The sequence below is a fragment of the Telmatherina bonti genome (assembly GCF_933228915.1).
Source record: "Telmatherina bonti genome assembly, chromosome: 17".
In the NCBI taxonomy this organism is placed as follows: domain Eukaryota; kingdom Metazoa; phylum Chordata; class Actinopteri; order Atheriniformes; family Telmatherinidae; genus Telmatherina; species Telmatherina bonti.
In genome coordinates this window covers 11064776-11207275 of record NC_136615.1, presented here as the reverse complement: position 1 = coordinate 11207275, position 142500 = coordinate 11064776, and the positions used below count along the sequence as shown (strand labels likewise).

General features: G+C 40.0%; 1 protein-coding gene across 5 annotated transcripts; it reads right to left on the bottom strand.

Annotated features, from left to right (window-relative positions):
- Positions 1 to 66025: 66025 nt before the first annotated feature.
- Positions 66026 to 106855, bottom strand: LOC306768236 (tenascin-like). Of its 5 annotated transcripts, XM_079256504.1 has the most exons (29): positions 106617 to 106855; positions 96660 to 97228; positions 94786 to 96099; positions 94173 to 94436; positions 93967 to 94082; positions 92614 to 92767; positions 89352 to 89621; positions 86112 to 86297; positions 85925 to 86014; positions 85443 to 85706; positions 82800 to 83189; positions 81575 to 82003; positions 79426 to 79704; positions 77847 to 78119; positions 77394 to 77669; positions 77004 to 77276; positions 74649 to 74948; positions 73484 to 73756; positions 73100 to 73222; positions 71694 to 71837; positions 71497 to 71616; positions 71257 to 71400; positions 71020 to 71150; positions 70561 to 70693; positions 70127 to 70278; positions 69920 to 70016; positions 69672 to 69833; positions 67093 to 67256; positions 66026 to 66663 (listed from the first exon to the last, which is right to left on the bottom strand). In XM_079256504.1, exons 2-29 carry the CDS (start codon positions 97144 to 97146, stop codon positions 66556 to 66558), a joined length of 7116 nt encoding a protein of 2371 aa, XP_079112630.1. In that variant the 5' UTR covers positions 97147 to 97228; positions 106617 to 106855; the 3' UTR covers positions 66026 to 66555. The 5 variants fall into 5 exon arrangements, 4 of the variants coding, with proteins under 4 accessions (XP_079112630.1, XP_079112631.1, XP_079112632.1 ...); XM_079256505.1 differs by lacking the exon at positions 82800 to 83189; XM_079256506.1 differs by lacking the exons at positions 81575 to 82003; positions 82800 to 83189.
- Between the last annotated feature and the right edge of the window lie 35645 nt (positions 106856 to 142500).

Genomic DNA, 142500 nt, shown 5'->3' with positions numbered 1-142500 from the left:
TGTCGATATGTATGTATGTATGTCGATATGTATGTATGTATGTATGTACGTATGTATGTATGTATGTCGATATGTATGTGTGTATGTATGTATGTCGATATGTATGTATGTATGTATGTATGTATTTATGTATGTCGATATGTATGTATGTGTGTGTGTGTTGATATGTATGTCGATATGTATGTATGTATGTATGTCGATATGTATGTCGATATGTATGTCGATGTGTATGTATGTTGATATGTATGTATGTTGATATATATGTATGTATGTCGATATGGATGTATGTATGTATGTCGATATGTATGTATGTATGTATGTCGATATGTATGTGTGTATGTATGTATGTCGATATGTATGTATGTATGTATGTATGTCGACATGTATGTATATATGTATGTATGTCGACATGTATGTATGTATGTCGATATGTATGTATGTATGTATGTATGTATGTATATATGTCGATATGTATGCATGTCGAAATGTATGTATGTCGATATGTATGTATGTATGTCGATGTGTATGTATGTATGTCGATGTGTATGTATGTCGATGTGTATATATGTATGTATGTCGATGTGTATATTTGTATGTATGTCATGTGTATGTATGTATGTATGTCGACATGTATATATGTATGTCGATGTGTATGTCGACATGTATGTACGTATGTCGATATGTATGTATGTATGTATGTATGTATGTATATATGTCGATATGTATGTATCTCGAAATGTATGTATGTCGATATGTATGTATGTATGTATGTCGATATGTATGTATGGGTGTATGTATGTCAATATGTATGTCAGTATGTATGTATGTATGTATGTATGTATGTCGATATGTATGTATGTATGTCAATATGTATGTATGTATGTATGTATGTATGTCAATATGTATGTATGTATGTATGTCGATATGTTTGTATGTATGTATGTATGTATGTATGTACGTATGTATGTCGATATGTATGTGTGTATGTATGTATGTCGATATGTATGTATGTCGATATGTATGTATGTATGTTTGTTTGTATGTCGATATGTATGTATATATGTATGTATGTATGTATGTTTGTATGTCGATATGTATGTATGTATGTATGTCGATATGTATGTATGTATGTCGATGTGTATGTATGTCGATGTGTATATATGTATGTATATCGATGTGTATGTATGTATGCATGTCGATATGTATGTACATATGTCGATGTGTATGTATGTCGATGTGTATGTATGTATGTATGTCATGTGTATGTATGTATGTATGTCGACATGTATATATGTATGTCGATGTGTATGTCGACATGTATATATGTATGTCGATGTGTATGTCGACATGTATGTAGGTATGTCGATATGTATGTATGTGTGTATGTCAATATGTATGTATGTATGTATGTATGTCGATATGTATGTATGTGTGTATGTCAATATGTATGTATGTATGTATGTATGTCGATATGTATGTATGTATGTCGATATGTATGTATGTATGTATGTCGAAATGTATGTATGTCGATATGTATGTATGTATGTATGTCGATATGTATGTATGTGTGTATGTCAATATGTATGTATGTATGTATGTCGATATGTATGTATGTGTGTCGATGTGTATGTCGACATGTATGTATGTATGTCGATATGTATGTGTGTATGTATGTATGTATGTATGTATGTATGTATGTAGGTATGTCGATATGTATGTATGTGTGTATGTCAATATGTATGTATGTATGTATGTATGTATGTATGTCGATATGTATGTATGTCGATATGTATGTATGTATGTCGATATGTATGTATGTATGTATGTCGATATGTATGTATGTATGTATGTCGATATGTATGTATGTGTGTATGTCAATATGTATCTATGTATGTATGTCGATATGTATGTATGTATGTCGATATGTATGTATGTATGTATGTATGTATGTCAATATGTATGTATGTATGTATGTCGATATGTATGTATGTATGTCGATATGTATGTATGTTGGTATGTATGTCGATGTGTATGTGTGTCGATATGTATGTATGTATGTATGTCGATGTGTATGTATGTCGATGTGTATGTATGTCGATGTGTATGTATGTATGTATGTCGATATGTATGTATGTATGTCGATGTGTATGTATGTCGATGTTTATATATGTATGTATGTCGATGTGTATGTATGTCGATGTGTACGTATGTATGTATGTCGACATGTATGTCTGTATGTCGATATGTATGTGTGTTGATATGTATGTATGTTGATATTTATGTATGTATGAGTATTGATATGTATGTATGTATGTTTGTATGTCGATATGTATGTGTGTCGATATGTATGTATGTGTGTTGATATGTATGTATGTGTGTTGATATGTCTGTATGTTGATATGTAAGTTGATATGTCTGTATGTATGTATGTATGTATGTATGTTGATATGTATGTATGTTGATATGTATGTATGTATGTATGTATGTATGTATGTCGATATGTATGTATGTATTTATGTCGATATGTATGTGTGTATGTATGTATGTCGATATGTATGTATGTATGTATGTATGCATGTATGTCGATATGTATGTTTGTATGTATGTCGATATGTATGTATGTATGTATGTCGATATGTATGTATGTATGTATGTTTGTATGTCGATATGTATGTATGTATGTATGTCGATATGTATGTATGTATGTCGATGTGTATGTCGACATGTATGTATGTATGTCGATATGTATGTGTGTATGTATGTATGTCGATATGCATGTATGTATGTATGTCGATATGTATGTATGTATGTATGTATGTATGTATGTATGTATGTATGTATGTGAATATGTATGTATGTATGTATGTATGTATGTATGTATGTATGTATGTCGATATGTATGTATGTATGTCGATATGTATGTATGTATGTCGATATGTATGTATGTATGTATGTATGTACGTATGTATGTATGTATGTCGATATGTATGTGTGTATGTATGTATGTCGATATGTATGTATGTATGTATGTTGATATGTATGTATGTATGTTGATATGTATGTATGTTGATATGTATGTATGTTGATATGTATGTATGTATGTATGTATGTATGTATGTATGTCGATATGTATGTATGTATTTATGTATGTATGTATGTCGATATGTATGTATGTGTGTGTGTGTTGATATGTATGTCGATATGTATGTATGTATGTATGTATGTATGTAGATATGTATGTATGTATGTATGTCGATATGTATATATGTATGTATGTCGATATGGATGTCGATGTGTATGTCGACATGTATGTATGTATGTCGATATGTATGTGTGTATGTATGTATGTCGATATGCATGTATGTATGTATGTCGACATGTATGTCTGTATGTCGATATGTATGTGTGTTGATATGTATGTATGTTGATATTTATGTATGTATGAGTATTGATATGTATGTATGTATGTTTGTATGTCGATATGTATGTATGTGTGTATGTCAATATGTATGTATGTATGTATGTCGATATGTATGTATGTATGTCGATGTGTATGTCGACATGTATGTATGTATGTCGATATGTATGTGTGTATGTATGTATGTATGTATGTATGTATGTATGTATGTAGGTATGTCGATATGTATGTATGTGTGTATGTCAATATGTATGTATGTATGTATGTATGTATGTATGTATGTCGATATGTATGTATGTATGTATGTCGAAATGTATGTATGTCGATATGTATGTATGTATGTATGTCGATATGTATGTATGTGTGTATGTCAATATGTATGTATGTATGTATGTCGATATGTATGTATGTATGTCGATGTGTATGTCGACATGTATGTATGTATGTCGATATGTATGTGTGTATGTATGTATGTATGTATGTATGTCGATATGTATGTATATATGTCGATATGTATGTATGTATGTATGTAGGTATGTCGATATGTATGTATGTCGATATGTATGTATGTCGATGTGTATGTATGTAGATATGTATGTGTGTATGTATGTATGTCGATATGTATGTATGTATGTATGTTGGTATGTATGTCTGTATGTATGTATGTTGACATCTATGTCTGTATGTATGTTGATATGTTTGTATGTATGTATGTATGTCGATATGTATGTATGTATGTCGATGTGTATGTATGTATGTATGTCGATGTGTATGTATGTATGTATGTATGTCGATGTGTATGTATCTATGTATGTATGTATGTCGATGTGTATGTATGTATTTATGTATGTTGATATGTCTGTATGTATGTATGTTGATATGTCTGTCTGTCTGTATGTATGCATGTATGTTGATATGTCTGTCTGTCTGTATGTATGCATGTATGTTGATATGTCTGTCTGTCTGTATGTATGCATGTATGTTGATATGTCTGTCTGTCTGTATGTATGCATGTATGTTGATATGTCTGTCTGTATGTATGTATGTTGATATGTATGTCTGTATGTATGTTGATATGTCTGTATGTATGTATGTATGTCGATGTGTATGTATGTATGTATGTCGATGTGTATGTATGTATGTATGTATGTATGTATGTATGTTGATGTGTGTATGTTGATGTGTGTATGTATGTATGTATGTATGTATGTTGATGTGTGTGTGTGTGTGTCTGTATGTATGTATGTTGATGTGTATGTATGTCGATGTGTATGTATGTATGTAGATATGTATGTCGATATGTATGTATGTATGTCGATATGTATGTATGTATGTCGATGTGTATGTATGTATTTATGTATGTCGATGTCTATGTATGTATGTATGTATGTCGATGTGTATGTATGTATTTATGTATGTCGATGTCTATGTATGTATGTATGTATGTCGATGTGTATGTATCTATGTATGTATGTATGTCGATGTGTATGTATGTATTTATGTATATCGATGTGTATGTATGTATGTATGTATGTCGATGTGTATGTATCTATGTATGTATGTATGTCGATGTGTATGTATGTATGTTGATATGTATGTCGATGTGTATGTATGTATGTTGATATGTATGTCGATATGTATGTATGTATGTAGATATGTATGTCGATATGTATGTCTGTATGTCGATATGTCTGTGTGTTGATATGTATGTATGTTGATAGTTATGTATGTATGTGTATTGATATGTATGTATGTATGTCGATATGTATGTGTGTCGATATGTATGTATGTGTGTTGATATGTATGTATGTGTGTTGATATGTCTGTATGTTGATATGTAAGTTGATATGTCTGTATGTATGTTGATATGTCTGTATGTATGTATGTATGTATGTATGTATGTTGATATGTATGTATGTTGATATGTATGTATGTTGATATGTATGTATGTTGATATGTATGTATGTATGTATGTATGTATGTTGATATGTATGTATGTATTTATGTATGTATGTTGATATGTATGTATGTATGTTGATATGTATGTACGTCTGTATGTATGTTGATATGTATGTTGATATGTATGTCTGTATGTTGATATGTATGTATGTATGTATGTCGATGTGTATGTATGTATGTATGGATGTATGTCGATGTGTATGTATGTATGTCGATGTGTATGTGTGTATGTCGATGTGTATGTATGTATGTATGTCGATGTGTATGTATGTATGTCGATATGTATGTATGTATGTATGTTGATATGTCTGTCTGTATGTATGTTGATATGTCTGTCTGTATGTATGTTGATATGTATATATGTTGATATGTATGTATGTTGATATGTATGCATATATGTTGATATGTATGTATGTATGTTGATTTGTATGTATGTGTTGATATGTATGTATGTGTGTGTGTGTTGATATGTATGTATGTGTGTGTATGTATGTGTGTGTGTGTGTATGTATGTGTGTTTGTGCATGTACATATGTATGTATGTATATATGTATGTATGTACGCTGCAAAAACTTAAAAAAGCCAAAAAAATATTTTAAAATGAGGTAAATGTTGCTTAAAATAAGATACATTATCTGCTAACAGAACAAGAAAATTTGGCTTGTCAAGAATTCCCAAAACAAGTAAAAAATACTCTTAAAACAAGAGGAATTCTCTGGTAAAAAAACTAAAAATGATCTTTCCTTTAAAAAATAAGCACATGTATACTTAAAGATTTTTTATCTTACTTAGATTTCAGTTTTTGCAGTGTATGTATGTATGTATGTATGTATGTATATCTGTTGCTTTGTATATATGTGTGTTTTAATGACTGTATGTAAGGACATTTTTATGATGACAATTATGTATGGCTGTATGTATGAATATATAAATGTTTTGGTTTGTATTTATGTTGGTGTGTGTTTTTAAATTTGTATGCATGTATGTATGTATGTTTTTTATGTTGGTCTGTATGTACGTTTTTAATATTGAAAAGTATTTATGTATGTACCTATGTATGGATTCCTGTATGTATGTATGTATGGTTTTATGTCCGTCTGCATGTATGTACGTGTGTATGTATCTTCTTCGGTTGGTATCTTTATTAATATGTATGTATGTACGCGTGTATGTATCTTCTTCGGTTGGTATCTTTATTAATATGTATGTATGTATGTATGTCGACGTGTGTGTATGTATGTATGTATGTCGATGTGTGTATATGTATGTATGTATGTATGTATGTCGATGTGTGTGTATGTATGTATGTATGTATGTATGTATGTCGATGTGTGTGTATGTATGTATGTATGTATGTATGTCGATGTGTGTGTATGTATGTATGTATGTATGTATGTCGATGTGTGTGTATGTATGTATGTATGTATGTATGTCGATGTGTGTGTATGTATGTATGTATGTATGTATGTCGATGTGTGTGTATGTATGTATGTATGTATGTATGTATGTATGTATGTCGATGTGTGTGTATCTATGTATGGATGTATGTATGTATGTATGTATGTATGTCGATGTATGTATGTCGATGTATGTATGTGTGTGTGTATATATGTATGTATGTCAATGTGTGTGTATATATGTATGTATATCAATGTGTGTGTATGTATGTATGTATGTATGTCGATGTGTGTGTATGCATGTATGTATGTTGATATGTCTATGTATGTTGATATGTCTGTATGTATGTATGTCGATGTGTGTATATGTATGTATGTATGTATGTATGTATTTCGATGTGTGTGTGTGTATGTATGTATGTCGATGTGTGTGTGCGTGTGTATGTATGTATGTATGTATGTGTGTGTGTATATATGTATGTATGTATGTGTGTGTGTATATATGTATGTATGTCAATGTGTGTGTATATATGTATGTATATCAATGTGTGTGTATGTATGTATGTATGTATGTATGTATGTCGATGTGTGTGTATGCATGTATGTATGTTGATATGTCTGTATGTATGTTGATATGTCTGCATGTATGTATGTCGATGTGTATGTATGTAGATATGTATGTATGTCGATGTGTATGTATGTATGTATGTCGATGTGTATGTATGTCGATGTATGTCGATATGTCTGTATGTATGTCGATATGTCTGTATGTATGTCGATATGTATGTATGTATGTCGATATGTATGTATGTATGTCGATATGTATGTATGTATGTCGATGTGTATGTATGTATGTATGTATGTATGTATGTTGATATGTATGTATGTATGTTGATATGTATGTATGTATGTTGATATGTATGTATGTATGTTGATATGTATGTATGTATTTATGTATGTATGTTGATATGTATGTATGTATGTATGTATGTTGATATGTATGTACGTCTGTATGTATGTTGATATGTATGTCTGTATGTTGATATGTATGTATGTATGTATGTCGATGTGTATGTATGTATGTATGGATGTATGTCGATGTGTATGTATGTATGTCGATGTGTATGTGTGTATGTCGATGTGTATGTATGTATGTCGATATGTATGTATGTATGTATGTTGATATGTCTGTCTGTATGTATGTTGATATGTCTGTCTGTATGAATGTGTGTGTGTGTGTTGATATGTATGAATGTGTGTGTGTGTGTTGATATGTATGAATGTGTGTGTGTGTGTTGATATGTATGTATGTGTGTGTGTGTGTTGATATGTATGTATGTGTGTGTGTGTTGATATGTATGTATGTGTGTGTATGTGTGTGTGTGTGTATGTATGTGTGTTTGTGCATGCACATATGTATGTATGTATATATGTATGTATGTACGCTGCAAAAACTTAAAAAACAAGCCAAAAAAATATTTAAAAATGAGGTAAATGTTGCTTAAAATAAGATACATTATCTGCTAACAGAACAAGAAAATTTGGCTTGTCAAGAATTCCCAAAACAAGTAAAAAATACTCTTAAAACAAGAGAAATTCTCTGGTATAAAAACTAAAAATTATCTTTCCTTTAAAAAATAAGCACATGTATACTTAATTTAAGATTTTTTATCTTACTTAGATTTCAGTTTTTGCAGTGTATGTATGTATGTATGTATGTATGTATGTATGTATATCTGTTGCTTTGTATATATGTGTGTTTTAATGACTGTATGTAAGTACATTTTTATGATGACAATTATGTATGGCTGTATGTATGAATATATAAATGTTTTGGTTTGTATTTATGTTGGTGTGTGTTTTTAAATTTGTATGCATGTATGTATGTATGTTTTTTATGTTGGTCTGTATGTACGTTTTTAATATTGAAAAGTATTTATGTATGTACCTATGTTTGGATTCCTGTATGTATGTATGTATGGTTTTATGTCCGTCTGCATGTATGTACGCGTGTATGTATCTTCTTCGGTTGGTATCTTTATTAATATGTATGTATGTACGCGTGTATGTATCTTCTTCGGTTGGTATCTTTATTAATATGTATGTATGTATGTATGTATGTCGACGTGTGTGTATGTATGTATGTGTGTGTGTATATATGTATGTATGTCAATGTGTGTGTATATATGTATGTATATCAATGTGTGTGTATGCATGTATGTATGTTGATATGTCTGTATGTATGTATGTCAATGTGTATGTATGTAGATATGTATGTATGTATGTTGATGTGTGTGTGTGTCTGTCTGTATGTATGTATGTTGATGTGTATGTATGTATGTAGATATGTATGTCAATATGTATGTATGTATGTCGATATGTATGTATGTATGTCGATGTGTGTGTATATATGTATGTATGTCAATGTGTATGTATGTAGATATGTATGTATGTATGTATGTATGTATGTATGTATGTCGATATGTCTGTATGTATGTTGATATGTCTGTATGTATGTATGTCAATGTGTATGTATGTAGATATGTATGTATGTAGATATGTATGTATGTCGATATGTATGTATGTATGTCGATGTGTGTGTATATATGTATGTATGTCGATGTGTATGTATGTATGTCAATGCGTATGTATGTAGATATGTATGTATGTAGATATGTATGTATGTCGATATGTATGTATGTATGTCGATATGTCTGTATGTATGTTGATATGTCTGTATGTATGTATGTCAATGTGTATGTATGTCGATGTGTATGTATGTAGATATGTATGTATATCGATGTGTATGTATGTATGTATGTCGATGTGTATGTATGTATGTATGTCGATGTGTGTGTATGTATGTATGTATGTCGATATGTCTGTATGTATGTTGATATGTCTGTATGTATGTATGTCAATGTGTATGTATGTAGATATGTATGTATGTCGATGTGTATGTATGTAGATATGTATGTATGTCGATGTGTATGTATGTATGTATGTCGATGTGTATGTATGTATGTATGTCGATGTGTGTGTATGTATGTATGTATGTCGATATGTCTGTATGTATGTTGATATGTTTGTATGTCAATGTGTATGTATGTAGATATATATGTATGTCGATGTATATGTATGTAGATATGTATGTATGTCGATGTGTATGTATGTATGTATGTCGATGTGTATGTATGTCGATGTGTATGTATGTATGTAGATATGTATGTATGTCGATGTGTATGTATGTATGTCGATGTGTATGTATGTGTGTTTGTATGTGTGTTGGTATGTATGTATGTATGTATGTATGTCGATGTGTATGTATGTCGATATGTATGTATGTCGATGTGTATGTATGTCGATGTGTATGTATGTCGATGTGTATGTATGTATGTCGATGTGTATGTATGTCAATGTGTATGTATGTATGTAGATATGTATGTATGTCGATGTGTATGTATGTATGTCGATGTCTGTGTATATATGTATGTATGTCGATGTGTATGTATGTATGTCAATGTGTATGTATGTAGATATGTATGTATGTCGATATGTATGTATGTCGATGTGTATGTATGTATGTATGTCGATGTGTATGTATGTCGATGTGTATGTATGTATGTATGTCGATGTGTGTGTATGTATGTATGTATGTCGATATGTATGTATGTATGTCGATGTATATGTATGTATGTATGTATGTCGATGTGTATGTATGTATGTATGTATGTATGTCGATGTGTATGTATCTATGTATGTATGTATGTCGATGTGTATGTATGTATGTATGTATGTATGTCGATGTGTATGTATGTATGTTGATATGTATGTCGATATGTATGTATGTATGTCGATGTGTATGTATGTCAATGTGTATGTATGTATGTAGATATGTATGTATGTCGATGTGTATGTATGTATGTCGATGTGTGTGTATATATGTATGTATGTCGATGTGTATGTATGTATGTCAATGTGTATGTATGTAGATATGTATGTATGTCGATATGTATGTATGTCGATGTGTATGTATGTATGTATGTCGATGTGTATGTATGTCGATGTGTATGTATGTATGTATGTCGATGTGTGTGTATGTATGTATGTCGATATGTATGTATGTATGTCGATGTATATGTATGTATGTATGTATGTCGATGTGTATGTATGTATGTATGTATGTCGATGTGTATGTATCTATGTATGAATGTATGTCGATGTGTATGTATGTATGTTGATATGTATGTTGATATGTATGTATGTATGTTGATATGTATGTCGATATGTATGTATGTATGTAGATATGTATGTCGATATGTATGTATGTCGATATGTCTGTATGTATGTCGATATGTCTGTATGTATGTATGTCAATGTGTATGTATGTAGATATGTATGTATGTCGATGTGTATGTATGTATGTATGTCGATGTGTATGTATGTATGTATGTCGATGTGTATGTATGTATGTATGTCGATGTTTGTGTATGTATGTATGTATGTCGATATGTCTGTATGTATGTTGATATGTCTGTATGTATGTATGTCAATGTGTATGTATGTAGATATGTATGTATGTCGATGTGTATGTATGTAGATATGTATGTATGTCGATGTGTATGTATGTAGATATGTATGTATGTCGATGTGTATGTATGTAGATATGTATGTATGTCGATGTGTATGTATGTATGTATGTCGATGTGTATGTATGTCGATATGTATGTATGTCGATGTGTATGTATGTTGACATGTATGTATGTCGATGTGTATGTATGTTGATATGTATGTATGTCGATGTGTATGTATGTTGATATGTATGTATGTCGATGTGTATGTATGTAGATATGTATGTATGTATGTATGTGTGTATGTATGTATGTATGTCGATATGTCTGTCTGTCTGTCTGTTGATATGTCTGTCTGTTGATCTGTCTGTCTGTTGATCTGTCTGTCTGTTGATATGTCTGTCTGTCTGTTGATTTGTCTGTCTGTTGATCTGTCTGTCTGTCTGTTGATCTGTCTGTCTGTCTGTTGATATGTCTGTCTGTCTGTCTGTCTGTAGATATCTGTCTGTCTGTCTGTAGATATGTCTGTCTGTCTGTCTGTAGATATGTCTGTCTGTCTGTAGATATGTCTGTAGATATGTCTGTCTGTAGATATGTCTGTAGATATGTCTGTAGATATGTCTGTCTGTAGATATGTCTGTAGATCTGTAGATATGTCTGTAGATATGTCTGTCTGTCTGTCTGTAGATATGTCTGTCTGTCTGTCTGTAGATTTGTCTGTAGATATGTCTGTCTGTCTGTCTGTAGATATGTCTGTCTGTCTGTCTGTAGATATGTCTGTCTGTCTGTCTGTCTGTAGATATGTCTGTCTGTCTGTCTGTCTGTAGATATGTCTGTCTGTCTGTCTGTCTGTTGATATGTCTGTCTGTCTGTCTTACTTAGATTTCAGTTTTTGCAGTGTATGTATGTATGTATGTATGTATATCTGTTGCTTTGTATATATGTGTGTTTTAATGACTGTTTGTAAGTACATTTTTATGATGACAATTATGTATGGCTGTATGTATGAATATATAAATGTTTTGGTTTGTATTTATGTTGGTGTGTGTTTTTAAATTTGTATGCATGTATGTATGTATGTTTTTTATGTTGGTCTGTATGTACGTTTTTAATATTGAAAAGTATTTATGTATGTACCTATGTATGGATTCCTGTATGTATGTATGTATGGTTTTATGTCCGTCTGCATGTATGTACGTGTGTATGTATCTTCTTCGGTTGGTATCTTTATTAATATGTATGCATGTACGCGTGTATGTATCTTCTTCGGTTGGTATCTTTATTAATATGTATGTATGTATGTATGTCGACGTGTGTGTATGTATGTATGTATGTCGACGTGTATGTATGTATGTATGTATGTCGACGTGTATGTATGTATGTCGACGTGTATGTATGTATGTCGACGTGTATGTATGTATGTCGACGTGTATGTATGTATGTCGATGTGTATGTATGTATGTCGATGTGTATGTATGTATGTCGATATGTCTGTATGTATGTTGATATGTCTGTACGTATGTATGTTGATATGTCTGTATGTTGATATGTCTGTATGTTGATATGTCTGTCTGTCTGTCTGTATGTTGATATGTCTGTCTGTCTGTCTGTATGTTGATATGTCTGTCTGTCTGTATATATGTCTGTCTGTCTGTCTGTATATATGTCTGTCTGTCTGTCTGTATATATGTCTGTCTGTATGTCTGTTGATATGTCTGTATGTCTGTTGATATGTCTGTATGTTGATATGTCTGTATGTTGATATGTCTGTATGTTGATATGTCTGTATGTATGTTGATATGTCTGTATGTATGTCGATGTGTCTGTATGTATGTCGATGTGTCTGTATGTATGTCGATGTGTATGTATGTATGTCGATGTGTATGTATGTATGTTTGTATGTGTGTTGGTATATATGTCGATGTGTATGTATGTCGATGTGTATGTATGTCGATGTGTATGTATGTGTATGTATGTCGATGTGTATGTATGTGTGTATGTATGTCGATGTGTATGTATGTATGTATGTATGTCGATGTGTATGTATGTATGTCGATGTGTATGTATGTATGTATGTCGATGTGTATGTATGTATGTATGTATGTCGATGTGTATGTATGTATGTCGATGTGTATGTATGTATGTCGATGTGTATGTATGTATGTCGATGTGTATGTATGTATGTTGATATGTCTGTACGTATGTATGTTGATATGTCTGTCTGTATGTCTGTATGTTGATATGTCTGTCTGTATGTCTGTATGTTGATATGTCTGTCTGTATGTCTGTATGTTGATATGTCTGTCTGTATGTCTGTATGTTGATATGTCTGTATGTCTGTATGTTGATATGTCTGTATGTCTGTATGTTGATATGTCTGTATGTCTGTATGTTGATATGTCTGTATGTCTGTATGTTGATATGTATGTCTGTATGTTGATATGTATGTCTGTATGTATGTATGTTGATATGTATGTCTGTATGTATGTTGATATGTCTGTATGTACGTCGATGTGTGTGTATATATGTATGTATGTCGATGTGTATGTATGTATGTCGATGTGTGTGTATATATGTATGTATGTCGATGTGTATGTATGTATGTCGATGTGTATGTATGTATGTCGATGTGTATGTATGTATGTTTGTATGTGTGTTGGTATATATGTATGTATGTATGTATGTCGATGTGTATGTATGTATGTCGACGTGTATGTATGTATGTCGACGTGTATGTATGTATGTCGACGTGTATGTATGTATGTCGACGTGTATGTATGTATGTCGATGTGTATGTATGTATGTCGATGTGTATGTATGTATGTCGATATGTCTGTATGTATGTTGATATGTCTGTACGTATGTATGTTGATATGTCTGTATGTTGATATGTCTGTATGTTGATATGTCTGTCTGTCTGTCTGTATGTTGATATGTCTGTCTGTCTGTCTGTATGTTGATATGTCTGTCTGTCTGTATATATGTCTGTCTGTCTGTCTGTATATATGTCTGTCTGTCTGTCTGTATATATGTCTGTCTGTATGTCTGTTGATATGTCTGTATGTCTGTTGATATGTCTGTATGTTGATATGTCTGTATGTTGATATGTCTGTATGTTGATATGTCTGTATGTATGTTGATATGTCTGTATGTATGTCGATGTGTCTGTATGTATGTCGATGTGTCTGTATGTATGTCGATGTGTATGTATGTATGTCGATGTGTATGTATGTATGTTTGTATGTGTGTTGGTATATATGTCGATGTGTATGTATGTCGATGTGTATGTATGTCGATGTGTATGTATGTGTATGTATGTCGATGTGTATGTATGTGTGTATGTATGTCGATGTGTATGTATGTATGTATGTATGTCGATGTGTATGTATGTATGTCGATGTGTATGTATGTATGTATGTCGATGTGTATGTATGTATGTATGTATGTCGATGTGTATGTATGTATGTCGATGTGTATGTATGTATGTCGATGTGTATGTATGTATGTCGATGTGTATGTATGTATGTTGATATGTCTGTACGTATGTATGTTGATATGTCTGTCTGTATGTCTGTATGTTGATATGTCTGTCTGTATGTCTGTATGTTGATATGTCTGTCTGTATGTCTGTATGTTGATATGTCTGTCTGTATGTCTGTATGTTGATATGTCTGTATGTCTGTATGTTGATATGTCTGTATGTCTGTATGTTGATATGTCTGTATGTCTGTATGTTGATATGTCTGTATGTCTGTATGTTGATATGTATGTCTGTATGTTGATATGTATGTCTGTATGTATGTATGTTGATATGTATGTCTGTATGTATGTTGATATGTCTGTATGTACGTCGATGTGTGTGTATATATGTATGTATGTCGATGTGTATGTATGTATGTCGATGTGTGTGTATATATGTATGTATGTCGATGTGTATGTATGTATGTCGATGTGTATGTATGTATGTCGATGTGTATGTATGTATGTTTGTATGTGTGTTGGTATATATGTATGTATGTATGTATGTCGATGTGTATGTATGTATGTCGATGTGTATGTATGTATGTCGATGTGTATGTATGTATGTCGATGTGTATGTATGTATGTTTGTATGTGTGTTGGTATGTATGTATGTCGATGTGTATGTATGTCGATGTGTATGTATGTATGTAGATATGTATGTATGTCGATGTGTATGTATGTATGTTTGTATGTGTTGGTATGTATGTATGTCGATGTGTATGTATGTCGATGTGTATGTATGTATGTTTGTATGTGTGTTGGTATGTATGTATGTCGATGTGTATGTATGTATGTAGATATGTATGTATGTCGATGTGTATGTATGTATGTCGATGTGTATGTATGTATGTCGATGTGTTTGTATGTGTGTTGGTATGTATGTATGTATGTATGTATGTATGTATGTATGTCGATGTGTATGTATGTCGATGTGTATGTATGTATGTAGATGTGTATGTATGTATGTAGATATGTATGTATGTATGTAGATATGTATGTGTGTCGATGTGTATGTATGTGTGTCGATGTGTGTGTATGTGTGTCGATGTGTGTGTATGTGTGTCGATGTGTGTGTATGTGTGTCGATGTGTGTGTATGTGTGTCGATGTGTGTGTATGTGTGTCGATGTGTGTGTATGTATGTCGATGTGTGTGTATGTATGTCGATGTGTATGTATGTATGTATGTATGTCGATGTGTATGTATGTATGTATGTATGTCGATGTGTATGTATGTATGTATGTATGTCGATGTGTATGTATGTATGTCGATGTGTGTGTGTGTATGTATGTATGTCGATGTGTGTGTATGTATGTATGTATGTCGATGTGTATGTATGTATGTCGATGTGTATGTATGTATGTGTGTATGTATGTATGTATGTCGATGTGTGTGTATGTATGTATGTATGTATGTATGTCGATGTGTGTGTATGTATGTATGTATGTATGTATGTCGATGTGTGTGTATGTATGTATGTCAATGTGTGTGTATGTATGTATGTTGATATGTATGTCGATGTGTATGTATGTATGTATGTTGATATGTATGTCGATGTGTATGTATGTATGTATGTCGATGTGAATGTATGTCGATGTGTATGTATGTATGTCGATGTGTATGTATGTATGTATGTCGATGTGTATGTATGTCGATGTGTATGTATGTATGTCGATGTGTATGTATGTCGATGTGTATGTATGTATGTCGATGTGTATGTATGTATGTCGATGTGTATGTATGTATGTCAATGTGTATGTATGTGTGTATGTATGTCGATGTGTATGTATGTATGTATGTCGATATGTATGTATGTATGTCGATGTGTGTGTATGTATGTATGTATGTATGTATGTATGTATGTATGTCGATGTGTATGTATGTATGTCGATGTGTATGTATGTATGTATGTCGATGTGTATGTATGTCGATGTGTATGTATGTATGTCGATGTGTATGTATGTCGATGTGTATGTATGTCGAAGTGTATGTATGTATGTCGATGTGTATGTATGTATGTCAATGTGTATGTATGTGTGTATGTATGTCGATGTGTATGTATGTATGTATGTCGATATGTATGTATTTATGTCGATGTGTGTGTATGTATGTCGATGTGTATGTATGTATGTCGATGTGTGTGTATGTATGTATGTATGTATGTATGTCTGTATGCATGTCGATGTGTGTGTATGTATGTATGTCGATGTGTGTGTATGTATGTATGTCGATGAGTGTGTATGTATGTATGTATGTCTGTATGTATGTTGATATGTATGTCGATGTGTATGTATGTATGTATGTCGATGTGTATGTATGTATGTACGTATGTCGATGTGTATGTACGTATGTCGATGTGTATGTACGTATGTCGATGTGTATGTACGTATGTCGATGTGTATGTACGTATGTCAATATGTCTGTCTTTTGATATGTCTGTCTGTCTGTTGATATGTCTGTCTTTTGATATGTCTGTCTGTCTGTTGATATGTCTGTATGTATGTTGATATGTCTGTCTGTCTGTATGTCTGTATGTATGTTGATGTGTGTGTATGTATGTATGTATGTCGATGTGTATGTATGTATGTCGATGTGTATGTATGTATGTCGATGTGTATGTATGTATGTATGTATGTCGATGTGTATGTATGTATGTATGTCGATGTGTATGTATGTATGTATGTATGTGTGTCGATGTGTATGTATGTATGTATGTATGTGTGTCGATGTGTATGTATGTATGTATGTATGTGTGTCGATGTGTATGTATGTATGTATGTATGTCGATATGTATGTATGTATGTATGTCGATGTTTATGTATGTATGTATGTCGATGTTTATGTATGTATGTATGTCGATGTGTATGTATGTATGTATGTCGATGTGTATGTATGTATGTATGTCGATGTGTATGTATGTATGTATGTCGATGTGTATGTATGTATGTATGTCGATGTGTATGTATGTATGTATGTATGTATGTATGTATGTATGTTGATATGTATGTATGTTGATATGTATGTATGTATGTATGTATGTATGTTGATATGTATGTTGATATGTATGTATGTTGATATGTATGTATGTATGTTGATTTGTATGTATGTTGATTTGTATGTATGTGTGTTGGTATGTATGTATGTATGTATGTCTGCATGTCGATGTGTATGTATGTCTGTATGTCGATGTGTATGTATGTCTGTATGTCGATGTGTATGTATGTATGTATGTCGATGTGTATGTATGTATGTATGTCGATGTGTATGTATGTATGTAGATATGTATGTATGTTGATATGTATGTATGTTGATATGTATGTATGTATGTATGTTGATATGTATGTATGTATGTATGTATGTTGATATGTATGTTGATATGTATGTATGTTGATATGTATTTATGTATGTTGATTTGTATGTATGTTGATTTGTATGTGTGTGTGTTGATATGTATGTATGTGTGTGTGTTGATATGTATGTATGTGTGTGTGTGTGTTGATATGTATGTATGTGTGTGTGTGTGTTGATATGTATGTATGTGTGTGTGTGTTGATATGTATGTGTGTGTGTGTGTGTATGTATGTATGTATGTATGTGTGTGTGTGTGTGTGTGTATGTATGTGTTGGTGTGTGTATGTGTGTGTATGTATATGTGTTTGTGTATGTATGTATGTGTGTGTGTGTATGTATGTATGTGTGTATGTGTGTGTATGTATGTGTGTATGTGTGTGTATGTATGTGTGTTTGTGTATGTATGTATGTATGTAAAATAAGATACATTATCTGCTAACAGAACAAGAAAATTTGGCTTGTCAAGAATTCCCAAAACAAGTAAAAATACCCTTAAAACAAGAGGAATTCTCTGGTATAAAAACTAAAAATTATCTTTCCTTTAAAAAATAAGCACATGTATACTTAATTTAAGATTTTTTTAATCTTACTTAGATTTCAGTTTTTGCAGTGTATGTATGTATGTATGTATGTATGAATGTAGGTAATTATATCTGTTGCTTTGTATGTATGTGTGTTTTAATGACTGTATGTAAGCACATTTTTATGATGACAATTATGTATGGCTGTATGTATGAATATATAAATATTTTGGTTTGTATTTATGTTGGTGTGTGTATGTTTAAGTTTGTATGCATGTATGTATGTATGTTTTTTATCTTGGTCTGTATGTATGAATGTATGTATGTACGTATGTTTTTATGTTGGTCTGTATGTACGTTTTTAATATTGAAAAGTATTTATGTATGTACCTATGTATGGATTCCTGTATGTATGGTTTTATGTTCGTCTGCATGTAGGTACGCGTGTATGTATCTTCTTCGGTTGGTATCTTTATTAATATGTATGTATGTTTGCATGTGTGCATTTAAGTTGTTTACTATGTATGTATGTATGTATGTATGTATGTATGTATGTATGCATACACTGCAAAAACTCAGCCTTAAAAAACAAGAAAAAAATATGCAAAAATTAGGTAAATGTTGCTTAAAATAAGATGCATCATCTGCCAACAGAACAAGAAAATTTGTTAAGACTTCCCAAAACAAGTAAAACTACTCTTAAAACAAGAGGAATTATCTGGTATAAAAACTAAGAATTATCTTATCTTTAAAAAATAAGCATATGTGTACTTAAATTAAGATTTTTAATCTTACTTAGATTTCAGCTTTTGCAGTGTATGTATGTATGTATGTGTTCACGTATGTATGCATGTATATATGTTGCTTTGTATGTATATATGTTGCTTTGTATGTATGTAAGTACATTTTTATGTTGAGAAGTATGTATGTATGTATACATTTTTTTATGTTGGTATTTAAGTTTGTATGTATGTATGTACTGTATGTTGGTGTATATGTATGTATGTATGTATGTATGTATATTTTTATATACACTGCTCAAAGAAAATAAAGGGAATACTTACGTTTTGTCCACACCAGACACGTTTTGCACGTCAAGAGTGTTGACTTTGTCTGTTGTTTACACGAAAAATGTATGTGGAGGCGCGTCAAGGACACATCAAACTTTCTAGTAGCGCATCTTCTGTGGCAAAGTGACGCATGTCATGCGCCAAAAAATTAAAAAGTTCTATGAAGCTGAAGTACTATCCGTGCGGAACGCACCGCAAATGCCAGAGATGGAAAATCCGAACTGCTGCTGCTTGATACTGGGCGTTAACCAATCAGAGCTATCAGCACGCAGCCCCTGGAGTAAATGGTGAACTTCGCCAAACTCAGAACGCCTACAATTTATCTGGTGAACTCAGACATGGGGCTGGAACACCCTACAACAGTGTTCCTCTTTGCATGCGGCTCACTGACTCTTGGCTTGCGGCTCGTGAAGCCGCCACTGGCCTTCTGAAAATGCTATCTGAACAAGTCATAATAATCCTCAACGGTGCAGTTCTCTCCACAAACAAGAGCTGCAGGCTGCTTGCAAAAACTTTGCTGTTGTAACGGCCCTGACTGACCCTGTCAGTGTTGCCAGTTTTGGCTGATTTCAGCTGCACCAAACTCCGCCAAAGAGCTGCTCAGTCGGTAGCTCCATATATATATTGAAAAAGAAACACCCACATTCTGGAGGCATTACTGTATTTTCACCATATACTGTTTCATAAGAATGCCATTACCCCGTTCAATATTTAGGATAAGGATTCCTTGCTAAAAGCTGAATGTTAATGATTTGGCAACGTAGCAGGATACGTAGCGTGGCAATGCTTTTATGGGGGATGGCGGCTCTCTGCTGAGTGCGGCTCTTGTTGCATTAACAGTGACTATCACTGCCCTACGACAACGTTCTCTAGCTTTATTTAATTAATAAAGCCATGGTGCTCTCTGTACTGCATCCACCATCATTCAAACTGACCAGAAGGAAAACTCCGCATTTCCCCCCTCTCTTTTCCGCCGCATTTGCCACTAGCTCCCGACAAGCGGCAAACCGTCAGCAGCGTCAGAAGCATCTTGGGCGTTGGACACAAAAGTGACAGTTTAGAGACCAGCGTCAAGCGTTTGGTGTGAACACACTGTTAAACAACACAATGTAACTTCAAGTCAACCATACTTCTGTGAAATCGAACTGTCCACTTAGGAAGTAACACTGATTGACAATCAATTTCACATGCTGTTGTGCAAATGGAATAGAAAACAGGTGGAAATTATAGGCAATTGGCAAGACAAAACCAATAAAGAAGTGGTTCTGCAGGTGGTGACCACAGACCACCTCTCAGCTCTGATGCTTTCTGGCTGATGTCTTGGTCACTTTTGATTGCTTTCACTCTAATGCAGGGGTCGGCAACCCGCGGCTCTGGAGCCGCATGCGGCTCTTTAGCGCTGCCCTAGTGGCTCCCTGGAGCTTTTTCAAAAATGTTTAAATATATATTATATATTAATTATATATAATTATGTATTTTTGTTTTGATATGGTTCTGCAGGAGGACAAACATGACACAAACATTCTTAACGTTTTCCAGCGCTGTAAAAATGTGTAAAATAAATATTAAATTTGAACATTTCTGTCAAGGAAGATTGCGACACGCCTGCGACACGCGTAGCCTATCAGCAGCGCGGGATGCCAGGCAGGTGTTTGTTGTAAACAAAACCGGCGGCTGTGTGATGGGATATGGATCCCAAAGGAAAAAAGAGAAAAATAACCAAGGAGAGCAGAGGATTCAACATTTCTTGGACTGCATTTGTATTCATTGCCAATGCGGAAGGATTGCCTGAATGTTCGCTCTGTAGCGAGAAGTTGTCAAATAACAAAAAGAGTAATGTGGAAAGACATTTCCAGGGAAAGCATGTGCAATTGCATTACTTCTGGAGAAATTCGAGAAGCGCAAAAATAGATTTAAGTGGATTGCATCTCCAAACTCCACTACTGCTGCAAGTTTTGTTGTAACCTGGGAGATAATAAAGCGTGGAAAACAGTTCACAGATGGTGACTACATGAAGGAGTCAGTCATCAGCATATCAGAACACGTATTTCCAGACTTCAAAAACAAAACTGAGATAATACAGAAAATCAAAAACATGCCCCTCTGTGACAGGCAACATCATCGATCAGCAAATCAAGGACATTAATTCAGCACAAGTTACATCTTACATGTTTAGAAGCTGACCAGTGATGTCTGAAAACAGAAGTCACATTAAACGGGTAAGAACATAATCCTTCATGGACACAGACTGAGTAACAAAGTGGATGTTTTTATAAAATTATATCTGATTTTTGTCAGTACATATCTGGAATGACACTTGGTAATGGTGCTCAGGTCCGAGCTGCGTCGGTTGTGTGTCTAAAGAGAAGAGGATGCTGCTGTGTTTTACTCTTGCACTGACTTGCTTGACAAAAATCATACTGTATTCATTTGATTTGATATACTTTACCTTTTTTTAAAAGGCTGCTGGTTGATTTTTTAAAAATGCAGGCTGCATTTTATTGCGCTCTGTTTGTTACCCAAATAAAGGGCACGTTATGCACATTCCATTTTGTTTTTTTCGAATTCTTAAAAATAAAAATGACATTAAAAAAACAGATTTCTTTATTGCATTGTTTTGATTTGATCAATGCAACGAAACATAATTCATTAAGATTGTAATGAAGTTAAACGTGGCAGCATCGTACAATAGAGTAGTCACGTGGTGCGTCATTCTCTACAGGATGCGCTGCAGGGAAAATAAACATTTTATCATTAAGGCTTATTATGTATTTGTAGCCAACTTAGTCATTTTGATAGTAGGCTAATATAGCTAATATAGATACATAAAGCATGTGTTGCCTTCATGATAAGGCTTATATAAGCCTTTTAATTTTTTGCGGCTCCAGACATATCTGTTTTTTGTTTTTTGGTCCAATATGGCTCTTTCAACATTTTGGGTTGCCAACCGCTGCTCTAATGGTAGCATGAGACAGAATCTACAACCCACACAAGTAACTTAGGTAGTGCAGCGCATCCAGGATGGCACATCGATGCAAGCTGTGGCAAGAAGGTTTGCTGTGTCTGTCAGCATAGTGTCCAGAGCATGGACGCGCTATCAGGAAACAGGCCAGTACGTCAGAAGACGTGGAGGAGGCCGTGGGAGGGCAACAACCCAGCAGCAGGACTGCTACTTACTTCTTTGTGCAAGGACGAACAGGAGGTGCACTGCCAGAACCCTTCAAAATGAGCTCCAGCAGGCCACAAATGTGCATGCATCTGCTCAAACAGTCAGAAACAGACTCCATGGAGTCTGACTCCCGACGTCCACAGGTGGGGGTTGTGCTTACAGTCCAGCACCGTGCAGGACGTTTGGCATTTGCCAGAGAACACCAAAATTGGCTAATTTACCATTGGCACCCTGTCCTCTTCACAAATGAAAGCAGGTTCAGCAGGAGAGGTATGGGGGAGATAACATCAACCCCCATTGAGACTGTACCAAGCCCCAGAGATAGAAATAAGTGAGGGAACAGCATCATAGCTAAGATGAGAGTGTGCCGCCCTCAGCACCCACTGGCAAGAATTAGTGATGTACCACCAGAAAGCCTTCTAACTGAGGTGAATGCAGCAATAACTACAATCCCTACCGCAACCATCACTGAAACCAATGAGCTGATATACAGTACAGCAACAGTGATGCTGGAGAAGCTCGGCCTACATAACTTCAAGGGTAAGAAGAAGGCACAATGGAAGAGGAGGTTAGAAACCAACATCAAGGCATTCGAAGGGAAGTAGGTCAACAATCAGAACTCCAGAAGGGCACAATCATGAAAAGGGTGCCAGGGAGGTACAGCCAGATGTCCATACCTGAGGCCTGGAAACTGTCAAACAAAGACTCCAAGCTTTGGCTATGTGACTGAAGAGATACACGAGAAAAGTTGAGACTAAAGTGTACTCCCAATGGCAGGGTAATACTACAAAAGCTGACCCACCAAGGCTGGAGACGGAACAATACTGGAAAGACATATTGGAGAAGGAGGCATCACATAACAGTGAAGCACAGTGGTTAAAAGACCTCAAAGCAGACCACAGCTCCATCCCTGGACAAGGTCCAGTTACCATCATGGTGGCAGACATCCAGCATAGACTCTCAGGTATGAAGAACTGGTCAGCACCTGGCCCTGATATGATCCATGCCTACTGGCTAAAGAGGCTGACTGCACTCCATGAACGCCTGGAACCAACTCCTGAGGGATGGGACTCACTCTGACCAGCTGACCAAGGGACGAACAGTCCTGATACTGAAAGACCCCCACAAGGGATCAGTCCCACCCAACTACCAACCAACCTACCTCTCCACGATATGGAAGTTCCTGTCAGGCATCATAGCAGCTAAGGTAAGTGGGCACATGGATCAATACATAGCAGAGAAACAGAAAGGAATTGGCAAAAGAACCAGAGGAGCCAAACACCAGCTGCTGGTTGTCAGAACAGTTGCCCAAGACTGTTAAACCAGACAGACAAACCTGTGCACCGCCTGGATTGACTACCAGAAAGCCTATGACTCAATGCCATACATATGGATCCTGGAGTCTCTGAAGCTGTACAAGATCAACAGCAGCATAAGGACGTTCGTTGCAAACTCAATGAGGCTGTGGCAGACCCCCCTGGAAGCCAACTTCAAGCCAATTGCACAAGTCTCCATCAAATGTGGCTTATATCAAGGAGATGCCCTGTCCCTGCTGCTGTTCTGTATAGGCCTGAACCCCCTCAGCCAACTAATCAACAAGACTGGCTATGGATACCAACTCAGGAATGGAGTCACCATCAGCCACCTCCTGTACATGGATGACATCAAGCTGTAAGCTAAGAGTGAGTGGGACATCTACTCACTGATCCACACCACCAGGATCTACAACAAGGACATCGGAATGTCATTCGAACTGGAGAAATGTGGGCGGATGATAACAAAGAGAGGGAAGGTAATCCATATGGAGGGCATTGCACTCCCGGAGGGCAGGATAACAGATGTGGAGGAAAGCCACAAGTACCTGGGCATACCACAGGCGAATGGCAACCATGAAGAAACCACAAGGAAAGCTGCCACAGCTAAATACCTGCAACTAGGGAGGCAAGTACTGAGAAGTCAGCTCAATGGCAAGAACAAGATCTGGGCAGCTAGCAGCTACGCCCTGCCAGTGATCAGATATCCTGCTTGGATAATAAGCTGGCCACAGGAGGAGGCTCAGACCACAGATGTCAAAACACAGAAGCTGCTCACCATGTATGGAGGGTTCCACCCCAAGTCCAGTGTCCAGCAACTATACCCTAAGCGCAAAGAAGGGTGCCGGGGACTAGTGAGTATCAAGGCCACTATCCAAGATGAAACATCCAAGCTCCACTAATACATCAGAAAGAGGGCACCAAAGGATGAAGCACTTCGTGAATGTCTCAGACAATGGAGTCTAGAGGAATACGAGACGGAAGAACCATCATGGGAGGAAAAGCCCCTGCATGGGGGGTACAACAGGCAGCTCACTGAAGAGGCTGATATAAATAAGTCCTATCAATGGCTGGAGAGGGCTAGACTGAAGGACAGCACAGAGGCACTAATCATGGTAGCACAGGAGCAGGCCCTTAACAGCAGAGCTATCAAGGCCCAGATCTACCATACCAGGTAGGATCCCAGGTGCAGACTATGCCAAGGAGCCCCTGAAACAATCCAACACCTCACAGCAGGGTGCAAGATACTGGCAGGCAAAGAACACATGGAGCGCCATAAACAAGTAGCTAGCATAGAGTACTGGAACATCTGTGCAGCATATGGACTGGAGACCCCCAAGTCCCAGTGTGAAACTCCCCTCAAGGTAGGGGTGAATGAAAGGGCTAAGATCCTCTGGGACTTCCAGATCCAGACAGATAAAATGGTGGTGGCCAACTCACCGGACATCCCCAATCATGGAAATATCAAGAAAACGTTGCATCAGAAACTGGATAAGTACCAAGGCCTCAAGGGAGAACTGGGGAAGGCCTGGAGGGTGAAAGCAACAGCAGAACCCATAGTGATCAGAGCACTGTCCCCTACACTGGAGAAGTGGCTCCAACAGAAACATACATGGTGAAACATACATTCATATTTACCAACATACATGCACACATACATACAAAATTTAATACATACATACCAACATACATACATACACATCAACATACATACACACACACACACACACACATATATATATATACCAACAAACCCACATACACACATGCATACATACCAACATAGAAAATTGAAAACATACATATATATACATACATTAGGGTTGCAACAATTTGTCGACGTCAACAAAAATTGACAATGAAAATTCCACTGTTGACTATTGTCGCCTGATGCGTTTTTCTAACGGTATAAGGCATCTTACTTAATAATAATCTCTGCCGAGTCACATGCATGTGCAATGGCGCCTCCGCTGGGCAGTAATGTACACAGAAAGAGCGGTGTCTGCAACAACACATACTAAAATGTCTCAAGTTTGGGAAAATTTAAGCCTAGACAAGGGAAACAAAAAGATCTCCTGTAAGTTTGCAAAGCAGACCTTGCTTATCATGGCAGCACGTCGGTGATGTATGAACATTTAAAGAGGAAACACGTCGGGCATTTAAATGAAACAGTCTGTCTCATCTTGGTAAGATTACCTTCTATGCTAACTAGCAGACAGACATAAAAATGAAACGTATTGTCTGACTGACTGCCATGAACCCCTTTCTGCAGGGGAAGGAGACGTGCACTCTGCAACAGGTGACTGTCCTCACAGAGTCAGTCTTGGGAGATGTTGATCTGCGATGAGACCACTCACTTTATTCAATTTGTTTGGACAACTCTGAATGCTTTACTTTCAGTTATAAATGTCATTAAAACCGTTAGATTTCAGACTGTTGGAATGGTAAAATTCTCTTGGAAAACTGTGCAGTTGACCACTGAATGTACTTCACAAAAATGCTCTATTTATTTACTGTTTTACTGCTTCTAATGTGCCTGCCCTTGGTTTAGAGTAAAAAAAAAAAAAAAAAAAATTAACTTCATTTTTTTTTCCTTCATTTAAAAAAAACAACATTTCCCTGTCCTTAGACAAAGGACAGAGATTTATTCATGTATGGATTTATGACTATACTGACAGAGCACTATTCCTGTCAGATAGTTTTATAATACAGGACTTTTTCTTTTTTTACTTTCTGTAAACCTGCCTTTCAGCAGCAAAGTTGATTAAAAGATACATTTTAGAGTTAGAAAAAAATGCACTCCCCCACAGTTTTCATGAAGTAAACCTGGCTTAACGAACAGGAAATGGATTTTTGTACCAGGCTGTAAACATGTTTTATTTCTGCTGTGAACCTTTTAACATGGGAGTCTATGTGGATTCGCTCTGTTTTGGAACCAGGTCCTAGCGGATGAGGCGGGAACTGCAATTTTATGCACTTCCGGCTTCACTTTTAACCCCTGGTTGTTGCTGCTTGGTCCGAGCGAAACCAAACACACACATTCACACTCACACACAAAGGTACTTACATGACGGTTGTCCCGAGGACCAGCACGCCACCAGAGACACCCGCGGGACTATTTAGCACCCGCATTTCCCAGATTCCACCTAGAGTTGCAGACTTTTAGGTGTGCAGACTTAAAAGTCTGGTTAACGAATGTGCTGTTGACTTACCACGTGTCCCCATGTTGGTTGGTCATGTGTGTAAACAGAGGCAACGTCAAGACGGCGCTTATGACGCAGACGTGTGTTGCAATGCGCCAGTGACGTAATCGCAAAGAAGCGCCACATCACGGCGTTGGGTCGTGTTCATGTTTCTTTTCACATGTGGATCATTACAGTTTTAGAGTTGTGTAAATGTATGTCTGTAAGGGGATATTACTGTATTTGTTATGGAGAACAAATAGAACGTAAGAAAAACTGTATTCTGTATACAGTTAATTTATTTTGTGAATACATATTCTATGCATAATAGATATACATATGTATTCTTTATCTAAATTTACTGAATTTACCTTTGGGGATTAATAAAGTATTTTTCATTCATTCATTAATTCTCTGTGCTAATTGGTACGCTTCATGTGTGGGAAGGAGCTTGATGTTGATAAGTTACTTATTCTGAGTGCGTAGGTTGGATTGTGTTACAGAGCTGGAGTTAAGAGACTTTATGGTGAGAAACCCGTGTAAATATTGTAAATATTGTACATATTTCTCAGGGACACTGTACATATTGTTGCACTTGGGAGGAGTGGTAAATAAACGACCCCAACAAACAGCTGTGTTATAGGCATGGTGAAACATCAAGAAACATTGAGTGAAATCTGACAAAACTGCATGAAATTGACAAATTGTGTCAAAACATTTAACCTGGTCAAAGACTTCCATCTGTTTGTTCAGTGTGTAACGAATCAGAGGGAAAGCACGTCTGTCATTGCTGTCTCATTTGACTAAGTGTGCAATAAACGTGACATCTATATTGTCTCACTGTTGTCTCTCCCACATCCATAGAAATGATAAAATGGGACTGTTATGTGACAGTGTATATAAAAATATCATTTGCATTTAATTTAACAAATCGATAATCACAGTAGCACTTGCTATGAAGTTTGTTATAAATGTAAACAGATGGGAAGGAGTGCTTGTGCAATGAAGATCATGTTACTGACTTAATACAGCTGAATAAAAATGATTTAAGTTGTCATGAATTTTTATTTTTTAAAAAAATCTTCTCGATTATGTTGGGCTTTAATGTGCTCCTCTAACTACCTCTCCAGCTTTGAAGAGGACCCAGCCCCTTGAAATTCCCGCTCGACATGCCCAGATGACTCAACGAGGCCTCGGTTGGTGCGCTCGCATGACTTTTGGCAATCAACCTATCGGAACAATGCTTTTTCACATCCTCGACGTTTGCTCAAGCAGACAGCCTCGAGCACAACATCCGTACTGTGCCATCATCATTGGGAACAGCACAGAAGCCCTTGACACATAAATACAGACATAAATACATACATATGTACCAACCTACCTACATACATACTTGAATACATACATACAGACAAACACACATTCATACATACTTAGATACTTACATATATACCAACATACATATATATACACCACATACATACATGAAACATGCTTACATACATGCACATACATACGTGCTTATATATATTAGTATACTTTTCTACACATATATGTGTAAGTACATACATTCATAAATACGCATGTATCCAGACAATAAATCATATTTATATACATATGTATCTGTATTCAGCCATATGTGCATCCATGGATAGCAATAAGGAATCCTGTTATCTTTTGTTGATTTAATCCCATCTTTACTAAATTTTAATGAAAGAAACCAAATGTTGAATCTTAGAGTATCCATTTGGTTGTAAGTTTTTGGAATAATTTTTTTGCCAAAAATACCAACGGACACTTAATTGTTAAATTATGATTTTTATTCATTTTACTTTTTTTCATGCCGCTTTTTTTAATGACCTGTTCCTTAATACATTTCTACAGCCACAGTGTCATTCACAGGGAGGCAGAGCGCGTGCTTTGAGACTTCCATCCAGACACATTAAGCAATGCATGTTGTGTAAGAGTCAAAGAGTGCACAGTGACTCAGTATGGATCAATAAGTTCAAAGGAGCCCTTGTAGAAAAGTGATACTCTTCATGTTATACTCTATAAGCAGCATTTCCATTTATGTTCTTACATTACTGGCTGCTCTTGTATTATATCAAAGGGGGATGGTGGATTTAAATGGACTAGTACAGCTGTGATTAATGTCTTAATCTGCTGAAAATATTAAATGACAGTGATCTACAAAAGCTCAGAGTTTATATGAGGACAAGTATGGATGGTTTAAGCATCATAAATCATATATGTAGGAATGATAAAGTCTTTTGGCTTATATAAGCCATTTTAGTTTAAGTAATCACAATTACATGACAAAATGCAGGCTCGCTCTTGGTTTAATAACTTCCAACTAAAGCAAGTCATAATTGCAATCATGCTAAAAAAAAAAAAAAAAAAAAAAAAAAAAAAGGCTTTTTTTTTTTTTTTTTTTTTTTTTTTTTACGTGTGTGTGTGTGTGGGGTTCTTCCTGAGAAAAGGAGTTCTCCCTCTTTTGGGTCAGATGCAGACTGTAATGAAGCCAAACCAGTTACAGAGCTATAAAGGATGAGCTTTAGAGATAAGGCAATGGGTTCAGACGGTTTATCTTTAAAGCCTTGATAGAGGGAGTAGAGGCTGCTGCCTTGCACTGCACTCTGTTAAATATTAACACTTATATCTGAAGCCTTGATGGGCAACTCTTGGAAAGAGGGAAGTAATTACAGACCAAAGTCCATCAATCGACCCCCCCCCCCCCCCCCCCTTCTAGAAAAGATTAACAAACTCGTCATCATCAGTGACATACATTTCACACTTGACTCAGTTTGCATAATCAGTCCTTTCAGACAGTTTTATTAAAAGACATTTTAGCTCTTCATGTGTCAGTCACATTACATGCCGAACTGAAAACAAAAGGAGCTCCTCTGTCAGGTTTTTACAGATAAGATACGATCACAGCATGAGACTGCAGCTGCTCTGGCTTGCATGTTCCAGGAAGTTTCATTGCAGAGGCATCTTATTTTTGCAGAATAACCACATGACATATGCCAAATATGTGGAACATGGACTGATGCACCAAGAGGTTCTTTTTTTAGTCAGTAAAGATAATTCAGACTGATCATTTCCCAGAACGAAGCAGATAACCTTTAGAAAAGTCAAAACAATCTGGGAATGTCAGATTCTTCTGTTACACATGTATCCCCAGGGTACATACAGAGTGTAAATGACACACACTGCTTACTATGTACTGGCCCAACAGCAAGCAAACAGGGAACAATCATGGAGATGTGCAGCAATGACACTGTGTTACCTGCCCTGTAAACCAAGCAAGTCACCACAATTCCAAAGATGACTTTCATGTCCAGTCACATGCCACTGAGACGCCACACCCTGTGAATCCCCTGCACAAGCACAGACGCTGGAAATACTCAAGTTAATCAGTAATCAAAGACATCTAAATGACGAAGCAACTTTTGCAGAGCAAGTCACGGTGTTTAGCAGATATGAAGACATTCAAGCTGCCATGATTGCAATCACTAAAACTGATAGTAAAAGTAACTAGAGGTTCCTGAACTTTAGGAGTGGTTACACCCATAGTAGCTACGTGTGGTTCTGTGGTTTTATCAAAAGTAGTTTAGCATCTACAAACTGGATGAAAAAGATTTTTTTTTTTCATGCCACTTTAGGACATGAAAATTAGGGACCCACTGCTATAATATTATTATATTTGTGTGTGTGTGTGTGTGTGAGGTGAATTCCCTGTGAGCTTTAGAACTCCAGAATTGGTTCTGTTCAATCAGGGCTATAGCAACATTTTGGATAATTGACACCTTTTAAAACATTAAAAGTGAGAACCTGTTGGAGTCATTGCTGCTCCCGAGGTCAAAAACTTGCCGATAAAAACGTGTTAATGTCTGCTTTCGGACACAGCTGACCTGTGCTCTGTGTTTTAATTCATTTCCATGTCCATCTTTGCCTGATGAATCATATTTGATACGAGAGCTATTGCGTCACTTTATGGTCAAAACTTTGCTCAAACCTCTGGTGTAGGGCAGAGTTTAGCTCAATTAGTTGAACAGCTGCTGCCTGTTCAGAGGCTACAGGTCCTGGACACAGCTGGTTCAGGTTTGTCTCTTGGCTTGGGGCTCTTTTCTGTCTGTCATCCCCCTTTTTTCTTCAATCTGCTATGAAATAAAGGCCTTTTTCCTTGAAAAAGAAAAAAAAAATCCCCATATACAACCTGAGACTTGTCTTCTATCATTGGTGGGTAACTTTTACATCACAATAATTCTGACATATGAAGTCAGTGGTGGGCAAATCCTGTCCTCAGGGTCTACAGTCCTGCAAATATTAGGAGTTTCCCTGATGCAACACACCTGACTCAATGGGTAATTAGCAGACTGTGCAAGTTTGATGTTAAGCTCTGCACAGTTCTGCTCATTTAGCCTGATGACTGGAGTCCCTTCCAATACAGGTGTACCCTGTATTAAGTAATTATACATACATGCAAATTAGTTTTAATTTTCCTAGTATTATTATTTATTTAATTATTTTAAAGGGCCAAATAAAAACTTTAGAATAAAAACTTCTGCTCAAATGATTAAAGATAAAAGAAGAAATTAGGACTGTTAGTACCAGTAAAACAACTTTAAAACCACTAATCCTTGCACTAAATCTAAACACACTAAAAGCAATAAACATGCGTTTAGATCCAAATGACCCTTATGTGGATTCTAAAAGCACTAAACATTTGCAGAACTTGGAGCAAAATCTAGCCTGGTTAATAAGGACAATAAGATTTCAAATCTAAGATAATGTTTCCAGGATGTGTTCAAAGGATAAATGTTTGGGAAATCTAATAAATGGTTAAAGCACAACGTGGGTCTCTCAGTTAATAAGAAGGCAGGGTTCACCCGGCCGCGATGACGTCAGCTCTGATTAGTAAGATGAAGAAATGGAAGTCACAGTGCTGCTACTGTGCCTGAGCAGGCAACACTATGATTTATGAATCCATTAAAGCTGAGTGTATTATTTTCATAACAGGTCTGTCAATCCACTGCTGAAACATAAAAAACCCCTAAAGACCTGGGCCTTGAAATGACGATAGCCTTGAGTTTACTGGAAGATATTAACACGTCTGTCAAAGTCAGTGGCATTTCTCTTCAGTTCCTTGTTCCTTGTTAGAGCTTGTTCACCGTTCAAAGCAGCTCCCAGGGCGAAGAATGAATTACCATCAGTCACTTATCTTCCCTTTTATGTCAGAAATTGGCTGAGACTAAAGCAAAATGAAACAGTCTGTCCTTTCGTATATAACAGGAACTAAATCAAAAAGCCAGTATTTCTACAAGATTCTTATGTATGTTACATACACAATGATAACATCTGTGTTAGTATGCTCTGTTCACCTGCTAGCTGTTGCAAATAAGATATAAATACAAAGTACACCAGAGACGTTTGGGAATATCATTAGTTAAGGATTTATGAGAAGTTTTCCATAAGTAGTTTTTTCTGGAAACAATATAAATTTAAACTCCAGAGTAACTCATTCAACAGCTGTTTTATTTGATCATCAGCCTTAAATTAAAGAGAAAGTAGAGCTCATCAAGTCATTGTAAATAATCTGCTATGTGCATCTGTAAAAACAGAAAATATTCATGTAGTTAACGTTGAGGAAAGTCAAGCGTAGAGCTGAAGATATGACTTAGCATAGCAACTTGTGCTACATCACCTGGGACATGTGAGGGTTAGTATCAGGGGTGGTTTGTGGTGCTATTCCTGATCCAAGAAGTATCCCAGTCACCAGTCACAGTAACAACTGGTGGCAATGTCACGCTTAGAAGAAGAAGAAAGCTGGCCATGAGATGCCCTCGCGAGCCTTGAATTATATCTTTGACACCTCGTTGTGCTTATTCATGTTGATGTTGGCACATTTAAAATGTTCCATCACTCATCTTTTGGAACACTGAATATTTGTATAAGGGATTATTTGTGGTGCTGATCCGTGAAACAAATGCTAACGCATTAAGAACAACAAAATTTGAAGGCATATTACTCAGAACAAAGACGGCCCTTCAGGGCTGCTGCCCTGCAGGTTTCAGATGTTTCCTGCTGCAGCACACCTTAATAGCATTAACCCTCTGGGGACCAAGGGTATTTTAGAGAAACAAACCTGACTTTTTTAAGTTTAAATGCTAATTAGACACCACCTTTCAATGCCCCATAATGTCTTATATCTTGTTTTTTTTTTTATTTTGAATTGAAATATCAAACTGCTATGTAAATGAGGCTCCTTTGCTTGAAATAAAGAGTATTATAATTTCGAAGCATGACTAAAGGTACTGAATGGGACTGAAGCACCGCAGCTTTCTGAAATCACTGTCAGCTGCACACACTGTATGTGTTACCAAGTTATACATCTGTTACGCCGTTGTGTCGTTAATGTTGAAATAAACTACTTGAGTAATGCAAATGTTTGTTTGAGCAATTACGCATGGTATGCATGCGTAAAAGCTGTTGTTTTCATAATTTATCGGCCTTGTAAATACAGAAAGCAGCTATCCGACTGCTAATGATGCAGATGCATAGTGATTGACACCGTTTGGAGGCATTTCCTAAGGCATCATCGGCTCTGATTGGACAAAAACATGTATCATGCGCCAAAGACAAAGGCTCTGATTGGAACACCTATTTTGACACAACACTGTATCACTTATGAATGGGCTACAGTGATGCCGGAACTACCGTCTGAAAGGAGTCTCCCAATTAAGAGGGGGGAAAAAGTAAGTTTCCATCTTTTATGGTTCGACAGCTATGCTCGATTAAACACAACATGGTCCCTGGCATCGCCGACGATGCCGGCGTCCCCAGAGTGTAAAAGTGTCATCAGGCTTGGACAGAATTGGATCACATTTTGTTGAGGAGAGCCGTTGATTTGAATCAAGAGTGTTGAAGCAGGGAAACATCTAAAACCTGCAGAATTGTGTCCCTCAAGGAGCTTTACAACAACTTTAAGATACTGAATGATGGAGTTTGCCATTACTAAGTATCATAATACTCTACTGGTGTAGAGTGTGGACCAGAATACCAGATGCAATGACTGAGTGCATGAGATGGGTCATCCGTGGTCATCATCTAGATTTAAGGCTCCAAAACTATCAGAAACCACACAGATATGGAGGATAATGCGGTTATTGGTAATCAAATCAAATCAAACTTTATTTGTATAACACTTTTCGTGCTTAAAAACAATACAAAGTGCTTCACATAATAAAACAATTTACATTAAAATAGATAAAACACACACACACATACACTCATGGTCCCCTTTCACCCACCCACAACCACCCTCACCCATGCTCTATTAGCCCCGATAACTGTTAAAAGAATCTGAATGGCCAGGTACATGTGCACCAGATAAGGAAATGATATCCTCAGGGTGCATCTACACAAAGGGCTACCCCCAACCACGACCACCCAGGCCATCACCATGGGGGCCACCCGGGTCCGGGCAGACAGGACCCACGCCACAACTGTAAGGCTGCAGCGCCGGATCCCGACCCACCAGACAGGGACAGCCCCCACAGCAACAGCCAGGCAGTCAGAGCAGGGGCAGCCCTAGGTGAAGAGGACCCCAATGAGGAGAGAACTGGACTGATAACTATTCAAAAGTAAAACCTTTAAAAAAAATAAAATAAAAATTATACTAATATGTAAATAAATATATAAAATATATAAATAAATCAAATTAACTAAAAAGAAGAATAAATATAGGCTAAAACATAGTATAAGAATGCTAAAACTTAGTAATAACAGTAATAACTTTGTTTTTTAAAACTCATTTACAAAAATTCAAAATGTTAAGCTTGAAAAGTATCAAGATAATAAACAAGAGAGATAAATCGTGTAGTGTCTAACATCTACAACACCGCTACCGGTTGTCAATGGGTTACTTAGTTTACTACTTGTACTTCCTCTTGAATGATCACTCCCCCTCCGCTGTCGTGAGATCCAGTTGATATTTATTGTCCTATTGTTGCTGTTCATTTTATGATAAAATGGCTTAACAGTATCAAACGTGAGTCTGCTGGACGTACCGTAGAAAACTGTTTGCCTCCTCCATTAACAACCCCGTGCAACTAAAATCATGACCCTCACAAAACGTGATACCACCCCCTGGTGGATGGGGAACTTACAAAAGAAACATGGCTCCTACACACCAGCCCCTAATTGCGTGTGGCAGAAGACATAGCAATTACACAATCTTGTATTAAAGGAGCCACAAAAAAAACATCAATATGCATGAAAATCCATATACACTGACTTCTCTTTACATTAAACAACAGCTTCACATAATAGACATATTTTGGTCACAGGTCTTTCAATCACATTAGTTTTGGTTTGGAGGCGAACCACACGTACTAGACCCTTCTTATCTGGAAATGTTTTCAGAACCTTTCCAAGCACCCAAGATCCCCTGCGTATTGTGGAATCCATGACAATGACAACATCACCAGGAACAAAACTTCTTTTGTGCTTGGTCCATTTTTGTTGTTCTTGTAGCAATGGTAAATATTCTCGGATCCATCATTTCCAAAAGAGATCGGATATGTACTGAACTTGTTTCCACCTTTTCTTGGAATAAAGATCTTCCTTGTCGAAAAGTCCTGGTGGGAGAACCGGGTTTCCTTTCAGGAGAAGTAAATGGTTGGGTGTTAAAGCTTCGAGATCACTGGGGTCTTCTGACAGCTTTGTTATAGGTCGATCATTGAGTATTGCCTCAGCCTCGCAAAGAAAAGTATGAAATCCTTCATCATCCAACATTTGCTGACAAAGCACAGAATGCAGGACCTTTTTAATCAGTCGTATGAGACGCTCCCATACGCCACCTTGATGTGCGCCAAATGGTGGGTTGAAAATCCACTTTGACAAATTCCCCTGTGACAAGGATTTCTCAATTTGGTTATGGTTTAAAGCTGCTAATGTTTCCCGTAGTTCTCTTTTTGCTCCCACAAAATTGGTGCCATTGTCTGATCTCATTTGTGAGACTTGTCCTCTTCGAGAGATGAACCTCCGTAATGCATTAATGCATGAATCAGTGTCCAAAGAGTAAGCCATTTCGAGATGGACTGCTCTGCTTGTCATACAAGTGAATAGAACGCCATACCATTTTACAATGCTGCGCCCTCTTTTGATGTCAATTGGCCCAAAATAATCTACCCCAACGTTGGTGAATGGCGGTAAATCAGGGATCAGTCTTTCCTCAGGCAGGTCTGCCATTTTTTGTTCACTTGTTCTTCCTCCATACCGTTTGCAGAACACGCATTTTGTTATAACCTTTTTCACAGCTGAGAGACCATTTATAATCCAAAACTTTCGTCTTATATTAGAAAGGACATGATTTCTCCCTCCATGACCAAGTTGCAAGTGATAATGACGAATGATAAGATCGGAGATGTGCTTGTCTTTTGGTAGAAGGAGGGGATGTCTTATGTTTTCAGGAATAGCTGCTTTACTCAGCCGGCCTCCGACCCGTAGAAGTCCTCCCTCTAACACAGGATCCAATTTGTAGATGCTGCTACTTTTATGCAATACTGAGTTATTGGAGGTCAATGTAGCAATCTCTTCAGGGAAACTCTCCTGTTGACAGAAGACAACTATGGATGTTTCAGCTTCTGCGAGATCCTCTAAAGATACACTTTGATTTCCAAGTGAATCCTTGACAGCTTGTATGTCCTTTGGTACATTCATCACAGATGCACCAACAACCACCTGCATTTGCCAGTTGATGTAACTCATTTCTTTTTTTACTCCGTTTCAGTAGAGCCCTTTTTAGCTTGATTATCCAAGCAACCGCAGTTTTTAACCTTTGCCAGTCTGAGAAATAAATTAATAGTTGAGAAGTGGCATTTGTGTTGGTAACTGTTGCATTAATCAAGGGATTCTGTTTCACTTCTGGGTCATCAGCAGTTATGTTTAAGTCCATGGGTGATTTTGGCCAATTTTCTTCAGGTTCCCAAAGAAATTTAGGACTTTCTAGCCATCTTAATGTCTGGCCTTTTGCCTTTACACCTTGAGAAGCATCATCAGCCGGGTTTAGCAATGAGGGGATGTATCTCCATTGTGCAACTTCTGAGCCATCTCTGATGATAGCTACTCTGTTTGCAACGAAAGTTTGAAATCTTCGGTTCTCGTTTCGTAAGTACTTTAAAACTGCGGTGCTGTCAGTCCAAAAGCAGGCCTTTTCCAATGGCAATTGAAGCTCCCTCTGCAGCATTTTATCCACTCTGACAGCAACAACAGCAGCAGTGAGCTCCAGGCGAGGAATGGTAACGGACTTAAGTGGAGCCACTCTTGCTTTGCCAAACAGATAGTTAACATGAACCTCCTTATTCATGTTTTGCATTCTGAGATATGTAGCTGTGGCATAGCCATTCTCACTAGCATCAGAAAAATGATGCATCTGGGCACAAACCACCTTTCCAAATCCCTTTGGCTTAATGCACCGATTGACCTGGAAATCGGTCAGTTTCTTCAAGTCTGTCAGCCACTTGTTCCATTTTTTTTTTTTTTTTTTTTTTTTTAAAAGCTGGAGGTATCTGATCATCCCAGGCACATTTTATCCTGTATAGTTCCTGTAGCAACAGTTTAGCCGGGAGTATAAGAGGTGCTAGGAAACCTAGTGGATCATAGATTGAATTGATGATCGACAGCATGCCCCTTTTAGTGGAAGGCTTCTCCTTGGCTTTAATTTTGAACTTGAAGCTGTCAGTTTCAACACACCACTGCAAACCTAAAGCCCTGTCCACAGGCAACTTGTCTCTGGTTAAGTCCAACTCACACAAGGTTTTGGACCTTAGTTCCCCTGGAATACTTTGAAGCACGTCTCGACTGTTGCTTGTCCATTGGGTTAAAGTAAACCCTCCTTTGCTGCAAATGGCTATGAGATCCTTAGCCATATTAATTGCATCCTCTTCAGAAGGCAGGCTCTTCAGAAGGTCATCCATGTAGAAATTTCTGTTGACCGTTTCAATCACATCTTGTGAAAAGTTAGATTATTCTCAGCAGTCTTTCTTAAAGCAAAGCAAGCACAGCTTGGAGAGGAAACTGCTCCAAACAAGTGAACGGTCATACGATATTCTTCAACGTCCTTTTCTAGATTACCGTCGGGCCACCACAGAAAATGCAAAAAATCTGCATGCTCCTCAGTTACTTTTACTTGATGGAACATGGCCTTTATATCTGCCATCAGGGCAACGTGTTCCTGCCGAAATCTCATCAGAACCCCTACCAGTGAGCTTGTTAGGTTTGGGCCTTGCAAGAGTTGGCTGTTGAGTGATGTCCCTTTGTATTGTGCTCCACAGTCGAACACCACGCGCAACTTATTTTTCTGTGGATGATACACACTGTGGTGTGGTAAGTACCATACTTTGCCCTTTGTCCCCACCAACTGGTGCTGCGGCACTTGTTCGGCGTAGCCATTATGAATGACTTCTGCAATAAGGTTAATGTATTCCTTGTGAAAGTTAGCATCTCTCTGTAGTTTCCTTTTCAGACCAAGAACACGTTGCAAAGCAATAGAGATGTTGTTTGGCATTGACACATCTTCTCCTTTGAAAGGCAGTGGTAATTTATAGTGTCCTTTCCCAAGCTGCACAGAGCATTCCATTATTTCCAAAAATCTCTTTTCTTCCCTTGACATTTCTTCATCTTCTGTCGAAGCCTTTTCATTGAAGTCATAGTTATATTGACAGGTTAACAAATCCTCAATTCTGTCTACCACAGTCCTATTGGCATGGATTGTAAGACATTCACTCTCGCAACTGCTGCAATCTTGTATTGTCCCATTTATAACCCATCCTAGTAGGGTTTTGACTGCGTAGGGCCCATCTCCCTGGCTGTTAACAATTTCCCAAGGTTCCATCAGTTTGGATGCATTAGTGTCAATTAGAAGACCCACGCCAGCGTTTATGCAAGGAACTTTAGCCCCTTTAAGATAAGGCCACTTAGTCAGCTCCCTTTCACTGATGATGTTGTCTGTAGAGACCGGCATCTCCTTTTGGGTAAATACACTAGGAAGTTGATAGAAATGTTTACCAGACAACCCTGAAATCTGCAGATCTTTTATAATCGAGGTCATAACTGTCTTATTTTGACTCATGGTGTGAAGGTGAATCTTAGCATTTTGTCCTTGAATATTCAACTTATGAAGGACTTTCAGAGCAAAAAGTGTCTGTGCTCCCTGGATCCAAGAAGGCATATGTTTCAATAACTTTAGTTCTCTTTGTGCTCTTCACTTGAACAGCCAAGATGGGAAGAATACCATTGTGGTGGCCAGCCCCTGTATGACCACAGGTAGATGTTGCTTTACAACCTCCAGAGGATGTCCCTTCTTGACCTGTACCCTTTCGATTAATCTTTTCTCCTTGTCCAACATGCAATATACTGGGATGCATTTGATTGCAGTGTTTGCAAGTAATGCGCTTATCACAACTCTTGCTTAAATGTCCTGTGTTCAAGCAACCAAAGCATAGTCCTTTCTCCTTTAGAAATTCTAATTTTTCCCGGTGTGATCTTTTGACCAATTGTGAACATTGCTCCAACACATGACCATCCTCTGAACAGAATGAGCAAGAAGAGAAACTTGTTCTATTTGGAGTCTCTTTATTTTCACAAGTGGCCATTTTAAGTTCATCCTTGACAGAAACATGAGTGGCAAAGCTATTTCTTTTAAGCTGTGATTTTGTTTGAGGTTTATTTTGTCTTGTTATTCCTTTGATAGATGGAGCGTCCTGAATGATGCCGAAACCTGGGTCTGATGTAGTCTTGATCTGTTGCTCAGTGAAGTTGACAATGTCTGGAAAACGTGCCCTTCGACCAGTACTTTCGAGAATTTCACTTGCCTTTGTTCTCCACTTTTCTCTGAGTTTGTAGGGAAATTTCTGACTCAAAATTTTCATGTTGGATGGCATACTTAATTCCTCCAAATATTGCAATTCCTCCATAGCATTGCATCATTCACGAAGGAAAAGTTCATATGCCTTTCGTCCTTTGGCGTCCTTTGGCGTCCTCACTTTTGTCACTTGGCCAGCTCGTAACCTTCTCCACGTAGGCAGCTGTTATACTGAATTCATTTCCAAAGTGTTCCTTTAGCAATCTTTTAGCAGTGACATATCCTTTTTCTGCAGTCATGTGAAGACAACTGCGTACCATGTCCCTAGGTTGTCCTCTGGTGTACTGCTCAAGATAGTACAGACAATCTCCTTTACAGTTAGTCTTTGCCTCCACAGAATACTCAAAGGCTTTCATAAATGAATTGAACTGAAGCGGATCTCCATTGTAGAAAGGGATTTCTCTGTGGGGTAGTAACTGAGCAGATTGCATTTGAACTAGAAGAGCTGTTATTTCATTCTGTTGTTCCAACACACGATAAAAGTCTCCTGTAGACTGAGTTCGATTGGTTAAGAATGCAGTATTTTGATTGACATCTGGATTTTTGGGCAACATAAAAGACTGAGGACTTGAACTTGGGATAACAGTCAAACTTGTTTGTGTCACAAAAGGCTTTGAAACAATGCCGCCTGTACAGGCTGGTCCGTGACGATCATGGTCTGTAATTGGATCAGATGCAACCTTTTTAATCAACAATTGCTCCACATGTCCTTGCTGCAAATGTAGAGATGTGGGCTGCTGCGATTGCTGGAAAACAGGTGGAGCAGCATATGGTATGTGCAGTGTAAGCTTGTCCTTGGGCTTTGCCCCTTTTTTGACATTAGAATCCATTCCATCCGAGCGTTTAGATGCAATGCTGTCTCTACTGTTGCTCTGCAGCACGTTTAGCTTAACAGTTGCAATAGCTATCTTGGTGTTCAAATCGAGTTGTTCCATTTTCCTTTTTAATAAGTACTCCTGTTCCTCAAGAGCATGCTTATCCTTCAAAGCAGCAGAGCAAGCTAGGAGTGCAGCCCTTTCTGCCTCATCTTTAATAAGCTGAGAAGTTATGGAAGATCTGCTACTAGAAGACCTTGCTGTTGAAGAACCACTTTGATGCATTGATTTTCTGGAAGACCTTGATGCAACATTTGAGATGCTGTCATGAGGCCCAATTTGGGACTCTTCTTCAAACGTGCCACCATTTGCAGCTCCAAGTTGAACTTCTCCTCCATTACCAAGTTTGTTATTGATTTCCAAGTGGTAATCAAGTTGATCTGCTTTATTCTTGCTTTCTTTGACAGGATTAACAAGAGTTTCAATATTGTTCATATTATTCCCATCAGTCCTTGTCTCAATAAAAGATTCAGATAGAATTTGTGCAACCTTTTGTTCACACACAACCTCTGAAAATCCATGAACTTCAACCAACCATTTCTGTGTACCAGCATTACAGTCACGAACATTCAACATTTTTGCTCGATACCATATATCATGCTTTTGTGCCTCTTCAATGGGCAGTAAACTCAACAAAACCTTATGTATTTGGTTTGTTTCTTCAGTCGAACAAAGAAACTTTTTAAATTCACAATGAACCTCTTTTACACAACCATTATCACATTTTAGTGCATTAATATCCCATATTAGTTTAGACAACTTATTTATTTTAGTTTTTCTCAAGGCTTCTAAATAGTTTATTTTCTCCAATAAAGCTTTGGCTGTTAACTTTACCTCTCTTTTTCTCACAGTCCCACTGTGCGCTTTTACCTCTTCACCACGCATAGTAAAATCAGAGTCATCCTTCATTTCACAATCAGCTTTTTCCTCTTCAGCCATGCTTGTCGAAAGTTTGTTTATACAAACGTAGGCGACTTGTATCGACGCGGAAGTCGTGAACCAAAAGCGACGCTACGTTGCTACCAATGCATTGGTTTTACGCATAGAACGCAGTTTTGTGTGCACACAATGAATACTATGGCCATTTATAAACATCAGTGCTGACCACATACCCCCAATGGTGCGGTGGCCGGCATGCGATGCTCTGATGTCCAGAGTTGGGTGCTAGGTCTCCTGATGGCTCCTGTCACCAGGTACGCTGCAGCTTGAATCCTGGCGCTTGTTCCTGTCGCTACGTTTAAATCCAGATGGCTCATCCAGATCCTTTCCTTTGTTTCCAACGAGACAGTTTTCTACCTAAATGTAGCGTCTAACATCTACAACACCGCTACCGGTTGTCAATGGGTTAATTAGTTTACTACTTGTACTTCCTCTTGAATGATCACTCCCCCTCCGCTGTCGAGAGATATAGTTGATATTTTTTGTCCTTTTGTTGCTGTTCATTTTATGATAAAAATGGCTTAACAGTATCAAACGTGAGTCTGCTGGACGTACCGTAGAAAACTGTTTGCCTCCTCCATTAACAACCCCGTGCAACTAAAATCATGACCCTTAAGTAACCCCCGCTACAAGCGTCACGAAACGTGATACCACCCCCTGGTGGATGGGGAACTTATAAAAGAAACATGGCTCCTACAAATCGGTTTTGGATGAAAGCACCTACATGTCAATAAATAAACATTTCTCACCAGGATGCCAATGCAAAATTCAGATTTTAATTATGTTATGAGTAAAAAGTTTGTTGTTTATGCATTAAAAATTAACACATTAATCCCACAGTTTTTTATACACTGGTATCAGGTTCTGTAGGATCAGAACACTTTATTAATAAAGAGCAAGAGCAGACATTATTAGGCTGATACCCGATGCTGTTATCAGTATAACCCTAAAACAATGTAAAAAAAGGGAAATGTAAAAGTCCAGAAAAATACCAGTCACAAAATAAGTAAAAACCTAAACAATTAAAGATTAAATTTGATTTCACAAAATGTTTCTACACAGCTCATTTCATGTCTAAGACAGTTTAAAGTGCTTTACATAGAAAATGAAAAGCATTAAAGCAGAGTGCAGCAGAAGCATTAAGAAAGTACGTTAACAAAATCAAATCATCATCATCATCTTTATGATCAGACTCTAATGTCCATTATCAACCACACACACACACACACACACACACACACACACACACACACACACACACACACACACACACACACACACACAAAATTCTAAAAGACACCAGTGCTTCCACAGAGCTGACTGGTAACATGCCAAATGAGATAAAATGTATGAGATAAGAGTTACTGTGGGATGAATTAACAGTTGTTTTGATAAAAGGCAGCAAACAGAAAGGTCTTTAACCTTGTTTTAAAGCAGCTGAGAGTTTCAGCAGGCCTGGAAGTTTCTTCAACATGTGAGGAGCATGAAAAACTAAACGCTGCCTCTCCATGTTTAGTTCTGACTCTGGGAACAGAAAGTAGACCTGACCCTGATGACCTGAGGGATCTGGTTGGTTCATAATGAACCAAATGACCCTGAATGTCTTTTGGCCCTAAACCATCCAGTGCTTTATAAACCAACAGCAGGATTTTAAGCAGATTCTTTAACAGACAGGAAGACAGTGTAGAGATCTGAGGACTGCAGTTATGCAATACATCTTTTTTGGTTTTAGTGAGGACTCGAGCGGCAGCATTCTGGACTGACTGCAGCTGTCTGATGGACGTTTACATTATATAAGGACAGCATTACAGTAGTCTAGTCTACAAAAGATGAACTCCTGCTGGGAGATCAGTCCTTTTATCTTCACTTTCAAAAGTCTTCATGACAGAGGATGCGAAGGTCATTGCATTATTTTAAACAGTTCAAATCTCCTGCTTTTAGGGCTTAACATAATACATAAGCGCACAAACAAATAAACTAGGGTTCAGTCAGTTGCAGTAGATGATTGTACTGTAAGAGGTTTCAACACTGACCTGACAGATTATGCACTGCTATATTTGCACAGATAATAAATGACTCAGGGCTTCACCACACAGTGCCTGACGTCAGTTCAGTCTGTCTGTGCCACAGTTCAACAGTGTTTTTTCCACAAGAGAATTAAATATCTGTCTCATGAGCTGGTACATGGATGTGATGGAAATTGTCATTTTACTATAACTAAGCTGAAAAATGAACCTGGCCGGGAAAGAGGATCATCATTTTCTGCCTTGTTATGTTAACCTTGAGCAAGGCAAAGGCTAGCATTTGGATGTTGTGGTGTGACCTTCTTCAGAGAGAATCTGTTTTTACATGAAGGCTGATGCTAAAAGATAAAACCGTTGTGGACAGATAAGGCTTCATTTTTTTTGGCTTATCACCCACTGTGTCACGCAAATTACTTTTTTTTAAGCTTGCCTTTTATAAAGTGGTGTTTTTCCAATGGTGTATGTGACAAATGCCCCGCCATCTGTTCTATCAGTGAAACACATCAGTTATTAGCCTTAAGTGGAAACTTACTTGGTTTCTCACTATCATACTTGAAAAAGAGAAGAGAAAGCAGAATCGACAAACATGCAGTTTAGTGTAGACATTCAGGTTACCAGAGAATGAATCTCTCTGACTTTGTTGGAAAGTATTCATGATAGGACTTTATCTTCTTACCGTTTCTCTGCAATTTATGGATTTGGATAAAATATCTTCATAAACTTTAGACAAATTGGAGCCAATTTTGTGACATTTACTTGTGGTTCTGAGGTAATGAATCCTACTGATGGTAGAAATTCTCTACCATCAAAGAATTCACTAGTAATTTAAATATTAACATTTCTTGAAAATATTGTTGCATTAATCTGACAAATAACTTCAATTTTAAGGGTTTACATGTCAGAAAATAACCCATTTGGCATTAAATTTATTAATACAACCTCAGATAAGCAGTGATATGTATCATTTTACTGAATAAAACAAAGCCAATATGCATGAGGAACATGTGAAAAACTGAGTATTGCTTTACTGCTAGCAATTGACAAAGGGAAATAGCTGCAAGGTATCAACTGCACTTAATTCAGTGTGTGAGTACCTCCAGATTGCTGTGTGTAAGCACTCACAATGCCCAGAAGGAAAGACATCAGCAGTGATGGCAAAGCAACTGTTGCCCATCAACCTGGGAAGAGTCACGTTGTCATTTCCTAACTATTATGTCTCACTTTGAGATATGAAATAGTTTAAAACAGTCAATAAAGTTGCCAATCTCCTCAGGAGTGGATATCCCAGCAAGTTCAGCCCGATGTCAGGCCTGCACAAACCTGCAGTTTACCAGTTCATCTGTGAAAGGCACAGATAAACTGAAAAGCCCAAAAGCTATATCTCAGCCTCTGTAGGGTTTAGCATGATAAATGTTCAATCTCATGGCTGCATAATTAAAAAACAATTGAACAATTAAGGCTTGTATGGAAAGGTGGGAGAAAAAAGCCTCCTCTCTCTTTAAAAGAGCATGGCAGCATAGCTTTGGTTTGCAAATGTAGATGTCTACAAACCACAAAACATCCGGAACAGATGGATAAATTGGACAGAAGGAAGTATGTTTGACCGTAGTGCACAACATCTTGTTTAGCAAACAAGATATTCTTACTACCGTCAAGCACAGCAGTGGAGGGCTGGTAATTTAGGCTTGTTTTGCATCCACAGCACCTGAACAACTTGTACTCTTTGAGTCAATCATGAACTCCCTGTGTGTACCAGCGAACTGTAAAGCCTGGCTGTAAGGATTTCTACTTTAGAGCTGAAGCTTGGATGCTAATGTTTCATGCTGCAGGGCCTAAACTTCATTGAAATGCTGTGTAAGGAGCTTGAGAAAAACATGCCTCCAAATCTCAATACTCTCAAGTAGCATAGTTTCTACGTGATTATTTTTTTAAAGACCAAAACATTAAATCTCAGAACTGATAGGTTGGATGTTTTTTCTAACTATTGGATAGACTCTATCCATTGCTCCCAGAGGGAGACACTCTTTCTTTTGTGTAATCACAAAATCTGAATGAATGACAGCTGCTATTAATTATTTGAGCTTTTTTTTTAAGTTCTGCATATTTTATCAATAACACGTAGCTAGTCCAGCATATTAAAAAAAAAAAAGAGTAAGATTTCTGAAATTGGCTTCAGTTTATTCATGGCATTCTTAGGATCAGCTGTAGTGACATTGGAGATTCTAGTGTCAAAAATGTGCCCAATACTTTGGTTAATTTCAAGATACAAAACTAAATGTTAGCTTGTCGACAAGCTCACTTGAAAGCCACTGAAGGCAGCTTTTGGGAAACTGGTGATACGTGCTTCCATACAAAATATGCAGGCACAAAACAGATCACTAAACAGAACTTAAACTGGGTGTATTTGCGTGAAGCAAAGTCGGGAAACTGTATGCCTTCACACAAATTAGCAACTCTCATTACTGATTAACCTCAACTTCCCTAAGTACCAGTGTTTAATTACCCAAAACAAGGAAGTGGTATTGTTTAAAAAGTCTGTGCAAACACTGTCAGTTTGGTTTGAGACACCTAGTTTTATTCTCTAATCACTTCTCAAACAAAGTTAATCGGCATCCAACACAATTCAAATTCTGCTGAAGAAGCTGCAGAACCATAGAAAATACATTGATAAAAAAAAAAAAAGCCAGTCGCCACTGCGGTGGCCCTCTAAAATAGCCTAACACTTAACAAAAATGGGCACCTCGTTGGAATGACAGCTCATCAGATCCATGTTTAGCCATCACAACACAGATGGGGATTCACAAACATTTCAAATGGTAAAGGTCATGGAGGAGCTGACCTCTGGGTTTGAATGCTCGCAGATTCATTGTGATGCTAATCCTGTTTTATCCTGTCAGACCTTAAAATAAACCCAGCGCTCTGAAGAATGAGCCGTAATCCTCATCGCCAATCCTGTGTGCTCCCGTTTCGAGCCAGGGTGTTATGTCACAGTGGTCAAAATCGCAGAGTTTAAACCATCATCACATCAGGGAGAAGGAGAAGATAAGCAGATGAGCAGTGATCCTAATAAAAGGATTTTCAGAACTCATTTGTTTCTTCAATGCCATAAGCAGAAAACAAAGGGAAAAAAAGATTTAGCTATTGTAAACAGTAGGTACAAAGTCTTTGTAGGCAAACACACTAAAACCAGAGTCAGTGTACAGTACAAACAAAGGATAAATACAATTGTTTGTTCACCTCGGTATCTTTATCAGCTCTGATTTAGATTATTTCCAAGAAAAAGTCCTTGTTAAACGTTGTGTGTTAAGATTCATAGTAAGTTGGTAAATATTTATTCTGTAATCTAATATGAAGAAATGGAAAACATGTTCCTTCCAAGACAAACAAACTTTGAAGAACGGAGAACAAAAATTGGGATATGATAAAGAAAACTAATTAAAGTGCAGTTTTTTGTATTTTATATATTTATATTGTATATATTTTAAAACAACTAACTTCTAGGTTTATATGAAACAGCAACCATCTGATTCATTCGTAGGAAAAGATTGGAAAAAAAAGATTAAAATCAGATTGAAATCAGAATGATTCAAGAACAAGGAAGCAGGAGATGACAATTATTGATTTTCCTTTTTTAAAATTATATTCACAAAAACTCTACAAAAGAAAAACTCTATATAGTTGAAAAGTGTCTCCTGTTTTGCTTTATCATCCTGTATGACCTCTGAGGCTTGACAAAACGACAAAAGGGCATTGGAGTATTGTAAAAGAGTTAATGTATTCGATAAACTGTGTTCCGGTGATTTTGTTTTGAAGGAGCCAGACCGGAAGTCTGCGCCATGAAGTGGTTGTAAAAGTGACAGTGCTGAAGAGTAATAAAGACGGCGGGTGTGCTAGTTCCGCAGAAACACTCCGTGTCCTTATTTTGTATATTACAAAGTATAGGCGCGCAAATGGGACCATCGGTTACATTGGTGGCAGCGGTGGGATCCTTACCTACAGGACGTCTCGCGTTAAATATACATAGTGTGAGTAAAAAAAAAGTCTTAGGAAGTTAGGTTGCTAGCCCCCCCTGCTAGCTCCCGCGCAATTTTTTTTCCTTCAGTGTTCATTTAGCGCGAGTTGGAGATTGCGGCTCTTGCTGTAAGAGGCCGTCGTGTGTGTAACCATAGTTAGCCAGACTATTAGATTTACTGTAACATGTGGCGTCACGAGACCGATCGGCTGGACAATAAATGATGGAGCAAAGAAAAACCTTTCACCGGCAATGTGAGGATTGAGCTCCCACCGCCTTTCAACAGAGAAGAAAAACAGAGCTTTTTTTCGTGGGCCCGGCAATATGAAGTTGCTGTGAAGGCGCTGGTTGGGAGCACCAAAAGTGATTACGATTACGAGCTGGCAAGGATTTTACCTACATGACTGACAAAGGCTGCTTTTCTACTGTGGGATAGCTTACCAGTTGTTGTCCAGGCAGACTATGATGCCACAAAGGAGAAGTTACAAGATGCATTTGGACAAAGACATTTCCTAGACTGTTTCCGAGCAAACCTCTGAGCTCGCCCTCATGCCTCAGGTGAGAGTTTGGAAGTTTATGCAGCAGAGATAAGCAAGCTAGTTCAAGATGCTTTCCCTGGATATGGGGATGTAGCTCAGAAAGAGGAAAAGTTTAGGAGATGCCTTGCCGGGCTAGACCCAGCCCTGAGAGCCAAATGTCATGAACAGGGTGCCACTGATTTGGAAGAAGCCCTGATGATTGCAGGCCGATGTGAAATGGCCTGAGAGACTCTGAAACTGGACTATTCAATCCCTCCTTTCCAACAGCCTCCAGCTGGGGCTGGTGCAACGGCTACAGTGCATTCCATATTCGACGGAAGTCGGCTGTTCAGAGCTGTTGAAAGGCTCACTGAGGACATGAAAGAAATGAAAATGGAAATGAGACATGTGATGGAGGAGAATAATCGACTGAGATCAAGCCGCTGGACAGAGGAATGGAGACCATCTACCCGGCAGCGTGACGGTCATTGTCAATGTACTTGTAGGGAACTGGGCTGCCAGTCACGTCACCCACAGGGGGAGCAGAGGGGTCGGTCACCGGTCCGTGGCTCGTATGAGAGGGGAGTAGGGAAAGGTCCTGCAGGAAGATGGACTGACTGGTCACCTGCTAAGCAACAAGCCCTCTCCCCTAACTGGAGAGGTCCCAGTCCTGCAAGGGGTCAAGTCTTGGAGGAGCCCCAAAGGTGGAGAGGGGTTCGATTCCTGTCCCCCAAGAGGGAAAACTCATCCAACCAGCCGTTAAAAGAGATGTAGCTGATGTTGCGGCCCAAACACCAGCTAGAGAACAACACATGGGCCCGTCAGAAGAAATATGTCACCTCACACAGGGGGATGTCTGGTCCAGAAAATAACAAAGCCGTGGTGCACCTCATATGTGAGGGGAAATATTGAGGGGACAGAAGTCAATATATTAGTGGATTCGGGGTCAACAGTCATTCATCAGTGCAGATTTCCGTATGTCGGTGCCAGCTCTGCGGCAACGACCCCTGAATCCAGAGTTGATTGACGCCCGGGCAGTGAACGGTGAGATGTTAGACACATTGGGCACCATTACTGCCACTCTACGTTTAGGCAATAACTCTTGGCAGCAGGTTTTCTATATTTTGAGGGGTTCTACACAGAGAGCACTGCTGGGCCTAAACTTTCTGGTGTCTAATCGTGCCCTTTTGGACTTTGACCAAAATCGATTGCAAATAGAGGGCGCCATTATTCCTCTTTTGAGGGGCACAGATCTGATTCCAGAGTGTTGCAATGTTTCTGTCACCTCCACTGTAACACTGCCACCTCTAAGTCAGATGCTGGTACCTGTTAACCTGACATCCGTAGGGCCAGCTGAAGACCTTCCTGATTTTGTGGGTTACTTAAAACCCAACCTTCCTGTCAAGAGTGAATGTGTTGTAGCGCACACACTCACATCAGTGAAGGATGGACTGACCACTGCACGTATACTTAATCCGACTGATAGTGACATTTTACTGAGAGCAGGCCTGCATCTGGGGGAGTTTTTCTCTGTAGATGAGTCTGAATTGGTGACGCTTCCCATTCATAGAGATGAAGTCATCTCTCCCATTCCAGCCCATTGTGAGCCTTTTGTGTCGCTGGAAGAGTCTTCGGCTGATCTGCAGCAAATAGAACAGCTACTGGCATTGCTGGTGGAGCACAAGGAAATATTTAGCATTACAAAAGGGACAACTGGCAAGTGTACTCTCATTAAGCATCACATTAAAACTGTAAATCATCCTCCTCAAAGACAGCGTGCCTACTGAACCACACCAGAAAAGAGGGAGGAGATTGATCGGCAGGTGGCCTCCCTGTTAGCAGATGGACTGATAGAGGAGAGTTGTAGCCCCTGGGCTTCACCTGTGGTCTTAGTGGGAAAAAAAAGAGTGGTGAGTGGAGATTCTGTATTGACTACCGCCGTTTAAACAGTGTAACAGTAAAAGACTCTCATCCACTTCCCAGGGTGGATGACACCCTCGATGCACTAGCAGGCTCCCTGCGGTTTAGCACCTTGGACTTTTCTAATGGCTACTGGCAGGGGGAGGTTGTGGAAGAAGACAGAGAAAAGACAGCTTTCACAACAGGACGAAGCCTCTATCAGTGGAGATCAATGCCTATGGGTCTCACCAACTCGCCAGCAACTTTCCAACGTATGATGGAACTGGTGTTGAGGGGAGTTCCATGGCAGGTATGCATGGTTTATCTTGATGATGTTTTGATATACAGCCCCACATTTGAAGACCATCTCTCCAGCCTGCGTGAAGTTTTGTCCAGAATTAAAGCAGCAGGCCTCCAACTGAATCCAAAAAAATGTCATCTGGCGTGTGATCATGTGGTGTTTCTGGGGCATGTTGTCTCTCGTCATGGTCTCCAGCCAGACCCCAGAAACACTGAGAAAGTCAGGTCCTCGCCTACACCTCAGAATCCAACTGAAGTGAGAGCATTTGTGGGCTTGTGCTCTTATTATAGACGCTTTGTGAAAGACTTTGCCCGACGTGCAGCTCCCCTGCACCGCCTCACATATAAAGACACTCCTTTTCTGTGGACAGCGAAATGTGAAGCGGCATTCGTGTATCTGAGAGACATACTGTCTTCTGCACCAATCGTCACCATGCCTGATTTCAAACTCCCATTTAAGGTGTACACTGATGCTTCCTTGGAGGCTGTGGGGGCTGTGCTGGCCCAAGACAAGGATGGACTGGAGAGGGTGGTTGTGTACGCCAGCCAAGCTCTCACTGCCACTGAAAGACGCTGGTCCACGTTTGACAGGGAGTTGTGGGCCATAGTGTGGGCTATACGTCAGTTCAGACACTACATTGGATCAGCTGCATTCGCCATCATAACTGATCACAAGCCTCTGTTGCGCCTTCGCAGCATGGCTCTTGACAAGGACCCCACAGGGCGGAGAGCCAGATGGCTTCTTGAGTTGGACCCCTTTAACTGGGTCATTAAACACAAGGAAGGACAGCGCCACACTAACGCAGATGCTCTGTCACGGCGACCCCCAGATCTGGAATCCTGTGAAAAGAAAAATGACCCACAGGATGTTGTTATTCAGGTAAATGCGGTGGATGCAGATGGAGACCCAGCCATTGATCAGGCATCTGCTCCAGTTTCTCCCCCACCATCAGATACTCATTGTTTCTCAGATCCTACCATCTTACCTCACACTGGGGAAATGCCCTTCCTACAGACACTCTCAAATGATGGGGCTGGGATAAGAGAGCTGCAGCAAGCAGACCCAGACATTCAGAGGGTTTTAAACTGGAATGTGGAGGGAGTTCGTCCAGCTCGGGAGCAGATGAAAGGCAGCTCTCGGTGGCTGAGAAAACTGTGGACAGAGTTCCCCCATCTCTCTTCTGTGGATGGACTACTCTGCCGAACTGTAAATTCCTCCCTCACCGGCGATTCTCTATGCCAAGTGCAGCCGAGGTGTTGAGGGGATCTGACTTGGTGGCCTCAAGATTGGGTGCCTCCTTCACTCGTCCAGGACGTGCTACAGCACCTTCATGGTGGTCCTGCGTCTGCACATTTTTCAGCGGAAAGAGTGTGGGAACGTGCAAGGCAGACGTGTTATTGGCCCGCCATGTTTAAAGACATCCAACAGTGGTGTGAGCAATGTGTTCCGTGTCAGACCCGAAAGGCTCCGGTGCCTAAGCATCGAGCACCTATGGGGGGTCCCCAGCAACCTGACCCTTCCAAAGAGTTGCAGCTGACATCCTGGAATTACCAATGACATCAAGGTGAAACAGGTATGTGTTAGTAGTTGGAGACTACTTCACCAAGTTTGTAAACCTGTATCCGCTCCATAACCAGACAGCCAAATCTGTAGCACAGTGTTTGTTTGAGGATTATGTGTTGTATGGCATTCCAGAAACTATCCACAGTGACCAGGGCAGGCAATTTGAGGCTGAGATCATTCAGAAACTGTACCAGCTTCTAGGAATTAAGAAAACACGCACAACGCCTTATAACCCGAAATCAGATGGGATGATTGAACGCTTTAATATGACTCTTATAGACCAGCTGTCCAAGTCGCTGCTTACATACGGTGGTGAGTGGGATCAATATGTTAAACAGCTGGCTTTTGCATACAACACTTCGGTCCACGTCTGCACGAACTACACCCCTTATTTTCTGACTCATGGACGGGAGGCCCGTGTCCCTGTAGATGTGTTACTATCTTCTCAGATAGGACATCCTGATCCCTCTGGTTCACATGAGGAGTTTGCAACGTCGTTGGTGGAAAAGCTAAGGACTGCTTTTAGTGGAGCCAGGCTGCATGGCGCTGAGGCACATGAGAGACAAAAACTTTATCATGACAAAGTGGCTCGACATCATCTATATGCAGTGGGAGATCTTGTTTGGCTGCATGATCCAACACAGGACCGCATCAAGTTGGCTCCCCACTGGAAAGGACCATACAGAGTTCTGGCTGTGTTGGACACTCAAGGAGAATGTGGACTCACCTACCGCATTAGTGACCCCTCTGGCCAGGCAAAACAGATTGTTCATTATGACAGATTAAGACCTTACACACTTCAGTTGCCCGTAGTCGACTCAGATGCACCCTCAGATTCCACGGCTCCTGTCCTTCATCTTCAGGGTGCAGGAGTTTCTGAGGCCAGTGTCGCAGATGAGAACCTGGTTGCAGACGACTCAGGTACTGTTGTGGAAGCTGGAACTGAGAACTCACAATACAACATGTCTCGCTCAGGGAGAGTTCGGAGACCACCGGTTCATTTCAAGGACTATGTTACATATCATTGGGATATGTATCATGAGATATGTATCATATATATAATTTCTCTTTTTTTCAAAAGGAAGCCATGTTAAGTGTTAAATATGTGTGGCAATTCTGGCTGGGGGGGGGGTGGCTTTAAAATATATATTATTCACCATCAGTAAAAAAAAAAAAAAAAAAAAAAAATCTCAAAAAACTAAAAAAAAAAACTTAAAATTTAAAACTTTTTTGTTCTGCAAATTGTGTACGGTTCTGATGCTTATATACTATGGTGTATCAGTAGTATCTGGTGTACAACAGACTAGAATAGCATTGGCCTACCTGTTGGGCGTGTACACTGTTATTTCAGGGAATTATAGTGTCAGGGTATTGCTTTGAACAGTTTTATTGCCATAGTGTGCCACGGTTCCGAAACGTGGACGTTTCTTTTCGTGGGGTAGGAAGTATGTAAAAGAGTTAATGTGTTTGATAAACTGTGTTCCGGTGATTTTGTTTTGAAGGAGCCAGACCGGAAGTCTGTGCCGTGAAGTGGTTGTAAAAGTGATGGTGCTGAAGAGTAATAAAGACCGTGGCTGTGCCAGTTCCGCAGAAATGCTCCGTGTCCTTATTTTGGTGTATAGGCGCGCAAACGGGACCCTCGGTTACAGTATTATTAAATGAGTCGCATGCTTTATAGATGCTTAGTTTAGCTAGCTTAGCTTAGCTTAGTTTAACTTAGCTTAGCTTAGCTTAGTGTGTCATGGAAACAACTCCCTTTCACTCTGTTCAACGGGAACAAAATTCACTTTGCAGCAGTTCTAAAGCTCATTCTGCATAAATAATTACTTAAATCTTCTTGAATCAACTTTAGGCACATACTTTTGTAGCATTATTATTACAGCAAGATTTATTATGACAGCACAGCAAGTATCAAGTCATATTTATGACTTCCCAGCAATGCTGCACCAAAGGCGGCTTGTTAGAAGTGCATGTTTTGAAATTTTGATGTATAGGGCTTAAAAATACAGTGGACTTTGGACATTAAGGTCATCTATTGAAAAGTATATAAATACTATGAGGAATATGATATTTTGTGATAGTTCTTATCAGGACTGTCGTTGCAGCATTTGGGATCAGCTGACTGAATGAACTGTAGTTTTCTGGGACAGCTAAAGCATCATGGTGGAAGCTTTCTTTCTTTTCTGGAAAACTAAACATGGTTGCCAATACATGGTATATAGGACATGGTCTGTAGAAGAGCATGTCTTTGCAAATAGCTTTTTAAATCAGGATTACTGCGACTATTTAAATTCTGTTCACCAACATGACTTTAATTCTACATTCATCCTTGTAAAGGTTGATAGAATTCTTGAGAATTTGCTTTAATGTCCTTTAAAACCAAATGCCTTAAAGTCCAGATGGCAGCTTGATGAGGTCAAGAAGTCGGGGTTGTGATCTTGTAGTATATGGGACTGCAGTGAAGCAGCTTGCGGGTCAAATGTGAGGTTCAACATGCGTACGCTAAACACAATCCTCTTAGGCTCAGGTCCAACTTGATGTACATCTGCAGTGATCTAATGAAATGTATTTCGCCTTTAATACTTTACCCGTAAAGCGAAGGAGAGATGACCACACACTATAAATGCAAGGATTACAAGATCCCTTCAATTGGGCCGAGAGCAGAAACATCCATTGCGTGCAGAACAAAAGAGATTGGCACTTGTATGACCGCTGATTAAATAGTTCAGTTTATTAAAGCTGTCAGATTTCTTGACTTTTAATCAAGGGTCAGTCGTCTAGCTGCAGAGCTTACACATTGTTGCTTTTGGAGTTTTGCCAGTGGACAATAGAAAGAAATCTTAAAGTTTTATCAAATCATCAGTGATTAATTAAATAATCTCTGTTGATCTGGGAAATAGGGATCCATTAGAATGGATCACTCACCCTGATGGTGGGTTATAAAGCTCCCAGCAGGATCTCATACATGTGGGAGGAGGTCACTGACGCTCAGCAAGTAAGACTGACAGTTTATAAGCTTTCAGCTTGATGAGACGGTGGGTTGCAGTCTCCATTGTTAAGCCCTCTGACATCAGGAGATTATAAAGATTAATGATTATTCTTAAAATATTTCACAAGTCTGTCTGTTACTTGTGACTTAAGTATCCTGAAAGATGAGGAACAACAAATAAGATTTTTAAGCTTCACCAGAGAAGCGTGTGAACCTTAAAAGTATGTACATCTGACCTGTTTTGAAGAACACCAACCTTTATAACACACATTCCCAGGCTTGCAACGGCCTATGGGAACCGGAGGGCAGAGATACCACAGATCGCAACTTTGGTTTCATACCTGGAACTACTTTGCTTTAGGGTACAAGACAACGGCTATATCAAACATACCTTTGCAATGGTTTTAAAAAAGTTTAAAAAAACAGCACTAAGGCTTTTGGGAGCACAGAAGAGAATCAAGACAACATTATTGGAGGAACTGAGAAAAAAAGATGAAGTTATGGTCTTGTGTGGGTATCCTTAATGGGTTTGGTTGTGTTATATTGGGATTTAAGATTTCTTGGTTTTAATGTTAGTTTTGTTCATTTAGTGATGAATTTAGATATAATCTTCTGTGTTTTTTATGATAGTTAAACTAATTTAGCTATTTTTTGTTAAATGTTTTGTAATTTTTTTTTAGTTTCTATAGTTTGTTTTCTTGCATTTAGTTCGTGCTACTTTCTGCTCAACACATCTGACGTCAGTTTAGCTGATTACCACCGCCTGCCTTGTGTCCCTCCACAACCTGCTTTCTTTTGGTCAGAGCCTGATTGTAAATAAAGTTTTAGATTCTTGCCTGCATTTAGTCAGAGCCCTCTTACATCCACACATTACTTTATGAAAGATGAAATATGCAGTATTTGTAAGTTAGCTTTGTTGTTGCCAAGAGGAAGTTATGTTCTGTTTGCTTTTTGGTAAAGTTGCTGGTATTGTAAATCAAAATTTGTTGAAACTGTGGTTATTAAAACTGATAAAATGATCATTATTTTGGCTCTTTGAAACATGGCTAACAGGAAGTGACACGTTAGCTGTTCATCAGTGTTGTTTCTGAGATGGCGAAACATCAGACTGTTGTCATTGCATCATACAGTAGACGAATCCTCAGTTAGCTGCTTATCAGTTTTCTTTCAGTTTTACACATTTTATGTACAACTGTTAAGTGAGTCTGTAGTTTACCTGATAAATTCTTGCAAATTTTCAGACTTAAGAAAGTTTCTACTGGTTTGCAATACAAGACCCTGTATTATTGTAGTATGTACAGTGCAACTATTGCATGTGTATATGATGTCTTTCTCATCCTCTTCAACATGACAGCAGATGCCTGTGTATAGCTGTGCATGGGCAGGTTTCTAAAAAGGATTTCCATATTTCATCCATTACCTTTAAGAGGACCCAAAAAGCACAAAAGAAAGAGAGAAAATCCTTATTTAAAAGTTTAAGGTTCACATACTCCAAAGTTTAATGAGTGCTAGTTCTGTGCTGGTGATAGCTAGTGCGTCTAAAACATTGTTACACAACTGAATATTCCTGCTGACAAAAAATGGAAGGTGCTCTGGCAGAGGTTTTAAACATGGAGGAGTTTATTGTGTCTTTACAAGTGCTGCTCTTCTTCATCTTCATCTTCAGCCGCTTATCCGGGGTCGGGTCGCGGGGGCAGCAGCCTAAGCAGGGAAGCCCAGACTTCCCTCTACCCAGCCACATTTGCCAACTCTGCGGGGGGGATCCTGAGGCGTTCCCAGGCCAGCCGAGAGATATAATCCCTCCAGTGTGTCCTGGGTCTTCCCCGGGGTCTCCTCCCAGAGGGACGTGCCTGGAACACCTCACCAGGGAGGCGTCCAGGAGGCATCCTGACCAGATGCCCGAGCCACCTCAACTGGTTCCTCTCGATGCGGAGGAGCAGCGGCTCTACTCTGAGCCCCTCCCGGATGACCGAGCTCCTCACCCTATTTCTAAGGGAGAGCCCGGCCACCCTGCGGAGGAAACCCATTTCAGCCGCCTGTATACGAGATCTCGTTCTTTCGGTCACGACCCACAGCTCATGACCATAGGTGAGGGTAGGAACGTAGATCGACTGGTAAATCGAGAGCTTCGCCTTCTGGCTCAGCTCCTTCTTCACCACGACAGACCGGCGCAGAGCCCGCATTACTGCAGACGCCGCACCGATCCGTCTGTCGATCTCGCGCTCCATCCTTCCCTCACTCGTAAACAAGACCCCGAGATATTTAAACTCCTCCACTTGAGGCAGGACCTCACTCCCGACCTGGAGAGGGCAATCCACCCTATTCCGGCTGAGGACCATGGTCTCAGATTTGGAGTGCTTCACACTCGGCCACGAATCGCTCAAGCAAGAGCTGGAGATCACGACCAGACGAAGCCAACAGGACCACGTCATCCGCAAAAAGCAGGGACCCAATCTTGAGGCCACCAAGTCGGATCCCCTCAACACCTCGGCTGCGCCTAGAAATTCTGTCCATATAAGTTATGAACAGAATCGGTGATAAAGGGCAGCCTTGGCGGAGTCCAATCCTCACCGGAAACGAATCTGACTTACTACCGGCAATGCGGACCAAGCTCTGACACCTGTCGTACAGGGACCGGACAGCTCATACAAGGGGGTCCGGTACCCCATACTCCCGGAGTACCCCCCACAGGAGCCCCTGGGGGACATGGTCGAATGCCTTCTCCAGGTCCACAAAGCACATGTAGACTGGTTGGGCAAACTCCCATGCCCCCTCCAGGACCCCAAAGAGGGTATAGAGCTGGTCCACTGTTCCGCGACCAGGACGAAAACCACACTGCTCCTCCTCAATCCGGGATTCGACAATCCGGCAGACCCTCCTCTCCAGGACCCCTGAATAGACCTTACCAGGGAGGCTGAGGAGTGTGATTCCCCTGTAATTGGAACATACCCTCCGGTCCCCCTTCCTAAAAAGGGGGACCACCACCCCAGTCTGCCAATCCAGCGGTACTGCCCCCGATGTCCATGCGATGCTGCAGAGGCGTGTCAGCCAGGACAGCCCCACAGCATCCAGAGCCTTGAGGAACTCCGGGCGGATCTCATCCACCCCCGGGGCCTTGCCGCCAAGGAGCTTTTTGACCACCTCAGCGACTTCAGCCCCAGAGATAGGAGAGTCAACCCGAGTCCACCAGCTCTGCCTCCTCATCGGAAGACGTGTTGGTAGGATTGAGGAGGTCTTCGAAGTATTCCTTCCACCGACCCACTACGTCCCGAGTTGAGGTCAGCAGCTCCCCACCTCCACTGTACACAGTATTGATGGAGCACTGCTTCCCCCTCCTGAGCTGCTGGATGGTGGACCAGAATCTCCTCGAAGCCGTCCGGAAGTCTTTCTCCATGGCCTCGCCAAACTCCTCCCATGCCCGAGTTTTTGCCTCGGCAACAGCCGAAGCCGCATGCCGCTTAGCCCGTCGGTACCCATCAGCTGCCTCCAGAGTGCCACAGGCCAAGAAGGCCCGATAGGACTCCTTCTTCAGCTTGACGGCATCCCTCACTGCTGGTGTCCACCAACGAGTCCTGGGATTACCGCCACAACAGGCACAGCTCCGGCCGGCCGCCTCAGCAATAGAGGCACGGAACACAGCCCATTCGGACTCAATGTCCCCCGCCTCACTCGGGACATGTTCGAAGCTCTGCTGAAGGTGGGAGTTGAAGCTCGCTCTGACAGGGGACTCAGCCAGACGTTCCCAGCAGACCCTCACAACACGTTTGGGCCTGCCAGATCTGACCGGCTTCCTCCTCCACCATCTGAGCCAACTTACCACCAGGTGGTGATCAGTTGACAGCTCCGCCCCCCTCTTCACCCGAGTGTCCAAGGCATGTGGCCGCAGGTCTGACGATACGACTACAAAATCGATCATCGAACTGCGGCCCAGGGAATCCTGATGCCAGGTGTACATATGGACACTCTTATGTTGGAACATGGTGTTCGTTATGGACAATCCATGACGAGCACAGAAGTCCAATAACAAAACACCATTTGGGTTCGAGGGGGGGGGAACCATGCCTCCCGATCACTCCCCTCCAGGTCTCGCTGTCATTGCCCACGCGAGCATTGAAGTCCCCCAGCAGAAATATGGAGTCCCCAGAAGGAGCACCCTCCAGCACTCCCTCCAAGGACTCCAGAGAGGGTGGGTTCTCTGAACTGCTGTTCGGCGCATAAGCACAGACAACAGTCAGGACCCGTCCCCCCACCCGGAGGCAGAGGGAAACTACCCTTTCATCCACCGGGGTAAACCCCAACGTGCAGGCACCAAGCTGGGGGCTGATGAGAATGCCCACACCTGCTCGGCGCCTCTCACCATGAGCAACTCCAGAGTGGAAGAAAATCCAGCCCCTTTCGAGGGTATTGGTTCCAGAGCCCAAGCCATGCGTCGAGGTGAGTCCAACTATATCTAGCCGGAACCGCTCAACCTCGCGCACAAGCTCAGGCTCCTTCCCCACCAGAGAGGTGACGTTCCACGTCCCTAGAGCCAGCTTCTGCAGCCGGGGATCGGACCGCCAGGGTCCCTGCCTCTTGCTGCCGCCCAGCTCACATTGCACCCAACCCCTACGGCTCCTCCCGCAGATGGTGAGCCCACGGGAGGTGGGGCCCATGTAACCCTTTCGGGCTGAGCCCGACCGGGCCCCATGGGCGAAGGCCCGGCCACCAGACGCGCGCTTTTGTACCCCACCTCCAGGCCTGGCTCCAGAGGGGGGTCCCGGTAACCCGCGTCCGGGCAAGGGAACATTCTTGCCCAGGTTGGTCGTCATCATAGAGGTCTATGAGCCGTGCTTGGTCTGGTCCCTCCCCTAGACACCTGTTTGCCATGGGTGACCCTACCAGGGGCATAAAGCCCCCGACAACATAGCTGCTAGGATCTTCGGGATGCACAAACCCCTCCACCACGATAAGGTGACGGCTCAGGGGTGCTGCTCTTTTCTTTACAAATTTGTCTTGACTTCCACAGATGGCCAGCTCATCTGTTTGGTATCAGTCATAGAGAACGGTGACTATGATTAAGGAATAATAGTAATTATTAATGGTGGGACTCTATTAAAAATATTAATTTAAATAATAATAAATTAATCGTATAACCATTTAATTGCATAATAGTCACCCCAAAATGCGACTTTTTTTTTTCCTATTTAGTCAAAATGGATTTTAGTGGACAATTGAATCAAACAACAAACGCAGTCATTAATAATGAAAACTCAAGCTCTATTAGCGTCTGAAAAATGCATCGGCTGCTCACTGAGAAAAGTAATCATACGTACTTTCTCGCTGATCTCAATTACACCAAAATAAGACACTAGGTTTGTCATTAGTAATCCATTTCTTGAAATAATCACCAGAGGGGTCTGAAAACTGGCCAAAGGCATTAAGTTGGCAACACTGTGTTAACTGAGCTCTGATGCTTGCATGTAAATCCAGAGTTGCCCAGCTCTGGTTCTCAAGGGCCACAATCCTGCAGGTTTTCCATGTGTCCCTGTGTGCCAACTTCATTGGCTGTTGGATCTATTTAACAGAAGCCAGGTGTTACATGGGAAACATGGAAAAGTTGCAGGACAGCAGCCCTCAAGGACTGACTTTGGGCACCCCTGCTGTAATTGGTTACCACAAAACTGCGCGCTGACAAGCGTTCTGATTAAATGCTTTAATTTGTTCAACTCAATTATTTTGTTACCATTCATTCATTCATTCACCTAACCGCTTAGTCCGACTAAGGGTTGCGGGGAAGCTGGAGCCTATCCCAGCAGTCTTGGAGAAAAGGCAGGGTATTCGTAGTAGTAGTAGTAGCTACACCAACGTGATGACATGTATGTTTATTATAGTAGATTATGTTCAGGATTCTGATGCAGAATATTATATTTACAGCCAGGATACTGCTGGGACCTGGATTTTACGTGCAGCCGTTTGTCCAGAACAACAATTTATTCCAGGAATCTTTGCATCACATCTGCGATCAGCCCAAAGCTTTCCTTTTCTAAAGAAGACACAAACTGTTGATTATATATATCCCAGCCAGTCTCGATTATCACCTGGAAGCTGGCTACCAGTGGTGAATACAGCTGCCCCAATGGTTAACCAAACTAACTTGAAGCAGTTCTCTGCTTTGGTCCAGCAAAGAGTTTCCTGTAAGAACCAGTTCTGAGAGAAAGGATCCAGTTCTTAGGTAACCAAAGAACTGGTGCTTGGACAAGCCCTGGCTCCAAACCAGCACTGGAACTGGTTTGGTGGAAAAGGGACCTCAGAGATCTGTCAAACCTTTCAGAGGAGGAAGTGAAACATCCATTTTATCGAATGATTTGGAGCTGCACCTGTGACATATCATTGGCTCTAACAGTTATGTTAAATGTATGTTTCTAAGTGGAAAAAGCCAACGCTTTCTTTTTTTTTTTTTTTTTTTCTTTTGCTTTTAAAGTTTTAATCATGATCTGATTTCAATTTCAAATCTAGATCACTTCATGAAACTGGACAAAAGCTGTCATTATATATGCACTTGAGGTTTGAGTAAGAGATTTAAGCCATAAGATAATGATAACAATCATGGTAATTAATAATCATCTGACACACGATGGCCATGATCAAGACAACATGTGATGATTATTCCAGTCTAGAGGCTTTTTTCCTCTGCAGTGCTGCTGCATCATGCTGCACACTGAATTACATTTAGCATTAATCAATGTCCAGTAATGCTTTGTGAAGCGTATAGAACGGTGTGGACTGTGTACGTGATGTTGCTTTGTGCTGTTGTCAGCACATTAAACTTTCAATGCTTATCTCCTTTAATATTTTCAAAAATCAAATAAGAAAAAGAGTCAAAATGAGGTCAGAATGATGAAAAAGAGAATTTAAATTACATTATCTTCAAGGTAAAATACAAAATTAAAGTCTGTTCTTTATGCCACCATCAAAGCAAGGAGTTCACTCAGCATATACAATGATTAGAGCATGAAATCACCTATTTTTTAGTCGCATGTGTCCAATAGAGGAGTGGAAAATATTGTGGGGTGCACTGACAAGACCATGGCAGATGATTTAGATACATATTCGCAGAGTGCCAGCAAGCCTGCACCAGGAGCAGAGCCAATTCAAATATAGCACAGACTCTCGGGAAAAAGTTTCCTTGAAAAACATGATTAATGGCCGTCCAGTGTGTTTCAGTCAGGCTGCGTGGCGTGACTAATGCAAACAGGTTTTCTTAGGCAACACTGTAACCTTTGCTCAGATGCAGAAATCACATTATTACTTTGGCTTCTATTTGACCTCGTGAAGTAAAGGCTTGGTTTTTATTTCTCTCTCAGAAAATATTTCACATCAAGTCATTTATTTTTTCAGGATGAAACCAAAATCTAATCTTGATCCCATAAAATTCCATGAAACGGGATCTCATAACATCCCAGTTACCTTCTTCAGGTCATTGTATCTGCAGGAGGGAGTTGACTTTGTAAATTTGAGGCAGCGCTTTGAGCAAACAGTGATATAACTCTGTTCAAACACCGACGGTATCACAATGTGCAGAGACTCGATGACAGTTCAGGGAACAGTTTGCTAATTTTGGTTTACTTTTATAGACTCAGCGGCCAGTTAACTCATGCAGCTAGGAGGTTACATCAACGTCGGAAACTCAAGATAATTTTAACCCAAAGAGTCCAGATTCACCCATGATGCTTCTTTCAACGTTACATAAATCTGAGGTGTTAGAAGTTGACTTTAAATGATTAAAAGTTTCTGCTAAAGGAGCAGAACACCTAGAAAGCACATGTAGAGCAGACCTTAAACAAAGTGCTGCCCCTCAACAGGCTTCTGGAAACTGGCCAATCAGGAGAGACGGAGCTTCTAGGGGGGGAAGGGGCTCTTAAAAAGACGGGAACAAAAATAATTAGCCAATGACTGTTAGGACGGGATAAAATAAGGATTTTCCACAACCCAAACTAATGTGGGGGGGAATTGCTTTATAGCCACTAGTTTTACATTTCAGATGTAGGCATCATGTTTTTTTCTTTTATTTAAACCACGCAATATACGCAAGGCTTTGATATGCCCGACTACTCAACTTGACTACATGATAGCAACTTTCAAATCATAGGATAGCCCTGTCTAAAGAGGAAAGAGTTTATTTTAGTCTTTATTTTACTATTATGCTCTAAACTGGATGCTTTAAATCAAATTTGCAGATAATTAAGTAAACAGAATGGTCATTTTCTCAGATTTCTGTAGTTTTGTGAAGCTTGTAGCTCAAGAAGCGACAGCAACTCCATCTTCATAACATATTCCTGTTGAGAAGAAAAACTATCCAGGAGCTTTGGAATGACATCAAGTCATTCAGACCACTATCACATCGAACAAAATGTGATATGCAAACGATTCAGTACCACATTTGAAATTGGCCTGAATCAGTCTTGAAAATGCCAGATTCAGATGCCGTCAGATATGAGTCAGATATGGGTCATATTGTAAGTCCCAGTTACCTGCAATGTGAACACAAACCGCCAGGATCTGATGCAGCTCCATGTTTTGCTGCTGTGTGATGAAAACAATAGTTTCCCTGCATTAACCAACAGACAAGTCAGTTTTCTTCTTCACTGTGTTTCAGCTTCTCCTTCAGTCTCTCTTGATGCAGCACCTCCTCTGGTAAGGAGTGGAACACGTTCTTTAAAAGGTCTTGTTTGGGCTGCACTTTGGCATAATGGTTAGCATTGCTAACATAGCATGAAAGTTGCTGGTTCAGTCCTCGGCAGGGGTGAGGTTTGAACAGTGGCCTTTCTGTGTGGAGTTTGCAAGTTCTTCTCGTGCATATGTGGGTTCTCTCCTGGTACTCCAGCTTCCTCCCACCATCCAAAGACATGTTGGGTTAATTGGTTACTCTAAATTGCCCCTAGGAGTGAGTGTGAGCGTGAATGGTTGTTTGTCTCTGTGTGACCCTGCGATGGACTGGCGAGCTGTCCAGGAGACTGCTGGGATAAGCCCCACCATCCCTGCAACCCTCCATCGGATTAAGCGGTTAGGAAAATGAATGAATGAATGAATGATATGTTTGAGTAATGCAGCATGAACGCAAATGTGCAACAAAGAATGTTTAAATCTAAACTTTACCTCTTTAACCATGGTTTAAACATTACTATAAAACAAATGTCAAAACAGTCAGACTAATTGACAAAAACTAAACTGATATATTGCTAATTTTGCAAATTCCCCAAATATTGTGCACAATTTTATGCACAAATGGAATCCTGTAATTCGATCAATCCTCCTTTAAATCAAAGAGTTCATATCGCTGCTGGTATCTGTGCTCCTTATGGCAGGAAAAACTCGGGATCATGGGAAATAAAGTCCGAATTTTGACAAATAAGTGTCAACTTCCTGAACAGTAAAGACTTAAATCCGCAGCCAGTCTCTGGAGCTGCACTCGGACACTTGACATGCTGAGCCCTTTTTTAGAAACATCTCAGATGAAACTTGATCTTAGTGGTATGCACTGGGAGAAATCCAGGTCAGGCATTATTTCTACACCTTGAATTTAATATGGAAAATTCCCAGCTCAGTGCTGGCAGACATCAAGCTTCTCACCATTCCTCTTTGTCATATTCAAACACAATGTTCCAACAAGCGAAAGCTTTTACATCTGAGTATGTGGCGCTACTCTGCACACATGACAGCTGATAACCAACATATACTCGGAAGTGGCTGCTTGGCCTGAAAATCGGATGCAAACCAAAATGTCCCCATTAAAAAAAGGCTGCAAAACAAGCAGTACTGTTGATCAAGAAGTGGCAGGGGGTCTGAACACACCGTCACCTGACTGATTTCGAAAGATCAACACTAGCTCCGATTGCAACAGGAAGTAGGATGCAGATCAATCACTTTCAACCAAACTGTGTCTTCGAGATTGATCTAAACAGGTTGGCAAACACCAGTCTGCATTTATACCCAGTTTACAAAAAGATGGATTTGATGACATCTGTAGAGAAGATATCGATTTTGCAAACTCAGGAAGTTTGCGTAAACCCAGTGGCTTAAAAAAGGCTCCCGTTGCAAAAGAGAGGAGATAACTTACTTTAAACTTTGAAACACCAAAAGGAACCTGGTGCACCTCAAACCAGCTAAATCAGCCAGGACAGAAGCTTTACCTGAAGATTTAGGTAAAAGAAATGTTTTCTAAATGTAATAGTTTAAATCCCACACACAAGGCGTACTAAAGATCTTGTAGAATCAGTGCAACATTTATTCTGCCACAGATAAATAATCATGAGACTGTGCCAGTTGGAAACTATTTCACTAAAATGTATGCTTAGATATGAATAATAACTCAATCTGCCTGCTGCAGACTTTAAACTTTAATCATGCAGATAACCTGAATAACAAATGGTGCATCTCCTCTGCAGCAGCTGCTGCCGCATAGAGTAAACAGCGCCATCTGCTGGTGTGGGATGAACTGAGCTGGTAGAAAATAAACTCCTACACGCTGTAATCAAACCATTTTATTTGTATTGAAGGATACAGAGCACCAGATGAGTTTTTTCCCCTTTCAAAATAAGCAAATCTGAATTCAGATGTGCACAACAAGTCAGTCAGGTGGTGGATGTGTGAACATACAGTAAACATTTATGGTTTTAACAACAACTTTTTTACCCATCAATTATTCAATTTAAAGTCCAATTTTACATACGACACCAGTAACTGGATTCATGGCCACAGTTTACACACTAATGCAGGTGTTTGGTCCCATAACACATAAATTCACACACTTTAACAAAACAGCTACTTTCTTTGGGAACACAGTCACACAAACGTGCCACATCGGGACAGCTACAAACCAACGGCTAATTCTTTGATTCTTTGGTGTGAGGTCACCCGGTTTATTTCTTCCAGAAGTGAAGTCCACTCAGTGGAACTGGATTGTTTTTGTTTGCATTTTCGAGTGTGATTCAAAGACGAGAGGGACGGTGATGAGAAGGAAGGAGGTGCAGGAGAAGAGAGGAGGGGGCTCACAAGTCTATGATCTCTTTTGTCGGCTCTCAAAATTTCTGTTGGCTGGCCTGATCTTCATCTCTGCAAATTCGATTGAGTGTTCGTGGCCCTTCCAGTGGAACCAGTTGATTCCCTGTGCGGGAAGACAAAATAAATCGTGGTAAAGTAGTGAAATAACACACTGAGTGAGGTCTTCTTACAGATCTGAGGATAATTTGGCTTCTCCGTTTGGAGCGAAGTCATTAATGACTTAATGACTTAGTTTTTTCTCTTTCAAAAAATGTGTTGCCTCCTTTAAAATTCCCCACAATAAACCTTTTTTCATACCAGAGACAAAAGAGCAGAGGCTGATAATGCTACAAGAAATGTAATCAACGGAAAAACTGACACATTTTAAGCCTAGAAAAAAAAAAACAAAACCAGACGTTATGCAACAGGAGAAAAGAGCTTCAAATAAAGCCACTGACGGGACTGTGTGGAGGACGGAGCAAAGTAAATATCTCCCAAATTCCCAGGCAGCTTTCCGTGGAAAAATTCAGGATCTTTTAAGAACTGTGCATACCTTACTATGACTGTTGTCACCATATTTTCCCATGAGGTTGACACGATGGCAGTTTTTATACCAAAAGGCGCCTTTGTAGGACAAAGCGCAGTTGGTCACGGCTATATCGTTGTCATTGTCGTAGGTGGAGAAGGGTCGACCCTGGTGGTACGTCATGGAGTCACCTGGTGGACAAATTGAGAAGACTGACTGCACAGATCCTGCTCAGGAAAGTTGATTTATTTCATTTTTCCTGTGCTGTTTACTGGAAAGAAGAGTTCTGCAGTTAGGAAAGTATTTCACCAGTTTTCTTGTAGCTTGGTGCCTTTTTATGACTCAGATCGGCATTTAACTGAACTTTTTTCTCCAAATTCAATAGAATATTATATAAAGATATTTAAATACTAAATCAGCACCTTAAAACTTCTAAAATTCCTTTAAAAGGGTTTTTAAAGGAATCTCTGAAGGTGCAGCATCTAAATTTTTTCTGGCCTTTATTTAAAATGACATACCCAAAACAGATAAAGTACATCTTTACAAATACAAGAGCTGTATGCAAAATCTCAGCCTCAAAAAAAGCCAAAATATGTGAGATTTCTGCAGAAGTGTCAGAGTTAGGCGATGAGTAAATGTACCTGGAACTGTGGAAAATATAAATCTCCCCGTAAGACAAAACCACATTACTTTAAATGAAAAGCAGGGGATAGCGATCTGATTCCTCTGGGAATGAGAAAAGGAACATTTCATAAGGAACTATGCAAAAGTAGAAGCTAAAAAGTGAACCTGAGGAGTTTTCCAGGTGTTTTGCAGATAAATCTCAGGAAACCATTGGCCGATGACGATAGACACTTCCATCAACGGTGAGAGTCAAGAGATTTAAGGGATAGCCCCCAAAATCCAGCTTGGAAACACACAACCATTCACACAGGCAGTCGCATCACCTGCCTGTTCACATAAAACCGGTGCTAAAACTTCAACATTCATCTGGTCTCCGAAGTCAATAGCTTGACTAATGTAACAGTTTCTGCCTAAAAAACATTGATTTGACATCTGCAGCTCATTCAGAGGTCAGCAGCTCGAGTCCTCGCTGAGACCAACCGAGTGGACCACATCAGTCCTCCCACTGGCTGCCTGCTCCTCAGAGGGCAGACTTTAAAGTTCTGCTGCTGGTCGATAAGCTCTGGATCAGACTCCTCAGGTCATCTGGATCTGGTCATTCATCAGATCTCAAAGTCAGAATGAGACATGGAGAAGCTGCATTCAGCTTCTATGCTCCTCAGGTCTGGAACAGAGTCCCAGAAAGCCTCCGATCAGCTGAAACATCCAGGTTGAAGACCCTCTCAGCTGCATGGACTTGGTTTTATTTAAAAGTCCACATCGACTCATTTCCTTTTAAACCAGACTTTTTAAATGTTTTAATCTGATGTTCTTTTCCTCTCTCTTGTTTTTTCATTTTAAATGATGCTTCTTGTTTTCTAACGTCTCTGGAAATCACCGTGTTGCTGAATTGTGCCATACGTATGCACATGCTTTGCTTTTAAGTCACCTAATTCTTCAAATTTAATAAAACAGTGTTTGTTATAAATGTTAGAAATTTCATGTCATGTTTAAAATTCAGAATTAAATGAAGTTGTTTTGTTTAGATCTACGACAGTCAGTAGCACATGATGGTTAAGCCCTGACAACATGACCTGTGTGGTCCCTGGTTGCTTGTAAGTGAACCCAACATTGTTCACTGAGACTTTTTAGCTCTAATATTTTATTTTTAACTCAGTTGTTGCAGTTAAGAAGGTTACATTTAGTCGCAATGGTCACTAAAAATACTAAAAAATAACTGAACACTGCCAAACAACTAGAATCTAAGTTTAATGGATCTGAATCCCACCTCAGTGATTGTGGATCTGACATCAGGCGATATAAAGCGACAGCAACCCGGAGACACGCAGCGAACGCGTGTTTCCAGGAACTCTGCAGCACGAAGACTTTTGAAATGATTCAAACTGAATCATGATGATTAACCAACTCAATCATTTGGCTGATATGAACATGTTCATTGTCTGCAGTTATTTCTGCAGAATGATGAGAAATTCTCATGATTAGTGAAACACTTTTCCATGTGCATGTTTGTGTTGCAGAACTGATGACAGTGTTGTGGTTGCAGGGTGTTAATGGCAGCCCTTGTCATCTTCAGAAAGACTGCGCTGCAACGTGAGATTCAGCTTTACTTTGCAGGCTAGCCTGCCTCTGTGCAACGTTTTCTGCCTTCAGCCTGTAAGACTCATCTGTTCGCATCTTCTAATAAATTTGTTGACGCAGCCTGTCCTGGAGGCTCCACTGGCTGTCTGGCAACCTCAAGATGATGAAAAGACTCTGAGATGAAACTGCATCCCGACACAAAACACGCCTTAAAGGCACGACTTGGCATCTTTAGACTCTGGATTTGCTGCAGGTTAAAACAAAACAGATCTGATACGGTTGTAAGTGAGCTTCAAGCTTTGCAATTCGCAGCTTTCCGCCCATTTCCAGCTTTAAAGATTTCCTGGAAAGGCAAAAAGAGCTGAATTTTCTGATCCGAGCCAACCTTTTGAAGTAACACACACCTGCAGTTCCCTTATATGCTCCCAGGTAGAGTTTAAAACGTGTTCTCGGCTCTGCGATGGAGAACTTGTCGTATTGAGCAAAGGCTGAATCTCCTTTGTCTCTCAAGTCCACCCACAGCTCATACTGTCCCAAAGATGTGATTTTATGGAGGTTGGAGAGACCTAGAAAGGAGGGTGGAAGAGTTTGAGTGAGTAGACAGTCTGAGGGAGGAAAAGAGTAAATAATGCTAGAAGACGAGAGCTCTTACCCAGCCAGAACTCATCATTCATGTTCCCGAAGCCAGCTGTGTAGTTCTTCCAGTTCCTGAAGAACTCCAGCTTTCCGTTCTGGCGTCTGAGGAAAACCTGTGGAGAGCTGACTGTCATCAGTGTCAATCATTCATCTACAGGCGCTGAAACACAGCTAAGATCTCATCCCAGTCAGTCTGACTAAAGGTGAGAAAGTGTCTCCTCACCAGCCATCCACCACCATCTGTGGTCATGTCGCAGTAAACCTGGATGGGCTGGCTCTCCTCCCCGCCGATATAGATGGTGTACAGACCAGAGGTCGTCTCTCCGTTCAGTAAAACTTCAGCACAGTCCCTGGGGCGTCTGAACAAATGTCCAACTAAAATAAAAAAACACAGATTAAAAAGACATCATCTTAAAAATCCGAGCAGACAGTTGCTTCATCTGCATCACAGAAACGTGGAAAAAAAAAACCTAAATGGTATCAGATGAGAGACCAGAGCAGGATGGGAAATAAGCTGAGATGATCTGGTTGCAACATCAGATTAAACGGCAGGAATCTGGCTGGTCATGTCATCAATCAGAGGGATCACTCCTCAGAAGTTTTCAGTGACGCAGACGAATGTTCGGGAGGTTTGTGTTTACGTGTTTTCATCCTTACTGGTGGAGAAGACGGTGGTAACGGAGCGACTCCTCTGGGGTCCGGCTATGGCCTGCAGGCGGACGCTGTATTCTGTGGAACCAGTCAGCTGAGACATGCTGTAGGAGGATGCTGTTGGACTTAGCATCACCTCCTGCACACACACACACACACACACACACACACACACACACACACACACACACACACACACACACACACACAAAGAGTAAACTCATAGGTAAACATGAGAGCATAAATGTTTTTCAAGCTTTTTATCAGCTTAGATTTGTGCACATCAGACATCAGCTGGAAGCTTTCTAAAATTATACTTCTGATGTCTGGAAATAAATCTGAAGTGTTGCTGATGTGGGAACGGCCTCCAGAAGGTCTGGAAACCTTCGTTGGTCTGCAGCGTTGTTAAAACATGCAGAAGCACCTCAGTTGTCAGTGACTGAACTGATGTAGGAGTGTAGTTACCCGTATTACGCCATCAGCAGAGGAGAAAGTGAGTATGTAACCAGTGACTGCTGCATGCGGAGGTTTCCAGGTCAGAGTTGCACTATCAGTTTGAATATTAATAGCAGTCAGGTCACGAGGAGGATCCACGTCTGCAAATACAGTGTGACATACTTCTCATCGAACATTCGGAGAAGCTGCTGTGGTTGGAAAATCTGTGTGCACTTTGTTCCCTGTGGACTTCCTGTCTGTTCCTACCTGTGGTGAATTCAGTAACAGCAGATGCGCTCTTCTGAGCCTCTTTCATACCGTGAACTCCAACTATGTAGTGGGTTCCTGGAACCAGAGAGTTCATCTCGAACTCCACAATGTTTCCAGAAACGTGCTCCACCACAGGGGTCACTGAGGGGCAGGAGGGGGGGGGAGTCAGATGGCACAATCAAAGCAAAGCAAGCTGACATTTAAACTGGTTAAAAAGCTGTTCTATGAGAAACAGACCTGAATCGGCTCTGTAGGTGATGACGTAGCCCTCGACGGTGGCGACAGATGGTTGCCACAGCAACAGCGCTGAAGTATCGGTGACATTTACTGCAGTCAGACCCCGTGGGCTGTCCAAGGCTGAAGGAAACAAACAATTGTTTTCTTCGAACCGTCTCCAGCAGGTGTGAGTATCTGACATGGGCAGAAGGTCTAACCTGTGGTCACCGTGTCTGTGCTGGGCTCACTCTCCTCCAGACCCTTCATCGCACTCACAGTTACTTGGTAGGTTTTTCCAGGGATCATATTGACCAGCAGGGTCTCAGACACACTCCCATCTGCAGTCACGATCAATGGGCTTCCTGTGATGGGACAGAACAAACAAACAGTAAACAAAACTTACAGAAGCAGTGGAGTTTTTTTATTTCTTTTTTTTTTTTTTTTTTTTTTACCTCCAGTTAACCCTTTAATACCAAATGCATCATATTTAATGCCGTTTCTGAGACAATTTGCATCACTTTATGGTTTAAAAAAAAAAAAAAGTAGCTGAAACCCAGTTGAATGCAATCTGAGCATTGTTTTCTGCCCCCTGGTGGACATCTTTTGCACATATTACATGGTTATTTCAGGGTGAAGCAAAGGTCTCAGATTAGCTCGCCTGTATGTTAGATGACTGAGAATTACAGTATACAGTTGCTGCACTTAAACACTGTTTATTAGCAGAGTTAACAGGTTAGAATAACATTTAGCTTAGTTAGTTAAACTTAACCATTTCAGTCCTGTGCCTATTTCAGGCCTTTCCTAGAAAAGTGCATCACAACAATGAAATGAGGGCGGTATATGAGTCATTTTGGAGTCATAGGGAACACTTGTGGGATTTTTTTTAAAGATGGGAAAGAATAAATGAAGATGGCATAAATACAAAAAGTTTCAGACATACCTAAAAAAAAAAAAAAAAAACTTTCAGGATGAACTTTCTGTTCTCAGATGGCCGATTTGTGGAGGGCATGGATAGAGACAGATCTTCTGGTGGAACTTGGATTTTAGAAGATTAGCCTCAATTAAAGACAGAATAATTAACCTGATTGTAATCCTGGATACTGTTCCTTTAGAGGACTTGTGTTAGTTTTTGGGAAGATAATCAGATGTGAGAAGGTATAATCATTATTACCAAACCCAAATGTTGCCAACCATCAAAGATCACTTAAAAGTGAGGTTGCAGAAACAGTCAGGACATCTTGGTAAGGTACTCAAGGCCCTTCTCTGGCCGTTAATGTTCCTGAATCCACCATAAAAGCACAGAACAGCAACGTGATGATGAAATAAATACTGTCCCAAATAAACCACTTGGTCTGTTTGGAGTTTCTCCTAAATATCTGAAAAAGGGGATGCTAGAAAAAGATTTCAGGGACAAATGAAACTAAATTAGAACTTTCTGGATTAAATGTGATATATTATGTTTGATAAAAGAAAATCTTTGAATTTGAAAACATCATCCCGTCTTTAAAATGCGATTTCAGCCGCAGTCCAAGGACTGCTGGTTTTCGCTGATGATGATGATGATTTGGGTCACATTTGTATAAAATACTGTTTAAACGACCCTGTAGCCACCCTGAACACTTACCTCCTTCAAACGGCACATAGGTGATGCGGTAGTTATCCACTGGAAAACGTGGCATGGACCAGTGAACTACGGCTGAAGAGTCCGTCACATCAGAGAAATGAAGTCCTTTTGGAGTGCTCAGGCCTAGCAGAGTTAAAATGGATGCGTACAGACAGGGAAAGAGGAAAAGGATTAGTCAATGTGGAGAAAACCTTCGGCTCAGGGAATCCAGATTCAACCCAAGAGACTGCGTTTCCCATGAGACCATTTGGCATTAGACATGGAGTTAAACCTAAAGGAGGAAGAACAATGATTAGTGGGATTCTGGGTTCAGCGTGTTGCACTAAAAACTCAGAAACGGATAGATGGCATGGAACCTGACACTTTGCTGTGTTTTCCAAGTACCTGTGTAAGCAACCCCTGTTATTGGTTGAGAGCGTTGCTCCAAAGTGACGCCATAAAGCTCAATTTCATACTCGGTGCCGCCCATGAGGCCGGTAACAACCTTGGTTCGCTCTTCGCCCTGGACGTTGTACTCCTGAGGATGTGTTAATCTTTTGCTGTCTCTTATTTTGATCACGAATCTGTCAAACAGGTCTTCGTCAGCCGCCCACGACAGGCGGAAACTGTCAGCGGTGATATCCAAGATGAAGAGATGCTCTACCTCCGGCTCGGCCTCTGGTTAGACAAGGACAGATTAACGATGCAGTGGGTTTGGAGTTTTCCCAGCAATTTTCAGCAACGAGCATCGATTCGGAAGGTCAGCCAACAGGCAAGAAGGTTTCCAGGTGGCAGACAGGATTACGTTCCATCCTGCGAGCCTTTTTATCCACCACCTCCAGTCTGCCATGCTCAGGCATCCATTAGTGCGGAAACATACACGAATAAAAAGACGAGGATTTGTCAAGTTGTTTATTTATGTCAGTAAAGAGATCGTTGACACGAGTTTCCCATGCGTCCTCAAGGCCAGCCTTGATGCGTTCAGTGCATTCAAAGTAAATGAAAAAAAAAATATATTAGAAGTTAAATCAACAGATATTTCATGCTCAGAGCATCTGTTGATTTATCAGTGTTTTCCTACATGTAGGAAATGGACTTAATGGCAGTACTCAATGGCAACATGTTGGACTTTGGCAGCGAATTTCTCTAAATGACCAATTAAAGATGTGAAGGAAAACACAATAAAATATGAAAACAAACTAGTGTGCTTGCTCATATTTTAAAGGAAAGAAACAGACGGGAGCTTCACGTTTCCTTTCATTGTCACAGCTGCATACCCAGAAAATACTAAAGATGAGCTCATTCTGGAAAAAAAGCTGTTTTATGGTTAGAGTTGAGGGTTAATCAGGAAAACAACCATCAAAACATGGCATTTACCAACTCTTATCCATGTTAAGTGTTTAAAATAAAAATTAGTGTGGATATGAGGGGCTGTGCCATGTTGTGACAAGGAGAATTCATAACTGGGACATGAAATTGAACAATCACAGATATACAGATACGGCAGCTGCAGGAAAACCAAGAACTGTTTCGTAAGACGAGGGGCCTTGCAGTGCACTGCAAGTGGTACCTGTCACAGCCACTGTAGTCAGGGGCCGAGAGAGAAGCCCTGACTGCGACACCCCAGTCAGCCTGACCTCATAGCCTATGCCAGTGATGAGGCCCCAGACGTCCAGGTGGCTTTGGTTTCCCGGCACAGTGAACTCCTGAGGCTCCAGCAGCCAGCCCGAGTCTGTCACCACTATCTGAAAGTGGCTGAAGCCGCCACTGGAGATGGCCAATTCCTCCTGCTGCCTCACTTCCCATGACACTCGGAAACCGTAGGGGGTTATGTTGGAAATGGTCAAGTTTTCCACTTTAGGCAAAGGAGCTGGGGTGGGGGTTGATTGGAGGAATGAGATTCTATTAGGAAGATAATGTGTGCAATGGTTGCAAAAGCAAATAAGGAGCCAAATCTTCTAGTGTGCAACTTGTGCAATAAGAAACTGCGAGATTACATTGTGACATCTTCAGCATTTAATGCGCAAAACACACTCAAGGCAAAACTGACACGCATCATAGGTACTTTCTGATTCCTCACCCAGATATCTGAGTTGAGTCTAGAGACAATAACAAAAGCTTGGGTGTCCAGCTCCAGTCCTTGAGGACCACAATCCCTCACGTTTTTAACGCATCCCTGCTCAAAGACACCTGATTCAGTTTAATGAGTCATTGAGCTGAAGTTCATTGGTTGTTAGATCCTTTTGATTGTAGTCCGGTGTTGGCGCAGGAATACATTGACAGCCTGAAGGACGGCAGCCCTCAAAAACTGACTTTGGGCACATTTGGACTAAACAAATGGTCCTTTTGACAATACAGACATTACAACTGCAGAATCATTAATAATCCCACAATTTGGCCTTTTAAACCTTTTTACATTCTTCATGTAAAAGGATGGAAAAATAAAGATTATATTTTCTCCAGGTCTGGAACAAACGTACAACTGGGCACCAATCAGGTTAGTAATTAAACATGTGTTTTGTTGTGATCATCAGCAGGGGCAAAGTCCCTTTATACAAGAAGTTATTAAGTATTGTTGGTCTTTAATACTGCTAAATGTTTTTTTTGCAAATAATGAACCAGGAACCCAACAAACCATGGCGAAGCTCTATCACCAATATGTCTGGATTTCCAGTTTGCAAGGCATCATAAATATCAATGCCAAAAACGGCACTGTTGAACAAATTTTATATATTCATAATATATAATTAATATTTATGTATATTTATATATATTTATTATACTAAAATCTACTTCTGTTCTACATCTTTTACTTCCCAAGACTGTCCAATCTACACTAGCAACTCCAACTACCAGCGCCGGAAAAACTGTATTTAGACTAAAATAGATTAAAAAGCTGCATTCTGGGTCAGATAGGATACACCATTTTCTTATACATTTTGACACTTGTGTCTTAGATGGGACAATATGGCTTCATTTCAGTCATTTTTTTTAAGACTCCACAAGAAAAGCTAAATATTTTCTGATATAAAGAATTCAGTAAACAAATGATCACCTGGATGCTCTCTTTGGATGTACACCAAACAAAATAGAAGTGAGCAGTCAGCTTTTATACGGCTGCATGAGCTAAAAGTGAAGCAAATGAGGTCCTGTCCCACATGGAGGAATTTAAGTATCTTGCGGTCTTGTTCACAAGTGAGGGAAGGATGGAGTGTCAAATCGACAGGCGGATCAGTACGGCATCTGAATGCAGACTCTGCACCGGTTTGTAGTGATGAAGAAGGAGCTGAGTCAGTAGGCAAAGCTCTCAATTTACCAGTCGATCTATGTTCCTACCCTCACCTATAGTCATAAGCTGTGGGTTGTGACCGAAAGAACAAGATCGCGCATGCAAGTGGCTGAAATGAGTTTCCTCCACAGGGTGGCTGGGCTCTTCCTCAGAGATAGGGTGAGAAACTCGGTAATCCGGAAGGGGCTCAGAGTAGACCCACTGTTCCTTTGAAGGGGAAGATCTAGGACTGAGAGGAGATCTCTCAGCTGGCCTGGGAAAGCCTCGGGAAACCCCCTGATGAGCTGGTAAATGTGGCTGGGAAGAGGGAAGTCTGAGCTTCCTTGCTTAGGATGCTGCCTTCATGACCTTATCCTGGACAATCTGCAGAAAATGGATTGGATGGGATTGGGATTGGGGATGGGGATTGGGGATTGGGATTGGGGATTGGGGATTGGGGATTGGGGATGGATGGATGGATCTGAAGTGCCATTTTATTGACAGAATCTCTTTATGATGCATGTCAGCTTTGCTCCTGATGCATTTCAGCTGTCACATCTGGACATTGTATGTTTTAGTCCTTTTAAAAGATGCAAATTCATCAACTTTTTCACTTCAAATTCTTCATGTTAATGACAGGAGTTAAATACACAGTACCTGTGACAGCATGGGTTACCACAGAAGGAGTGCGGCGCCCATGAGAAACACCATACATTTCAATGTCATAGCCTGTATCATCCATCAGGTTAGGGATCGTTATGTTACGAGCTTCAGCAGGCAGTCTGAACTCCAGCGTATCAGACCGCTGCTCAGAGTCACTGACCCGGAAAACAAAGCCATCAAAGTGGCCTGACACTGGGCTCCAGGACAAGCTGAGGTTATGTGGACTCGGAGATGAAGCAGCTATGGGCCCCAACTGTGGGACATCCTCTGAACGAAACGAAAAAAAAAAAAAACAGAAGATGACTTTTCAGTTACGTTGTCTTGTGTAGACAATGTAGCCGGAGCATGCAGCCTCAAGAGATAAAAGTGCCTGGAAAGTGATACCTGTTGTTGCAACAGCAAACAGAGGCTGTGTGTTCTGGCCATCACTATAACTCGCGTAAAGCTTTATGTTGTAGCTTGTGCTCGCTTTGAGCCCGGCCATTACTGTGGAGCGCTCATCTCCTGGCAGAGCGCGCCCCACCGCTTGCAAGGGCAAAGCAGACTCTCTGACTTCTACTATAAACTTATCAAATTCCTTCTCTCCTGTCCGCCACGACAGAGAAAATCTGTATGAGGTAATGTTAGAAACAACTAGCTTGGACAAATCAGGCTCTTCAGCTACAGGGGGAGAGAAAAATATATTACATATTCATTAATTGGAGTAAGAACCATGTATTCGTCTCTGAAAATCCAATGCAAACTCAACTTTACAGATCAAATAGCTAAAAATATTGCCAAGGTCAAACAAATGACCTAATTCTTTGTAAGAACTGAACAGACATAAGTTGAAAATACCTGTTGATGCAACAATACTGACAGCATTTGTTCGAGATCCCTTGTATCTCCCATAGAGGTAGGCTATGTAATCAGTGCTGGGCCTGAGCCCTGTGACGACGTGGGACCTTACATTATGGGATATGTTATATTCCTTTGGCTCCATCAGCCATTCAGAGTCAATTATCTCCAGGATAAAACCATCAAATAGTTCCTCAGTGCCATTCCAGAGAAGTGAAAAGCTCTCTGACGTTAAGTTTGAGATATACAGTTTGCCAACCACTGGCTGATTCACTGAAGAAAGAAACCATGATTAGAAATTCATCAAAGCCATCCTGCACAGCAAATATGTCAAATAAAATCTAAATTATTTCACTATTATTGGCGGTTGGTTACACTGACTTATCGTTGAAGAAATGTGTGCCATTATGGGACACTCACCACCACCAACAGCAACTCCTGACAGCCTGAACAGCTTAATGAAGAATTAAATGCATGCACATAGCTCTGCATTAAAATGCAAATTAAACATCCTGCGCTAAAGGTTACGATGCGGCTTGACAACTCCTTTTTGTTCCCTTTATTAATAAGCAAAACAGAGAAACTCCAAAAGCTTTAATGTAAAAAGCTGAAAATGACGGAGTTGAAATTAATCATTTAAATGAGATAATGTGAGCATAGAGGAGAATTTCATGCGTTTGTCACGCTGGTTGGTTCATTTTGAGAGCATGGCGTTGCATTGCGTTGCAAGATTAATAAACAAAGCTGTACTTTTACATGCTATAAGAAGGATGAGTTGCATGCAAACATGCATCTGATGTAAAATAAGGTGGAGTTATGGTCAATGTCAGACTTTATCGTTAGCATTTTACCTTGATAATGACAAGAAGATTTAATCATTTGCCACCTAGTAGTTCGAAAGGAAACAAGGGTATTTACTTGATGTGTGGTGGAAAGAAACAACTATCTCAGTGTCACTCACACAGACTCACAGAACTAAACAGACATGGGTGCTCACGCATGCCGTGAGCACTTTAGGCACCCGTGGGCAAATGATCTCTCAAGGTTAATCAATTACACACTGAATGAAGGCTGATGAGATGAAATGAGATGGTCACGCTGTCACAGTATAATGGGAAGGGGGTGGGAAGTTATTGGTTTGCTTTTGCAAATCACTGCAGCACATCAGCGTCAGATCCGACCATGATGCAGGGATGGTAGGGGGAGGAGGGCTTCATGCACTTTGGTAACTGGGATGGGGAGGGTGGGGATGAACGTTTGGCTCTGTGATGCAGCACCCGTCACCCTGCTCTCTCTCAGCGAGACAGAAACAGTGGCTGGAGGGTGGAGAATGATAATGTTGGTTAAGATGAAGCAGCTCAGTGCACTGAGGCCCTGGGGTCGGACGGTAATGCCAGAACAGAAACGGAGTTATTATGCTGTTTTTGTTTCATGCAGCATTATGAAGATGCTCCACTGCGAGTGGGACAGCAGAAATATGCATGTAAATGCTTCTCAGGTGTTGACTGAAACAGGAATATTTAAAAAAGATTGAAAGGAAGAGGAAAAGTTTTGCTGCAACGCTTCAAGTTGCAGGTACCTGTGGTGGCTTCACTGTACAGAGGTTCAATGAAGGAGCCCTGATACATCCCATAAAGGCCAACCATGTAGCTGGTGTTGGGATTCAGCCCAGAGATTCCCAGGCTCATAGCGTCTCCGGACAGAGTGAGGTTCTGGCTCTCCATGAGATTCTCCATGTTTGTTACTTCAATGACAAAGCTGTCAAAATCCCCACCTGCGGGAGTCCAGGATGCAGTGAAGCTGTCCCATGTAATGTCAGAGATGGTGAGGTTCACCACTGCTGGCTTCAGCTCCGCTGCTAGATAGACAAATCAGACTGGGGTCAGCTAGATGCAAAGGCGGGTTATTCAGTTTATCTCAAGATACATTATTCATCAGAAAGAAAGGCAGCTGAGTATTAAGGCCGGGAGCAAAAAAATCAGTCCGATCTGACAAACTTGTCAGAAAAGTTGTTCAAGTCAGGATATTTCGAAATAAATAAACTTTCTGTTGCCAGAGTAAAGGTAACAAACTCTTGATATGTTTCTCCACTCCAAAGTCTGCCAATCAAATTTGATTTTAATCTGATTAAAATTTTAAAAAAGAAAAATGAAAGACGAGAATCACAGCGTCTAGCACTACACGGCAGCACCAGTGTCCAACTGGACTCACAGCAATATGGCTACCACTTAATAATGACGCCCCCTCCTGTGTGATTTCTTGCTTGTGTTGTTCTCACTCTCAGATGCAAGTCACTTTGGAGAAAAGCAACTGCTAAGTGACTGTAAACAGAAACCGCTGTAGATCTGTTAAAATAAACAAGCTTTGCTGTAATTATGCTCAAATTTAGTCTCCAATTTGTTTGAGTGGAGCTAAAAAAATTGGATAAAAAAATGTTAATCCGCGTTAAAAACAATAGCAGCAGAGATTAATAACTACAATATACATATTTAATCTATAGTATAATAAAAGTCCGAAGACAAAGAAAACTAATAAAAAAATATGGATGGACAGTTTTGTCCATCTCATGGCTTGCAGACATAATTTCTCTGCTTGCAAGAGACTTAACTTTTTATTAATTGAATGCAACTTTATTTGTTTAGCAGCACTCCACAACAATGGCACTTTACGAACATTATTTCAAGCCAATCGATGTACAAAATCTAGCAATACCACCAGAAATCAAGGGGGGCAGTGTTGAGCTTTTTAGCTGACCTACAACCACTGAAAGGAACAAGCCAGAGAAGAAGACGACGACCTGGAAACAGCCATATAAAAAGCACCCGAAGAAAAAAGACAAAAGAAAAATAGGTTGAGGAGGAGAATAACAACTGTAGACATGATGGGAGATATTTAAGAGAGCGTGTCTGGAACTACAGCAGCACACGGTGTCAAAAAGTGTTCGCAAAAAACTCAGCACTGCCTATTGGTGGATGAGCTGACTTAATCAGGGCAACATAAATAAATGGCAACGAATGACAACATTGTGACTGTGAGAAAAAATGGGACTTAATGTGATTGGTGAGTAAAAGTAAAAGGTCAGTTCTCTTCCTCCCCCCCAATATTATAATGATGGATATTGTTTTGCTTTTATTTTGCTCTTTTGTGATATTCTAGTTTTCAGGGATTCACTCAAACAGGCAAACATTTAGTGAACACAAGAAAGCTTCTTTTAGGAGTCCATTATTGAATTTTTCTCAGTGATTAACAGTGTTTGAGTGTTTAATAACAGGCCAAATAGAATCAGATACATCTGTTATGTTTAAAACCAAAATATGTAAAACATACTAAATAAATTACATTAAAAATATTTTTATTTGGGTGAATATTGAAATAATAGTTTTTCTTTATGCACAAGAGAAATTTGAACCATTTTCCCCCAAATATCCTGACTTATTATATAAAATTACATTAAATTAATTAGAAGCTTTTGTTCTGTTATATTAATAATTATAAATAAACTAAAAAAAAAAACATCCCAAATTAGAGAAATAAAAAATGTGTAAATCTTTGTTTAGGCCCCAATACTCAGCTGAAGGAGATTGATCTAATAAAACCATCTGTGGAGGAAAAGTGATGTTGCAGCCACAATGAATTATGCAAAGGACAGAATATAAATAATAATATGATGATGATGATGATGATGGGTTGGGATGAAGCCAAAGACGACAGATTTTTGCTCCATGTACCTGTAGTAGCAAAAACTTTGAGCGGTAAAGATTGCTTCCCTTCTCCAATCCCTTGCAAAGTAATACCATAGTACGTTGAGGGGGTCAGACCCTTTATTTCAGCTTTCCTCATGCGTCCCGGTACTTCCGTTACTTTAGGTTGTGCTTCTGACGGAGCACTGACCTCCACCAGAAAGCTGTCGAATGCCTCGTCTGGTGATGACCAAGCCAGGCTAACGCTAGTGGCGGTAACACTGACTGTTAGGTCGCCTGGAGGATCCACACCAGAGCTTTCAGGCTCCGCCCCAGAAATCATCTCAACAGTATCAGAAGATGCTTCAGTATGTAGAGGATGGAAGGGAGCTGGGCTTTCATTCTCCAGGACAGATCCAGAGTGTGGGTCCTCTTTGATGCTCAGTGCAAGTACAACCGGAGAGGTAGGCTTAGGCGCTACAGTGAATAAAAGCAGGTAAAACAGTAAATTTCTTCCTTGCTCTGCTGGGAAAAACTAGGAAAAGATCCTGTGAAGAAAAAAGCTGAGTTACAGTAAAAACAGTTACATTCTTCTGCACAGTTTCATGGTTTCCTCTCTGGATTTGTTTTTTCCAGGACAGCTAAATCAACAAGCAGCAGCTGAGGCGTTAATGACACCTGAGTCGGCGTCATTAACTTCTTGAAGGCTCTGAGTAGTCCACCGCAGTGGAAGTACACAGTTGTCTTCAAACGGATGATGAAGCCATGCACAGCCGTTTGGTCCCAGTCGTTCTAAATAAAGACCGCGGAGTCACTTCCATGGCATGCGAGTGATGACGGCGTCATTTTCTCCAACTGCGAGAAAATGATTAAATTCTGTGCATGGGAGTGTGGATGACTAATCATGTGAATGGAATTAGTTGAACAAGGCTTTAACAGAGCAGGATGGTTGCATTTAAAAAGATCAAATGCAGGAAGGAAATAGAAGTGACTACTTGAGTAAAACTCAACCTGCAAAACCCAGTTTCCACCAGGAATTTCTTTGTGCATTTGAATTTCGGAAAGCAACATCCATACAGGAGATGAGTTTCTTTGTGAAAACATGCTAAATGTTATCAAGATGAAAGCTGCAATTGAAAATGTAAAAAATTCTCTTCTTAGAAGTCTCAGACCAGCATGCAAAGTCCATCACAATCTATGCAACTGCTCCTTGAAAGAGGGGTTTCCACTGGAGAGAGAAGCTGTGAACCAGCATTCAGTCTAAAGCTTGTACCTGTAGCAGCAACAGCTTCAAGTAGCACAGATCGCTGGCTACTCCTCATCCCATAAAGTTTTATCTCATACTCTGTTGAGGCTTTCAGACCACTGATTCTAGAGTCGCGAGCATCTCCAGGAAGTTGGATCTCTGTCGCATCCGCAGTGTCTTTGTATTCAACCACGAAATGATCATACACATCCTGAGCCTTTAGTGTCCAAGAGAGGTCAAATCCGTCAGGCGTGATGCCCGAGATGGTCAGCGCTCCACGCTCGTCCTCGGGCTCTCTCCCGGAAAACTGGGACTCAGACGGCTCTAAATACGCAAAGCTAATGACATTGTCCTCCGAGCCTGAAGGAGGGGTTAGCTCACGGTCGTCTGAGTCAGCTAAATAAAAAGTGAAAGAGGCTACAAGAAAAAAAAAGGCACAAATCAAGAAAGCAGTAAATGTTTAAGATGCAGGTTTAAGATTCTGTTCTCAAAGCAAGTAGAAAAACTGCATGAAATGTGAATCAAAACAGAATGTGATGAATTTATACACCATCGCTATTAAAAATTCTTTCCTTCATTTTAAAATTAATGCCTGAAATATTATCAATCAACTCAATCTGTTGGTTTCCTTATGCTGGCTATTATGAATTGGTTTTCTTTTTGCTGTCTGTAAAGCGTCTTGAGATGGCATTGCCGTGATTTGACGCTATATAAATAAAGTTTAATTGAAATTGAATTGAATATTATCGGCTGATATTGACATTAAAATGCAACATTGGATATTATCGGTACTTGTTTTCACTTTTTTAATGACAACATTTATATACTGTGTATTAAACTCTTCAGCTACGTCTCCTCCAATTCAAAATCTAAGTGGTGTCATGAATATTTTTTAGTTTGGCACAACTCGCATCAAAAATATCAGCATCGGTTGATATCGGAAATTAAGAGTTGGACAAAATCGGTGTATTGGATATTGGAAAAAAATCCAAAGTCAAACATCCCTTCCTGAAACAAAACCAGCTGCGGCAAAGATTACAGGATGTGACATCAGAATAATATCAGAATTATGATGTCAGAGTGGTCTAGATGGCAGCACGTCTCCACACTGATTATCATTGTAGATGCTGCTGACAGTGTGACGATGCGTAGCTCCTAAGGAAAATTTTGAGACTATGCAATAAGTCCTTCAACACACACACTTTAACATGACCCAGTGGTGTTGTGTGAACTTCTGCCCTCTGTAGGCCGCATTATAAAGCATGTGAACGTTTTTAGATCACAGTAAATGTCAGGTAGGGAGGCCGGTGTGACGGTGACCACTGCTTGAGTTCAAGGCCATCGCATTGAAGTTGTTGGTTTTCTTTTAACGTGGGAACATTTACGAAAACACTTTTCTCACTTTTTCCTACTGTGGATGGAAATCAGACTACTTGGTTACACTAATTAGAACTAAATATTATTGTTACAATCATCATCCTCATCCATGTACATTTGCTGGTTGCCTTGGAAACACAGGACAGGACGTTATGACCTTGTCATGTTGTAGTTAGGTTTAAGCAAAAATTAATTAGTTAGAAATAGAAAATATGATGCTAAAATGAACCATTTTTACATCACATTTTTTTTAATCTCAAAGTCAGAATTCGGACACATTTTTTCTTAGTTAAGACGGACACTTCAGCATCCACTTTGCATCCTGTCTCTTCTCTGACTTCTATCCAGGCGGTAAAAGTCATTCTGATGTTGACCTTTATCATATCCCTTGCTTTGTCCTTTTTACTTTCTTTTCATCAGGACACCTGATCATATCTTGTTTCTTAGCTGAATCAGACAGCAGAGTAATGATATCCAGTTGCTGGTAAAAGCTTGTGAAATGTGATTTCTCAGCATCAGGACGCAGCAGGGCAATGACGGCTCCAGGATTGTGCATGATGAATGTCAGTGTGCCATCGTAGGGAGTCATAAGCATGGGGTTTTAAGGTTCAAAAAAGTGTTGCTTCAATTTACTTTTAGCATTTACCCACAGATGAACTTGCAGCCTCTAGAAATCACTCTTTCCAGACCATCTTTTCAGTCTTTGCTGTCTTTATCCCGACTTTTCAAAACATGCTCGTTGTACGATGAGAACAATGATTAACATCTGATGTGGCCCTGTGGTGGACTGGCGAGCTGTCCAGGGTGTATCCTGCTTTTCGCCCGAAGACTGCTGGGATAGGCTCCGGCTTCCCCGCGACCCTTCATCGGACTAAGTGGTTAGGATAATGAATGAACGAACATCTGATGTTTTTTTCATTTTAAACGATTTGCAGATCATCACATTCTGTTTTTCCTTCACATCTCATGCAGAGACGATCATTTTGAGATGTATTACCTTTACATAAGCAAACAGTAAACCACAAAGCTTATCGTCACAATTCTTAAGATTGCTTGGCTGATTTACAAACACAGCTGTGGTAACCGTGGCAACAGCAAGTGCATTTTCATACAACAGCAAACCACAGATGAGCAGCCAGTGTAATTATTTACTTTAAAACCAATCGAGCTCCTTGTTGAATGTTAGCACGTCTGAACTATGAGGAATCTCGAGAATAGGAACTATTTTAATAAACAAGCAGCTGAAAATGATCTTTTTACCATCAGGCACTGGCAGAACTGTTCCCCACCCACCTGTGGTTGCAGGTAAGGAGACAGGTCTGCTCCTCTTGTGTCCCCTCTCTGCAGTCAGAGTGATGGTGTAGCTCATTCCAGGAGTCAGGTTGGACAGGACGTGTGAAGTTGCTGAGGCGGGGATCTCCACCTCTTCAGCCTGGCCATCTCTGGAGATGTACACCAGCTTGTACCCACCGACTTTGGCTTGAGGTTTCTGCCACCTCATGGTGAGAGACGTCTCTGTGGACTTGACCTTTTCAAAACTTCTGGGAGGATCGAGATCTGACAGAAAACACACAAAGAAGTTAAAAATAACAAAAAAGTGTAACACTTTCTGACAGCCGAGTTCTGATGTATTTGACACTAAATCGTAAATTAAAGCCCCATCTATCGGTTTTATTTCATCACTCAGTTTGCATCAACAAAACTTAACTGTCTGTGTATTTATGAAGCAGTGTGAATGACGACTGTTTAGACAGCTGCTCGGCACCGTCTCTCACCAGTTGCTCCATTTGTAGTAGCAGGGAGGCTCTCCTGCTCATTTTTCACAGCTGTCACTCCAATCCCGTACTCTGTCCCCGGGCTCAGCCCTACAGTTGGAGACGACGGAGGTGAAGTTACAGCATGTGCAGACAAATGAGGCTGACTGCACGGCTGCTCTTATTAAATGCTCCTTTTGACACTTACTGGTGATGGTAGCTTGTGTGGTGTCTCCTGGACCCCGTGGGAACACTTCTTCACCATGACTGGCCCCAGAGATGGGGCTGTATTTCACTCGATAGCTGCCAACATCAGCCTCACTGTTGGTCCACTCCACAGTGATGCTGTCATCCGTCTGTGACACAGTGTGCAGACTCGTGGGGGGATCCAGTGCTGATGGGCGTAAAAATAAATGTTTAAATGTGTCCCCACCGCGCCACAGTCTGATGCATGTTGTGGTTTCAACAGTCAGATATTTTAGTCAAATATAAATAAAACTGACTAGCTGCTTCTAGTCCAGAGAAAGAAATCTCGCTTTCAAGCTATCCTTGTTTTGTAGATTATAATCTCTGTTTTTGTGGTTATTGATTATCAAATCAAGTAAAAATGTATTAGTTTAGCACCTTTCATACATAAAGTAGCGCAAAGTGCTTTACATTTATTAAAACAGCAAATAAAACAATTAGTCACATAATCATTTACACACACATATGAACACACCCCCAATCCCATTTTGTATGACAAAACTCTAAAGTAATCTGTCTGTCTCTTTAACCAATAATGATAATAATAATTATAATAATAATTATAATAATAACAATAATAATAATAACAATAACAACAACAACAACAACAATAATAATAATAACAACATTAATAATAACATTAATAATAACATTAATAATAACAATTATAATAAGCCAGCTGGGGTAGGTTTCAGCTTTATAAAATGAATGAATGAACAATAATAATAATGATAGTGATAATAGTAATAACAACAGTAATAATAATAAAAAATAATTTTAATATAATATTATAATAATAATAATAATTAGTTGTGAGTGAGTCCGATGTTTTGGTATCTAAAGGCCTGTTTTCAAATTTGAACGATATTTGCTTTATATTTTAATTATGTAATGCACTTTGTGATGCTTTTGTGTGAAAAGTGCTATATAAAACAAATTTTGATTAATTAATAATTATATTTGAAAGAATGGTATCTCATCCCTTTAATGTCTCTTTTGCAGAGGTGGCAAATCCTGGTCCAGGAAGTAGAAGTCCTACCATGTTTTTGGATCTACCTGTACATTTAGAACAGGTGTTTTCACAAACAGGCTCGTTTACCTGGTAAATAAACTCTGCTCATTAAATTCAGCTGGTTTGGTGACTGGTCGGAACAGCTGCCGGACAGGACTTTTACTTTCTGGACCAGGAATTACCTCCTCTGCTCTTGTGTCTTTTTATGCTTGAGGACTTTAAACTTGTATCTTTGTTTTCTTATCAAGTTGTGTTAATCTGTGTTTTGTGTTGCTTCTGTCTTGTCAGACTGAATGCAACATCTCCCTGAATACAGAACAAAAACCTATGGGTACAAATAAAGGAAGCTGAACTTGATATTTGGTGCAAAATGTTGATAAATTCATGATTCAAAAAGGCTAGATTCGCTTTAACTACAACAGCACAAGGAACTTCACATATCTTCTACACTTCTTGACAAAAAAGCTAAAACAGCTAAATTGCATCTGGTGTTCCTGTTGCAAACAGAAATGAAGCATGTTGCAAGGAAGTGGTTCTGACACCTTCACTGAACTGCAGCATGAGACAGCTTGTTGGGAAAGCTTGAAAACACACTTAAGACCTGCATGTTTGGATTTTGATAGTCCAGGTTGCATCATATTCTAAACAAACTGCACCAGTTTGTTTAGTGTAGTTTTTAGACGAGTTTGTTTGATGTGTGCCAACATGGAGATGCTAGAATAAGTACATGTTCAAATGACCAACACTACCTCTGCTATACGAAACACTTCATCAGTTCATTTTGATCTAAAAGTGTGAACCTTTTTGCCTTGATTATTGTATAATAGGGACAAAACAGATTAAATCTACGGGTTTCTACTGTTGCCAACTTGGCGACGTTCCGCCAAATCTGGCAACTTTACAAACCCCATTGGCAACTTTTTTTGTTCAAAGGAACTAGTGACAAATCTAGCTACTTTTACAGGAGTTATTGGAGACTTTTCTGGTGTTTTGGCGACTGACTAGAAAGCACATATTATTCTGCAATTACTGTAAGGAACTGGCTGCAGGTGCAGCCAGTCAGAGGAGCAGAGAGGTTGACTGCGCGACTCCATGTACACAGTCAAAATGATTAGCGCATGTACTAATCCACCTGGCATACAGAGTGGGATGTAATTTGCAAAGTTTTTCACTGTCACGCCATTATAATTAATTGTATTTGATTTGAATGACAGCTTCAGTCACATTTTTTTATGTTTCAATTTGACAAAAAGAAAACCTAAAAGTAAGAAAACTACAAAAACAAAACAAAAAAAACAACAAAACAAAAAAAACAACAACCCACAATTAAATAACTTTACCAAAGTGTCTCTTTTGGGTCACTTTGCCAGTGCCAAGCCAGGATAGAGGAGGAGGGTTGGACATGCAGCTAGCATTGCAGTCCCTTGGTTAAATTTGATATTCTGACATTTAAACATTGTAGGACAAAATGGATTTAAACAATGTGGGTCTAAAAGTATTCAAAATCTATTTTTCAAAGGGATAGCTTTTTTCAATGGCAACCCCCAAATAGGCAAATATGCAAATTATTTAGCAACTTCTAGCAGCTTTTAGAACAGCCAATAGCTACTTTATTTATTGAGGAGTTGGCAGCAGTGCTGGTGCCAGTCAGGCAGAGTTTACATCCTACTAGAAACTCAGTAGGTTGGGACTGTAAATTTGGCCAAAGACAGCCATAAATAAAACTCCTACCAAACTCCTTCTCTCTAATTTTCTATCATCACTAACACTTTAATGTCTTGGTTTTACCATCTGGTAGAGGTAGATTTACAGTGACCTTTAGGAATTTCTTTTAAAAAATCTGGACATAAACATGCCTGAGCATCTCGACCAACTGGTTTGAGTATGAAAAACCCAAACTGTTTGTTATAACACTACTGTTTCAAATTTCAATCATTTCACTGTTGCTACATTACTATTGACTTCTTTTTAATATCTAAACCATTTGCAAAAAAACATTTATTCTTGTCCAAACAAAATGGAAAAACTTTTTTTTTCTCTGGCCTTTTTGCTGTGAAAGTTAAAGCAGAATCAGGGTTATTATTCCTTTAGCATTGCGTTTTTATCTACACATGCATCAAACATTGCAAAAATATTCAGTTCAGCAATAAAATGTCAAATGAATCCTTCTGATTATAATTAAAAGCCCACCTGTAGTGAACATGGTGGTTACAGGGTCACTGGTAGCGTCTCCGCTCCTGGAAATGAGCGAAACTGTGTATTCAGTGTCCGGTCTCAGACTGTCGATGCTGTATTGCTTGTCAGGAGGGAAAACGTCCACTGTGGTTTCATCTGCAGGGTCGGAGCTGGGCATGTAAAACATGGTGACACTATCCACTGGAGCCACTGGCAGATACCAGCTGATCAGAGCTGAAGAGTCTGTCACATCCTTCACTTCCAACTGCTGGGGGCCGTCAATCTCTGTAGCGGAAAGTCAAAAGGTTGAAAAGATGCTTTAAACAATATGTGAAAACTGACAGTGCAGCTGAGTGAAAAGAAAAACATGGCAAAGCCTTCAGAAACCAACAGACATCCAACTTTAAAGTGCGGAAAAACAAGCTTTAAAAAAGAGGTCATTCATACATTTTAAAAGCTTTTTACACTCCTTCAATAAAGACCAACAAAAGCAGGAAGTAAAAAGGTTTCAGAGGCTGATGTTTACATTGCAAAAGAGTAAAATCAATTGTTTGCACAATTAAGGTATTAACAGCAGGGCACTACACAGAGATGTATGTCGTATGACACAATGTTTTAATTAAATAACCATTAACTGGTTAAAATAAGGCCAATAAATGAAAACTGAAAAGAGAAAACAACAGTATCATTCTTTATGCTTAAAAGAGCTTGTGCCATGTTTTAATATGCTTTCTGGCTTCTGTACAATTTGTTAAAATGTTCAATGGATTGCATGCACCTTAAAGGTCGTTGTTTTAATCAGGAGAAGAAAAATACATGCATGTTTTAGTATATTTGTGAAAAAGAAAGTAACCTGGCTAACTTCATACATGCTAGAATATTTTTAATAAAAATGCTTTGAGGTGATTTTGTTGTAGGTGATTTTGTTGTATTATACAAATAAAGCTGATTTGAACTAAACCCAGAGTTCTGGGATTTCCTCATAAGGCGGCATGCAGCTATAAACTGAAGGCCTAAACATCCTCTGTAGGGACAGAAAATACATGTGTTTCATTTCACGGCTGGGTGAAAAGAGAGTGACATCATCTGGCAGCTTGTTGTTGACACTTCATCTGGGGAGAACTTGCGGGGTGCTTAACAATTAATGTATGCTGGGTCACATTTTGTCACTTCTTCTTTCCACTGATGTCAATAGCTCAACAAGGCGGAGAGGATCTTTTTGAGATGCAAAGAGCCGAGGCTTTGAGGAAGCACAAAAATCGGGACAAAGGCACACAAGACATGGACACTCGTATCTGCAAATAAACCCAAATCTCCACCAGCGATGTGAAAGTTGCTTCTTGTGAAGAACAAAGTGCCCTGGCCAGAACTTCATGCAAAGTATGCACAGGACTTGAGAACATGCTGTATTAACGGCATCCATCAGGACCTTTAGAAGTTTTTGCACCACAATGAAAGGCGCGTTCCACTGCTTCATTTAAGAGCATATCACTTTGTTTTTGTTTTATCACCAAGAAAAAGTGTTTGGTTGCCGCCACAACTGTATAGAAAAGATGGGCGGAGCCTCCGTGATGTCACCTGTAGGTTTCTCATGAGCTGAAATTAAACTCATTGGGCGGTTCCCACTGTTGCCGCCTTGACAGTGTCATGCATGCCGTCTCTCAAAGAAAATACAAAAATGGGCAAAGAGGTAAAGTTAAAAGGGGGGCTGTGAGTGTGGGGGTGGATTGTTGAAATCTATCAAACCCCAACCCAGAATGCTACATCATTAAATAGCACTGTTCCAACCTGTAGCTAAGAGCTAATCAAGCTAATAGGAGCTAGCTAGCTAATATAGGTAGGTGGGCTGAAGTTGGGTCACGCTGGTAGCCAGCTAAAACCTGCTTCACTCTGCCTTCTTGCAGCAGGATATCAGGTAGACTACCTGTCAATCAAGAAGACACACCCCTAATTATGCCAAATTTCAAGATTAAATTGGTTAGAAATGGATGAGTAATTAAAAAAATTCACTCCCTCCACAGCTGTTATGAAGGTAAACCTGACCTATTAAACCTAAAAGGGTTTTTTGTATGTTCATTTCTGCTGTGAATTTGGTCTATTTGCTATGTTTTTAAGCCCCTAGTGGATGAAGGGGTGAACTGCACTTTTAGGTTTCACTTGTAACCACCAGAAGTTGCCGCTTGGTTGCCACATCTGACATGGTGTTTTTTTCAGGAAAAATGTGAAGCAGTTCTGTATTTCTTTAGGTTTGTTATAGTCAGAGCTACATTAGGTCCATCTTGTAATCTAATGACTGGATGTTTGCAAGAAAATGTGTTGGACGAGCAGGTCTGTTGTTAGCCTTTAGCATAGTTAGCAAGCCTTCCAGGCAAACAGATTTGAGCTCAAGTTAGGATCTGGGAGCAGCTTCACTGCTGCTGTAGGCCACTATATTGAAAATTTAAACTAAGAAAAACAGCACATCAGACATAGACAGGAAGAGGGAGGAAAAACCACAAAAACAAGCCATGTAAAAATCAACTTGGCTCCATGAAGACACAAAAGGAGTAACTTTGCAGGAACTTTAATCATGTAATAAAATGTTTCCCCCTTTCAGCTCTGACGTGTTTACTACCTGACAGATCTCCTGTGGAGGAGATATCTCTCCATCATGTTTTGGATCCATCCTAAAAATAAAAAAAGCCTCCAGGGGTAAAAGAAGAAAACCGAATTGTCATCTATCACTTGTGAGCTGAGTCAAGTTTCAGCCCACACAAATAAATGACATCAGGATGAAATGGAGGGATACCCAGGGAGTCCACCAGCACAGATCGAGACTTTTCCACACACAGCTGAGGAAATATTGACTTGCCGTTCTGGAGTTGCGTAAGAATCTTGGAAACATTTCATAAAGTGATCTATCAGGTAATCTTGTAGTAAAGCATTTCAGCATGCAGTGGACAAGGTCTATGAATATAATTTAGCTTTTCAATAAAAACAACAACTATGACTTGGTCATGCTAGACTGAGATTTAATTTATATGAATTATTATCCTTTTCTAATATCTAGTAGATGAAGTATGCAGAGTCGACAGGGATTTCCTGTCGTAACCAAATCTTCATTATGGAATTTTATTCCGACATTAATATGTTTTTATAAATGTGTGCTTCAGTAACAGGTTTTGGTACCAAACTGTTAACAGCAGCATAAAAATAGTATGACTGCAACTTCTCATCTATGAAACGCTGATCAGACTTCAGCACTTATGTGACTGCATCCATGTGTGCTTAAACTCACTGGTAGTGACTTTCCTGGATGTTTGGGGTCCTCTGGTGTTGTTCTTGATAATGTTAATGGAGACCTCATACTCCTGTCCAGGTCCAAGTCCAGACTGGAGGAACTCGGTTTGAGAGGGTGGAAGGGTGCTCACAACTTTTCCATTTTCTTCTTTCTGCAGAGACAAAAAAAAAAAAAAAGCTGGTGTGATATAAAATGATGAGGGAATTTATGGAAAGCTCCCTCAAGACAGGAAATTTAGCATTATCTACATCATAAATATTATCTATGTTGTTTTCTGTACTGTGTGTGTGTGTGTGTTCTAGTTTTTAGTCTTTGTACTCTTCTTTATTAACACTGAGGACAAATAAAGTAAGCAGCCTAAAAAAAAGTTTTAACATTTTCTGTGTTTTATTACCTGTTACAAGAATAAAATGATGCAGAACTCTTAAGCTAAGAATATAGTTGCCTTATAACCCCCCGATGCCTCAATAGTAATAAAAACAATGAATACAGTGCCACATTTTTTTTTCCATTTGGACGTGAGCACAAGTTGTTTCTTTCTGCCAGCCCAGCTAACACTGGACATCTCTGACATTAATGCACATTATACAGTCTGGAGCACAATTACTGTCAATTTGCCTTTTTTGGGGGCTCATTGTGTCTCAGTTAAATGTCAGAGCCAATAAAAATATTGTTTCTTGTAGGCATCTAGAAGCTTCAAGCATCTGCTTGTAGCTGGTCTCACTGGGTTAAATCCAATGTCAGGACTTTTTTAGCAAAGTTTAAAAAAAAACAACAACAGCCTTTTCATTCCCACCTTCATCTTAAATTTACTTTACCTCCAAACAGGCTTTGTGATCTTCTGATTTAATCATTCTTCCATTATAATCAATTCCTCTTATGTCACTGGCAAGTTTGCAGCCACCCACCTCTAGAAAACTGCAATCATTTTCTAGGTAGAGCATATCTTGTACTAAATATTGGGATTATCTGGCAAACGCTTAACAGTAACAGTCAAACATTACACACAATAAACTGACCAAACATCTGTGTAGATACCAAATGACAGCATATTTATAGCAGAGTAAAACATCAGCAAAAGCTAGAAACTAGAAGAAAGCTCTGAATTATCAGCTGCTGCAGTCCTTTCTTTTTTGCTGAAGCATTTCTGCTTCATATTCCAAGCAGCAGATTTAGTGCCAGCACTGTGACATCCAGACTTGCCCACACTCAGGTTTTCCATGTGTCACAGCAAATTTAATGCTTGGCACTGAAATAAATCCATGTTTTACTAAAGCTTCCAATAAGCTGGCACAGCTCAGTGCTTCATAAAACTGAGGGGAAGCCTTTGAAAGAGATGAGCAGACTGACCGTGTTGCGGAAATAGATCTCCCAGCCATCAAAGGAGATGTCCAGTTGGTCCCACATAACCTCTACAGAAGTTTCCCTTATTGATTTGAATCTTAAACCCTCTGGCTGTGGGAGATCTGCAGGGATGGAAGCAAAAATAATCATCAGTTCTGTTTTTTTGTCTTCTTAAGTTACTCTGAACCAACCCAGAAATGCTGATAATGCACCTGTGGCCACCCTTGCACTAACAGGGATGCTCTTCTTGTTGCTCAGGACAGCGTAGACATTGATAAGGTACTCGATGCCAGGCTCCAGCTCTTTCACAGTGGCTGCAGTTTTGTCTCCAGGCACAGTGAACTCCAGGAGAAGACCCCCAGGACTGGTTGGCACATATGTGACGAGGTATTCCGTGACTAGCATCTCATTGTCCCAGGACAGGTCCACGGTGTCGGTGGTGACCTCACCGACTGTTAGGTCCTTCGGAGGAGACACTGGAAAAAATGTTTTTTAGGAGAGAAGAAAATAGTTGAGGATTTTTTTTTTCCCTCAAATGGGTTCTCATAGCCAGAGTCACTGGATATCCACCATGTAGTGCTAATGCAAACTCCAGAGCCACATCTGGCTGTGGTGGGAAGAACTGCCAAAAAAGCACAAACCTAGAGCGCGCAGGCCAAAAGCCTCTTTTATATCCACCAAAATAGGTTTTCTCAGGGCGAGTGGTGAGTGAATTTTGAGAATGGAAGGAAATGACATCATTCTGCATTTGCTTTTATAGCTTTTCAAGTTAACTCATGGAAACTTTCAGGAATTGTAAAGTGCCAAAACTTGTCAGCTTCTTACCCTCTGAGCAGTCCTCGCCGATGTATCCCTCATCACAGAGGCACTGCCCATTGACACATCGGCCTTTGTCGTGGCAGTTGTTGATGCAACTCAGCTCTGCACAGCTCTCTCCCTCAAATCCACCATCACATGTGCACCTCCCGTTGATGCAGCGCCCCCTGTTGTTGCAGTTATCTGGACATGCGAGCACAGAGCAGTCGTCTCCTGTGTAGCCTTCCGGACAGACACACTTCCCATCGAGGCAGTAACCCCGAGCCAGGCAGTCATTAGGACAAGCTTTCTGACTGCAGTCTTCTCCGCTGAACCCTTCCTCACAAACACACTGCCCATCGATGCACCGGCCACGGTTTCTGCAGTTGTTGGGGCAGCTCAGTTCACTGCAATCCTCGCCAGCAAAGCCGGCATGGCACACACAGCGACCGCCAATGCACGCCCCACGGCCGTAGCAGTTTGAGGGGCAGGTGTGGATGCTGCAGTCCTCACCAGCAAAGCCTTCATCGCACACACACTGCCCGTTAACACATCGCCCCCTCTGCAAGCAGTTGTTGGGACAGGAAAGCTCCGAACAGTCGTCTCCCTGGAAACCAACATCGCAGGAACATTGCCCATTGATGCACTGGCCTCTGCTGTTGCAGTTGTTTGGACATGCCAGCTGGCTGCAGTCCTCACCTTGATAGCCTGAGTCACAGATGCACATCCCATTGAAGCACGTGCCTCTGCCATTGCAGTCGTTCAGGCAGGTGAGCTGAGAGCAGTCTTCTCCGCTGTACCCGGCAGTGCAGATGCATTTACCATCAACGCAGAAACCGTTGCCGTGGCAGTTGTTTGGACAGCTCTGCTCTGCACAGTCCTCCCCGCTGAATCCCTCATCACAGTAGCAGGTGCCGTTCACACACCGTCCGCGGTCGTAGCAGTCTTTGGGGCAGATGAGTTCAGAGCAGTCGACGCCGGTCCAAGGTTCATCACACACACAGTATCCATCATCGCAGCGACCGCGACCCAGGCAGTTGTTCAAGCACCGGCTCTGAGAGCAGTCCTCTCCAAAGAACTCATCCGAACAAACGCAAACGCCACCCACACAGTGGCCTTGTGCTCCACAGTCCACAGGACAGACCTCGAGCGTACAGTCTTCTCCGGCAGAGCCTTTGAAGCACTCACATTTTCCATCCACGCAGCGTCCACGGCCCTGGCAGCCATTCGGACACTCAGGCTCAGTGCAGTTGGGTCCGGTCCAGCCAGGCTCACAAATGCAGCCACAGGTTTCAGTACTGTAGTTTCCATGGCTGTTGCAGAACGGCTTTGTTCCCAAACCACCTTTAAAGTAAAAAAAAAAAAAAAAAAAAGAAGAAATAAAGAAAACAAACAGAAATGTAGAACAGAGGGGGGCAACTCCGGCCCTTGAAAGCCGCAGTCTTGCAAATCTTGGGAGCTTCCCTGCTGCAACACACCAGACACAAATGTGTGGTGCAGCAGGGAAGCTCCCATGACTTGCAGGACTGCGGGTCTCAAGGACCAACATTACAAGTAGCTTAGAAAAATAATCTCATCACCTTTACACAACAATGCCACATTTTGGCTTTTAAAATGCTTCCTGCTTATTTTCCAGAGTAAAAAAAACTTCCTTTTCTCAAATGGCATAATGTTTCTTCCAGCTGCAACAAGACTTCTCATTTATATTAACGTCCCATTTAAAGTTAATTGATGAGTTGCTGGCCTTCGTTCTGCAGAGAAATTTACACTCCTACACTCAGTTCTAATGAAATCTAACCTGATGAGTGGAGCAGATGTGACTCACACTGAACCAGACTCATGGTGTCATATAGTATTACTTGTGAAGCATTTTTTTTATTGTATTGGCTGCATGAGACACTGACCTGTGACCTGAGCAGTGCAGCAGGCCCCTTCGTTGCTGCACTGATCCCTCAAAGTCGAAACTTCGCCTTCAAGCATCTCCAGTCGGCTCATGAGGTCCTTCAGGGCTGGCAGGTCGTCGTTACAGCCGCAGGCCTGCCGAGGTATGTTGATGCGATGCGTGAAGACGATCTGGTTCTCCCCATCGAGTGTGTGTTCTGTGAAGTGGTGGCCTGAGGAGGAGGAGGAGGAGGAGGCGGCCTTGGGAAGGAGTTGCGTGCTCTCTGGTGCGTCCAGGTCTACTGAGCACAGCGAACTGGCAGGAACGTCGATGTTATAGACGTGGCTGAAAACCACAGGATGGCCTGCACCTGGTAGGGTGTGGTTGGGATCTTTAAGGGGTGACGGAGTCTGACGTCGATGCTGCAGGATTTCCTTGACCAGCCCAGCATCAGATAAGCTGAGAAGAACAATCAGAAGAAGGCAGCCTTTGAGGCTTTGTGTGCCCATGCTCGACGTAGGACGTGGGACCGGTGAAATAAATCTATCAGGGCCTCTTTTCTGAAGACCAATTCTGGTTACAGGAAAAACTCTGGAAAGACAGAAGGACATCATAAAAATCCCACAGAATCAATGTCAAACTGATCTTAAACTTCATGCTATAAAACCAAAGTACAGATGCAGCCACTTAAAACAGCTGCTTTCCGCCAGTTTCCAGCCAGAGGTTGTGGTGCTACAAGGATCTGGCATGGAATTGTCTGGCAAATGAAACAACTCATGTGTGAAACGGCCAACCACTCCAAGTGTCTATAACTAAGAGCTTGACTGCTTTCTTGTGAAGGCCAAGATCACTTAAAGTTAAAGAAACTGGAGATAATGTGATAAAGAAAAGGTGGGGACGACGTGCAAAATGCTAACTAAAATCAAAACACTCTGCTTTAGCAATCTTATATACTATTACTTTATTCAATATAGAAACATATGACATGTTTAAAGGTCCCATAATATGCTAAATTTGATTTCTAAATATGTGTGTCATATGTGTCCTCATAGCCTGTGTATGAGGCCCAAAAATGAAATAATTTGTACCATCTTTCACCTGCTTGATCCACTGTTTAGTGATTGTGTGTTGAAACAAGTGAGTCTGAGATCTTTCCTTTTCTGAACCCATCAAGAGAATTAACCAGTCCCTCCAGTAGTGGATACTGTTATTAACTTGTCTTCCAGTAAGCTGAGCCTGCCATCTAAAAATCACAGAGCAGTGGAAGTGTCTGAAAGTCCACACTATTTCCTACTCACGCCCTACATACTGGTCACGCCATTTTCTGTGGATGTCCAGAGAGAAAGTAGTGCACTCAAAATCACCCACAATGCATCTTGAAAAGCAGTGAGTATCGATGGTCACTAGACAGGTCAGTACAGACCAGAATGCATTGCTGCAGGAGCTCAAAGTGGCACAAGTGACACAAACGTAAAAGCAGGTTAAAAAAAAAAAAAAAAAAAAAAAAAAAAAGATCCTTAAAGATTTAATTGTTGAATAAATATGCAACAATAAAGAATAAATGAAAATATGAGAAAATAAAGTATTTTAAACACTAGTTTGGATTTGGAATGAAGCGTGGTGGTTGCCGTGGTGACGGTCCGTAGTCACTTCATCTGCAACAACAAGAATATGCAGCTTTGTGTCCGAATCACCAACAGAATTAGTGCACTATGTAGTGTGCTATATAGTTTAGCCCTGTAGAATAACTTCTTCCCACTTTTTCGAACTCCTTTTATCTCACGAATTTAATTGTCAAATTGATAAGGAATTATTATTATTATTGTTATTAACATTAATATGTGTGATTATTATTTTTTTAATTAGTATGTATATGTATGTATATATGTGTGTGTATGTACATATGTACATATGTATGTATAAGCATGTACTCATATTTTTCTTTTCCTATTTTCTTTCATTTTTTTCGAAATAAATAAACTAAGAGTAAATGAGGGGTTAGTGTAGACATTCGGACACAGCCAGGGTCGAGTGCGAGCCTCATATTATCCGCAGGAGGGGCGTAGACACGTACAGAAACAGCTCATGCTAAGTAAAGCTCATTAGAGGCATTTCCTGAATGGCAACGAAGGACCCGTTTGGGGTAATACACTCTGAAAACAATGCTGACGGACCTCTGACACCCAGATTTAATTTTTGAAAAGTATGAAGACAAAAGGACCTTTAAAATGAGATGGTTTTCATAAAATGTTAATGTTTAAAAGTGGAAAATATTAAAAACGTTAACTCATCTTGAGCTCATATTCCACACTGGAGAGCACTGAAGCTCATTACACACTCCTCAAGAAGCAAGAACCACAAGAACAAGAACACAGCTCGATTTATGCTCCACAAGAAACTTCATCTTCGACTGGGCGCATGTAACATTCGGGACATTTGAAAGTTCCTTTAAACCCATGAAAGCCTGTTTTGTGCCAGCATCACAGTGTACTGTATGAGCCATGCTGAGAATAAAGAGCCATGGTGACCATTCCAAGCCAGTGAGACCAGACAACTTTTTTCAGCTGCATAATGGTAAAATTCAGTTGTTTTATTTTTCTGATATTTTTTTTAGATTTGAGTTCTTATGGCAATTGAAAGTTTATTTTTTCTCTAATCTGTGAATTAGAAACAGAAACTTTTCAGATATGAAACCCAGTTATGTCTGCTTCATTTCCTTCCACAGCAGAAGTTTCTGATTTGCTTTTAGCTCATCTTGAATTATGGTAATTCATGTTTTTGCTGCTTCTAAATCAGAGCGAATTGAACTGAATCACTAGCTTGCAGCATAACAATTGCTGAGCATGCCAGAGATTTATCACTTCATCATATTTCTTCCATGCCTTCCTGTGAATGTAATGCTGCACGAAAGAAACCTCAATACTAAAGAATCTGCAGCTGCTCTGGCTCATCAACTTCTTTCATACTCATGTACACAAACAAAATCTCAGTTTTGATTCTATGAATTTGGTAGGGTTAGATAAAAGTGTAAAAATTGATAATTCACTGCAGGACTTTTTCTCTTTGACAAGTATCTTGCATGTCTCCATCATGCTGGGCACTAAAACTAATCAAATTTAAGAGAAATCAAACAAGCTTCTTCCTCAGTGTGGAAAAATTTTCCTTGGATTAGTTTGTGATGAGTTTCCAAAATAATCCAGGTGAAGAAGCTGAAGCCCACTCGAGGCAAACAACATTTTACTACTGGAAGCATTTCCCATCAGAGTCTCAGGATACATCAAAGCTATGATATAGGAGGCAACTGAAACGGTTTGCAGGCTTTACGTAACTTTAAATTTACTCTGAACTTTAGAACTTTTAATCCTCAAACATCCTGTAAACATCCCGTCCACATGCTTATCTGCTGCCTTGACTTGGAGGCAAAACGGGTCTGTGAAAAGGTGCACAAGCATTTCGTTAGAAAGTTTTTTTTTATAGTTCTTCTCCTGCACATGCAAACTCATGAAAAATGGCTTCCAGAGGGGAACACTACCTGCAGTTGGCTAAATTTAAAAAAAAAAAGAGAGGCGCTGCAGCTGGTTTTGTTCTTATAAAGGCTTCAAACAGTCCAGCTTGGTGCTTGTTGCATCTTTTTGTGATGATCTGTTGCCTTTGTGAATTTAAGGACGTTATATTCTACCTACAAAAACCTCTGCATATAAATAAAACCGTGTCATGCCCATTTCATCCTCCCAAAAGAGACACTTGCTGCACAAAACCCATACATCCACATTCTTTCCCTGCTTGTCTTGTAAAAATGAAATCCATCCTTTTATTTTATGTTGCAGAATTCAGACTGACTGGACCTTTTCTGGGCTGCTTCCTCAGAAATCTGACTTTTTAGAGACAAATTAAAGTCATTTGTCAAACACGAGTACATTTTTTTCCAAAATGTGAAAAATCTGTACAAGTTTAGTGGGTTTTTTTCTCTAATAGATTCCTGGAAGAAATTCCAGATATATAAAGCAGAAGAACGGGTCGGGGGAGGGGTCCGGGGTGTTTCTGGCCAGGAATCTTTACATCCAGCGAGTGTAGCTGAGCGCCACTATGCTTCAATGTTGTCCCCATTTTTAACTTTCATTTGGACGACAGGAAGCACGTCGTCGTGCCAAAAGCAAACTGATGACTATTAAACTGAGCTACAGGTACGAAGGCAGATGTATCTCATCAGTCGTCTTCCTCTTTTACTGTCCCCACCTTTGACCTGACCTTCCTTTCATCCCGAGCCTCATCATCCTACCAGGTTAAGCACAGAAATAAAACCAAGCTTGAGTTTCACAAGTTCTTACACATCTGGTGCGTGGGGTCGAATAAAGGCAGGTTAGGACAGGAGCTGTAAATCTTAAAACGAGGTCTTACAAAATGTTTTTGATCTTTTCAAAAAGGAAAAACTTCACAAAACCGATAATTTATGGTCTTCAGGGTAAAGGATGAATGTCTTAAATGTCGGCAGGACTCTCACTGTGTTTGGATAAAGATGCTTCTGATGACATCAACTTGTGGAAGTCTGCATATTTGTTAAAAGTTCTCATAGAAATATTTAGTTTAATACTTTTTGTTCTCCAAGCAATGATACTTGTCAAAAAATAATACATTATTCTGTGCAGTTATTAACAGACCTTTGACAGATCAGTGTAATCAGTCGCTCCAACTTTTTTCAAGCACTTCAACAGAGGATTGGAGATGATATTAAGGATATTTAATATTTCTGGATTTAAGAAATAAAAACAAAAAAAAAAAACTATGAAGAGGCAGAGGTGTAATTTTATCTGGAATAAAGTATGACATCACACATTTTCTCTGTATTTATCTCTAGTCCTGCATTTACCAGCCAGTCTATGGAATCAGATTTGTTGCAGAATCTCCAAGCAAAACCTTTTAAAACTCAAGCAAAAAACAAAACAAATCAGGCTACAGCTGTGTCACTCCAAAACTCACCAGCCAATCGGAATGTGCCCCTTAAAGAGCCCGTCCATGAAAGGTTTGTGTCAGAAATGAAACCAAACAATCGAGAATCAAAACCAAAGACTGAGAAGCGAAACTAAAATAGCGAGAAAAGAGAAAGAGGAAACTGCAAACAAAACTACTCAATTTAATCAAATAAAAGCCTAATAGTTTTCATGACGATTGATCATTTTTTATTTTGAGATAATTTATTTTACTTAAGTTTTAGAAAGTTTGGTTTTAATTGTTGTGTTTTGCTTGAGTTTTAAAAGGTTTTGCATGGAAATGTTGAAACAAATCTGATTCCATACCAGTCCAGCTCTGTTCATGTGAATCACCACCTCCTCCCTCCCCTCGTAGCCCCCCATGTTCCACAAAGTGTTGCTGTTGTTTTGGTCAGTGTTTTTGCATGTTTGCTTGCAGGCAAGGTGAGTGGGAGAAAAAAGTGGAGGCGGTGTGGCTCATGGTGGACTTTGTTTTGGTTTACAGCGGGGGTCCGGTCTTTGAGATCTTCCATCTTGCAGCTTTTAGATGCATCCCTTCAACACATCTGAAGTGAATGGCTGAATGCCCTCATCCTCGTGTCATTCTGCTCCACAGCAGCCTGTAACAAGTCATGCATTTGATTCAGATGTTTTGGAGAAGGGTTGCACAGAAAGTTACAGGATAGTAAGTCTGGAGGACTGGACTTGGAAATCCCTGCTAGTGCTCAAAAGCAAACCAAGTGATGAAACCATTTTACTTTTGGAGTCTTTTCATCAATTAAAACATAAATTTGAACTTCATGAATCCATATTATGAAGAAACAGAAACACATTTGCTTATTTGCTTAAATATTTACATTTCAGTTGAGCTCTTGTCATAAATTGCAGTTTGCTGCGAGACTTTTTAGCATCATTTGATTTTTATGTGGAAGTTATCAAAGACAACAGACCAAGAGGTCCGTAACCTGATTTAACACACTTTTGTAATCTATTGGGTTTATAAATGAACAATATAAAGAAAAATCAGTATATTTTATTTTCTTTGGAGTTTCAGTTCAGTATGAGAAGAATAAATTAAACTGGGACTCATTTATTATTCAAATAACTCCAAGAAATGATCATCTACTTCCGAAAGACATCAACAGAGATCTTAGAGAGTAAGGATTTTTCTAACTATTTGGAGTCCATCATTCTAGAGTAGAAAGATTATTAGAAACATGGAAAATCTGCCAATCTTTCAAAGAGTGGACGTCCCAGTAAGTTCAGCCCAAGGTCAGACTGTGGGATGTTCTGAGAAACCAGACAGCTACATCTCAGAATCTCCACGTCTCAGTTAACAATACCTTATTTCTTTCAAGGCTGCAGGAGAAAACATGGCTGCACAGCTCAGGTTTACAAAGCTGCACCTGAACAAATCACAAGATTCCTGGATCAACATCCTTCAGGCGTCCCAGATCAAACTGGAGATGTTTGGTCAGAACGCACAGCGGCACGTAAAACAAATCAGAACAAACACACCATCCCAACTGTAAAGCACGGCGGTGGAGGGTTGATGATCTGGGCCAGTTTTGTAGCCATGGTACCTGAACAGCATGCAGTCACTGAGCCTAAACATCTCTGTATATCAACATATTCTAGATAAAAGGCAAGGCCATATATAGGACAACTAAAGCTTGAATGGAACCGTCTCATGCAGCAGGTCAATAATCCCAGAATACAGCAGCAGACCTGCAACAAGAGATAAAATAGAGTCCAGTCCAAACCTGAGTTAGTCTGAAATGCAGCGGTGGAAACAAAGATAAGTGCATAAACCTCAATGAACTGAAGCAAGAGAAGATAATAAAGACTGGGCAACCATTAAAAACAAGATAAAATGGATTGACAATGTAGTAAAAGAAAGGAGCTCTGTCTGGAGATGATTCTTGTTTTTATTGGTATTTTATGACAACAAAATAAAAGTATACAAGCAAAGACAGAAGGATGCAGCTTCATCGTGAAGAGTATAAAGCAAACGTGTTTTTACGAGGCAACATACATATAAGAAGCACCACATATAAGCTGTTATTAAACTGCTGGCCAAGTTCCTGCATCTGGCTGCCTCCAGACACGATGCACAAATAACTTCTGCTTGGTTCACTGCAGCATCATAATGCGCCTTGTTGTGTCTGGACGTCAAGACAAACAGCTGATGGAGGAGACAGTGGCTGCGTTTCCATCTTTGGTGGGGTTTTTTTTTTTTTTTTTTTTTTTTTTTTTTTTACATGCGGCAAAGAATTTGCTTTAGCTTTCTTTCTTTTCTAAAACTTTGAAATCCACTGTTTGTTCAGCACCGCACCATCTTTACCGGAAATGAGCTGGCGATGACCCCCCCCCACGTCATGTCAGGGGACACATAAATGCAAAAGAAGTGTTTCCATTACAGTCCTATGATGTGTTTCTACATCAAAACATCTGAAAATCCACCTCTTGAGAGCATAAAAACTTTTTAGTGATTTGGAAATGTAGGCTTTTTCATTAGTGTTTTTTTTTTTTTATTGCAATATTTAGTTTTTGCGCAATTCTAGATGTAATGGAAACACACCTAGGAAATGCAAGCAAATAAGTGATGTGTGACTTCAGCCTGAGCCTTATTAAAGCCGAGGTAGCCAAAAGATGGTGGTGGGTTTGGGAGAATTAAACACCAGAATCTCCACCACAGTTCTAGTTTCTTTTAAAATTTACAGATAAACATCCTACAAAAGTCTTCAAACAGACTGTGAAAAGAAATCATCCAGGAAAGATAGAAAAAGAGAAGAACATGGAGACTTTATGAGCATCTTTGGACTATTGCTAGGCAACCGCTACTTTCCAGAAACAAGCAGACACCATATTTATACAAAAGTAATTTGGTGCTTCTGCATCATTGTACAAACAAGTCAGTGTAAAAAGACAAAAATACATAATCCAGAGGAGACCTGAGGTAAACCAAGGACAACCAATTTGTCTGTAGGACATGGGAAGACAATCAGTAGAGGAAACAGAAACAAATATAACCTGTTCGCTAAGTTAGAATCCATTTGCTGGAGCTTAAGTATTCTTTCCCGCATGCTGGCAGCGAGAAGGGAACTTTCCCACGTGGAGAAGAGAAACCGAGAATGTTGGCCCTGGACTCATCACATCTGTTTTGCTTAGTCAAAGAAAATGTAAAAAAAAAAAAAAAGGGATTTCTGTGTCCAGATACGATGAAAGCTTCCCCTCCGTGGTACTGCATGTGAGATCTGATCGGTCGGTGCCATCCGCCAGCCGAGGAGTGACGAAGCAAGAAGCGAGCGAGCGCAGCGCGTCTGGATACTCCTCTTAGGAAACATTTGCGGCCGATGGCAGCATGTCGGGAATCCGCTCGGTGGTCAACGCTAAACGAGCGCATCTGTTTGTTTTCTGTGAGAACTTTTGGAGTTTCCATAAACTGTGGAGCTCGACTCTCGTGGCATCTGGCGCAGCTGGAAATCATCAGGAAAGTTAATTGAGGCAGTTACTGTAGATAGAAACTGCAGCACCTCATCAACAGAACGATCCCACTGCTGCACGGCAGACATCCTCAAGAGTGCCTTAAAGTTTAACCGTCCCCCCCCCGTTGAGCCTTAAATGGGGGCAGACGTCAGTTTCTATCGCAACTATTGAGTCTCTCTGCACCCGTAAATGTTCGTATTTGCTGATTTTATTCACCATAATGTCGGCATTATGTCACTTTTCTTATTATCAATCAACTAATCATTTAATTAATTAACTGCCTGATCAAACTGACGTGTCCGTATCATCATTGTGAAGAACATAAGACATTTGTTCTCTTGTAAATCATCACCTCCAAGCAGCCATCTGTGCTCAGGCCCACTCATCACCAACACACCTGATTTTAGACATTTCTGATAGACTGAGCTAAAACTGTCAGAAAAAAAACCCTGCAATTACATAACACACATCTATTCAAGTGTTGAGAAGAATCACGGCAACGTGGTGCAAAGCTAACCTGCAGCACTGTCATGCCGTCACTCAGCTGACACTTCCAGCTGCAAGCGTAGAAACAATCCAACACCTCTGACAGAACAAAACGAGGTGTGTGACACTGAGTTATGGCCGACCCCTGGCTCTTTGTGACCAGGTCATGCAGGGGGGAAAGTGTGGAGGACGAGCCCCTCAGGGAGCTCGAACCAGATGTCCGTCTGACGGGGGTGGGGGGGTGTTCACAGAGACACCTCTCACGCTTCCCAGGACACCCGGCGCTGACTGCAGCAGGGAGGCTGTAAACTGTCCCAGCCCTAACAGCTGACGCCATCCAACCGTGTGGAGGAGGGGAGGAAGTCCACATGAGAGGTAGAGGACGATTAAAATCTTCCTCAGGTGAAATGTTCTGCTGAACGGGGAGTGCAGCTGGTGACTCAAACGCTCCACACAAAGCATAAAAAGGATGAAACCACTGCAGCAAGACTGTAATTAAACGCAGCTAATGGACTGAACGGATGAAGTATTTTCTTCTCCTTTGCCTTCATTTCGACTTTATGATGGAAAATTGACGTGCAGTGAAAATTGAATCGCACCGCTCGAGGTAACGTGGCTGAATCACCAAGCTGCTAAATCCTAAAACCAGCAAACGCCTCGTGTATTTCTTCGCCCATGTGCATGAACGTACGCATGGATAGACGGCTTTAATCTTCAGGTTTTACAGTACTGATCTACAACCTGACTAGCTCTGAAAGCATTTCTTCTTGGCATGAAGCGTGCTGGCCGTTTCTGAGGTGATCAAAGCTGTTCCACATGTTCAGTCCCCCAGCAGGGAGACATTACCACTGAATTGGCTGCTGTGTGTGAGGAAGAAGTTGCACTACACAACAAGAATGCCTAATAAACTGGTAAACAAGCCATTCATGCACATTTTGAAAAAATACGTTTAAAAAAAAAAAAAAAAGTAAAGAAATGGATCATTTGGCATCAAACTGGCTCAAAAGTCTCATGCATGCATAAATACGTCTTCTCACCTCTGTTAGAGGAATCAGATTTCTTTCTGCAGGTATAACGCGGTGCTCCTCACAAGTAAAGGATGCTTCGCTCTCCTCTGTCACCTCTCCGACTTGCAGCGTCTCCAACAAGGTGGCAGCTCTGTCAGCCCTTCCTCAGCCTGCTCCTTATCTTCCCTCAGCATTCACAGCTCAGGCTGAAGCTCAGCTCCTTTTCAGTGAATCAAAAAGCAGAGACAGAGGCAGAGTGTGTGTGGGAGGAAATGTCTTTTAAAGCGTGAGGAGAGTTTGGGTCAGACACCCATAGCTTTAAACTCCAGCCCTTAAATAGCCCGTCATTCTCCCTCCCTTTCTGCCCTCCCTCTACTGTAACTAATGGATGCAGAGCTGGGCTGCTGCCGTTAAATGAGATGCCACTGTTCCTGGGAGTCATGACAGAAAGCGCAGGGCTTGTGGTTGTGCAGAAAAATTACAGGGAAAAGCCTGAACAATGAGAGGAAAGTGAAGTAAGAGCACAGACAGCAGGCAGACATCAGCCTCCAGTCAGACTAACTTCACCGTAATGATTCAGTATTTTCTCCTGCCTGATTAAAGCTGCAAAAATGAAGTGTTTTACTAAATGATCATGTCATGTTGGGACAGTTTACATTTCCACTTACCTCCTGCTGACACTAAACCTTCCTTACTCCAAATCCTCCTTCCAGTCTTCCACAGGAGCTTGTGTTAAAGAAGTCTGAATGTGCAGCATGTTCCCTCCTGATTTAACTTCTCCTTTATCATCCAATAAAAATCAACAAATGCGATAGAATTCAGTTTCTGGTTCATTTAAAGAAAAGAAAAAGTATTTTCGCTGACAACGACATGGCTTCTTTTACCAGACTGGACAAGCCAACATGGACACAGTCTTCATTTAAAACCTCCAAGACATCTTGAAATGAGCGTAGGCATCATGTCAGCTGCGGTCAACCCCAAACTGTGATGCAAAACTAGTCAGTCAGGGTGACATGCAGCACGCCGCCATACGGACAGCCTTCTTAATGTGATTAGAGGATGAAGCGAGCATCAGTTAAATCTTTTAAGTGAGTCGGTGAGGCTGCTTTAGGAATACAGTTTAATAGTGTAGAGTAACGTGTGTGTGTGTGTGTGTGTTATATTTGATTCAAAGTTTCTGAATTTAAAGGGGTCTCAGTGTAAAATATAATTTAAAGCCACATTCATCTTTTAAAATGAACCAAACAAAAACCAACAAGACAAACCAGAAGAAAAACAACGGATGAATGGTTTGACAGGCCCCCAGTAGATTTGTCACATTTCATTGCAGGATGGATGAGATCTGTATGAGCCAAGCTCGTACTGCAAATTACAGCGTGTCCATCTGAAGACAGAGTTTAAGCTGACTAAGACGCTGCTAGACAAACTTCCTCTGGTGAAAATGCTTCAATCTACAGGACTAACTGGGGGCTGTGGATCACGTCAAGCAGAGGAAAAGTTTTCAACCGTTTACTTATGAGGAATGAATGATGAAAGCTCCATTTATTTAAAGAGATCTGCATATTTTAATGTGTAAATGTTAAAACGAGGATACCTGCAGACATTAATGAGCTGCTGCCGCTTCCTGACAGGAATCAAGACAACCAGGGAGCCGTCAGCTGGAAACAGTGGGAAGGAATATAAAACTTGTTCCCTCAGACTGCAGTGCTGAGGATAATTTAACTTTCTGGTTGTACAATATGTTTCTACTTAAATATGATGTGAACAATGAGACTTTCTGTTCATGAAATATGCACCTGCATACGAGAGATGTCTCACTCTGAGGAAAATAAAACTAAAGCAGTGAGAGTGCAGACCTCCACCAAGCAGCTCATTTCCACCCATGTAGTGATTTCCAGCCGATGTTTTAGTCCTACTTATTAGATTCCTGGATACACTGATAAGTCCACAGTGTCTCGGCTATATTTTGGTGTTTGTTGCATGTTTATCTATTAATTTGTTCTCTTGCAGTGAGGAAAACTCCTAAGATTTATCCTGTTCTGGATGGCAGTAACCAGAGCTTTGCCGGGGTCCGGATCGGACTTGGATATCTTGTAAAACCTGTTGGGAACTTCTCCTGGATTTCATGGCGAGGCAGACTGACCATTTAATGTGGGGTTATATGCATACATGCTAAAAAAATAGCCCTATACCTCACAATGATAAAGAATCCTTAAAAAAAGATCCCTGGATCCAGATGGTGGATTATTCAGAAGATGTGATGGAATCAAAAATGGACCGAGATTCTTTCTCAGAAAAAAAAAACAGATCAATCCAGTAGTTTTTGTGTGAAGCTGCTAAAAAAAACATGAGGAAAAACCTCTGCCACCCTTTATGCAGCGGTACCACACCAGGCCAGCGTGCACCAGACGGAAGAAAAACACTCAACTGGTGCAAAAGAGAAACAAACAGGACAACATCAGAAGATGTTGCAACAAATGAGGACAAAACAGCAAAAGAAAAGGCAAATGTAAATCATCTACAATCAGACTGAAGAGACGCCGTCACGAGCTATCGGTGACTGGATGACATAAAACACCAATCTGCACTGAACACGGAGATGATGCAGGAGCTCTGGTTTGGTGCAGGTCCAGCAAAACATATGTTTACCATCCCCATAGGGACATTTTCCTTTGCTTATCAACAACTTCATAATAAAACACAGTATCATTCAGTCAATATGTGACAAAGGTAAAACCAACTGTGCTTTCTCTATAAACAGTTTACACACATTACAACTCCCCACACTTATTGCACACACAGCAAAATACTACAAATACATAAATAAATACAATAAGAAATCATGAATCTATTGATTTTATTATTATGCAGTGATGATTTATGACTGCATGAAGAAAAACTATTCACAGATAAGTGATGAGGAAAGACTAAAGATGGTGGAAGTCATCGTTGCAGTCGGAGAGCTGAAACTCTGCTCCATCCTGCAGGGTTGAGGGGCTTCACTGCTTCAAACACACAATTTAAAAGAGTCATTGTGCAAAACTTAAAGTGCTGGATCCATTTAGAATCAGGTGGAGCAGGGAAGCACCTAAAACCAGCTTCACAGAACCAGAGCTCCAGATCCTGTTCTGCAGTAAATGTGCAACTTAAAACATTTCACACTTCTTGTTCTGTGGATTAAAAATAAGTTTGTTGATCATTTGGAGTCATTTTTCTGGATGTTAATGCACCTTGCAATGAAAGCTAAGGTAATTTAAACTGCTCCTCAGGAAAAACATCAGCTTAATGACATGAACAGCAAACAGTCTGGCTCTCAGAGTTCATATTTCTGATGGGAACTGGAAAAAAAATGGAAAGGGGGCGGGGAGTGGGGATGAGGGGTGTCGATAACAAGGCTTCGTCCTGTAAAAGCTGATCTGTTTAACTGCTGTAGAAAAAAGCTGGAACTTTGATGAATAGTATTGTTTTTATAATGAGTGACGTCCACGCTGTCAGAGGACGTCAAACCAAACTACTAAAAGCTGATGCATCTTTTTTTTCCCCTCTACTTTATTTAAAAAGTTGGCCAAACATGACTTCAGCTCTCATTGATATAATTCTTTAAGCATGTTTTAGAAAAGTCCATGTTCTCAGCTGATAAATGAAGAACTTCTGTGTCAAATGTCATGCTTTTTTTTTGTGTTTTTTTTCTCCATCATATAAAAACAGTTGAATGAACCTCCTCCAAAAGTGGTGATTCGAACATTTTTGCCAAGAGTTGTAAAATCTGTCAGCACTCATCAACTTGGATCTTCTGTCGAGCGTGTGGAGACTCCAGGAAGCGGTCTGAAGAACAGCCAGGAGGAAGAAGAAGGGTGGAACAGAGTAAGCGGGTCACACCGAGCAACGCTTTCATTTAAGACTCCACATGTGTTTCATATGTTCTACGCTTTACAGCACAACCTGTAAGGTTCAGAAACAAATCAATCACCGTTTGCAAACTGTTGCCACAGACGCTATAAAAAAGTGGCGACTACGAATCCAACAAAACCACGAGAAAAATGTCGGACTGCTGAAGTTAAAAAAAAAAACAAAACACTTAAACATGTCTCGTGTCTTCAGCCGTAACTTGCTCATCGGTATCCGGACATTTAGCAGGCTGATGTCTGCATCGCTCAGTAATACAAGTAACTTATAACTTAAAATAAGCTGCTTTTACTCAACTGTAACATAAATAACAGTTTATGATGGAGGGAAAATGTTTCTGGAGGCATTTTGCTGGAATGAAGAAAAGAAAAAAATGCAGAGAATCAGCAGAAGTAAAATGTTGCATGTGAAAAAAATGAGGCATTGCTTTTTAGTAATTCATGCATCAGTCATGCTGGTATCAGCTTACAGAAATGGCCATAAAGGAAAGGTTTCCAGTCTGACTTTGGATTATGGCAACAGCCAGAAGCCTGTTGGTCTAGTTGGTTTAAGTCCGTCATAAATGAACCATTAGAAACTGTAAACTCAAAATTTAGTTATGCTGAAACATCTACATGGCTTCTTGCTTAACCCTCTAATGGCTAATCTATGATATTTAACACAATGCCATGTAATAACGTTGCTACACATCTCTGTCTATAATCTGATGCTTGTATTCTGCCACGTTCCTAATTTTGCACTACAATAAATTCTGACCTGTCACACAGTAATATACAGTTAATATGCATGTATTATCCTTTTTGCATGTACATGTTGTGAAAGCTGCAAAAAAAAAAAAAAGACTGAAAGATCTGTTGTTTCTAGCTAATTATTGGTTAATGCTTAGTTAATTAACTACACATTTGCTGAGTGGTGTTACTCAGACTTACTGTGTGTGTACTGTGTTCACTTCGCTGATCTAAGAGTCTCGTTGTGACTAAAATGTCTCGTTAATGTGCATCATATGCAACTCTCTGTTCTATACAGACACGCTGTTCGTTCACCATGCTTAGTGGAAAAGATTATCCTGTCTGACAAGAACAAAATAAGAAGATTTGTCCAAATACTTAGTTAAGACACAAACATCTAATTATAACAGATGGCACAATTACAGATAAATGGTCTTTAAAGTATTTGCTTTGGTTGTTTTCACTTGATATTTGGTTAAATTTACATTTAATTTGTTTATATGCTGGTTTGTATCAATATACTAAGAATAAAGGTCAATTTTTCTGATTTTATGGGCAACCACGAGGATAAGAGGTGATTTGTCTGCAGTCTCAGATCAGCCCCTTGACATTGTCTCACAATCCGCATCTAACAACCGACGTGAGGAGTTGTAGCTGGAACGACATGCAGGTGGATTAGTTGATGACAACTCTGACACTTGCTGGGATCGTTTCCTGTGAAGCTTTCTTCTCATTTTATCGTCCCTGTGCTGTGTGAGCCTCTCGGTTTTAATGGGACTGTTAGGACCCAGACTCTAGTCTTATAAGACCTGAATCAGGCACTGACATCCAAACACCTTAAATCCACTTTGAGCCAGAGTTGTGAAAGAAAAAACTTCCTTAAATACTTCTCAGAGACCCTTAAATTCAGATCAATGCCAGCTTCAGAATGTATTTACTTCTTAACATAACAATTAAGTCATAGTTCAATGATCTAAGGAATCTCATCCGCTTATGTGGACATTTGATTTGAGGTTTTTCCAGAAGTGCCACTGGATTTATTATCAACAAGCACTCGGTAGGCTGTAAACAGTAACACAGAGAGGCTTCCTTTTAGATGACCTCATTACTTTTCACGACCCACTCTAAGTCTTGCAAAGCCATGACACTTATCATTGGTTTGTTTAATGGTTACAGCTGGTCCACTGCTGGAAAAGAACAGAAAAAAATCCCCAACAATTTACCAAGTAAAATAATGACATTAAGTTAAGGAGGAGAAATAATATCTGCAAAATGTGTAAAATACTGACTGTGTTGTACCTTAAAAACCTGAGGGAGCATTAAACAGCTGTGGCACAAAGCAGAAGCTGTGTATATCGTCATGTAGGACAGTCTGAGTCAGCCACAGGCCATCTGCTGACACTAACCAGACCAGAGATGTCCCAGCTCCCACAAACATCAGCTAATAAGGCTCTGAAGGCATCTCAACCTGCAGCTTATCAACACATCAGCACACAGCTTCTGATTTAAACTGAGAGGCGCTTTTCACCAAAACCACAGACTGCACAGAGACCACTTCCCTCTGTTGTCTCAGCATGCCAGCCCTAATGAGCATGAGTTCTTCACAGATTAGGGAAAGTGCATGCTGAAGCAGCAGTTTAAGGACTGGAATCACTCCGGTGGCTGATCAGTACTTGATGTGGTCTGCAAACAACTCTGTTTGGCTCAGGACCCAAAAACCCTTCCTAAGATCAATTACTCTTCACCGCCGTTAATGCAGCTGTGATGAAGTTACAAATGACACTGAAAGCCTTCATGAAGTTTTCATTTTCTTCTTATCTCGCTTCATAATAAGGAATTGTTTAATCCAGACTTGTGCTAAAAGAAACAGATATTTATACTTCTGTAAAAACAACTTTATCAGGATGAGCAGTTTTTGTTACTCCTGCTGACTCAATGTGATCTTTCCCCTTCAGATGACATCATTTTGATCTCTGTGTAAGTGGTCCTTAAGAAGCCCCCCCTCGCCGTACACCCATAAAGTTACAGTCATTCACCCTCAACTTGACCCTGAGTTTATCATTTGGAAAAACCATCTGGTAACTCTGATGACTTACAGAAGGACTTCCTATGACTTCAGTAAATGGAAATTCATGTTTAAGAGCAACGGACGTTTGCTTGCATGATGGAGGGAAACTGGTTTACATCTTTATGAATTCATTACTTGACTAAGACTTTGATCATTCTGGACAACCTAAAGTAAAGCATGAATATCTGTTAATACAATTGAACGTCAGCTGCAGTCGGATTTACTTCATTCATAACCTGAACTGTTCCGTCTCATCAGAGTGGCCACACTTAACTTACATTCATGTTCCAGGGCCATATTTATCAAGCGTCTTCGAACATCATTTTAGTCCTAAATGCTGAGAATTTGCGGAATTTAGTCCCACTCTCAAACTTATTAAAAATTGCTCATCAACTTTCTCCAGTCTGGGAATTACTCCTCTTCCAGATGACCAGGAGACCTCCAGACGTGTACGAAGTGGTTTGGAGTGCTGTAGAGCAGGAGCCTCTAACGGCGGTCCTTGTGAGCAACCAACCTCAGGTTTTAGTGTTTCCCTGCTGCAACACACCTGACCCAAATCAATGCCTCATTACCAGGCAGGTGCAGAAGATGACAAGTTGTTGGAGAACCTTTTCATTTGAATCAAGTTTGTTGTAGCAGGGAAACACCAAGACCTGCAGGATGGCAGCTCACAAGGACCGGAGTTGGAGACCGCTGTTGTAGAGCGACGGCATGGAGAGAGACGTCTTGTTTTACTTGACAAGCAGCTGATCAAAAAGTATTGTTTGGACAGAGCAGGTATAATCTACAGTGGCGTAAAAAACTTATACAACCACTCAATTTCAAGACACGCACCTAGTTATACCAGACATTAAAACGGAACATGAATTTTTAATAAACAACGTGGTCAAATAGCTTTTTCCCACGACTGTATGTTGTGATAGTAGGAGATGTCATCCAGACAGAAACCAAACACAAAAATGTAAAATTACTGAAAGAAAAAAAAAGAAAAAATTAATTGCATAATCAACCCCTGCATTAAATGGATAATGGGAGGGTACATTTAGTCAATAACCAACAAAATTATACAAAATATTCAAAATGTCTTGCAGGTTTTCAATGTTCCAACACACCTGACTCAAAATAATCAATCGCTGAGCAGAACTTCATAGGATGTTGGATCCATTTAATGGAGGCCAGGTGTGTTGGAGCAGGGACACACCTAGCTTTGGGCTCCCCTGATTTAATGATTCAGTGAAATTGTCTCTACACGATGTTTCAATCTTCTTAGATAATGGTTCCATTCAGCGATTGGTTAATTCAGTGGACTTAGAAGTAACGTCATCTGAAACTCCATTTACGCCTCGTATTGTCGTAACGCCGCTCTGGGACGACACTGGAGATTCAGCTTGTTAAAAGTGGGAATGAGACACATGATAAGTCAATAAGTGCAGCTTTTAGGGAAAAATGTATTTACTCACAAGTCAATGTTTGTTTATTTAAGATCAAGTCAATGTGAGCAGAGACTTTAACAGTAATTCTCAGAAGTTTGATGAACACGGACCCTGCTTCCATTTTGCTTTCTGGAATCTGATTTGACTTTAACTCAAACACACTAATGTGTGTGTTCAATAAACATTGCAAAAACCTGCAACTCAAACTGTATTTTTAGACATTCTCCATTTTAAAAAAAAATCCTTTTATGTCTTAGATTTAACTTTGCATCTTTGGTATTTGGGGATTTGTAGGATTGGAGGACTTATCAGTATGACATATGATCACAACATTCCTCCTCTGCTGAGCACCTGCAGCTTCTCTTTTGGACCAAAAGAAGTCTGGACTACAGCTCCAACAGCCTTCATCCACCCTTTATGTCCATGCTACAGGATTTGTTTTGATTTTTATTAATCACACACACACACACACACACACACACACACACACTATAGACTCTGGTCATTGTTGAAACATAAAAACTCCTCTTGCTGGCTTATATTTGCTCCACATGTTTCACAGCTGGATCACAAAATACAGAGCAATACAATCAAAATATGAACCACTATGCAGAGAAACCATCTAAATCCTGCCAAAAGGTTAAATTAATCTTGTCAATAGTTATAAGCTCTTTAGAACATGTAAGCGTGGATTATACCAGTTTTGTTGCCTATAAATAGTCTAAAGATATTTTCTTTTAAAACAAAATCAAATGCAAATAAATCCATAGTTTCAGGGTGAAGTCAATAGAACACGAGGACACAACAGATAGATATTGGCCAGTGGGGTTGATACAACCCTTTGCTGCTAAAAGGTCAACTCCAAATCAACAAGCTGAGTATCATCTGTTGGCTTTGTTAAACACTTGGACTGACTGTAGCGCCTGCTGTGCCACATTCAGAGTCACTAACTCAACATAAAATCTGGTTCAGAAGTCTGGAAATGCCACTAAATAAAGTGGGGATAGTTTTTGTTTTGTAATTAAAGAGACAACACGACAGCTATGGCTGTAAAGACAAGTTTTAGCAGCTTCGTGCAACGTGGTCTATTATCTACAGATACCTGGGAACAAAACGTAATCCCACTCCTTTCATTATTTTGTCAAGTACTTCAGTCTGAAGCGACCGAGCTGCAGCAGTAATGTGATGAATAATGTGTAAATATTCGTTTGAGGTTGAAACAGAACAAACCAATTACCCCAGCGGTGCTTCATCTTCCTTTTTGATAAGTTTATTTCTGGCTGTGATGGTCTTATTGAATTATTATTGCCAATTAAAGCGAGACAAAGAAATAAAAATGAGCAGCGCTGCAGTGGGATTGGCTTTTGCGGCTGCTGCACGCCTCAGTAATCACAGGGAGGTGGACATCAAGATTTTTTAGTTCTTATTAAAACACAAACTTTCCTACATGGAGAAAATTCTGATATAATCTTCCAAAGCTGAATTTTAAAATACTCATCATCTCAGACGACTTAACTTATAAATAACCCCAGAAGTTGAGCTGCAAACAACGAAAGAAAAAAACTGACATTTCTGACAGACACAAATCTGGATTAGACTTCAACAACAACGCTGCAGCTTGCCAACTCAAGAGGCCAGTGGAAGTTTTCCTATTTTTCTCATCAAGGATTTCAGAACCAGCAATACACAATGTCCAAAAACTCAGCCCCCCCCCCACCCCCAAAATGACAAAAATCACCCAGACCGAAGCTGTGAATGTGTCAGCTCAAATATGGTGCTGAGCACTTGTTCCAGAAGTCTCTGATGGAGTTTAAATCATTGCATTAGGCTGTAATCCTCTCTCGCTCGTCGCCAGCTGCAGTCCTGCTGCGTCCGCGCTCCGTTTAGCATATTTCCACAGCACAACGCTGCGTCTGACGCATAAATAACCATCATGTCTAAGCTGCAAGGAAGTGAATTCATTTAATTATTTTCCAAATAGATTTTTTTCCTAACATTTCCTCACTTTTCCTAATCTTTTTACCTTTCCACCTCACTCTGTATCCTTTTGGGAGATCCCAGACGACATTCCAGCCAGCTGCCTCGGATCAGGAAAACCATTTCATTTAGCTCAGAGAGCAGCCCTGCTGCCGACAAAGAATTACAACAGGTTTGCTGGGAATTTAACACCAAATGGATTTTGTTTTGTTTATCTCATCCAGCAACAGTTTTTGTGGATAATTGACAGGATGAAATGTTCAGATTTACACCATTTGTGCGCATTAGACTGGACAAACCTGTCCTATTAGCTGCACTACCAGCACTGCAGGCAACATACAGCACTGCAACTTCTGCTCATATAAACACGGAAAAGTTATGTCAGAATGACTTAAATACTCTTCATGATCATTTCAGGAAATCCCCACCTCTTGCCAAGTAGCAGCTTGGATGGGAATGAGTGTGTATAAACAATGCATAGATAACCAGATAGAGGAAGATCGAAATCTTAAGCTTGGGCAATACTCCGCGAGAATAGAGAACTTTGTTCTTGCTGTTGAGGCTGTAGGAACAAAAAAAAAAAAGTTCTTCTTCGTCAGGTTCATTAATACTCCACAAGAAGCTTTGTCTGCAACGGGGGAGGGGTCACTGTGGCGGTGATGTCTGCTTTTATGTGCAATAAACCCAGTTAGTTATTATTTAAACAAAAAACTTTGTCCGTGGCAGGGCAGGTTGCAGATGGATCTGTGTTTAAATACCACATACTGTAAAAATGTTTGTACTTTCTCACCACCTTGATCAGCTGTTTTATCAAAACCAACAGATAACCTGCATGAGCAAAATCACTGAAGTGGCAACCTTCCCCTTCAGGCATTTTCATGTTAACCACGCCCACCTCAAATGTCCAACCAATCACACGATACTTGGAGATCCACAAGAAAAAACTTCTGCCAGCCTGATGTGTCGAGAACTGTCTGTCCCATAGACTGGATATAAAGAGATGGACGGAGCCTCCGGGACGTCACCCGCAGCCTTCTGAAGAGCTGAATTGAAGCTCGGAGGGCGGTTCCTACCATCGCCATATTGGCAGGGGCATGCGTGTCGTCTCTCCCGCAAAATACAAATATGGGCAAAGAGGTGGAGCTGAGAGGGGGCTGTGAGCGTCATGGTGGATGGTTGACATCAAGCGAACTCCGAGCTTTATGTAGCTAAAAGCTAACCGAGCTAACCTGGAGATAGCAGGAGATAACCAGCTAACAGAGGTAAGCAGGTTAGTTCTACGTTAGTTCTTCGCAGTTGTTCTATGTTCTTACTCGAAGCGGGAGATCGGGTACTTGTCCGCCCCTAAATATGCTGAACTTTGAGATTAAATTACTTTTAAACGGGCGAATTAGAAAAAAATTCACTTCCCCCCACAGTTGTAATGAAGGTAAACCTGGCCTATAAACCGAAAATGGATTTTTGAACCAGGCTGTAAACATGTTTATTTCTACTGTGAAGTTGGTCTTTTTTTTTTTTTTTTTTTTTTTTTTAATGTGTCTTGTCCAGCATTTAGGCAAGCAGAATGATCGTCTTGATGCTGTGTTCTGCTGAGCAAATTTACTTTGCCAAGGGAAGCTTTTATAGAAGTTGGCCTTTTTAACATGGAGTCTATGGGGATTTGCTGTTTTGTAGCCCCCATTTGGATGAAGGGGGAACTGCAGTTTTACGCACTTCAGCATAGGCTTCACTTTTTTATCGCTGAAGGCTCCGTCCATCTTCCATATACGATCTATAGTCTGTCCGCGAGAACGAAATGATGTGATTTTCTTCTTGAGAACAAGAAAACAAGTTCTCGCTTCTCGGATTATGTAACAGGCTTTAGTTAAAACTACGTAACAAAGCCTTTTCAAATTGGCTGAAAAACCAAACTGAAATTGTTTCACCTCCCAAAAATTCTGGCATGAAGAAATGAGGGGCTTGTGTTTCTTTAAAAATATATTTGGCCAAAGAAGTTAGTTCTACTGACAAGCAGGGAACATTAATGATGGAAAACTAAAACATGCGCTTTCAAACTTTTTGTGTATTTTCCTCTAAAATGAAGAAACTCTTTCCGAACCTGATGGGATCTTGTATGAAACCACATATATTAGTAAGGAACCATAAAACCACATGAAGTATTATGAATAAAAATACGCTGATCCTCATTTCAGTCATTTCCATTCGGAGTCTCATCATTGCGGCTCATATTATGCCCAAGTTGTTCGTCATGATGGAAGCTAGCAGTCAGGAACGGTCTGGGATAAGTTATATCAGCGGCTCTCTGCGGAGCCGTGCTTCCAGCAGGGCCTCCCTCGTTTCCAGGTCTGCCTCATTCCATCCAGCTGACATCTCCCCACTGTGGGAGATGGCTGGTCTTCACAGAGACTCCTCAGTCTGGCCTTTGTTAGCAGCTACTCAGTGCCTTTATTCACACAGCTGCAGGATCTCTGCAGTCTCCCGTGAACAGGGACATATGGAAAAATGCGTCGGAGCATGAAGTTGATTGTTCTCGCTTCTGTGACGTCTTCCACAGAGAGGGTTGTAGTTTTACAGATAAATGAGGAACAGACTCAAAAGCCTTAATGGTAAGTTCAGAATATTTACCTACAATTTACTTCTAGCATGCAAGTGTGAGATTAGCTTCATGTGAGGATTATTTTATAACTGGGAGCAAGATCTAGTAGGAAAAAAAGATAAACCACAGCAAATATTCTTGGAAAAATTTATAAGCAAAGACAAAAACGTGCACTACATTCAGTCTGTTAGCGACTGATGTGTAGATGACCGGTTCGTAACAGTGTGCAACCTGCAACCTGAAAGATGACAAGCTGTCCCATGTTACCCAGGTTAGACATGCACAGATGCAACCCCATTTGTGAGAAGTTGACACAAAAATATCTGGTTTTAGAAGGATAACTACAAGTCAGCTCAAACAAAAAACTTGTAAAGAAACAGCTGCTGCTTACACGGCAAGGAAGAGAAGCACTGTTTAACAGGCTACTTGAAAAACTGGTTCAGCTCAGGCTATTGGATAAACAGTCTGTGTTAGGGTAAACTTTTCTGTCCCAAGTGTCCATCAGGAGGATTGATTATTGGAAAGTAAGTGGAATGTAATCAGAAAACGGATTAAATCACTTTGCAGCCATTTACATGAGACAGATGGGATTTGTTTACTGTGTTTTCTACAAGTTCGGCTGCCTGTCCAGGCACTGGTTCATATGCTGAAAGATTAAAACTAAACTGAAAACAGGATTTTGTTCCTCAAACCTGCCTTTCAATAAAATGCATCATAATACACACATCCTGTATTGTATATTAAAAAGTTTTGCAAATGCACTAAATCTTTAAACAGGATATCAGGGACGGATCTCAGTTTAAATGAAAAGGGAAATCTGCAAGTGGCTTTATCATAAAACATAAAAGGAAAACAAGAAACAAAGTACATCATTTCTCACAGAATCTGTAAAAAAAAATAAAAAAAATCTTTTCGTACAAATCTGATCTAAAGATTAAATCAAAGCTGAGAACCGAGATATTTGGAAATTCAAACAGTTTTTAACTCATGGCAACATTTTCTTCTGTCTTAGACTGAATATGAGTGTTTTCTTATTATCCAGCAGTGTTTCCAAATACACACTGGACCTGACGCACAACTTTTTACACTGTATAAATGAAGCCAATACAATTACGTTTGTTACTCTGGGTAGGAATGTGTACAATAAAGAAAAGCACCTAATATATAACATGTAGAAGTGCTGTGTGTGTGTGTGTGTGTGTGTGTGAATGAGAGAACATGAAATGTAGTGTAAAAGACTAGAAAAGTGTGATGTAAATACAATTCATTTACTTTCTCTACTCTTTTGTAGCAAAGATAAATCTGCAGACATGCCCGCTACCTTACCAGCAAAGTGAAACAGGATAGACAAATATGAGCAGTTCATTTAAACCTAACTTTCCAGAGTATCAGACTGAACACAGACAAGATGGTGTGAAGAAGAATTCTGCATCAGGTAAAAGTTCCCATTTCTGCAGGAGAAAAACTCCTTTTTTCCAGTAACATATAAGCCTGCACAGAGTCGAGCATGGAGAAGTTTACTACACATTCGCTCCAAAGAAGCTACATAAAGCTGCAGGAATTACTGGTGCTTATATCATGGTCTGGGTGAATACTCAATTCTGATTAGCTGGAGGTTGTAATTTAAAACGTAATATTGGACACCAGTTAAAAAAAAGAAATAGCCCAATAGTTCTAAATCAGTGCGCTGGCTCAAACAGCAATAGGTAACCGCGGCAACAGAAATGTTAGCGACAAACGGGCAGAAAGAATATCTGGACTGATGTCAGACATCACATAAACATGATAAACATCCTCCCCGATTTCCTTCATATTGTGAAGAAATATGCATTTCAGGCAGAAAATAATCATATTTTTACAGGAATCCGTTAAGAGGAGGGGGATGGCACTTCCGTTTAACACTCTTATCTTTCAGACTCGATCACCTGATGGCGCACACACACACACACACACATTTATACACACTGAGCTCCCCACAATTACCCCTGGCTGCAGTGTGCAGACTGAGGCGCCTCAACGTGGGCGCATCATCAGGTATTTGTTGCAATAGTATCTGCTGCCGAACGTGCTGCAGGTGCTTTCAAAGCCGGTTACCTTGGAAACGCCACAACAAAAGACATTACATAGTCAGCTCTGCCCTTTCTTGTGAAAAACATTATTTTAACAGCAAAATCAACATTAGTAATTGATGTTATATTATTTCCTTTGTGAGTGACCATGGTATAAGCAGGATAACGCCCTCCGAGGTTTCCATTATCAGAAATTGATGTGGGACATTCATTTCTGATAATGGACACCTCGTCGGGCATTATCCCTTACTTAACTAACATAACAATGATGAGATGACTTGAGCTGAGGTTACATCAGAGTCCCCAAAGTCAGTCCTCAAGGGTTGCTGCAGGATTTTGATGTCTCTCTGTCCCAACACACCTGTCTTCCATTAAATAGATCCAACACATAATAAGTTCTACAAACTGAGTGATTAATTTGAGTCAGGTGTGTTACCATTTTCCTCGTCACACGCCCCCATATTGGCAGCTAATTCAGCATCCATCTTGCATCCTACCTGACCTGTTATGTCTCTCCAGACAGAGAAAGCCGATCTCACGATGACTTTTGTTTTGTCTCTTATCTTTAAATGTTGTGTTTCTTTGTCAGTGACATTGCGTGTTGAAAACTTTCTAGCATGAAGCAAAACTCTGCTGCAATGTTACTCAGCATCCGGGATGATAAAGTTATATAGTGTGGCTTCTCAGCCTCGGGACGCTGCTGGGCAGCAGCAGCTCCAGAAATACACAGTAAATATCACTCGGTCATTGAACAAGTCCAGAACAGGAAGTTTTAAGGTTAAAAAGTTACGTAAGTAAGGACTGAACAACGTGGAGCCGTGCATTAGACGGTTATAATGGACTCTGTGAAGTGCATTATAACTGTCTAACGCACGGATGCGAGTTGTTTAATCTGTTTATGTCATGGTCACACACAGTAAACATTTCATAACTAATTTTTATTTCTATTTTACTTGTTACTATTTACTTGTAACTTATTACTATTTTACATTACTTGCTACATATGCTAAAGTATAGGAACTATTCCATGTTGGCCTCGATGTACATTTTATGCTGAACAAACATCAAGCTACAGCGCGTTTCTTTCATTCACCTGATAAATGACAGCTGATCTGAATCAGTTGATTAATGCGTTGCTACGGTGACGCCCTTAACAGGGGGATATAACAGTGATTTAACTCGCCAAAGGAAGGAACAGTCCACCACACACACACACACACACACACACACACACACACACACACACACACACCAGAGACTGTGGCTCATCCAAGTCTGAAGTCACATGTTCAGCGGTTTGAAATCCTTGGGGAAGACATTCGTATCTCAGACCTGTCAGTTCTAAAAACTGTCATGCTTTGATAAGTCACACTGAAACCTTCGAGCAGGAGGTTTTAAACCCATCAGAATCAAACGACACAAAATACTCAACTCGTATGCTAATGCTAGTGTTACATTCCCTCTGAGCTTTGCTCAGATTGTATGTTATCTATGTGATCTATGTTATCTATGCAGCAAAAGGAGCAACTCAACGATAAATATAGCTGAATTGTCAGTTGGCACAGTTACATTTTAATTAATAAGATATAGATATATGTGGTCCCTCCAGCGTGTCTTAGGTCTTACTCGAGGCCTCCTCCCAGTGGGATATAACTGGAAAACTATCAACATAAAAGACACAAATATAAAATAATACAAAATACCTCCGTCTTGGTGACCAACCTCAGTGCAGACACATACGTGCTCTATTGAGGCAAATAAAAATAGTTTTTTGTTTTTTTTTAAATCCCTAATTTACAAACTTTTTTTTCATTTAGAGCAAAATGTATCACTTCCATTGTTGTTGCAGATTCTCATGTTTTATAAATGCATCTCAGAAACCTTTTTTTTTTTTCTTTTTCATTTCACTACCAAATGTATTAAGAAAAAAAAAACTATTTAAGTTTTGGTTTCAAATTTCAGAAGCCTGAGTTTAATTCATGGAAGAGTTTGAGGCATTTATTTGTAATTTCCGCCTTTAATGACATGAAACGGCGCAAACTTTTTTTCTGTTGCCGTCAAATTTTATAAATTCTGAGCTGCAGCCAATTTATTTTGCACTTTTAGCTACATTATGATTAAAATAAAAATCTGTTATTTAATAAGTAAATAACCACATAAGCAACAAATTACACTTTCTGTCCCATTGTCTACTACTAGGGGTGGGGAATCTTATTTTAAAAAGTAAGTATCAGGATTTTTTGCATCACATTTTTAAAAACAGATTTTTTTTTTGTTAAAAAATAACTTGTAAAAAAATTTTCAACTAAAAATTATAAAATGTTTGTCGTTTTTATTGATTTTTATCTTTTTACTTTTAAAATGAAGAAAATGAATGGAAATTAAATGAAGAAAAATAACTAGTAAAAATTTTTTTGCACATTTTTTTTTGTTGTTTTTTAGTCTATAAAATCAGCGATATTGAAGTATTGTGAGTCACAATTTAAATCAAATCAGCACCCAAAAAATTGTAATCGAATCAGGACGAAAGCATATTTTCACAGCTCTTCTGGCTACATCCTAGCTGCCCCCCCCCCCACCCCACGGATTCATTCATTCATTATCCTAACCGCTTTGTGTGATTAAGGGTTGCGGGGTTTTTTCCCCGATTTAAACATTTTTTAAAAATGCTAAAACTTTTGAGGTAAATTATGTTTAAATACAAAACAAGTCAACTGTAAGAAGTTCAGCATTTCTGTAAGCCTTACAGTTGATGTACACACACACACACACACACACACACACACACACACACACACACACACACACACACACACCAGCTGCAAACATTACAACAGCTGCTGTATGGATTCGATAGTTGCTGCAGAAACCGTTAAACTGGTAGAATATATTTTGTAATCCTGCTCCTAAACAAGGTCGCAACTCGACATGTTCCCTGTATGAGTCATCCTCATGTTTAAGTGTCATAACCATTGACTTTCTGCTTTGAAACGATTCCTGCCGCTGGTTCCCAGGAGATGTGACCCCCTGACACTCTTTATGGATTGTACTTAATATCAGTTTCTGTTTACCTCAAACTGACATCTCCAGGATCACAACTTCCATCACAAAAACCATGGTGAGGAAAACACAAACATCTCAGTGAGGTGGAGGGGGTGTGGGGGTGTCGGATACAAGAAGACTCCACTGTGGATTTGGATCGTCTGAAGCAGATGTTCAGACAAATAAACCAGCTGTTTTTTCAGCTACTCAAAAAGAAGCTAAAGTTGGAATACAGCTGTGAGCTTCTTTCAATGATTATTACCAAGACAAACACAACATAGCTTGTCAGTCATGTTCAGCAGTAATAACACTGTGCAGATAAACACTGTATGTTCAGATAAAATACCGCCCTGTGATGGACTGGTGACCTGTCCGGGTGTACTTGCCTCTCGCCCAGTGACCGCTGGGACAGAATCCAGCTTCCCTACACCCAGAATTGGACTAAGTGGTTAAGAAAATGGATGGATGGAGATAAAGTATTTAAAATACACTCTAAAAATGTACACAGTCAGGTGCATCTGGAATAGACACATCTTAAAAGCCAAAACTGGGTTAAAAACGGCCATTTCTGTGGTTTTCATCTCGGATTATACAAGAAGACCATAAACACTTCACTCAGAAAATAAACAGCTAAAACTGAGGGCTTACATGATTTTCCAGTCAATCAAAGCTCAGATCCAAACGCCGCCGACACTTCGTTCAGCTCGGTGATCCAAACAGCCAAAATACCAAATGATCCATGAGCATCACACCGAAAAGACATTTAATCCAGCTCTGCTTCAATTAAAGGCACATCCTTCCATCATTAAAGAGAATATAAACTCAGTTCATTGTGAGCAGGCTGAATTGATTATATCTGTTGGTGTTCTCAGCGGTCAGCAGTAGCTGATATGTGCATGGGTCATCTGGCTCCCTGCAGGAAGTCTGTAATGTAAAGAAGCCAAAATCAATACGGGTAATAAGCCATCAACTGAACAAAGGAGGTCAGTGCCTCCAGACAGCAAGGGATTAGAGCCGACATGCTCGTCTGGGCAAAGCGGTCTGGACTTGGATAGAAGTTTTAGCGCTGGGCAATTTTACAGTCATCGGTCATGGTGTAAAAATCTGGTCTCCATGACTCTACCAAGATCACTATTGCTGTGGTTCAATATGACACAGAAAGCTTTAATCCTATTCTCCTGTCATACCACATAGTAAAGGTAATAAAAACATCACCTATCAACAGATTTACACGTGAGATCAGTTATAACTGCAGCTTTGCTTGTTTTAGGAGAACATTGTGTCACCATTTACAGAAAGTACATGATCGTCTGTGTCATAATCATAGATTTGATTCTTTTCTTAGTGCGCAGGAGTAATGCCTGATTGAGTAACTGGATTTGAGCTCCTACTACTACTACAAAAAAAATTCTTTTCAAACCTTTCAAAATAAGTCATTAGTGGATGAACGCACGAAGAACAATCTGAAATGTTTCTTTCGACCGTTTCAATGGTCACAACTGCATCATAAAAAGCTTTGTGAAACATGACATAGCTCCTCTATCTGTGTCTTACAACAGTTAAATGTGATACAAAATGATAACTTCAAAGTTTTTCTGCATGCATATTCCCTTATGTCACTGTTTTGCAGAGTTTTACGTCTGCATTATGATCTGTTCAAGAACGCAGAAATTCCAAGGCTCCTTGTGAGGGCTGATCTTTTGCCTATAATTGTTTGGTTATAAAATAAGGCAGATTTGATGAAAATGATAACTTGCTGCAGTCATTTTAAGTCTGAAGAACTGAATGAGGAGGCAAAGATTGTCTTTTAAACCCCTGATGACTTCAGTGACTTTGACCACCACGTCTTTGCTTCAAGTCCAACAAATAGCCTCAGTGGGCTCTCCTATTGCATGTGGGTTAATGAAAGATGACATGATGTCACTTGGGATGGAAGTCACATCTGAAATGTTGGAAAACGGGGTATAGAAATAATGGGAAGAAAAATATATCTACTAGCCCTCATCCAGCTTTTATAAACGTAAATGGACATAATTATGACTGCAGGTGGGTCAAATATATGTAATCAGCCAATTTGCTATAGATGTGAAGAGGACGTCCATTTGTCAGCAATTCTTCACACTGATGAAGCTGCAGAATGAAAACAAGTCGAACGCCAACCAAGTCCGGAGCTTTTTTTGTGCCATTTTCTTCAAAGATAAATTTTAGAAGGGGAGAAGGGATGGTGCCCCAAGAAAAATGTTTTTACAACACTGCCACATTAAATTTCAAGACACATAACTCATGTGCAGGAAGAGAGGGCTGTACGGTGGCCCCAATTACAGTTTGTCATAAACGTCGTTGGTATCATGTTAATGGTCAGAGATAAACCTGAATTCAATACTCTCCTTTAATCTGTTAGAATGAAGCCATAAAGAAAACGAATCACTGCTTCACTGATTTGTGTTGAACAGTAGAAAAAAGCGCCGCCAACTCCACCCTCCTCTTTGTGACGACCATCAAAACAAGGAATCCCATCTTTTCTGGAGGCAGCGAGATGATTAGTGGACGGATTTCTTTTCCTAATGGAATCTAAGGATGTCTTTAACGTCGCCTTGGAGCACAATCTGTTGACCTGCACATGAAAGAACTGCTTGGCCAATCGTCAATCTCTTTTCATGCATTAGTCATCAGAGTTTCAGCATAACGCCCACCAAACTTTCCACTGATCTCTCTCTGAAGGGGCCAACGACGGATCCACAGCTCAGGCATCCATCACACACACACACACACACACACACACACGTTACACACATAATTAGGTTTTACTTGTTGGGAACGGGGAAGAATATCCACACATTTACACCCCCACCCCCCAATAAAAGATCATCTGCTACGTATAAAGTGTTTCACAGCAGATATTTATGCACTTTGTGACGAAAACTAATGATCCTACGTTTTGTCAGTAAAAATCTCATCCACTGCAGACTCAGCGTTTCTGTCTTCATCTGCAGCAGGCTACACACTGCCACTAATCACAGCCACACACTGCATCGTTTTTCAGCTCTCCAGCCTCGGTAAGTAATGCGAAAAGGGCATGCGAATCCTTTGACCTGCTACACCACAGGTGCCAAACTCCAGTATCAGGGGCCAGTATTCTGCTGGTTTTTGTTGTCTCCAAGCTCCAACACACCTGATCAAAATGAATGACTAGGTTGCCAAGAAGCTGTTGGATCTATTTGATTTAAATCAGGTGAGTTGGTGCAGGGAAACAACTAAAAGCTGCCCTCGAGGACTGGAGTTTGACACCCCTGTGCTACAAAAGCTCCAGTTGGGATGATCATTCAGCACACAGTGGACCTTTAATAGAGCGATGTTGTGAAGTGGGCTTTACAAATAAAGCTGAAAGGAATTTCATTGAATTAACCATCAGGGCTGCGTGCTCAGGCTGTTATGTATTCTTTAGGATAAAATTTTGTACAATCTGTTAGATGTTTCATATTTCCATTCTACTGGCAGTCTGTCATGCACCTGCTGATCTATCAGTAACGTTGAAATATGGTATCAATGTAATGCTATGATACCAATTAAAAGTATCAATCCTTTTCTGACAAAAAAATATTAACTATATCTGTTTATTATCCACAAGCCCCATGAGAGACCTCTCTTCTGGGACCTTAAAATATGCAAAAAAAAGACGTGTTTGCACAAGACTGTCATCTTCGCAACGGCCCACGGAAAGACCCCCGCTGGTTAAGTCGTTTTAAATACGAACTCTTAACACTAGTTAATGCAGGGGTGCCCAGAGTTGATCCTCAAGGGCTGCTGTCCTGCAGGTTTTCCATGTATCCCTGTTCCAACACACCTGGCTTCCATTAAATGGATTCAACAGTCAATGAAGTTCTGTACAATGACTGATTATTTTGAGTCAGGTGTGTTGGAACAGGCATACATGGAACCAGAGCAGGGACCAGAGCTGGACACCCCTGACTTAATGCATTTATTGGTTTTTGGTGGAAACTTATGTCTGTCTATTGGCCTTATTTCTGAAAAGCTGGAATAACCCACAAGTTATTGTCAATACCTGAGCAAACCAAAGTGTTCAGAGAAAAGAGGCTGGAGGACGGTGCATCACATCCAGTCGGTGGCTGCTTGTAACTAATGTTTTACTGGCTTGTTTGCACAAAATTATGGTCTGCAGTGAGTGGACTGTGTAACATCTTCCACACAGCCAGCAGTTATAACAAAGTCTTACAAAGCATTAAATCTTCAGATTGCAATTATTTCTGTTTTCTTAAACTGGTGAGTCGGCAGTATCCATCAGGCTACCAGCGTCTCTGTGTGGAAGCGCTGTTGCAACTTCAGTCTGTAACTGGATATAAGAGCTCAAGCTATAAAAATTCCGCTTTTCTCCAAGAGCCTTTCCAAAAACAAAACGGGCCCCAGAAGGCCATGAGAAATCTCATATTCTGCTAGGAATTTGTTGAATAAATCCACTTGATCCAACGATGCCAGTAAAACATTCTGGACCTTTGATTAACTTGATGTCTGCCATGTTTGGTTATAACAATATGCAGAATGTATTCATGTATCTCAGTAAGGGATACATGCTCACAGGATTTACATTCATCTAGATTTCTTAATAAAGATCCCTGAAAGCTCACACTGACTTCAGGTAAATATTTAGAAGACTGTGGGACAGAAGGGATAGATCCCCTGCTTGATGCTTTTAATGACCATTATGAAGTGGAGTCTGGGTGAATTGTCATGTTTCCCCTACAGTCCTCTAAACGCCTCTTGAAACTCGTTGCAAATGCCGTGCTGGAAAGCTGGTAAGAGAAACCTGCAGACAGCTGTGCTGAGACAGAATATGTCCACATTTACACTAAACTGTGATGCAGGTCTGCAGTAGTGAAACAGCTAAAAGTGAAGCCACAAAAAAAAAAAAAAAACGAGTTGTTCAGTCAACATGTACTCACGATACTGTTGTATTTAAATAATAAGAACCAAATTAACATTGTGATCTCCCTCTGGGATTAATAAAGTATTCTTCATCTCACTTTAATTTAATACAAGTTAACAAATTACAAATTCTTAAAAATATTATTGGGTAATTTTCTAAGTTGTGGAATTAAATCTCCTTGGAAAAGCAGAGGATGGTTCAGTAAAATGTACTTAGTCAAGGAAGAACTGAATGTCTTTCCATCAGCATGTGGAGAACTGAACCAGTTTTCAATCATGATTTTCACTTTGATACATCTGGGTCATTTCACTCGGTTAGCAGAATTCATGACCAAGTTGGGTTAACATGCATGCATGAGCAGGGAGAGTGCACGGCTCACTACCGACTGGTTCCAGTTGGACTTGCAATGCAAAGTAAACCAACAGTTTTTGGTCTCCAAATGAATCGCAAAAATGTGAAAGTTATTTTCCACATCATAGAATGTTTCATTTAGTCCCGATTGTCCTTCAGTTTTGAATAAATAAATCGGATCGTTTGCTCATGTAGCCAAAAAAGCTACCTACAACTGGAAGTAGTGATCAGGAGAGCGCTGCTGATAAAGTGACAGCTGTGTGGGATAAAGGGCATTTAAAACTTTATTTAACATTCGTCTCATCATTTTGATTTTAACCTTATAAGTTTTGCTAAAGTCCAGCGGGAAAACAAAATGTTGCCCTCAAGTATTGTTTTTGCGTGTCACCAAGGCAACCAAGGCTCAAAAATGAATACAGTTGTTAAATTTCTCGAAGTTTAACTTGTGGATGCATACAGGCAACAGAGCAAATGGAACGTTAATACTGCAGATTAAGGGGAAGTGTTGAGCAGCGGCCTGATCTGCGACAGGAGTTGAGAAATAGCTGCGATGTATTTAACGGCATCTGAGACTACCTCCTAATGCTGCACTGCCTCCTTTATGTCTCACATTGTGAATGTATATCATCATCATCTCTCTTTGCTGTTGAAACCAATGTCAAAGGTCAGACATTAACTGTACTGCCCTCTAGTGGATGGACCGACTCACAGCAAAAGCATAAATTGATGCAAAGATACAAAAAGGTCCCCTTCACGTCATTTTAAAAAGAGCATAAATGAGCTTAAATGGCATCCATAATGATGAACAGGCTATTTTATTTAAAGAAAAAAAAAAAAAAACCTATTTCAGCCTTACCTGCAATCCTTTCCAACTTTAACCTTGAATCCAACCAGCAAGTGACAAAACGTTTTTTAGCGGTTAAGTGTTTTTATTTTACTGACAAATTGCAACCCAGAAAGGAAGAAGCATTTCATGTGAGGCCCGTTTGCACCATGTTTCCACAAAAAACTCAAAATTTTCTTTGCACATTTCAAAAAACTATCACCAGCAAACAACTATCTCCATGCAGGAGAAACACAAAGATGAAAAGAAACGATGTAGCACTCATATCAGGGCTCTAGTGGGCAGTAAAACTTTGTAACATGACCGAGGCGTGCGCAACTTCCTCAAAAGAATGAGAAACAACTGAACAGCGTGGCAACCGCTAGCCATCTGGCTTATTCAACCCCTGCATGATGACAAATGTTCTACCAGAAACATGTTTGTCTTCAAAAGACCAAATAAATCAAAAAGTTGCAGAAGCACAAACAAAACGGCGGTCAGTCATCGCAGGTTTAGCTGGGTAAGTGCCAGATTGTGTGAAAGAGATGAAAGTGATTCTGATTCCAGTTTGCACTGACAGGATTCGTCCTGCGTTAAAAGATCATTTTTACCTTGGAGGCTGTTGTCAAGCCTTCATGGTTTTATCCACCCAAAACTTTATTACCGTGTAGACGAGAGGCCAGAACGCAAACGTTTCAGTTTCGCTGCCTCAGCGCTGTGGAGGAAACGGGGTCTGAGGATCGCTGAAGAAAAACCATTTGCTTTGACATGTTAACACCAGTGGTCACGTTTTCCTGTTTTTGCCTGTTGGGGCAGCAGGTGTGCGGACGCCCAAACAAGCAGACATTCTGGTCATCTTATTGGAGGACTTTGTTTATACATTTTTAAAAATAAAGAAATCTAAGCAGATCTTTTAGAAGTTGTAGATCGTTTCAGCCTTCCTGAGAAGTGCCGGTTAGAGCGTCAGCTTTGGTGGGAATCTGAACATCTTTTAAGCCAAGTATGCCATTTTTAAATACTAAATGTTCAACATATGAAGTTATGTTGCATTTATCTTGGTCATTTTTCTTTCCAGCCATTCTTTCATTCATCATCCTAAACCTATTCGATGAAGGGTCATAGGGAAGCTGGAGCCTATCCCAGCAGTCTTTGGGCGAAAGGCAGGGTACACCCTGAACAGCACACCAGGCCATCGCAGCCCAGGCATCCAATGAGAAAAGAAACGTGACTATACAGCATTTATGCAACAACAGTTCCTGTCACACAAGTGGTTTATTATGCAAAGGAAGTCTCTGCATCCTGTTTTAATTATATATCGATAAGACCTCCGGGACTGACCTGATTTCATCGCCAACAGGCATTTAGCTGGCAAATGTGGGGCATGATTCAAAACTATGCAAAGAATACATCAATCTCTCACAGACCATGGAGACTCATGCGGCTCAAGTCTTCTGTTTTATTAGTGGCCGACTCTTCACATATAACATTTAGTCAAGAGGTTACAATGGCAAAGCTACAGATTTCAATTATCAAACTCATCTGTATGGAAGGATTTGGACAGAAACAGGCGATGTTCATGCAGCAGTGACTCAAAGTGATGGACATCCAAATAACACTTTGAATTTGAGTCCTATGAGTGTTAACCTTACAGGGAATAAACAGGACCTAATATACAATCTCTTGTTAAATCAGAAAAGAGACAGAATAAAAAAAAGACAAAAAAAAAAAAAAAAAAAAACCCAGAACAATGCAATCTGAATATGTCATGTCAGAAAACCTGATGCAAAATTTTAATTGAATAAATTTGTTTATCGTATTAAAAAGTTATTAACCTTTGGTGCAAAAAGGACAAAATAGAAACTTTATACATGCAAAGGGGGTTAAATATAAGTTACAACTGCATGATAATTGGAACTTGCATATGAATCTTGGAAATGTAAAGAGTTACTGTTAAAATTTAGTCTTTAGGAAGGATGCTGTTTAACACATTATCAATATCAATCTATTTTTAAAAAAACAAATAGAAAATTTAAAACATTCACAAAAATGTTGTGGTGGTGCATCAGGCTTAAAGGGAAAAGCAGTCATCAGGTCTGAAGGAGTCAAAATAATCAAAAAATCTGCCAGACTAATGAACATAATTTGATTGTACCAGTTACAAACAACTTGCTTCTCCGCCAAGGAGGTTATGTTTTACCCGGCGTTTATCTGTCTGTGTTCTGTTTGGATCCAGAAACTTGTTAAAGGCCTTGGGGGAGGTTTGCGCTGTCAGAGTGCTTTTCTAGTTTTATTGGTAAACACATGATTCTTTCAATGAATTTATAGAAAAATATTGCAGGTAATCAACCTAACTCATCAAAAAGAATGAAAATAAACTGAAATTGTGGAGGCGATTGCTTATCAATGACGGGAAAGTTCTGAAAATGATGTTAGCTGAGAGAGAGTTCATTAATGATATATTGTTATACATAAAAATGTTATATGTATAATGTATGATATATGAAACTGAACAGCATCTTATTACTATGATCTGTTTTATTTGGACATTTGTTTCACTGAACCGGTATCTTGAAGAACAAAGCCCGAACAATCCACAGACCATTCATTACAAGTTTTAATATACGTGTGTGTGTGTGTGTATGCCGAGACATAAATGTTGTGTCAGTGGGAAAAATCTTTATACAACAAAAGCTGAACTTCTGTCATTTAAGCTCCCTGATTGGTCCGTTTCATAATAAAACTCAGTTTGACGCGACTCATCCACTCAGGCTTACTTGGTGATAGATAATTTCTTCCACAGCTGAAAGGCTTTTTCATCCTCTTATCTCAACACTTTATTTCATTTGGCTGACGCTCGAGCAGTAAAACCTCATCCAGGACTTGGAAATGAACAATATTCCTCCTGTAAAACCGGTGTTGGTTATCACACCTGGACCTGTTTGCAGCTGACATTTCTCTTCACTTGCTTGTGAATTTGCTCATTTTAGTTGACTCTGCCATTACAGTGACTGGATTTCTCCACATTCATGCCCAGCGGGCTTAAACTGGACTGCACGGCATTTTCCAGTTAGCTCTCAGTCGACTGCAGAGCTTCCTGGCAGCCACACAGTGTTCTGTGCCAGATTTCTTGGAATTATTCTTCAGCAATTGTGGATACTAGATAAATAAACAGAAGACCTGCAGGTGCTGCGTCTTATCCTCTGACTTACTGCCAACCAACACTGGAGACCAGGCAGGCCTTGACAATGGTCATTATAAAAATATGCCTTCAGCTCAGAGACGGAGCAGCGTGCGTCAAACCATACCAGGACAAGTAAATGTTTAGATTAACAAGAGATTAAAAAGAAAGCAAGTAGCGTTCCCGCCAACCACGCTGAGAGCCATCTATTGGCAGAAATGTAATGTTGCATTAAACAAGAGCCGGTGGACCTTCATGTCCTCCCGCCTGGTTCTCTGTTTTCCAGAGGAAAGCTTAAAATGAAAGGCTCATAGGATACTACCCAGCCTTAAAGAGATGTTTCACTTTAAACAGCTGCTGATGATGACAATGTGAAGCTGGTGCTGCACAGAGTCATTAAGGTTGCATTCACATCCGCGAGACTCGATCCGACTGGGGCCTCAGTTCAATTGTGTGTGTGTGTGTGTGTGTGTGTGGGGGGGGGGGGGGGGACATTATCCCGGATCATCATTACATTTACGATGCTCTTTTCAAACAAATCAGACCTTTTAAAAGCAGGTTGACCACCTGAGGAAAAACTGAACAGAGCTGCATCAGACCCGAATCAACAGAAATTTGACCAAATTTTTCCACATTTTCCTTGAGTTATTCCTCCCATCCAGAGCCGCCTATGGTCCTACACGTCTAAGTTTTGCTTGCGTTTACCCACAGTGCCGGTAAAGATGGAGCGCTGAAGCTTGCACATTGTTTTGTAGTCCACTTCCTGTATTTGTAGTCCACTTCCTGTATTTGTAGTCCACTTCCTGTATTTGTAGTCCACTTCCTGTATTTGTAGTCCACTTGAGACCTGCGTCTACAGGCTGATCGAGACCGCTTCTTTGATCTGAAACAGAATGTTGTGTGCTTGTTGTCAGATTTCCACAAACAAAGTGGACTTCCAAACAGACTAGGAATCGAATCAAACAGGCTGACATGAATGTGTCCTAAAGCCCCGCGGTCACGTTAATAATCACATTCCTAAAAATCCGCATCTGACTGCAGCTGAAACGCTCAAGTCTTAAACGTCAACTTTCATGAAACCTTCAGGACTGCTTTCAGTTTCTGGACCTTCAACACATCAGAAATAATCAGCAACTAAACGATTCCTCCCTGCAGAATTTTACCAGCTGCAGTCTTTCAGTCACAGAGCAGCAGAAAACAAATGCTCCACATTCTTGTCTGGTTAACGTTGCATCATGCAGACTAACCCTTACCCTGATGACATCATGCATCAGCTGTTGCCTCTTTGCAGGTTTATAGTTTACATCATGCTGCTATCCCACAGCGATGATAGCACTGTGAAATAAAATACAGAAAATCATTTTTACATCCATTTTACTACGTTTCTACGGATTCATCATAAACTGTTATGACATTTTAATAAAGAAAATAATTAAACAACATCCAAACAAGTCCAGAAGTAAATATTTCAGTGACTGAAATGACCATTTAAAGTCACAGCTTCTTCAAAGTTGTGATAATAACGCCTTTTTTTTTTTTTTTTAAACCAATAAAACTTCATTTAAAAGGATAAAACTGCCTGAGAATCAAAAGAGAAATATTTTTCTTACAAAACATGAAATGTTTGGTGAATTTTGACTAAAGTAATTTTTCATTTGCACACTTTTCTTACTGAACTGGACCCGACAAGGCCAAATAATCATTATGGGATTTGTTTGACCTGATGGAATCTGCTTGTGTTCACGGTTTTGAATTACGATGGTCACCATGTACGCTGTTAAAACATTAGATTCCTTGTTTCTGTAATTAAAGTCCAGTAGCGTCCATTTCACCCACAAGTCAAATCTTGTAAAGATTCAAATATATTCACTTACAAAATCATCAATTTAGTAAGTGAATATCATTTCAATAAGATTTAAGAGTCATGGAAACACATTATCTACAGAACAGCTGACATTTTTAATCACACAAGACTTACAAACCCTCTTCCAAATCTCAGGCTAAATACCTTTGTCACAGTGGCGAGGTGTGGACCCAAACGCAAGAGACTGAGGCAGACTGCGGAGAAGGTTCCAGGAATCAGGTTTATTTAGTTAAACCCAGGTAGAAGGGTATAAACACACGGAGGGAGTAACTAGACACACCTGGAATGAATCAGAAAATTAAACCAGGTGAGCAAATGAACAGGAAAGTAAACAGGAAACTAGACAAGAGAGAACTAAACAAGGAAAACTATAAACTAAAACAGGAAACTAGAATTAAGATACAAAACAAGAGACCATCATGACAGCATTACTGGGATAGATGCATAGAACTTATTGAATCTATACTTAAATGATGTATCTATTACTATTTGGGCTTTTTAAGCTATATGTAAGAATTTACCCTATAGAGTGTGATGATGGGTTTAATAAACCTAAAAATATTTAGTTGCTTATTCTTTTCTCGGGATTAAAGGGAAAATAAATGACAGCAACATTCAGAATCACCATGAACCTGCAGAATTTCACCATCTGTGCATCTCTAGTTAAATGATCACAAAATGCCTCTCAGTCCAGGAAGGATCTCTAAAGGCGGTGGGTTTAGGATCCAAAATCAAAGCTTTTTCTTTTCAAAGGACTCTCCCAATGTCAAGATCAAGATGATCTTTCGAGGGACTCAGCAGCCTCAAGGATGATTCTTTGCATCCTTGGTGGTCTCAAAGCAGCCACAATTCTTTGTGTGTGTCCAAGATAACAGACAGAAGATGGATGGAGACTGGCGGTGTGGATTTAAATACAGGGAAACTGCTTGTGTTGTGATTTTTAACCATAGGCCAGCAAAGTCTAAAGGCCTGTTTGGCAGCCAGTTAGCAGCCTGCATTCATGCTAGTATTTCAATTTGTGCAACGTTTTCTAAGATTTGTAGTCCTTCCATTTGCTTATAGACGTGTGTGTGTGTGTGAAATAAATATATATATATATATATATATATATATATATATATATATATATATACACACACATACACACACACACACACACACACACACACACACACACACACACACGACAAAACAAATGAAAAGATTTTACCACTATTTGGGACTTTTACTGTCTCATCACGTGTCAAATCTTAACCTGTAGTGTTACTGTCCTGTGTTGTGCCATGTGTTTATCAGAGGTTTGGTCTGATTAGTCCTATCTGCACTCCCCCCCCCCCCACACACGCTTGTATTTGCTCCTTTGTTCTCCATGTGTGCAGTTTTCGTTGCTTTATTTAATTTAATCCAACTTGGCAGCATTTTAAAAAAAAGTTTCTTTTAAACTATTAGACATTTTTGCATGTGAAAGGTGTTTGTGTTGCAGTAGCCGATCACATTTAGCACATTAAATCATGACGCAACCCATAAAATTACTCAAAATAATGTCAAATATAATAAGATGCCAGTTTCCCCCCTAAGCAAAAGAGTGACTTATCTTTTCTGAAGTGTAGCAGATGTTCCTGTAAGTCCATCCAAGTCACCAGGAAAGGGGAAATCTCGACATCCAAATAAAAGTCTGTGTGTGTGTGTGTGTGTGTGTCAGAAGTAACAAGCGATGTCTGTGAGAAAAGTCTTCTTTAAATACTTTCATCTGGAAAATCTGAAACTTTGCTCCTGTGATGACGTCTTAGAGATATAATCGATTTAAAAGAAAAACTGCGTCATTAAACGACGTGCGCGCGCTTCCATTAACTCGCAGGTGCGTCTTCGGGTTTAATTGTACTGCGTCACAGAGGAGGTGCGTTTGATTTATTCTCCAGCGTGTGAGGAACAAGTGGCGGGGCTTTCTGACGACTTTACAGTTCGGGTTTTATTCAGAGGTGCCTGAGTCAGTCCTCCGGACCTCCTACCTGCAAATTATAGATGCATTCCTTCTGCAACACATCTGAATCATATGAAACACACATGACCACGAGCTGAGTGACGTGCATGAGGAAATTCAGCCACTTGATTCAGGTGTGATGGAGGATGTATCTACAATCAATCCAGTTGATAGTCTGTGTATTCCTGCTCCAACGCACCTCGAGTTAAATGGATCAGGTTTTTTTTTGTTTGTTTTTTTAAAAATCACTTTTATTCGAGTCAGACGTGTTGGAGCAGGTATGCATGGAAAACCTGGTGGGTTGTGGCCCTTTAGAGTTAAAGTTACAGGATAGTGGATCTCCAGGACTGGAATTGGACATTAATGCAGTGTACATTCATGTGGAAAAATGTTAAAGCAGCAGCATGTATTTACATCAAATCATTACTTTTGTTTTTTTCATCAACGTTTTCCTGCTTTAGCTGCTACTGCAGTTGTTTAAAAGTGCATCACGTTTTATAACGATACATTTTAGCATTAATAATAAATGTAAAATAAATGTAAACAACCTATAAGTGTAAAATTTGAGTGAGGTGGATTTGTGTAAAATTAAAAGCACTGTAAAGTAGCGTGCACTGGACTGGAATAACTTTATTTCCACTAAATATATTTGATAAATTGAATCCTTAAAAGGTTTGAAACATTTCTTTCATTTACCTTCAAATATGTCTTATTGATGGTATTATTAATCATTTTGGACTCCTCATTGTGGAAGCGTGCACAGCATCACGTACTGAATGTGATTAACCAGATGTCAAAAGTGTTGCTCTGCAGGAAAACAGCTCTGTAAGAAAGTTCTTATGTAAAGTGAAAATACACACACACACACACACACACACATCCTGTGGAGGTAGTCGCTGTCTGCCTGTGCTTCCTCCACAGTGACTCAGACTGCTTATCATCCCTTTTAAATGTCATGCTGAGGGTAACTTGACATTTTTAAGTTGCGTCAAACAGATTATTTCACTTCTATTGAGCAAGTGTTCATGTGTTCATGTTTGTTCTCAAAAGCTCAACTTCTTCCATGTGTGGAGAAGACGATGGGGGATATAAATGAGTGTGTATGAGCACCCAGCTGTGGTGTTACAAAGGGTCAGACCGGTCTGTAATTTCAATATGATGTCAAATAGTTCCTTCCCACTGATAAAATACCCGTATTTATCCTGATTTATCTGGAAAGGTAATTTAATAATTTAATGTCTGATTGAAGGGAAACATCATTAACAGACACACAGCGCCCCCTAGTGAGCAACAGGACACGTTAACCTTGACAAACATGAAATCAAGCACTAAAATGAGTTCTATTAATAATCTGACAAATTTTGAGATTATTAGTTCCAATTAAATATGAAGAAGCAACGATGTAAACTGACACAAAATCCTCGTGGCGCAACCAGGAATAAAACTTTAAAAAGAGGAAAAGTGAGTACAAAAAGGCAGAGATGCTTCCAGAGGTCAACCAGTACAAACCACTGGTTAACCTCTAATGCAGGAGCTCCACAGGCCAAGGTTCACCAGTCCAGCTGCGTCACCAGGAAAAGACGCTGCTCTGAGGACACCAATGGCTATATTGTGGACAGAAAAGACAGCTGGTTTGAGAGTCATTTTTCACTTGTTTTGATATTTTTATTTAGAACTTCCCTTTCGTTGTGTTTCTTAAGGAGCTCTAGGATTTTATTTGACTCTAGCTGGACAGTAGAGGGGTCAGGCGGCGAGCGAGGAATGAAAGGCTCCAACTGTAAGGTGGAGCGACTGCGACGCCTGACACCGGCCCTTCATGCCACGTTGTTATCAGGAACGTGTCTGTGGGGTCTGAGCACAAACAGCCATGCAAATTGTTTGTTACATTTTGCAGCTAAGCCCCTCCATGCATCCATTTTCTGGACCACTATGACTACTCAGGGTCACGGGAAGCTGGAGTCTATCCCAGCAATCATTGAGCAAGAGGACAGGTCGCCAGTCCATCGCAGGGTGCAGATAAGCCCATGATTGCAGAAGAAGCTGCTGTCGTTCCTTTTCACAGGTAGTTTCCATCCTTTTCTTCTCAGAGTTGATGAAACCTTGGATGGTACATCTCTATAAGTAGTGAGCTACTTTATAATAATAAAAAAACAGGGTTAATTCTACATTATCTTTAAATAGTGGATCTCAGTACTCCTGTAGCGAGCACCTTCCGACTAAAAAGTCACCATAAAAACTCAACATCCAGAAACCAACAAACTTTATTACAGACTGTATGTCCTTTTTCACATCAATTATCAACAACAGAATAAATATGGCTCTAATTTCAAGGTGTGCACAGCAGCAGGCAAAAGTCTGGACACGTTTTCGCATTAGATCCAGTGGGAAAGGGTGTCCAAACTTCTGACTGGGACTGTAAGTCACTCAACAAAATACCCTGTTCAGACAAACGAGCGATCGGACAAAATGAGGCGTTTAGAGTTCACTGCATCACGTGACAAAACAGCTGTTTTGTTTTTAGAAAAAGAACTTAAAGTTTACATTCAGAAATCTCCATTTCCTGGGACCATATTCACCAGCTCCAGAAGTTAAGGGCCCCCTGCTTCGTATTAAAATGGCACATGCTCACACACACCCACGCGTATATATACACACACAACCATAAACAGATTTGGCACCATGTTTGCGCATAGAACATAAAATAGTACTTGCAGTATAACATTGTTCGCATATGGAGGTAATTCTTCATTTTGGCACGTTACAACAACACTCAAGGATTAAAAAGTTCATGTAATCGGACTCGTTACATGCTCAGTCTTCACTCGAAAGGTTTTAAAGTTAATTATAACAATAAAAAAAAACACCAGCATCTTCATTAAAATGGTCCTGGAAAAAGCCAACTGAGCCAGTTACTGACCTCATGGATGAAGAAATGTATGTTTGATGACAAGGAAAGCACCATATTTCCTCTGAAAGTTCACAATCGGTTGCAGCTCTTCGGCGCCAAAAATGAGTAATGTAAACATGGCAACAAACAGTGTGATCTGTGGAAACCCTTAAAGCGGAGATGTCTAAGGGATGGGATCACATATTGCACTCCAAAAGTCCTCACTGCACAACAAAGTTGTCCTGGCCTGTTCAAACCATCAAACAAAAGGTGGGTCTATAGATATAGAATTAATAAGGTATTCAGTAATACTATGTTTATTATACCATCTTGTGTATATTAACATTGATTTATATATATTTATTTATTTATATATATATATATATAGCTTATTTTAACATTATGATATGAAAGATACATATTTATAAATTGCTATAAATATAGGCAGCTGCCTGCGTTGAGCAGCGCCGGGTATAACATAATAACTATTCTATGTTCACGTATTCTCATTCAAACAAATGCAAATAAATGCTTTCACACTCGGCTCACGAGGAAAACCGGTGTGAAACTCCATAGCAAATATGAATTGAAGCCTCCCATGCACAGAGAGGTTTCAATACTGGTCGAGACTGGTTTCCAAACAGGCCAGCATGAACCTTAAAAACCTCAGCATGCATGCTAAGTAACAGCAATCTCTGGTGGACACATAGAAAAATGAGAGTTTAACCACTGATAATGTTGAGCGTGTGTCACTGGGAGTCAGAGAGAGCACAGTAAGGATTTGACTGGAGCTGCACTAAAACATCAATCTGCAATAAATATCAGCAGCAATGGCTTAAACCTCCCACAATATGTTACAATCTCTTATTTCCTGCCTCTCTACCTCCACACACAGTATTTGCACCAACATATATTAGTTTATATATATATATATATATATATATTTAAATCAGTATTCTATCTTAGAGCAGCAGAAACACATATGCACTGGTAAAATGTATGGAGAGAAAAAAACGTTTCCTTCATTTTGTGGAATCTGTGTTAAGCTCAGTCTGTGGTGGGGCACGGTACGATGTGCTGAGATGTGAGCTAGTGATCAAATCCTGCGGGAAAACTCCAGCTGTCCATGTTTGTCAAGAGACAAAAAAACACATGCAAGTTTTTATGCCTCGGGCTCGACCGTCAAGCTGCTCTGCCTCCTTGGTAACGCTGCTGTATCTTCCACAGATGTACCAAACCACCAATCAGAACCACCGACCCCTAAGAGGAACAAAGACGCAACACTCTACTCTACATGTAAATAGCCTGGTTCCAAAGACATGCAGGCAATGTCCACCATCACTGATGGCTAACTCGCTAACAAGTTTAAACAACAAACCCTCATGAAGCTCAGCTGAAACAAGGAGCGGATTTAAAACGCCAGCGGCATGCAGTTTTGCTTTGAAAGAAAGGCAGAAATGAAAGCAGAAAAAAAAAAAAAGGCAGAAATCTTATTCATAACATAACTCCACGTTTGTCTATGCAAATTCACTCAACACTGGAAGCTCACAACATCCACGATCTCCAAGAAGAAGCAACAACTGCGTCAAGCTCTACCTCTATTACAAGCCAGCTTTATCAGAAGAATCACACAAGCTATCTGGAATCTACAACCCTGTTCTAACACGATCCTTGTGTTTCACAAGCCGTCGGAAGCAGGAGACAAAAAAGTAAAATCTCTTCACGCCATCGGAGCATCTCTGCTCAACACTGCTCTGACCATGCTGCACTGCTGCTCGCCTCAGTGTCCTTCAGCTGAAAACCAATGTGCAGAACTGATTTTAACCCCTGCTGAGGTGAAAAAAAAAAGAAAGTTTTGCACTCAAAATGTACAGCAATGACGGTGGTTCTCACACAGAGACCACTGGGTATGACAATGCCGGCGCCTTCTGGACTTTGCAGCCACATACAGCACAAAGTTGCAAGCATGTGAGTCTCCCAGCAGCTGCAGGGGACGAGAAGATGCCCCGCGAGAAGAGCCCTAATGGGACCATGATTGAGCCAAAATGAAGCTTTAATGGTCAAAGAGC

Excerpts from the sequence above, each read along its gene's own strand:
- LOC306768236 (XM_079256504.1), bottom strand. The coding sequence starts at position 97,146 with ATGGGCACACAAAGCCTCAAAGGCTGCCTTCTTCTGATTGTTCTTCTC. Across the intron at positions 71,151-71,256 it reads TGTTACTGAATTCACCACAG|ACGTGGATCCTCCTCGTGAC; the intron begins GTAGGAACAGAC and ends CTGTATTTGCAG. Across the intron at positions 69,834-69,919 it reads GAATGATGAGTTCTGGCTGG|GTCTCTCCAACCTCCATAAA; the intron begins GTAAGAGCTCTC and ends CCTCCTTTCTAG.